Genomic DNA, 104172 nt, shown 5'->3' with positions numbered 1-104172 from the left:
GGTAAAAGTGGTCAACTTTACTGTCCACCTGCCCAAGTGAAAGTATCGGCCTATCAGAACGTCTCTCAACAACAAATTGCTCCGCTTTGATGTCCTGTGCTGTTGCCGATAGCTCTATATCTGCCCCTATAGCCTGACTTCTTACTCTCACTGTGTTGTGTAAAATTAGATGAACAACAGCATCATCTCCCAATGACAGTTGTTCAATAAGCGTTTCATCTTTCAAATCCTGACCTCTGAGGACTAGTTGCTGCTTCCCAGCTGCTAATCCTGCTTCTTTCTTTGACAACCTCCATTTCAAATCTCGAACACTCTTCATTCTGTCGATTCTGAACATATGTTCTTTTCCACTAGATGTTCTGATTGTCACTACCTGCAACTCTGAGAGCTTCACAACCAGATGTACCCGTTTCCCATCTGTGAGGCCATAATCTTTGACTAAAGCTTCTTGACGATAAAGCTCGCGGCCTCCATACACCAATCTCTGGTGTTTTACATAGAAACCTTTGCAAGCTTGGATCCGCATTTTCACAGACGCAATGGTATCAGTGCTGCCCACCTTCAATGGGATGACTGATGGGTTCGGTCCAGAAGTGGTAAGGTAAATTTGGATGTCCTCCATTCCATCAAATCCATGAGGTGATGAGGGTGGTGTGATGGCATGTAGATGTGGCACCTGCAGCACTATCGCTGAAGAAGCCATTCCTGCAAGACCTTAAGGTTTTATGATTTCTCCGAAACCTGCAGCTATCACGCTGTGGTCTGCTCTGAACCACTGGAAGGAAAGGCCATTACCGGGCTCCTAAGCCGACTCTCATCGATCCAGAGTGCAAAAAACTCTCCGCATGATGCAAGAAGAGATGGAGAAAGAAGCAGAATGAAAGCCTGCTACATGAAAATGAGGGAGGCATTAAGAAAACCCTAGGCTCTAATGCAAGCATCACAATTAATCTTTTTCTCCCCACAAAAAACCATAACTTTAAGGGCAACCAGCACAAGAAATAATAACTGATCTTTCACAGAAAATCAACAACCTCCTAAGACAACCATCACAAAGCTTTCTGATTGGTTTTTCACCGCAATGGAACCTCTTAAGGATTCGTCACAAACTGTTTTTTTTTTTCCCAGAAAAGAGACTTCTATTAAGTCATATAAAATCATACAAAAGGAAATCTCAAACCGAAAGGTAGGGAGATCTCAAACCGAAAGGTAGGGAGATCTCAAACCAAAAGATAGGGAGATCTCAACCAATCGGGGGCACTATGCTGCCACATCGCGAATTGGTAATGGATTGATCTCACATCAAAACTCTAACCTTAAAGGCGGTTACAAAGCTTCTTTGATCGACCTTTCAGTGCAAAGATTGTTTATCCCAACGTCCAAAGGCAACCATTACAAAACTTCTTTTTGGTTGATCTATCAGAACCAAACCCTAACTTCTATGGCATCCATCCTTTTTGATTGATCTGTTGCATCAAACTTTCCACTCTTCGGAACAATCTATGGCCTACATTGCAGAGTCTTCTTGATCATCCGTCAACAATGTATGACGTTTTGAAACAGGAATTGCCAAAATAAAAATAAAAATGCATATATAACAGCAACAAATCTACGGCAAAAAGACATTTGAAAATGGGGAAGCAGGCAAGCCTGGGAGTCGCAGAGAGCAGCGCCATTACCCGAAAAAGTCACGCGATGGTGGAAGCTTTGCTGCAGAAGGACCGTTTCCTCTCATCCAAGGCGGAAACACAGAGAAAGAGGAAAGAGGACAAAAACGCACAACGTGAACGAGAGATTGAAAGAGGTTGCTGACCTTGTGTAGGTTCTCTTCACCGCCTATTGCCGGTTGCCCCTTCTGGGACCTTCCTGGTGTAGATTTGAATTTGGTATCACCTTATAAAACTCAACGTTTATGTTCTCTTTCTATATTATACTAGTGGCTTGACCCGTCCCTTCTGACCCGCAAGAGTATTTGTTGATCACAAATCAGTGAAGTAGAGAGAGGTGTTGCTCTAGAGTCCCAAGATCACGGGCTCAAGCCTTCATTGCGAAAGCGATGGCACGCACGGATGTGTTTTTTTTCTTATTTTGTAATTCCAAACAATTGAAAAAAAAAAAGCTCATCTTGGAAGGGTAAGTAGGGATAAGCTTTATATTTGAAGTCCATGATGGGTCCCATGGTCCCTAACTTGCCAACCTATTTATAAACACACCATGCTTGCCATATATATACTCTTAAAGCACTTAATTTCATTGAATAAAGCACCAAACTTGACGTAAATAAACAGCCAACATTTCAATCCAAAATAATGTTGACAATCTCAACACACCTGAACAAAGCTTTAAAACAATCTTCGGACAACTGGATTATCTCTCCTTGGAAGCCTATACTCCTCGCTTCCATCTGGCAAAAAAACATTAAAGAAAAAAAACATTAGTTAGTGTGCAAGATAAACTTTTCATGAAAAAAAAGAAGGAAAACAACAAAACCTTATTGAACTCATTTGGTGGATTAATATTTGAGGCGAATGGGGTTTGAATAGGCTTGTAGATAGCAAACCGAAAAATTATGTATTATCCAGTGCCTATGACTCGAAAATCTAACCTTTCAGGCTTTTCATAGTCCACAAACATTACATATACATGAAGTTGATCCGCGATCTTTTGTAATCTTAGACTGTAAATTCCAAGGAGCCCAAAGCTCTTGTTGTAAGGGTCTTGACCATACAAACCCAACAATAATTTGGGTTCTAAAAAATAAAGATATTCCCTTGCAAAACGAATGTATTAATAGCAATATAAATTTATCAAACAAAATGCAAAACCTACATAAAAAACAGGTTTCTATATATACCGTAAAACACCGGTACTCTTTAACAATTCGATAATTAGAGATGATGTTGCTTCTCCTTCCCAAAATGGAGGGTCTACAATTCAGTCATCATGAATATTACATAGATTATGGAAAACAAAAATACCTGAATTATAGCAATCTCAAAAATAATTACCTTCAATATCTTGGCCACCACCATAAACAAATGAAAATGATCTCCTTGCCACCTCCATCCTAAGAAATATACCCCTGATATCAAATATAACACTCACAACACTAATAATTTACACAACACTTTAAGGTCTCCCTCTCTCCCTCTCTCTCTCTATATATATATATGTTTAGTATTTTGTGCCAAGCAAGAAAAATAAATAAAAGCAAGTCAAAAGTAAACGTTTGCTTATCCAAATGTCCAAAAATAACAAATAGGAACTCACCAACACCTGTCCGCCATCTCAACAATTAGAACCACCTCTTAAGTAATGACGGGGCATTCTCTTTTGTGGATCTACATGGTATCTTTAGCTAAATACAAGTAGATTATACACATAAATTCAATAATACCAAAGAGAGAAGCATCAATGTGAAAGATTGCACAGAAAGACAACATAGATTACACATGTTACATCATTGGAAACATTTTTTTCATTGATACACATATATCTATGATTGTAGTCTCCAGCGTTTGTAAGTTGCTATATCAATAGCTTGTTCTCTACCTTTTGGGCATAGATTAAATTTACATCCTGATTTATGCCATTTGGAAAACCTCCTTGTAGACAACATTGGTTTTGTGAAGACTTCGGTTGAGCCTTCTATGCTGCTTTCCTATTCCATATGATGATTTACACACATTTTCACTGCATCAGATATTATAGCACCTGTGCGCAACACTATTTGAATATCTCTATGCCCCACATGTAAATCATCCCCTTGACCTGGCATGATAGCTGCTACCCTCACTTCTTGTAGGAACCAAGTATTGCCTTGAAGTTGATCGCGCTTCAGTAATGACCATTCTCAGATCTGCATGTGGACTTGACTACTGCAACATTTCTCTCATTGTATGAAGAGCACAGGCATACGGATTATATCTATACATCATTATTTGCAACGTCTCAAGTACATTATGATTTAAAGAAGGCATCCTATGAAGTCTATTCTCTAATTCATGCTTTGTATCATACACATATAGTTGGGCTAATCGAGGAGCTGCATCTCGTGTTTCATCAGGTATTACATAACCAACACGATGATAGGTATTACCATGGATTCGAAAATTAAATACTCCTCCGTCCCTAGTGAGCTGATTATCCAAGTGAGCCAAATGCCAAGGCATTATTGTAAGAGCGGATATTCTTTCTGTATTCCTTACTTATATTATCATTACCAAAAAGCAGCAACTCAACCAATGCAGGAGGTGGGTTTTCCAAAGGTAGCAAAGAGACATTCCCACTTCCAAAGTTTGCCTACATATTATCTTAGCTTTCTTGATGCCTCACATTTTCAAATTAGTGCATTACAAAAATGGCACTTATAAGTAAGGGCTCCCAATCTCTGGAATATACCACCATAGTTACTGGGTGCTCAACATTTGGAGGAAATGAAAACACATGCCTTATAGAGTGACATTCGGATTTAATATCTTTCACATCACCAACGACACAAAAAATAGAATGGAAATTATCATCCACGGGCAGCTCATTAAAATAAAATGGAAAAGAGCCTTGCTCTATATCTCTATGTGGCTGTGCATTTCGACGTTCATTGATAGGTTCTTGAAGTACCATAGCATTGGCAATTGCTCTGTTTCTTGTGAGTAAGTGGATTCCACCATGGATTCCTCTATGTTCCTCTCCATTTTTTCAACCCTTCCAAATGTTCCAACTTCATTTTCATTAACGTAATTCATTAAATTAGTAACATTTTATTTTCGAATGCAAGTCCTTGTCCTTGAATGGTTAACGACGGCGGCGAGACACACGTGTTGCATCCAAAACTCGAAGCCGACGAACTTGGTTTAAACTCAAGTATAAATAGCTCCTAACCATCTTCAAATCTCCTTCAAAACACAAAATAGGGAATACTAACTTCCTTTTAAAACATTCTTAACTTCAAACACCAACATAATATTCTACTTCAATAGCCATTATCACACATGTGACCCTGTTTCTCTTCATCCTTACCTGAGGATTCTATTTTTGGCTTATAGCCAAAATCAAAAGAAGCTTTACCTTTGCCTTTCCCACTGGCAATAAAAGCTTGGTCACCAACTCGCATAACAAACCTGTTTTGCCTAGACTACTCTTGGAAGGGTATTAAAACCAACTCATCAAATGTAAGGGCATTTGGATTTCCCTTCATCATGAGTCTAAGGGTAGAGAAAAAACTGTGATAAGAATCCGGCAATGCATTGAGAAATGTGGGCACCAATGTACTATCAAGATATATCTCATCCACACTAGTGAGCTGCTCCTTTAAAAATCTTTGATCTTGGTCAAGAAGTTGTCCATTGAGTCTCCCTCATTCATGTGCTCAAACTCCAACTGTTTGCGTGCAGATATACAACACGTGCTTCATTGCGCACTTGGTATAATGTAGCAAGTGCATCCCATGCCTGTTTTGAAGTCTTACATGATTGAATATGAGGAATAATTCTTTGCTTTACAGAAAGTGCAAGCAATGCATGTGCCTGTGCATCTCTTCCATCCCATCTCATTTGAGCAATAGTGGGAGGTACTGGTTGTGCATGTGGAGGAGCCACATCTGTATCAGATTCTACTTCAAATGTACTTGCAGCACCTGGTTGCACTGGTAGTTGTGAAATAGGACACAGTTGAGTAGATTTATGCATAGCCCAGGTACGAAGCATTGGCAGGCTGTCAAGCAGGTTTTTTGCTATTTGAAGGGCACTCAATATTTTGGATTGTTTTATCCAAAGGGGGGTGAGTCATAGTTGCATGCTTGTAGTGATTCATGGGCTGGATGTTATGACACACGAGTGTCCACTAGTGGGTTTTGCTTTTGCCTTGGTGATTCATGTATATCATGGCTCAGCAAGAAGCAACCTATAGTGGCCACTTCCAACTGTGAGCTCAATATTTTGGATTGTTTTATCCAAAGGGGGGTGAGTCATAGTTGCATGCTTTTAGTGATTCAGATTGGGCTGGATGTTATGATACACGAGTGTCCACTAGTGGGTTTTGCTTTTGCCTTGGTGATTCATGTATATCATGGCTCAGCAAGAAGCAGCCTATAGTGGCCACTTCGAACTGTGAAGCTGAGTACAGAAGGGCAGCTTTTACAGCTACAGTTGAGTGTGTGTGGCTTAGACGTCTTATTGACTGATTTGGGTGTTGGACAATCGTCTAGCTATATGATTTTCACTGACAGCTAGAGCGCATTAGCAGTTGCAACGAGGAACCCACTATTTCATGCTCGCACTAAGCACATTGAGGTGCATCACCACTTTGTCAGGGAAAGACTCTCTGCAGCACCAAAGATCAACTTGGTCTATGTGTCTACACATGTTAACATGGCAGATTTATTCATATCACGAAGGAAAGTTCAAAGCTTTTCATAAAGCTTTGGGCTTATTTCCTTTTCAGGATTGATTGGCCATACCATGTACATGTTCACATTATCACTCCAAGGGGGATTTGTAGCATTATATGGTAGTGATGTTGTGTGAACACACTTAAGATCACCGGGGCACTTTTTCCCTCACTAGGAGGTTTATCCCTCGTGTGTATGTACACTACTCATTTTGGGGTGTGTACTTATCTTTTGTATATCTAGCACACATTTGTTCATTCTATTCTAGTGAGTTTGTGTGCTCTCAAGCTTCTTTATCTTGTGTGTGTGCATTGTTAAAACCCTAACCCTAATTCCAACACCAATTTGAACTCACCAGGCTGTGCCAATATGCATCTAATAGCAAAGTTCGATGCATCGATATGCACATGAAATATAAGGTCCCAATTAGGTGGTCTTATTATTGGCGCGCTATAGCCAGTGCTATCTTCAATCTATTATATGCTTCCTGGCATTCTTTAGTCCATTTAAAGACAATGAGTAGCTTATATAATGGCCTAGAAATTTCAACATAGAATAATATGAAGCGGCAGTAATACCCAACGTGGCCCATAAATCTTTGCACATCTTTGTAATTAGTGGGTGGTGGCAACTCCAAGATCAACTTGACCTTACTGTCATCTGTGGATATACTGTTCTTAGAGACAATGTGTCCCAATATCACATCGTGTTTGACCCAAAATTGGCACTTTTAAGGGTTTAAGGATATACGATACAATCGACATTGCTCAAACACCTTCCTTACTTTGAAAGGCTATGCACATTAATGGTTGGAATGTTGTTGGGGCATTGGTGAGACCAAAAGGCATGACTTTGTAAGAAAACGTCCCCCACATTGTATTGAAGGCTGTCTTATGCTGGTCTTTGGGTGCTACAGACACTTGATTGTAGCCTGAAAATCCATCCAAGAAGCTATAAGCTTCTTCATGAGCTACTCTCTCCAAAATGTGTTCCGTATAGAGCAATGGATAATGGTCTTTTCTAGTAGCTACGTTGACCTTTTTAAGATCGACACATACCCTAAGCTTCCCATTCTTCTTTGGCACTATTACGATTGGTGACAACCAATCGTAATGTTCTATCTCATAGATGAAATCCGCAGCAGCAACAATGAGTTTATTGATTTCCTCCTTTACAATTGCCACATATTTAGGATTCATCTGGTATGGTTTTTGTCTGTTGGTCTTGATCCGTCCATGGTTGGGATCGTATGTTGCACCACTTCAGGTGGTACACCCTTCATCTCTTTGTAGTTCCATGCAAAATAATCCTTCGGAGAGCAACAAGTTCATTTTCTTCAAGTCCTTAGTGATATAAACAGGTTTAGCTTCCTCCCCTGGTCCTACAATATCAACTTCCTTGACTTCAGCTAGGCCATCATATAATGTGGACAATCTATCTTCCTTAACTCTTTTTGCCGTCAGTTGGACCACCTTTCGTTCGTCAATTGTGTAGGTTTTGAAATGGTCTAGTAATGAAAGCAAGTCTCGTTTATCCTCATTCTCACTTTTTGTTTTAGCCATAATTTTCTTGGCCTCAAGAATACTTATGAAAGTTGGGCGCCAAAAACAAAGTTGGTTTATCCTCATTCTCACTTTCATAAGCTTAGGCGTTTCTGATTCTTGAAGGATAGCTTCTTCCCTATGTTTTCCTTCAAGGGATATCTTACTCAATTCTTAACCCAATCCTTAGAAAACTCGTCGTGTACCTTAGTAGCTTTGAGGTATCTTAGCCCCACTGGGCATCCATGGGCTTTCTTCATAGTAGGGCATTTTGCCGAGTGCTATATCGTTTCTGTTTTCGCCACCTTCTAAGGCGTTGGGCATTGGTATGGCCTTGTGATCCAATCCCTTCTATGCTAGAGACCTCCTCTTTTCTGATTCCTTATCAATGGGTTGCCACTTGACCATACAGACAGAGGTAGTGGGAATAGTTCAAGATTCCACATATTAGGTTGCTTGGGGTTGCATCACATCTATGGTAGCTAGCACATGCATCTAGTTTTCACTGAAATCCAGAGGAGAAAGTGATGCATACATTTCCGTTTCCTCTTCCTATTTGAAATTTTCCACCATGGGTTGGCACATTTGTACAGATTTGGTTCGCCAAATCATTACCGAATAGTTGCCCTTCCATGGGATGTGCTCTCCATATTCTCAGATCTATCTTTAGAATTTGCTAATCCTTGCGAACATACACATGGTCTAATGCCCAATCGTGCACCAATTTGGATTCCCTCATGAATGGTCTCCCCAATATTATGTCATATGAGTCTTATTGGTGGCAACAGAAAGTCCATTACTATAAATGTATGATGGTAGCGAAACGTAAAGAGTTTGAGTCTCACATTCTCTAAAAGCCCAATGGGCCTTGAAGATGTTCCGTATGCCATTTTAACAATAAGATCTGATTTTTTTTTAGATCGGGTTTTTTCCCAATTTTTCCAACATCGTTTTGTGATGATGCTAACCCCCCGCCTCACCATCCATGATAGCTAGTGCCTGGTATCCGTTATAATGAATTGGGGTCGTAGCATTAATGTTGTTGCTTTCGTAATAACGCCCTAGTTGATTAACTGGTATCTTGACGATTCTGGTTGTGAATTAGTGGCGTCACTTTCGTAATACCTCAATTGATTAACTAGTATCTTAACGACTCTAGTTGTTCTTTCCCCTGTGTGTTTTAAGGTTCTTTCTGCCAAAGGTGACATAACATCCTCTGTAGTGTCGGCTGGCCTTAGTTTTGCCCTCTACCCATTTCTTTATATCTACCCATAATGTTGGTGAACTGTGTAGCAGTTGTCCCAATGACAGAAGTGGACAGTACAGCCCACGAGGTTGCTTATGTCTTTGGGTTCTCTAGCAATTGAGGGTTCTTTCCACGTGTGCGTCTTGTATCCATCCCTAGGGAATGAATGGATGGACTACTCCTGTGCATCTTCCTCAAAAATTATTGACATCATGTTTCCTTGAGATCCCTCTTTCATATCTTCTAGAATTGGAGTAGGTACGTCTAATTCCCTTTCCCTTGTTGGTTCGTTTCTTGGATACATTGTATCCTGACCCGGTTAGTTGGCTTCATGAAGTCGTCTCGACACTCTTCTACTAGGGCCCTGGCTTCTTCGAGCTTCCTTATCTCCTCTTTGGCATTTGGGTATTCACCAACTCCTTTAGGGGTTGATGGTCTTTCCCCTTGCATCTCTTGGTCAGGCTCTTTTGGTTTGACCGCTTGATCCCTTTCTTCTCTTGATTGGGTGGATCCGATGTGGATCATATCTTCTTTAGATCCATCTTGAATTGTGACCCCGGTGTCACCCTTACCCACTTTTTTCACCCTCCTTCTCTTGCCAGTTCTGGAAGTGGTTGCATCTGCTGGGTTCTTCCCTTTGTCCCTCAATTGGGCCTGGGCTCGTGTCAGGACATTGAGTGGCGTGATGTTTCCAGGTTGCACACTAATGGTCCAGATGGTGGCATGGTTAGAAGTGGAAGTCGAACCACTTGCGCGGTATGGAAAATCTTTGATCAAATGATCAATCCCACATTTAGTACTAGCATGTCATTGGGGGGTGCGCATACAATTGTTGAGGTTGGTGCGTATGAACCACATTCTTGTTTGGACATTCAGCGATTCGATGCGGTCCACTATAACGAAAACATTGTAGTGGTCCTCTCCTCATGTTTGAGTTTATCTCCTTACCCTTCCACTGTACTGTGGTTTGAAACACAGGTACTGGCATGTTATAGACATAGAATTCTGGTGCAATCTCCGCAACTTCCTCATAGTACTCACCACTCAGTTCTACTTCATGCACCATATCCATATCTTCTGATGGATCTTCATATGGATCTTCAATCAATACTTGGTTGATTTTAGCCTATGGTGCTTGTAGTGGTAGAACAGGTGGTGGCAGAGGTGAAGTGTCCTGTACCCGAAACATCCCCCGAGGTAAATAGGAAGAGTTTGGTTGTCCTGTACCCGAAACATCCCCCTAGGTAAATAGGAAGAGTTTGGCTGTCATCATGTAGCTGCAGTTATTTGCACAGGTGGTGCTGGGTGGTAAGGCCAATGGATCTCTCTAGGTGCCGGCAACTATGCTACTGTTTGGAACCTTAGATATCTGCACACGGAGGTGTCATAATTCCCTAATTTAACATAGTGCGCATAATAGAGTAATGGTCTTGCTCTTAACTGTGGGCATTCAGTGGTAGTGTGATTCAATCTGCACATAGAGCACCACACCAATTCTCTACGAGGGTAATGATGGGTATGCCCATGCCCAGATGTTTCTCTTCCATCCTTTACCTTCAATTTTTCTAGTATTATATTACTGAGTTCATCCACAGTCATGTTCCCGACTTGCTTTAATTCCAATCTCTTGGGTGACTCGAAACCCATGAAGTCGTTTCTACCAAAGATATTTTGACATCTTCTAGTTGTGGCAATTCTAGCATATTGTCTTCATATTCAATTTCCAATTTACAGCATGCATCCAGTGTAGCCAGTCAAGCTAATACTAGATAATCATGCATCCAGTGTAGCTAGTCGAGATAATCATGCATCTTGTGGTCTCGAACTCCTCTCCGGAAGCAAGGCAATAATTGATCATCAGTTAGCCTCTCCTGTAGTTTGCACCCCACTTCTGGCAAAGCTGGGCACAAACACATTCTTGAGCCGTGTGAAATTAACCTTATCTTCAGGTTTGAGGGTTCGGAACCATTGATGCGCTTTTCCTTCTAGGGTCAGTGAGAAAGCATGAATCATTGTTACATCACTTACTGGCCCGCAGGTTTTGCATGTGGACTCAAAGATCTCTACATGTTGAATAGGATCCCCATCCCTAGAGAATTTCTGGATGAGCTTTGAAACGATGTGTGGCTTCATTTGGGAGGGTCGGGATTCTAGAGCAGTGCCTAGTTCCCTAACCATTCCTCGGCCCATTTCCACAGCCATAGTCAACAAATCCATCCTTATGGCCGCATTAAGATCTATCGTTGGATCCGCCCTTGGTCTTTGAGGAGGTACTCCCCCTACCTAGACCTTGTCCTCTTTCTACGTTGGCTCTTCTAGGCATTTCGGATCTATAGGACGGTACGGCCACTTGATTCTAGAATGGCTCATCATTAGTCACCTCTGTATGCCTTTGTAGAATTAAGAGCTCCATGTCCTATAAGAACATGGGATGATTGATCATCTGCTTGATGTGCTTTTTGGTGTACAGGTGGTCTTCCACTTCACCCGCTTCTCTTGGTAGATTATCCCCTTCATCTAGGGTCACAAACCCTTCCTCCTCTCTTGGCTCTTTAATGGGTTCTAAGATTGGAATTTCTCCCTCACCCTTACTGCCCATGACTATTTTTGGCTCTTTGCCACCTGATTGAAGGAAGTTCACACTTCCCATCTCCTTTTGTTCGGCTCTAGCCCTTGGATTCTTGAGCTCTTGTTTCCTTAAGCTCAATTCTCATAGGATGCCATTTTACTTCAATCCTCTTCAGATCTAATTCTACTTCCTCTGAGGTTGGGAAGAATACTTGACCTGTTTTGGTTGCTTTTTCCATGTCTCTTCTCATTCGGGGGGTGCCAGTGTTTGACACCCTCGAATTTGAAGGTTGGATAGGTACGTCTTGCCTTGGACCAAGTCCAGCACTGGTTGACGGGCCTATGCTCGCAGATTATGCCTCTTCATCGTTGCTAGTTTGGAGACCAAAAAATCCCCAAGCTATATTAATGATACCGCTGGATCTAGTAGGGGAGGGTGGTTTCTCCTCTTTCCCAAATCTAGAGTATCGCAGCCCTTCTTCCATGGATTCTTCACTACTAGTTTTGACGGTGGTTAGATTCCTTAAGACACTCAATTGAGTGCTTACTGAGTGGCTTGAATCCACACTCTTTTGATAGGAAGATCCAGAGTGATTTGATGCACTATCGTCTCAGGAGTGAGGTCATCTACGACGATGAGCTTTCTAGACCTCAAGTGCATGTGAATACGATTTGATAAGCTATTTTGCTGCCCCAATTAAATTTTGGTCAGATACTGTTAACTTGTTTTCTGAGGCCGTGAGATTGTAGAGAATAATTCACGGCGTGAAATGTCAGAAAATTATTCACGTCATGAAAGATTTTCTACACTTTCGTGTTTAAAATTTTTGCTTTGGACTCAAAAATCCACGTTACCTTGTTATAATTTTTACTAGTCTCAAGAACTTTGTTAACCTTAATCGGACAATACCACATTCGTGAGTTAGATTTGATTAAGGTGTGAAATTGCAGAAATAGTTCACGTCGTAAAGGGAAAATGTTTCACATCGTGAAATGAAAATGGTTCACGCCGTGAAAGGCTCTGAAATAGTCCACATTGTGAAATGAAAATATTTCACGCCGTGAAATGCAATCGGTTCATGTCGTGAAATGCTCTAAATCAGTTCACCGCGTGAATGTTTTCTGCTAATTCACGATTCTTAATTTTGTCAAACCCGTGGTGTCAGAGGTGTTAGGATAAGGCTACCTATTTTTGGCAAGGAAATCCCATGAATTGCGACGATGATGCCGGGAGCATTTCATGCTGTGAAGTTGCAAAAAACATTTCATGTCATGAAATGGTCTCCTACAGTTTCATGTGGGAAATTCCCATGTTGTGACTGAGATGAATTTGGGTGCAAAATACCTATCCAGATATGCTTCCAAAATGATTGTGCCATGCATAAGGAATGTAATACGAGTTCAAGACACAATCAATGGCTCCTTATTTTTACGATTTTTATAAAATTTTGAAAGGAAAGAAAAATAGAACATCACCCTGCTTGTTCACGTTAACGATTCTGGTGATACAAACATCAAAATTGACTAGAAAAAACAGTGGAGCCTTCTTCCAAGGCCACTCCACCACATAACTACACAACAAAAGCAACCAATTTATCACAATCTTTCACTTCCACTCAAATCTTATCCATTCATTCCATACACAATCTTTCACTTCCACTCAAATCTTATCCATTCATTCCATACACAATCTTATCCATTCATTCCATACACAATCTTTCACTTCCACTCAAATCTTATCCATTCATTCCATACACAATGCACTACCAAAATGCAAAGGCAAAGATGAATCTTATGTAATGGGAGCTAAAACTCAAAGAGGATGGAAGAAACAAAGGTGTTTCCCCAGCAGTGGCGCCAAAAATGTTATGGACTACCACACCTCCAAGAGGGAACTCAATGCATTTACCTTTGGGGAAAGAGCAATAGAACACAACTGTCATAGGGCACTTATTAATGCTTCAAGCTTGTGTCCCTTGAGGTCTCCAAGCTCACTTGAGAAGCTCTAATCCTCCAAGCTCCACCTCCACGCTGTCACTGTAGAGTTGCTCACACCACCACACAAGGAAATCACTCTCTCGTACTCCTCAATACAAGCATGCAACATACCAGTATAGAGAAGGCACAAGTGCTAGAATGCTCTCTCTCAATCTCTCTCAAGACAAAAGCAAGATTTCTCATATAGCACAAAGGGGGATTGTGTCCATTCATTTATGAGAAAATGCCTTATATACAATTGGCCCTTATTTACACTTAGGTGCCAAAACTTACTTAACTAAGGCCTTGGGTTGCCAATAACTCATAATGTACAACTTTTATAGTGCCTTTGCATGACACTTATTAATGTCCTCAAATAGAGGAGCATATTTGTTAATCCAAAATGGGATTAACAATCCTTGTGCTGCTTGAGCTCTCATGTGCACGTATATTGTTGTGTGAGTGAGTGAGTGTCCTCAAATAGAGGAGCATATTTGTTAATCCAAAATGGGATTAACAATCCTTGTGCTGCTTGAGCTCTCATGTGCTCGTATATTGTTGTGTGATGAGTGAGTGAGTGAGTGAGAGGATTGAGCTATGAGGAGCATGTGGAGGTGAGGATGACAAATCGAGCTCCCGAGCGCTCTTCACGAACGTGTTTCTTTTAAGAAAATCTGGAATACAAGTAATCCGAGGTGAGTGACACACCATGACCCCGTTTATGTGAGCTAGCTATAGCATAATAACTATTGATTTGAGCTTACGTGTGCTCTCAACGGTGGAGGAGCAATGTCCCCCATGACATTGTGAGTGCAGCCTATGCCTCGTGGCACAAAGAGCCTCCATAAGTGGCACCGTTGCCAGGGAAAAAGCACCACCGCTTAGCCTCATAGTGGTTGAATGCTTGCATTCTGTTCAAATTTTTTATTTTTTGCTTAATTAGAGAAGAAGAAAGCTTAAAAAATTATCAATTTTATTGTGTTTTTCTTGTTCTTCATTTTTGCTTGTATTTCTATTTTCCCCTCTTGCTATCTTTTAAAACCCCTTGATTTCCACTTCTTTTGACACCTTAAACCTTAAATTTCGTGTAATTTTTTAAGCTTTTCTGTTATCCATTATTATGCTTATTTTTCTATTTTTGTAAATTAAAAAATAGTAAATTGGGCTTTAAATTATTAGGTGAAATAGACCTTAAAATTGGTTTTGCGACATAGGGTTTACCCCAATTTGGACTCCTTACAAGGAGAAATTGGGTTAGAAACAATGATTTTGGGTAGGATTTGCAAACCATAATTATTTCTATGTTTTGTAGGTTTTCTGCATTTTTGCATTTTTGCATTAGTGTAAATTACGTAAATTAACCTAGCTTAATCCACCTAGGATTTTGGCCACAAGTTGTAAGTCTTTGGCTACCCGCATTTACTACATGTAGGCTTTAGGTCCCAAGTGCAAAAGAGAATCTTGGAAAACTCCAAAGACCTTGACCATCCCTTTTCGAGTAGTTATGGTGAAATTGAAAACTGTAAATCACAAACCGAAAACCATAAACCACTAAAAGTAAAAAAATTTAAAAATGAAAAGCTAAAGGCCCGCGGGGGTAAAAAAAGATTAATTTTTTTAAAAAGTGCACCCACAAGTTTGCCTATTGTAGATTTTAGGCAGTTGCGATCATTTTGGCACACTTGATACAAAATCCAAAAAAAAAAAAACAATTTTCCATAGTTAAGGGACCTAGCTTAACTATAGAAAATCCTCTGACTGGCCCAAAAAAGTGCATGCATAACCCTTCCCAAATTGTTTAGAACTGTCTGAAACCCACTTTGGAAAAGTTTCTCTAACCCCAAATATTATATATATATATATATAATTGGCCATTTAATTCCTTTGCCCCCCTGACTAGCCCAAAGTCATATGCACTTACAGTCTGGACATGTATTAGATGCCTATTTAGATGATAGTGCATCTATCGAGCTAGGTGCATACCAGCCTACACTAGGCTCAAGACCTTCGGCGGTCGAAGCATTGTACAAGGACCTACAAGGGGCCAATGATACTACTTTGTCTGACTTTGAGTCAATGGAAGGATCCCCAGTCCTCCCAAGAAGCGAGAACCCTAACCAGGCCTCACTAGTTCGGCTAGCTACTAGTCTTTTTGGCCGTGTAGCTAGCTACCTCAGAGGTTCGTCCTCAACCGCTACCTCTAAACCAAATCTTACTACATATCGACCACATGATGAAAGAGTTGAGCTAAAGTCCAGAGACGCCTGGTGTAGTCTCATCGTCATTACAAGGGGGGATGTCACGAAGGGAGTTTTTCTTGGCTACCCTCTCTCCCTACTTTGAACACACACTCTCTCTAACTCTCCCCACCACCTCCTAGTCTAGCTCCTCCCCTCCAACCTTGCTCCTCCCTTTCTTTCTCTATCTATTACCATCTCTCTCTCTCTCTCTCTCTCTCTCTCTCTCTCTCTCTCTCTCTCCCCTACCATCTCTTTTCCTCTCTCTTCCCTCTCTCTCTTTTAGCTCACTCTCTTCTCTCCCTCTCCTCTCTCTCCAATCATCTCACATCTCTTTGTCTCTTCTCTGTCTCTCTCCCCTAGCACACTCTCTTCTCTCCCTCCTCTCTCTCTCCAACCATCTCACATCTCTCTGTCGCTTCTCTCTCTCTCTCTCTCTTCCTTCACTTTGTTGGTTGTATCTTGCCTCCCTCTCTCTCCCCCTCCCCCTTGTCTCTGTCACCGTTAACCCTCTCCCCTCCTTTATTTCATTAGTAGTCTATCACTATCTCTCCCTTTTCAACTCATTTTCACTCTTACTTCTTATCAATCTTGGTGTCTTTGGATTGAATCTATGATGTTACAAGGGAGATATCATCCTCTCTCTTTATGTTCCCTTTCTCTTGTCCATGTTGTCACCTCTTGAATCTCTCTTGTTTTTCATGATTTCTCTCTCTTTTCCTTATGTTCATGTGAGGCTACAAACTTATCATTCATTTATTAACACAATACACATAACTTCATTTTGCCCCTATAGATCCTTTAAGTCTACAAACTTAACACTACCTTATTCATCTACACAATACACAAAATATCAATACTTTATTATTTTATATAACTTGTTGAGCACAAACATTGTTGAAATTGTCAATCATATTTTATTTTAAATCGTAACGCGAATTTCTTTCTCTCTCTCTCTCTCTCTCTCTCTCTCTCTCTCTCTCTCTCTCTCTATTCATATGTAAAATAAGATCATGACATAATCATAAAAATTTGTTAAACCCAATCACTTGAATATTCGTAAACAAATATGTTCATTGCACTACAATGACATCTTCAGTAAGACACCCTCTATAACATCCTCTTTTGGGATCAATACAAACAATGTTCATGCCTAATTTGCACACTACCATAGCACATTCTCCACATCCTACGCAAAGCTCTATAATCACTTGCCCTTCTTTTACATGATGCTTTAAGAGGCTATCCCAAAAGTCATATCTATGTTAACATCCACCTACAAAGAAAATGTTTCTCTAAATTCCAAAAGTCATATCTATGTTAACATCCACCTACAAAGAAAATGTTTCTCTAAATTCCACATAATATATAACACCCATAATTTGGAGTACTTATATGTTTATGCTATACCTCGCCATACTATCCCATATGGGCATCTTCCTTAGTGCATAGTGGTGCAATGATCAATGGTATAATTAGGTGAAAAAGGTTATGCATGGTTTATTCCAACTATGCTCATGAAGGTAGTAGTTGACGACGGTATGTGTATGCACAAGAGTATTTAAAGATTTATTGTAATATAATGTATTGTTTAATGGTAATATTTTATGCGAATCATAAGCACCTCTATGGTTAGTGTTGCTCACCTATTGTCTAAATGCCTTTCCAATCTTCGTTGTACACTACACATACACTACACATTCAACAGGGTGTCCAATACGAAGCCATATTGCTCGGCATTCCCTATTATGGTTATCACTTGATACATAATACCAATGACAATAAGGGAACCATTTTTGTCAAGGATGGTCTCATAAATCTTGAGCAATAAAGGCTCGTCTCCATCTACGTGACGTAGACGTGAAAACATGAGAATTTGTGCCCAACATAAACACAATAACACATAAGGTCTTAATGTTAAAAATTTCTCTTGATCACTCACATGTAGAGAGACTCCATGGTGGGATAACGTCATCAAGGAAGCCATAAACGAAACCTCCACTGGGCAACCTCACTACAATACAATCGCATCATGTGCTTGTATTGACACCTTTAATATTAAAGGTCCGGTTTGCCTCTTTCACACTTTGTAACATATCTTGAAGATGTGCTAGCACCTTTGAACTCTCTTGGTTTTGAATTACACGGCCTATCTTGAAAGAATTCCCTACAAATACTCTCACCTTCGCAAAGATATGTTTTGCTACACCATGTTGATAAGAGTTTGTTAAGAACGATATAAAAGACACATATTAATTGTCATTACACATATGATGCACAATTGATTAGTACACATGTAAGTGCTGAGATTTCTATAACAATAGAGGAACTTACACTTTGATGTTGCAACACGCAACACCGAGGACTTGTACTTATCATACCCCACGAGACACTCCTATAATGCATACATTTTGTAAGTACATTCACCGACAAATATACATTACATTGTCATTACTATATTTAGTAAAATCATATGTGGCAAAATCATTTGGATTGGTGTCAAAACACCTAGATCAGGTGAATTATTATGTCAAAATCGTGCATTTGGTGCTTCACCTCTTGCCAAGCTTATCTGCACCCATAACCAAATCATCTACGTTAGTAGTCCAACTATTTAATAATAAAATTAATCAATCACGAGGAAAAAAGTAGCCTGTCTATGTTGCAACATGATCCACTTCGTTGATTTTTGGGGTTGTCTCAATGGGCCGAATGTCATCCTTGGAATCGTTATTATCATACTTTGATGTAGTGCTAGCATCCTCGTCATCTTCTTCCCCTCCTACATTTGCTTCTCCTCTTCATTCATGGCATCCTTATCTGGCACTTTTTCCACTTCATCATCATCCTCTTCTTCATCTTCATCAACCTCTTGATCTTCAATAAGATCTTTGCCCTTTTCTTTAAGATGTGATTAGTCACATAGAGTTCGAGTCTTCACAATATAAATCATGATTCAAAAAGATAAAGATATTATATTGGAAATTCATTGAAAAAATCTAATTACTAGCACGAGTAGATATATAGTACATACCATTTTGGATTGCTTTAATTTACAAGCCCGAGTGTACATCTCCTTCTTGCTTGTAGGCAATTTTCCATTTGGAAAGTTAAAGAATAGTGGACATCTCTTGTACACTCTTGCATCCTAAAGTTATCAAAGTTATTGCTGTGTATACATTGTGTTCTCATGTCCTAGATCCTACCACACATTTATGATGGCTGGCATAGCTGCAATATAATTCTCAGCATGGCACTTACGAATCCATCTATGTACAATTGTTTCCATTCAGATTGCCAATATAAGAACACAATAAATTAGTGAGTGGTCTTTTTAGACTATTACGCACTTAAATACAGAACGCTTAGTAGCTTTGATGACACCACACCTTGTTTTTTTAGGGACCCTACCATTTCCTCAAACAGCTTTCCAAAATACAATCTCTTGGTAATGATGGGGGGAAAGAGAGAGAAAAAGAATGCACACATAATGGAGTACCACCATAGCCATAGAAGCTCGAAGCTCCAAGAAAGTATGATTTGATTAGTCAAATGATTAGATGCCCCTAATTATAATTTGTTCACTTATATACTTGACCACCTTTTCACACTTATTAATGTTGGGCCTCTATACTTGCCCGACCATATCCATGCCCATGGGCTTCCCTTATGTCCAAGACCAAGCCCCCTTCATTACAAACCATTCTAACCCAAAGGTTTCGTCCTCGAAACCATGAAGGGAATAATGTATAGACTATGGAAAACCTTCTTGTTTTCAAGCATGAGTGTGGAAGTACATTCTTTGCAATCCAAAAGGCATCTCGCACAAGAAAACTCCACATAGAGCCCATGGAGTCTTGTTGCACCTTGCTTTGATGATGAAGCACACCAATGGTCATGGTTGTTCATGTAGTAAATTTACAGCAATGACACCCTTCATACCATCATCTCAATCCATGCATATAGCTGTCCAAAGACACTTTATCCACTATTATTCATTGCTTGTAGAAGCTCCAGATGGTCTTTCATGAAGCCTTCAGACTGCCAAGAAGCTTCTTTATTAGGCAAGCCTCTCCACTTCATAAGGTACTCAATAATAGACTTATTAACGAAGGTGTCTTTCCCTCATTCCTATCACCTTCTCCACCACATATCGAATCATTCCCTCTTCATCCATAGGAGGAAACTTATCAATCACTTCCAATTGAGGCCCCACATACTTCTTCAAATGTGACACATGAAACACATTGTGGATCCTTGTAGTAGAAGGTAACAACAATTGGTAGGAAACCTCACCAATTCTTCTCAACACCTTGTAAGGTCTAGCCATGTTATCCTTGCACCTTTTCAATATTGCACACATCTTCTTAAATCTCCTCTTTGGCTTGAGGATTCACCTTTTCCTCATTGAATGCAATAGAAGGTACATGCACCTTATACCCATACATGGCTTCAAACGGAGACATGCCAACTAAGTGTAGCCATCTATCCCATGAAGCTTGGGTGTCATAACAATAGTGTCTCAAATAGATTTTGAGCCACTTATTAACCCCCTCTTGGTTTGGCTATCCATTTGTGGATGATAGGATGTCCTTGGGGTGAGTGTAGTCCCCATGGAATCAAAGACACTCTTCCAAAAATGGCTCATGAACTTGACATCCCTATCTCTCACCACTTGCTTAGGCATTCCATGCAACCTAAGCACGTGCTCCATAAATTGTTGAGCAACCATAAAAGCTCTATATTGCACCTTTGTGGGTATGAAATGAGCTACTTTTGTCAATCTATCCATTAACACATAGATGCTATTCCACCCTTTCTTAGTAGTGGGCAGCCCGATACTGAAATCCATGGCTATATGTGTGTCCACTTTCCTTCTGGAATAGGCAATGGTTGCAACAATCTTCCTGGAAATTGATTGGGATCCTTGTTTTGTTGGGCAAGGCAAACACTTTTGCACATAGTCATGCATATCCTTCCAAAGTCCTTTCCAAAAGAAACTCTTTTGTATCTTATCATAGGTCTTGAACACTCAAATGACCCACCATTGGTGAAGAGTGCATCTCTTGTAGGATTTTCAGCTTGAAGGACGAGTGAGGGACCAAATAAACCTTTCCCTTGTACTAAAGCAATCCATTCTGCACCTCAAAATGTGGATATTCATCACATAACCCTTGCTATAATTTATGAAACATTGGACCAGCCATGTCATCCACCAAATACTCCTCTTGTATCTCATGAATCCAATCATAATGCACCTCTGAAATGGCATGTATAGTGCAAGCCCACATCCTAGAAAGTGCATCTGCCCCACAACATTGTTCTTTCCCACCGTGTAAGAGATCTCAAAATCATAATTTTGCAAGGTAGCAAGCCATCTATTTTTCTTTGGAGAAAGGTTTTTTTGGGTGAGGAAGAATTGGAGTACTTGGTGATTGGTCCGTACTTTGAAATGCCCACCATACAAATAGTGATGCCACTTCTTTACGGCATGCAAAATGGCCAACATTTCTTGATCATAATCATGAAGCTCCCTCTTATTCTCGGTGAGCTTTCTACTCTCATAAGCAATCACCCCATGCTCTTGATATAGCATGGCACCAATTCCTCTCCCACTTGCATCAGCCCGTATAGTGAAAGGCTTAGAAAAATCAGGGCAAACCAAAGTGGAGGTGAGATTATTGCTTGCTTGAGCTCTTGGAAGCTCCTATCAACCACTTCAACCCAAAAAATGCTTCCTTATTAAGCCTTTTGGTAAGTGGACTGCCATGTGAGCATAATGACGTATGAACCTCCTATAAAAGGGTGATAATCCCAAAAATCCCCTTAGTTGAGTAGTGTTGGTGGGTGTAGGCCACTCTTTCACACATTGTACTTTTTGGGATCCATATTAATACCATCATTGCTCACAATGTGGCCTAAGTATTCCACTTCTTGTGCCATAAAGGTGCACTTGCTTTGCTTGGTAAACAACTTGTGCTCTCTCAACACCTTCAACACTTGCTCCACATGCATTAAGTGCTCTTCCCTTGACTTGCTATACACAAGTATGTCATCAAAGAAGACAAAAACTGATTTTTAGAGGAATGGCTTCAAAACTTTGTTCATGAGAGCTTGAAATGTGGCTGAGGCATTTGATAATCCAAAAGGTATAACCATGAATTTAAATAGACCCCGTTCAATCTAGAATGTCGTTTTAAACTCATTATTACCATCTTTCATCCTTATTTGATGATACCCGGAATTGAGATCTATCTTGGAGAAATATTTTTCTCCTTTCAATTAATCAAGTAAATCATCAATCCTTGGAATGGAATATTGATTCTTTATAGTGATCTTATTGAGATCCCTATAATCGATGCACATTCTATAAGATCCATCCTTCTTCTTCACCCAAAACGGGTGAGGCGAAAGGTGATTGGCTTGGTTGTATGAATCCCATTTCCAAAAGCTTTTCACTTGCTTTGGCACCTCTTCCCGCTCAACCTTTGAAAGCCTATAAGGAGGCTTATTGACTGGTTTTGCATCCTTCTCAAGCTCTATGGCATGGTCGACTTCTCTAGTAGCTGGCAAGCATTTAGGTGCTTTAAACACATCTTTGTACTCTTGCAACAAGGCATCCATCCCTTCATCATGTATTTGCAACCCATTGTCCTTGAGTGAGTTTTAGAATGTAAACAAGGCATAAGCTCTTCAACTCTCTCTTCATTTGCTTCATAGACACCAAGGTTAAAGAATGGCTGCAATTTCCATCCAAACATAGCTCTTTGACTTCATGCATAAACCACATTTTCATGTGCTTCAAATCCATTGAAAACCTACCCAAAGTGTGCAGCCAATGGCATCCAAGCACTACATCAATCGGCCCCATGTCAAGCACAATCAAGTGGGCATTATAGGCATAATCGAAAGACAAAGAAATCCTTGTTGTGACCCAACCCTTACTCAGCTCATGCTGTCCATTTTTGTAACATCCACTTTTAGAGGCTCCATGATCTCCCTTGGGCATAGTTTCAAAGAATTTATTGATTTAGAGTTTACAAAACTATGTGTGCTCCCTGAATCAACAAGTATGTGAATGGATCAGCCTCCAATCTTCCCCACAAGCCTCAAAGTGTTGGAACCTTTGCATCCCGCTTTAGCTTCTTGTGAAATGGCACATAGCATGGCTATCCTTTCTTTTGTTTCAACTTCTACCCAATCCTCTCCACCTAGATCAAATGGAAACTCTTGAGAATGATCAAGAGTAGCCTCTTCTATCACATCATGTGCACAATCTTGAAATTCAGTCTCATCCATGTAATCCAATGATGCCTCTTCATCTTCAACCACCTCAAAGATCATGTTAGCTCATACCTCCTTTGCCTTGCAAATCTTTTTATGCTCGGGACTCCATTTCTCATTGCAAAGGAAGCAAACTCCCTTCTTCCTCTTCTCATCCATCTCCTCTTGTGAGACAATTGCTTAATCACTTTGCCTTGAAGGGAAGAGGATTAGCATCACTTTTGAGAGGAGGTTTGACCATAGAACCACTCCATTTCACATTCCTTGGCTATCCATACACACTAGGATATTGTTGTATGGGAGTAGAAGTTGGAGTGAAGCTTGCACGAGGTACATAAGGTGTTGAAGAGATAAAAGTTGGCCATTTTACTGCATTTGGGCTGAAAGTAGATAGCTTAGTTGACCCTGCATTCCATCTATTTGCAACACTCACCTTATACTTAGATTCAAAGACCTCTGCATAATACATAGCATCTTGCAAAGTTTAAGGTCTTTGAGCCTTCACATTACCTCCAAGTGATGATTACAATCCATGTATGTATTTCACCATCTTGTTGTACTCATTCATTCCCCCAACAAACATGGAAAGCTTCCTAAATTGGTTACTATACTCTTTGATGGAACTTCCCTTTTACTCCAAATCATACCATTGTCCCACCAATTGAGCTCGTTCTAATGGAGATGTGAAGTTTTGAAACATGGCACTCTTGAATGCCTCCCAAGTGTCAAAATGCATACCCTCATGTTGAGTAAACTGCCACCATGAATGGGCATAATCTTCCAAATGCAACACGGAAAATTGTACTGTCTTCCTCTTCACGGCGGCAGGGATACAATGCAAAGTACATCCCTATCTTGCTAATCCATTCCTCTATTTGTTCAGTGGCTGTGTTCACCCCTTTGAACTTGGGAAGTGTAATCTTGTCCTCTTCACATCTTTGACCCTTGGCTACTCAATGTAGTACGTCCATGGGTAGTGTGTGGTATATCCCATCTCCCACTCACATTGTACACACCCCTTGAAGAGCCCTCCATGGGATCCAAAACTATGGGCTACTTTCCAAGCCTAGAACTTGAAACATACCCACTTTGGCATATTTGACTTTCCTTGCCCACCAAGATTCCCATGTGGATTTTGTGCATGGTTAAACTTGTCCACAGTCCTTTTGTACACCTAAAATCCGGTCTTCAAGAGTTGCAAACCTTTCATCCATCTTGTCCACCATCTGATGCATCAACTTGGCATTCTCATTGCCTTGACGCACAAGCTCACTACTAATGTAGAGCACCGTATCTTTTTGTGCATCCTTAATTGCATCCCGTGAGACCAATCCTTAACATATCCAAAGTGATTTTCCCCAATGAGATTTGATCATGTCCACTAGTGTGCACCGATATGCCTCCATTCACTATTTGCCCACCACTAATGTCATGTAGAGGTACCCTTTCTTGTTGCATTGCCCTTGAGTTTTGCCCATGTTCAAAAATGGAATGTGGTGGCACATTTTGACCATTTGGATCCTCACCTAATGGAGTATCAACCACATGTACCATGCCATCGTCACCTCACGAACCGTCTCATTGACATCATCTTTAACTTGGTTCCCTTCCATGGGCACTTGTGCTTGAGCTTTCGATGGCCTTCCATAGTTTCCCATGCTACCAAGTGGTTAGTAGAGCAAACGGAAAGCAAATTGGGAGTTCTTTAGTTTTCCACGTTCGTCTTGATGAGAGGAATACTCCTATCACCCTGGATCACCGCTTTGAGCACCCCTATACCTCTCTATTTTGACTTTTAGAGCTGAAAGTCAACTATGTGAGTTTGACCACCCAAACGGTAATGGAATTGGGAGCTTGTTGGCTCATTTGGAAGCTCTTAAGTAGTTCTCTTAGGCTATGTGAATACCTTGAATTCATGCCACACAGTTTTGGACTAAATTGAAACTTTCAGTTAGACCAAACTAGTCTCCTTTGTACCCTAAAACGGTGTCCAAATCAACCACTTGATGACTTGTTAGATTAGCCTTAAGATGACCTTTTAAGGCTTCCTAATGCCCTTGAGAGATCTTGAATGTTTTGGAAATGAATTTCACTTTTGTATTCACTGTAGAGTGTAGGAAAATCATAAAAATTTGGCCATAATCTCCTCGCAATATGGAACAAATCTCAATCATAATCCACTAGCATTTACCCAATGTCCAATCATGACATAATGTCCCAAGTAATCACCACCAAAAGCATACACTTGCCCATGCAACTCTTATGCTTTAAACACCACCAAGTGTCAATGGCATGCTCAATCAAGTAGCATTTGGCTTCCATAGCCTTGGCATGCTTGCAATGTAGTCATGTTGTGTGTCGAAGGAACGCTTTATGCTTGCTGATCTCCCGACCATGCCTTCCCACCCTCGTACCTAGTCCGAATCTAGGCACAAGTTGGGGCCAAGTCTTCACATCCAATGTACCTAGTCCCCTTCCTTTGCCGCTTTTCCAAAAGCACTTACTACAAGGAGAGTTCATGCCATGCTCCCCCCGGGCCTCTCCTCCAATGCCCGAGGTACCCTCACAAGCATACTAGATGCTAGGAAATTGAAGTGAGAGTACGAGTGAGGCGTATGTGGATGCAACTTCAAAAGAGAAGGTAGGAGCACTTACAATGTGTTAAGCATGACTTATGCTATTTTCATATTATCCATTACAATGAGCATGTACTCATGCTTTCCTTCAATCACCAATACACCAAATCACATCCAAACAACATCCAAATAGCATCCAACACCATGTGAATCAAAAGGCACACAATTTGCAAGAATTAGCCCAAAGTAAAAGCTCCCAATGTTAATGCAATCATAGGCTCATGTAGGCATATGCATGCACTTGCTTTAGGCCAAGTTTTGGCACTAATGTGAAATCACATACCACTGTTTTGATGAGCAGCACTACTTCAGCCCTTTGCCCTCACTCCATGGCCATCATTAAAGAGAAAGACAACCAACTAAATGGAAAATAGAAGCTTCAATGGATCAACGGCCACATAAGATGTGGCCATCATTAAAGAGAAAGACAACCAACTAAATGGAAAATAGAAGCTTCAATGGATCAACAGCCACATAAGATGTGATGTTTGCTTAATGCCAAGCAAAGGCACATGAAAAGGCCAAATGTTTTTAGAAATTATAACCCCCAACTGTACATACTCATGCATCCCCAAATCACCTTAATGGTAGATACATTGACCATGCAAAAGCCTTCCAAATTTCATGGCATACCATCATTGAATGTAGCATGAGCTGATTGAAGCATTAGCATTCAAAGATTTAAGCAATGGTGTTGTAAGAGCTTAAAAAGGTCCTTAAAAAAATACAACCTTAAGCATCATAAGGCACATAGTAAACAAGGTGCTAATCCATGGCATTTACTTGATTAAAAGCTGCCTTACACTATATCCATAGTCGAATTGAGAGAAGAAGATGATCAAACGCCACCTTAAACGCTGCTCGATGGTCCTCGTTGCACATAGCAAAGACTGTAGAAGTGAAAGCGCCACAGTCGCTTGAGTCACCACCAATAAAGGCCTTAATGCCTAGCTTAAAGCTTGCCTAAGCTTAGGCAAAACTTAAGCAAGCATACGCTAGCTTCCTAGGCTTCGAATCTTAGCGAAAACAGCAGTCAAATCTAGCAGAAATGGCGCACGATCTACAATAGCATGAAGACAATCGTTTCCATGAAAATCTCAATTAGAAGGCTTGGAATGAAGCTTGGGACCTAGTGAGATTTCCTAGCCCAGTAATTGCAGAGATTAGGCTCAAGAAGGGGCTTGATAGTTATCAAGATCTAACACCAAGAAGAAGGTCAAATGCCAAAATGTTTTTGATTACTGCTATTCAAGATTAACAATAAATTTTCCCCCAATTTTGTTCCTCTCATTCAAATTTGGAGCGGCTACCCCAAATTTTGTCCATAGTTAACCAGAGCCCCCAAAAGCTTAGAATAAATAAAAAAATTAAGAAATTTATAGCATCCCACAATCATCATGTCCATTCTTGATCAAGAAATCAAGAAAATCAAGAAAGTAAATAAAAATTTCAAGAAACTCAAGAAAGATCAAGAAAATCAAGAATTCCAAGAATCTCTCAAATTTTCTTAAATCTAAGATGGAAATGGATCAAAGACACGGCTCTGATACCACTGTAATGATGGGGAAAGAGAGAGAAAGAGAATGCACTCATTTATATAAACAAGGGGAAGAAAAGAGAGAGGAAGAGAAGAGACAGGAGAGAAAGAGTCAAGAAAGAAAGGGGGGGGCAAGAGATGAGGAATGATAGAGGTGCACGCAAGAGGGAGGGGCGAGAGAGGAGGGATGAAAGAGGTAGTGCCCTTGCTTAGCAAGGGCGACCCACAGAGGTCACCCTTACTACACTAAGAGCAATGTCACTCTTAGGGCGACCTATTAATCCTTTAAGGTCTCCCTTAGTGAAGGTGATCTTAATATCCTATTATGGTCGTCCTTAGTAAGGGGAGACCTAATAAAGCCACCCTCTTACTTATTTTAAAGCAATATTTTTTATCCTCTCTGTTTTTCTTTCTCTTTCTCTTATTTATCTTAAAGTAATATTTTTTAATTTAATTTAAAGTAATTAAAAATATCTAAAAGAAAGAGATTAAAAGAGGGAGAAAACATTGGGGAATTTTTTTTTTGTTATGATTGAATAAAACAGGTAACCGATATATTATTGTCTTTACAGAAGATGTCATGAAACCAGAGCCATTCTAGACCAGTCTGCTGTTATAGTTGCTAACTTCTTATTGGAGAACATTATTTATCAATCAGTGGTGGTGGGTACCTTTTTAGAAGATGGAGAGGCGGATTTGTGGAGCGAAGTTGGTAGATAATAATAGTGGTAATGAGGAGTTGTGGATTTCCTAAATTCCCAGACTACAGCAAGGAGCTCCTTCTCTGTAGTGCTGTATCTAGTTTTTGTGGCTGTTAAGGACCTGCTAATGAAGATTATAGGTCCCCAAGCTTGAACACCTTGACAGTATTGCAGAAGTACAACGCCTAGACCTTCATCAGATGCATCTATCTCTCTGCAATAGGAAAAATACAATTGCTCGGTGGTTTCTAAAACGACTTAGACATTTGTTCCCATGAGTGTTCCACTGTATCCCACAATATTTTATATATGAAAAATATGTTTTTTTTCTTTAAAAAAATTAATACCTAAAGATCTAGTGTTTCAAACTCAAATCCATTTTTTCTAGCTCATCGTGCATTTGTGGTTATCTTGATTTGTGTTTTTTTGAGACATATAAACACAGATCTCTTTCTCTCCTATTTTCTTTTAGACGGAGAACACAACATCTGAGACACATATAGTACTTTACAAACACAAATCTCTTTCTCTCCTATTTTCTTTTAGTTTGTGTTCTTGTTTATTGAGATGTAGAACACAACATTTCACATTTCTATAGGAGGTGTAGAGGGTGATCCTATTGTTAGGACTGTGTAAGGACATTTTATATTTCTGAACCTGATGATTATGTTAGAATGCTATCTACTCAAATGTTTTTACAAACAAACCAAAAGATGATGGTGATCATCTTACATCTATCCAATTATAATGAGGCCCGCTAGAGAGGAACTATGTTATATCTTTGATAAAGATATAACAACAAAATACCTTATGGTTCCAATAATAGGGGAGTCAAGCAACACTATAACAAGCACACGAAAGCAAGTCATTATTGATCTTACAAGAGACAATTCTCCTATAGACATACCCTATCAGAGGAGTGTGGTCAAATGCTTATTATTTGAGGAATCTCATGTAGATGTTTTTCGCAGAATGATATCAGTATGCACGCATACTAAGAAAGTGGAAGAGATTCCACAAATTTACAATGGTAATGTGGCTTTTGAGTTACCGAAGGTACACGATCCTTCAGCCTCACCAATGAAAGGAATGGAGCAAACACATGATGGCCATTGTTGGGTGAAACCTATGGAGAGTCACATAAAGTTTCCTAGAGTAGTCTAAAAGAGTTATCATGGAGAATTTTTTGAGTACATTTATGCTTTATGTGGAAGCAGGACTATGAATGACACACCGAATACAACATCATGGATTTGGTAAGCCTTATATCTTAGCTCACTTTCAATAAACATTGATTGATAAGAGTATTTATTGGGATTTTGTATTTTTCAAAATAATAGGCAAGCTCACACAAAAGCTTGCCTCACTTGGCTTAACATCAGATGGATATAGCTCTCTAGCTTGTTTCTACTACTGCAAGACCAGACTTATATGCAGAAGCATGTGTGATGCTACAGTGTGCTATTGTATACTTAATGACCCACATATGACTAGATTGATGATACATCAGGGGAAACATTTGCATGAGGTGCAAAGGGGCACATCAAGGCAAACACTGTAAAAGATAAGTGAACTTGTGCAAGGGGCAGTTTCAGAGGTTGCTATAAGTGGTCCAAAGAAGATACAAATGGATATCACAAAACAACTTATATTGGATGCAGTTGTTAAAAAGCATATAAGGGATGGATCAAATCTTAACAACATGGAGTTGTCACTATTATTGGAACACATACATCCCCTAATTCAATGTCAAAGGTAAATTCAACTCCATATTTGTTTTAATTTCTTGATTGTGCTTCTCAACATAATTTTACTTAAATTGTTAAGTTATCCAATTCTCTTGTAGATTTAGGAGGATGGTACGAGCTTCTAAAATCAATGATACAGTGCAAGGCATAGAGTTCAATATTCTAGATTTGAAGAGACAATGCGCTTTCGAGTCCTTCCATGGTAATTGTTTTCCTAAGCAAGATTTGGATGAGTCAGAGCGATGTTACGTGTTTAAAATGTCAACCACACGGCCCGCATTAGGTTTAGAACTAGTTAACCATATGCGTCAAATAGGAGATATGCTACTATTTTAGATCTCCCTAATGCCCTCTTGCAATTCATAAGCACGCATTCATGCAAGGCAAATATCATGGAGCAGGCCCTACAATAACAAAGCTGATGGAGAAGGCTAATCATCAAAAGATCCAAGCCTGTCAACCCCACTAGTAGATTGGTGGGGGGGAAGTAGTGACTGGCACACCAATGCATATGTAACCAAACTATATTGGTAATAACATTACAGTTAGCCGACGTCGAAAATCCACATTTATAAACCTTGAGGATGAAACTCATCACATCACCCGATGTATGTCACAGAAAACCAGCCACAAGAAATAGGGTAGGAGGTTAAACTTTTCCTCTTTATGAAGGTTTATTTACTTTTCATTTTTTAAATATCTTAGTAGGACAATCTATATGGTTTTATATGTGGATGGTTGAAATATCTTCATTCATTATTTTAAGTACTTTGTTGTGTTAATGTCAAGAAAGGAGTCAGGGAAGAAGGAGAGCGAGAGAGAGAGGGAGAGAGGGAGGGAGAGGGAGAGAGAGGGAGAAATGAAATGAAATGAAATGAAATGATATATTAACATCTCTAAGAGGCCATAATGGCCTATGAGACCAAAACTGAGAGTACATCTGAAGTTGGTGTCTCATCAAAGAGAACAAGACTAAAAAGTACAATAAACTTATTGTCCTACAGTTATAAGAACATAATTGCAAGACTCCGAGATGATACTGAGTAGAAAATACTGGAAAATACTGGAAAATGTATATCAGGTAGATCCATGTATGCTGATCAGTTGAAGTGTTGCCCTCTCCTTAGATCAAGTATCTCCGCCATGGGGCTGTCTAGAATGGAGAGGTCGTAGAAGCGAGGTAGGGGCCTCCGATGCCGAGCAATAATGGCTCTAATCTGGTGATGGTGAGGATGCCGTGGTCGGGATCCTGGTGGGCGTGGCCGACGAGCACGACATAAGATAACTGCTCTATTAGTGGTGACTCCCTGGGAGCGTGGTCGGTGCTCTGATGGCCCAATGGAGGAGGTATCAGGAGGTGTGTGGGCTGGGTTGCTGGTGCTGGGGCCGAAGAAATCTGTCAGGGTCCTCTGTCTAGGTACATCATGGCTCGGCCTCCTGTCTACCAAAGAGGGTCTCTCTATGTCTCCTGAGCTCAAGTAGAAACAATCCGAGGCATCTCTGATCCTCAAACTCCATGACCCTGCGTAACGGCCCAAAACCCTCTCGGAAGAGGCAGTGATATCTCCCTCGGATCTCATAATAGACTGTACATCGGCAAATGTAGTGTTCCTCTGTCTCTACCTCCTGGTAGCATAGCTGACAAATGCGGTCATCCATGATCTGATGCACATATCGCCCTGTCTCAATCCGCAGCAGAGCTAGTGTGATGAGGTCCGGATCTGTCCAATGGCACAACGTATCCCATGTGATAGGTGTACATCCATGTGATAGGTGTACATCCATGTACACTGGGAGGATGATAAAATCATCCGATGAGAGGTGTAAAAAATGGCTCTATGAGTCATTTTCGTGCCCAAGGGCTCAAGGGGGCTAGTCCATGTCCTCTCTATGTCCACTCTGATGATATCCATCCTGATCACATGGTTTTGCTCTAAGCGGGTGAGATCCAAAAATGGACAATCCAGACTGTACTGAAAGGGTGGTAGTGCCTCTATCCGCAAACCATGTAGGTCAAACCATGATCTCATCTGAGCGTACCAACAATGAGTATCTCCATCCTCTACCAACTGTATGGATGAGGTCAATGCCAAACGGGAGTACCTTTGCTGAGGGAGCTCCCATAGCCACTGTAAAAAGGTAACTGCCTGGAATAGGGCCTCGGTTACTACTGGAGGGAGAGAGAAAGGAAAGAGGGTGGGAGAGGGGGAGAGAGAGAGAGAGATAGAGAGAGAGAGAGAGAGAGAGAGAGAGAGAGAGAGAGAGAGAGAGAGAGAGGGAGATAGGGAAGGAGAGAGAGTGGGAGGGATGGTGGGAAAGGGAGAAAGAGCGAGAGAGAGAGAGAGAGAGAGAGAGAGAGAGAGAGAGAGAGAGAGAGAGGGGGGGGGGAAGGAGAGATTATGCATAGGGAGGGTGGGAGAGGGAGAGGGAAAGTAAGGATAGAGGGAAGAGGGTGGGAGAAGGAGGAGAGAGGGAGAGGGAGAGGGAGAGGGAGAGAGGGAGAGGGAGAAAGAAAGGGAAGAGGTTGGGAGAGAGAGAGAGAGAGAGAAGGAGACATTATGCATAGGGAGGGAGAGGGAGAGAGAGGGAAGGAGAGATGCATAGGGAGGGTGGGAGAGGGCAAGGAAGGAGAGATTATGCATAGGGAGGGTGGGAGAGGGCAAGGAAGGAGAGAAGGAAGAGGATTGGAGAGGGAGAGTTGTAGCATTATATGTTAGTGATGTGTGTGAACACACTTAGGATAGCCGGGGTACTTTTTTCCTCACTAGGAGGTTTTTTCTCCCATGCGTATGTGTGACCCTCTTATCTACTCATTTTGGGGTGTGTACTTATCTTTTATATCTGGCACACATTTGTTGATTCTAATCTAGTGAGTTTGTGTGCTCTCAAGCTTCTCTATCTTGTGTGTGTGCATTTTTGCAACCCTGACCCTAATTCCAACATTTGGTATCAGAGCTAGCTTCCTTAACACTTGATCTAGTACTCTGCCTCCCTCCTCATCACAACCCTTATTTTTTGTCTCCGATTGAGATACCCTGTTAGGAGAAGAAGGGAGACTCAATGGATAGCTTCTTGACCAAGATTAAATATTTTAAGGAGCAGCTCACTAGTGTGGATGAGATATATCTTGATAGTACATTGGTACGCCCACAGTTCTCAATGCATTGCCGGATTCTTATCAGAGTTTTTCCTCTACCCTTAGACTCATGATGAAGGGAAATCCAAATGCCCTTACATTTGATGAGCTGCTTTCATTACTCTTGCAAGAGAAGCAATCTAGGCAAAACAAATTTGTTATGCGAGTTGGTGACTAAGCTTTTGTTGCCACTGCAAAGGTAAAGCTTCTTTGCATGGTGGCTATAAGCCAAAATCAAAATCCTCAGGTAAGGATGCAAAGAAAGAAGGTGATAAGCCTAAAAAGAGGGGCAAGTGTCACTATTTTGCAGGAAACCAAGGCACTACATAAATGAGTGCAAGAAAAGGCTAGAGAAGGAGAAAAAGAAAGAATCGAGCATGGTTGTGGCTGATGCATCTGCACCAAGTACAGAGAAGGAGTTTTGCTCAAGATGATTGGGCATGGACTGTACATTGCAGTTATGACCCTTCTGTTTATGATGTATGCATGCCAGTGGGGCAGAATCGGATGTATGCATGCCAGTGGGCAGAATCGGATGCTTGGTACTTTGATAGTAGTGCTAGTAATAGCACATTACTTCACAAAAAAAATTATTCTCATTTCTGGAATCTGTCCCAAGTGCTGAAACCGTCACATGTGCAAATGGTTCCTCATATCCTATCAAAGGAGTTGGTAGAGTTGTGGTCACTGTTGCAAATGGGGGCACATTTACTCTTTCTAAAGTTTTATATTATGCTAGGCATTAAGAAGAACTTGTTGTCAGTTTTAGCCTTAGCCTTTTCAAGCTTGATGGTGAAGTTTGTGGATGACAGATGTACAGTTCATGATAGAAATGATGGTTATTCTATCATTGCCTCAAGTACCTTGTTTCATGGCCTATACAAGATGGATGTATTTCAGAAGTTATAGCATGATGCTTGCTCAGTCTCTACAACTCGTGCTATGAGTGATGCAAACTTATGGCATGCATGATTTGGCCATTTGAATTATGATAATTTGTTACGCCTTCAAAGGCATGATATGGTGTCTGAGTTGCCAACTCTTGAGACCCCTGCTAGACAGGTATGTGAGGGGTGTATTCTTGGTAAAATGCATCGGGCATCATTTCTAAAGGATAGATCTGTGAGAGCTGTTAAGAAATTACAACTTATACATAGTGATGTATGTGGTCCTATGAGGACACCATCTATTGGGGGGGGGATATCTCTACTTCGTCACTTTTATTGATGGTTGCTCCAGATATAGCTGGGTGTATCCATTAAAGTAGAAGTCAGAGGTTTTTATGTGCTTTAGGCACTTTGTATCCATGGCTGAAAATGCATGTGAATGTAAAGTTGGCACCCTTCGTTCAAATCAAGGGGGGGAATATATGTCCAAGGAATTTCATGCATATATGGCTGAAAAAGGCATAATGCATCAATGTACAGTGCCATACACACCTCAACAAAATGGTGTGGCTGAGAGGAAGAACAGGTCTCTCATGGAGATGGCATGATGTATGGTAAAAGCCCAAGATTTACCTCATGGTTTTTGGTTAGAGGCAACTATGTTTGCAAACTATGTGTTGAACAAATTCCCTACCAAGCCCAAGATTTACCTCATGGTTTTTGGTTAGAGGCAACTATGTTTGCAAACTATGTGTTGAACAAATTCCCTACCAAGGCCATGCAGTCTAAAACTCCTTATGAAGCTTGGCATGGCAAGAAGCCTTATGTGGCTCATTTGCATGTTTTTGGTTGGCTTGCTTATGCTCTTGTGCTTGAGCAACAACACAATAAGCTTGATAATAAGGTAGTTAGATGCATATTTATGGGATACAGTTCAGAAAGCAAGGGATATAGACTCTACCATCCGGCCTCAAAGTAGATTTTGGTAAGTAGAGATGTTGTTTTTATCAAAAACTCAGTACATCCCATGCTTTCATGCAAAAAATAACAGAATGTATGCTCACAGGACATGTCTGATTCACTCCTACCTTTGTTTAATGGAGGGCAGCCATATGTAGAGCAATTGAATGCTCAACCAAGTGCTGAAATTCAGTCTTTGCAGGTGCAATGTAAGATTCCTCCCTCCAGCTTTTGAGGAGTAAAGGTATAAGAACCTCCCCTTCTGTTCTTATAATTATTTCCCTCTCTGAAATAGAAGAAAGATCTTGTTCTACCCTGTTTTGACTTAGAGAGATATAATCCAAAATTGAGATATCTTTCGATATAAAAATCCTCCTAGTGTCAAATGGATTCCCCTAAAACAAAAGCTCAAAATGAACTTTCCAATGTGCATTAGGAATTAATTGAAAATGGTATAAGGGACCTTAGCCTAAGGGTCTACGTTTTCAAAAAATTTTGGATTATAGTCCAATTAAGGTTCCAATGGGCCAATTGGATTAATCCAAGTGTTGGAATGAGATAAATCCAAAAGGATAAAAGAAAATACCCAAAAATGAGTAAATGCTCACATAAGATGAAGAGTTGACTGAGTACAAGGTTTATTAGTTAAAAATTAAGAGATATTACTAAAAAAATGAGATATTTTGAAATAATGATGCATTTTTGACACCTTGGTAAGGAAAGGGGACTCTTGAGATAGGTGCCTTTTTCACATGTGTGGAAGGATTTTTAATTTAAAAAAAATGTGATATTTTTATCTCTCCTCTCTCTTGGATCAAACCAAATAAAAAAGGGAGCCAAACTGGTCCAAATCTTGTCCAAATTGAGTCAAACTGAACTTGGAAAATTTTAGAACCTAGTTGGACTTGGTCAATGGCCTCCCTCACCTATAAATAGACCCTCAGTCATTTGTAATGGGATGTTGGAACTATACCATGCCAGTATTATATTAAAATAATCAATTTTCTATTATTTCTTAAAGTTTTCCCTCTCTTGGGAGCTTGGAGCTCTCTCTCTCTACAACAACTCTTGGAGTTGCTCTTCTCCTCTTGGTGGACCAATTGATTGGTCAGGGGCTTCACTGCAATAAGAGAATCAAGCCAAACTTGGAGATAAAATTGATTTTTTATGTTTTTTTTCAATTTTCTCAATAACTTTTTTCTTCTCAAACCCTCTCAAGCTTGAGAAGCTTTCTAAATGATTGTTTTAATTCAAATCAAGTTTTCGCTAAAAGTCTTAATGTTTAATTAAGAGAAAGTTAATCTTTATGCTTATTTGTAATGCTTTCTTTAAGTAAATCTCTCTCTCTCTCTCTCTAAAAGAATAGCCATCTTTATGGCTATATCCCTTGGAAAAGGATGCTTCTCAATTATAGTCTCTTAATTCAAAGCTAAACTCTAGGCTTGATGAACTGAGATTAAGAAAATGATATTTTCATGATTTTGTGCTACTAAAATAATGATAAATTCTTTTAGATTATTTATGAGTAGTTAAAAACTACTTTAATTCATTCTAAATGAGAAATGGATTATCCTAATAATTTGGAAAAAGAGGAATGTTGAAATTAGCTTAATCTAGTGGAATAATCATAGTTATGTTTATATTTATGGTTAAAATTATGATTTAAATTCATAGTTTGATTTTAAGCATAAAAGAGGAACTACTATCATATTTTCATTACAAGCTTTTACTCTTTTAGGAAAAATTGAGAATTATCAGTAATAGCAGCGAAGCTATGGTAAATTTTTTAGAAAATAATACATATCTTATTTTTATGCATAATGCTAAAAGAGGAATTCCTACCATATTCTAGGATTGGACATCCTATGCAAAAAGAATGATTTTCATCATATTCATGAGAAATAATTTTTTTGTTATTATGCATAATTAATTGATTATGAGAAAAGAGTAATTGTTGGTAAATTTATTTTTATGCAAAAGAGGAATTTCCATGATATTTGAGATCCAAGTAATTAAATGGTAAAAGAGGAATTTTTTGCATAATTCAAATTATGAGTATTTATCAAAAGTGAAATTTTGAGTATTATTATTTTTATTGGAAAAAATGGGTAGAATTGATTTTTTGTAAATTCCATGGATCTTTTATTCAAAAAGAAGAATATTGAATATCTTACTTGAGAAATTTGAGAAAGAATGTGAAAATATCCATCGAGAAAACTTGGATAATTCTTATTCACTATTCAATTCTGATAAAGTTTATTTTTCCCTTTTTAAACCTTCAACAACACTCTGCTAAGTAGATTCAATGGGATCGAGAAAAAGTACCTTTAACTAGGCCAAGCAATTGGTAGAAACTTAGAAAAGTCCTATCAGTATCAAAAGTAGAAAACGGTACTAAAAGTGGATGTGATGTGGAGCTGAATGAATGTAAATGAATGTGATGTGGAGCTGAATGAATGTAAATGAATGTGATGGGATGTAAATGGATGCGATGTGATTAGATGAGATGTGAATGTGATAAGAGGAGATGTGAATGTGATGTGAGAAGATGTGAATGCGCTGTGATAAGATGTGAATGTGATATGTCGATGTGAAAGTGATGAGATGTGATGATATGTGAATGAATGTGATGTGATGTAAATGGATGAGAATGAGATGTGAAGTGATAGTTGTGCATGTGAATGGATGGATGGATGTGGATAGATGTGAATGTGAATGAATGGATGGATGTGGATAAATGAATGGATGGATATGGATAGATGTGAATGTGAATGAATGGATGGATGTGGATAGATATGAATATGAATGAATGGATGGATGTGGATGAATGTGATGTGGATGGAATGAATGTGATGTGATATGGATAGATGTGGATGGAATGTATGTGATGTGATGTTTATGCAATGAATGTAATGGATGTGAATGGGTGTGATGGATGTGAATGGGTGTACTGAGATGTGAATGGGTGTGATGAGATATGAATGGATGTGAGTGATGAGATGTGAGTGGATGTGATGAGATGTGAATGGATGCGATGAGATGTGAATGGATGTGAATGTGATGTGATGATATCTAAATGGTTGTGGTGAGATGCGGTGAGATGTGAATGTGACGTAATGAGATGGGAATGGATATGATGTGATGTGATGTGAATGGATGTGATGTGGATCTGGGTAGATGTGATGTGGATCTGGATAGGTGTGAATGGATGTGATGTGATGTGAATATGATATGATGAGATGTAAATGGATGTGAATTTAATGTGATGAGATGTGATGTGGATGGATGTGATGTGGATCTGAATGAATATAAATGGATGTGATGTAATGTGAATGGATGGATGAGATGTAAGGTGGATGAATGTGATGTGATGTGGATCTAGGTAGATGTGAATGCATGAGATGTGATGTGAATGGATGTGATGTGATGTGATGTATATCAAGGTGGATGTGAATGTGATGTGGATGGATGTGATGTGATGAGGTGTGGATCTGAATGAATATAAATGGATGTGATGTAATGTGAATGGATGGATGAGATGTAAGGTGGATGAATGTGATGTGATGTAATGTGAATGGATGGATGAGATGTAATGTGAATGGATGGATGAGATGTAAGGTGGATGAATGTGATGTGATGTGGATCTGGGTAGATGTGAATGGATCTAGGTAGATGTGAATGGATGTGATGTAGATCGGGGTAGATGTGAATGGATGAGATGTGATGTGAATGGATGTGATGTGATGTGATGTGGATATGGGTAGGTAGTTAATGCTTTAATCTCTTCTAAAACTTCAACTTGTTCTATTTTTAGAAGAACCTACTTGACCCTATCCTCTTGATTTACCAGTATGCATTCCTCCATCAGTGTCACTAGTAGGATTGGTTGTATTGCCATCATATCTAACTTATATGGGAAAAAAATATGGTCCACATCTGCCTCAAATAAGGAAACTAGATCTGGATTCTCCCTTAAGACTCTCTCTTCCTCATCGTCGTCCTCTACTCCTTCCAACAAGTAAAGTCCTTTTGCATATAGAGTGATCAGACCGATAGGTCCACTTTTCCTTTGGAGGACACAAACACTCTGACCTTTTTCTTCCCTCTACGGTGGGCGGCGAGTGGATGGTGAGCCAGTCTATTTCCTAGTTCTAGTAATCAAATTTTGGATGCGAAGTTATTTATTCTGAATGTTCCCACCAAACACGTGGTATGATGAAATGTTGATGTTCTTAGAAAATGGAGCATTTCCAGAGGGAATGACCAAAGATCAACAAAAGAGGCTGGTGCTTTGTAGTAGAACTTTTAGAGTTATGATTGGCCAGTTGTACAAAATGGGGGTGGATCAAATTTTAAAGCAATGTGTTTAAGATCATGAGAAAGTTGTAGTGATTATCGAAGCACGCCAAGCTATCATTAGAGGGACACTTTTTTAGAGAGATTAAAGGTTGGAAGATATTTTTTGGCAAGATTAGGTGGCCCATAGTGTTAAAAGATGCCTGGTAGTTACCAAAACCTGTGAATTTTGCTAGCAATTAGGACAATCAAATGCTACGAGAATAGAATGCCACACAATCTAATATTACCGCCGCTAAAATCATTTTAGAAATGGGGACTAGACTTTATAGTACCTTTCAAGCCCTCAACTCAAAGAACTGATAATACATACATTTTGGTGGCTCTACTGATTACTACACAAAGTGGGTTGAAGCTAAATCTCTCATAGATAACAAGGCTACATCAGTAGGCATAATTCTTATATAAAATGATAATGACTAGATTTGGCTATCTAATTGAACTGGTCAGTGATCAAGGTGGATATTTCTTGAACTAGTCAATGATCAAGGTGGACATATCTTGAATTGGTTAGTGATCAAGGTGGACATTTCTTTAATGATAATGACCAGATTTGGCTATCTAATTGAGCTCATCAGTGAATCATCAAGATGGATATTTCTTGAATGAGTCATCTGATCAAGATGGATATTTCTTGAATGAGTCATCAAGAGTCTCACAAAATATCATATGATGATTCATAAAAAGCCCACAAGCAAATGGTCAAGCTGAATCTACAAACCAAGTGTTACAGAAAATCTTAAAGAAGATAATGAATTAGAATCAGACAGATTGGGACTAGAAGTTATATTCAACACTATGGGCATTCGGATAGCTTATAAAGTGCCAATAGGTCACACTCCTTTTTCATTAGTGCATGGTCTAGAAGTAGTTGTGTTGATGGAATTCATCATTCCTTTCAGGTAATAGTGACACATAATTTCTTCAGAGGAATCACTCATCGTCTTGAGCAATTTTTTTAGTGTTGAAAAGAAGAGACTTCAGAGGAGCAGCTAGAATGCTAACATCATCCAAAGGCATTGGAAGCTCTTTGCAGACCAAAAAACAAAGTTCAAGATTTTTGATGTGGGTGATCCAGTTGTATTATTCAATTCTAAAATGGTCCGCATCTGAGTAAGCTCGAGCTAAGGTGGATTCAACCTTACTGGCTATCTACAAAATTTTGTACGAGCACATTTGAGTTGACATTACTAGATGGTGTGGAATTGTCGAAGCTAGTTAATGGGTTTAGATTGAAAGCCTATTTTAATAAATTACCATAACCATGCTTATGGACACTATTTCTATCACACACTTGCATGACACGTGCTTGAGCCCACGTAATGTTCATGCATTGGGTAATGTGCAAAGCTGACGACATGCACGTTATTTCTCTTAATCACCCTGTCGCCTCAATTTGTGTTCCTTGAATCCATGATTCATCGAAGAGACAAAAGTCAGCGAATTCAAAGGTCGAGGCATAGATTATCATAAACTTTATTCCAATATGCAAGTCTTTATACATATATGAGGGTGTGGAGGCACACTCTCAAGTGAACCCATGCTCACAAGCTTTAGAAACCACCTCCTTTTTACATAAGCTGGTTTTGAAATGAGTCTATAATGATAAATTTAATAAGTCAAGAAACAAATAGAAAGAAGGTAACCTATAAATAACACGTTGTGTAAACTTGTGGAGAGACCGGGCTAATTCTCAATGTCATTTGTTGAATCTTATGTTTCCTTAATGAGTCTTGAAAGCCTTTCTAAAATGCTTTCTTCGATTGATGAGTCATAAAAGCCTTTCTAAAATACTTTTTTTGATTGGTCATGACATACTCCATGTACATTGTGTTATTAGAAACTATCACTCTATCTACATTACGTATGACATACAATAATATGAACCCCTAATTGAGAGATTTGAAACCAACAAATAAACATGTGTAGCCAATAAGCATAGTAACGTATGATTCCCAAGTTTCCTAATGTGAAAAAGCTTATCTCCAAATGTCTTGAGAACATACCCAAACCCATTGATCCTATCACACATGACATCATTTCAAGCAATGATCCAAAACACATATAGTTTAATTTGATAAGACGAATCAAAGTTCAAGCCAATGAGATAAATTTCTTACTTGTTCAATCAAGTGAGAGAAAACAGAAGCTATGCGATATCATTATTCTCGAATGAAACAAAAATCACAAAGCACGCTATTGTGGCAAATTTTTTGGGGATTCTGCAACATCATATAAACACAATTCTAAATAACGAAAATAAAAGATTCAATCATCGAGTTAAATAATTAAAATATACTAACCTCTTTTGATGCAATCCATGAATGCTTTATGTCATAGAGCAGGAACTGTCTCCTTGCTAGCTTCATTACATAATTGTGAACAAAAACCTTTTAAGGCATGGGGAGTGATTTTGTGGATGCTTGTAGGTCCTCCAATCCACCATCACACACCATAACCCCAAGCCCATGTCTTTATGGGTGAATCGGTGAATCATTTTTAAGTTTGACTGCCCTAGTGCAGAAACTCATCCCTCATATATGTTTTGACAACAATAAGCAATAGACAATCATTCCCTTGTAATAGTTTACTTGTGAGCTCTCCTTCTTCCCTCTTCTTGCTTGTTTGTATACTTTTGAATCTTGCTTGCTTACACATGCTAGATCGTTTTGATTGTAGGTTTTCTTCTTACATATCTCTTCTAATTTGGCACTACATTCTAATTTGGAAATAGATCACTCTCTTCTCTTACATAGTTACATATTTCATGCATACATTTTATGTAACTTCAAAATCTTAACCATAGCCTTGCATGAGAGGTGCATAGATGAACATGCATAGTTAAACATCATGAAGTGAAATGTCAAAATTTGGGTATTAGTTTGTATCCCTTCCATAAGGATTAGGAGGCAAGTTTTGGTTGTAAGTCTTGAGTTCATTTTTTCATTGCTTTTTTGGTGTTTGACCCTAATGTTAACTTTTGTGTGACATCAGGTGACAAGTAAAGATTGTTGTATTTCTCACTTTCAAGGTCTTCAAGTCACCTAGAAAGTGCCACACAACCATGATGGTGCTACCCATGGCCATCTATGGATCCTCTTGCAATGTCTCTTGGCCCTTGAAAGCTATGTTCATGAGTGTTGATCCTCTATAAATTATGAGGTTTGATAGCTTGGAACTCATCCAACTTGAGTGCAAAAACAATTGTACATTGCAAAAAAGTTAATCATATGTTTACTAGCTTGATATCAAACACGTGTGGAGATCATTTTACGTGCACGCTAAACGTTCAATTCTCTTCCCATGTGATGCCATAATATTTGATGACTGCACATTAAATAGAAACAAGGTCAAGATAAATGTTATTGAATTCATCATAAGGAAAAGAGCTTAAAGCAATTGAATATTATTTATAGTGAATCCTCCTAACAAGTCGCAAAATACTAGAAGTCATGCATCCATTTTTATGCCATGGTGATATTATAGGACGTCAGCATGAAGATCAAAAGGAGAGGTATCTTGAGACTGCACATTAAATAGAAACAAGGTCAAGATAAATGTTATTGAATTCATCATAAGGAAAAGAGCTTAAAGCAATTGAATATTATTTATAGTGAATCTTCCTAACAAGTCGCAAAATACTAGAAGTCATACATCCATTTTTATGCCATGGTGATATTATAGGACGTCGGCATGAAGAGTCTCAAGATACCTCTCCTTCTGTGTACAATACCTCTCCTTATGTGTACATGAGTGAAAACTTTATACAATGCCTCTACTCCTTTTGGATTATTTATTCCAACACTATCACATGTATGTAACATATTGTAGCCACCAACAAGGGTGCCCATAGTGTTGACTTTTGGCAACCTAGACCATCCTCATTGGATTGGTCCAAGACATCCTCATTGGACTAGTCTAGTTGGACCATCCAGCTGGAACGGATCCCTAGGAACCTCCAAAAATGGAAGACTCATGTGTCATTGAAGGCACCGCACGCTGATTGGCATCTTTCTCATCAACTGGCATCTTCCCCCACCGACGTACCTTTGAACCAAAGATAGAGGATTCTCACCAACGGCATCCTTTGGTGATGAGACTTGTTGAAGCATTTAAGATGCATCAAAGGAACATGGGGGGAGTGTGATCCAACTCTTCATGCTACTCACCTTTGACTCATCCTCGTCGTCATCATCATTCTCATTCATTCATTGAGTCCTATAGTCACTGTCATTATGTCCTATGGGTTTCCACCTCACTTCAACCATTGTTGTGCACAGAGTAGTGAGGAGTTGTAACAGCATGTGGAAGTAATACAAGTGATGCATTCTTCTTCGCATTTGTTCTATCTTTACGTTCAACCATTTGTGCACAGAGTAGTGAGGAGTTGTAACAGCATGTGGAAGTAATACAAGTGATGCATTCTTCTTCGCATTTGTTCTATCTTTACGTTCAAGCTTGTTCAAGTGTCCTTGTGTTGTGTGTGAGTTGAGGACTAGGACATATTGTCCAAAGTAGAACCACCACTCTCGTTGTGTGTTGGGTAGCTACCCCTGCCTATAAGTACACTAAAATTTGGCATGCCTAGTGGGACACTCAAAACTTGGAGTCGTGTTACCTGACCCTTATCTCTGTGTCTCAATACATGCTCTCATGGTAGTCCGGTCAGCCCATCCAAGAGTCCTCTCTCAATATGCTGCTATAGTCGAAAGAGGTTCAATTACGTACCACCTAGGGATCCCCTTCCACCCTTCCCTATGGCAACCAATCTTGGTAATCCCACCTTCGGTAACAATACTGGAGGGCAAGCCAATCCTCCTGGTTCAACCAATCCTCCCGGCGCAAAACCCCTTTCCATGGTGTTAGGATGAGTCAATGTTAAGCTTCCAACCTTCAAAGGATCCTCCACTAAAGAAGTAGATAACCACATCTGGCAGTTCATTTGTATATGCAAGAGACGAGGCCTTGAGATGCCTTCTTGGTACTCTTTTTGTCCACTCTACAAGGCTCTGCAAACAAGTGATTCAGTCAATTTCCAACTGACCACTTCTACAAGGCTCTACAAACAACTGACCACTTCAGATTGGGCCACCCTTAAGAACACCTTCCTCAACACCTTCCATACTAGTAACTATGAGGACCACCTTCTCCGTAGGATCTAGGGAAGTGCAACTACTACTAGGGGAGAGGGTGTCAGAACTTAGGACACGGTGTACCGACTTACCCCGATGATTTTATGGTGCGTCAATGGGTGACATAGGCCTTACCCAGGACCACCCAACAGAAGATCCAAGAAAGTAGGCCAGCACCAACAACCACCTTACTAGCTTCTCAACTAAAGAATACACACCTAATGCTTGAACATGAGGTGAGCTCGGCACCTTCTCCAACCACATTACTAGATGACCCAGTGACTCAGCTGAAGAGGGAACTAGAGGCTATGTGACAGAAGTCCCAAAATGAAGGGAGCACCCTGCTCCAACTCAAAAAAGAGATTGAAGAATTGAAGACCTAGCAAGAGGCTAAGAAGGGGTTATGGTGTGCCATATGCCAGTCTCATGGGCACACTGTTAATGAGTGCCCAAAGAGACGGTATTTCTCCTTCTGAGAAGGGTAGGCATGAAGATAAAGATTGTTGCTATCTAAAGGGACTCCGCCAACTTCATCACCAGCAAATCCCAAACCCCGCTGGAGTAGCTTCTAACCCTAGCCACTATGCCACTGCTTCCCTTTCTACCCTGCCAACCTTCCAAGCTGTCACACCTTCCCTTTGCCAACCTCCTCCTTAGGTGACTTACCTTCCACCACTTATCCCCAATCCAGCTACACCCACCACCACGACAATCGTGCTCCCACCAACAACCCTCCTACTCATCCCCTTCCACCCCTCAACCAGTCGGTGATTTGTTACAGATGATGCGGGGAGTATGGTCAACCATGGGCAACCATGGCTCAAAAGGGCAGGAGTTTTGCATGACTAGGGCTCTGACCATTTGTGGATCCCCCAAGAGCATGGCCCAAAATTGGAAGAAGGCTTGGATCAAGGAATCCGTGGTGCTGCAGTAGCCCCCGCATCTTTTGCAACCCCTTCTCCTCCATCTTGGCTCAACCCTTAAGAAGACATTATCTCCCACAATCATAAATCCTTGATTAGCTTCAAGTAGCGGGAGGTCTAGCATCCTACATGGTGAAAATCATACTGGAGAGCCCCCAAGAGGAAGGGTCAAAAGAGCCCATCCAAGTCATGAGCTTGGGAGAACCCATCTCGAATCGAGCCAAGAATCGCTCTACAAGAAGAAATTTCTTATGGCCTCCACACCTCTACCCAACTCCCAATTTCATAAGGTTCCACAACCCTCCCAACTCCCAATTATGCGCCCACATCCGTCGCCCACATCCGTGTTCTTGTTGACACCCTCCCCTTGCCCAGTCCATTTTACTACTAAACAAGCCTAGTTACCATCATGCTCCGCACCTCTACCCAACTCCCAATTATGCGCCCACATCCGTGTTCTTGTTGACACCCTCCCCTTGCCCAGTCCATTTTACTACTAAACAAGCCTAGTTACCATCATGCTCCGCACCATCTATTCCACCTTCAACTGATTCCATCTCAGTCATCCTCAACCTTACCTCCTTTTCTACCTACACCACGAGGGCCACCCTTGAATCTCCTTCCTCTTCTACACACGCCATCATGAACGTCCTTGATCCTTCTTCCTACAACCATAACCACTTGCCAACCTCCTTGCCATCTTCACCAACACCTTCCACCCTTTGTCACCATTGGCCACTTTGGTAGGCAATTTCTACTCGACACGCTAGTAAGCCTCGTCCCATGCCATCGCGTAACCCCAACCTGCCACCTCTGAGAGTTGCGCATGACATTGTGTCCATTACTAGAAACATCCCAAGGACCAACCACCTTGGCAACAAGCAAGTTTCCCTCTTAGCCTCTCTTCGTAATTTCAAAAAAAACTATAAAAAAATTATGGTGTTTCTCACCGTGGTACTCCTCATTCACTTCATGTTCCTCACTGATCCTCCCCACTTTTCATGGTTGCTCACCCAATGATGCTCACCACTTTCATGGTTGCTCGCTCCCTCACCTAATGTTGACCGCCTTCCGAATCATTACACTCACCCCTTCACTCTCACGCTCACCCCATGTGCCATCTTACTCGCTAATGTCTGACACATAATTTCACACTTGCCCCCCTCTCATGTCTTCTTTAGTTCTCCAAATATGTGTGTGTGTGTGTGTGTGTGTGTGTGTGTGTGTGTACAAACCAAAAAAAAAAAAAATCTCATCCTCACCCCCATGGCTCCTTTCTTACTTGAACCCCCCATGTCCTTCCTCCTATCACACAACTTCACACTTAATTGTGAAAACACTCTATAACTTCCCATGCGTTTCATAAAATGAGTTCTGTAAATTAAAATATCATGAGGTTGCATGGTTACAAAGTTCTTTAAAAGAGGTTGCATGGTTGTTTTACTTCAACTCACAAGTAAGCTAGTACATCACTCATTGCACATTTCCAAAACATAGGTTACTAGCAAACAATGTATGCTCATAATAAGCTATACTGCATACGTGCCGAGGCTTCAATCAAATATACAAAATTCAACACAAAATTGCAATTATGTAGTATCCACAGCCTTGTATTGTGACATCAAAACAAAAGATTACAATGAGGGGTGTGAACACTTTGAGGCAGAAGAGATATGCATGCCCATTTATGATTGTGGAGCACTTCCAAATCTATGTACAGTAAGAATAGGACTTCCTCTTTGACAACATGGCATATAATGCTGCTGTACACATGTTCTTAAAAACCCTCACCAAATAGAAGCCAAAATTTCAAATAGTGATGCCATAAACTCGATTTGCTTCTCCCCTTCAATTTTGTTGAAGGGAGGAACATGCACAAACAAGCACTTTGTTCCGTGAGATGTAGCATGGCAGAGGGAGTGGTAATACACATAGTTGCACACAAATCTACCCGCATCCTCTGAAACAGCCACATCGAAACCTTTCTTCACTAGGGACTCAACCAAGTCTAGTACAGGGAAGTCGGTCTGTAAAAGACATGAAATGCAGTCACATCAGCTTCAAAACATTTTTTGAAAAAATAAATGGAAAAAGGAAACTTGCATGCAAACGGGTATGGGTGTGTGTGTGTGTGTTTTGAAGGGGATGGGTGTTTTTTCTTTTTTCTTTTTGGGTGTGGAGGGGGGGGGGGGGGGGGGGGTGGGTTGTGGAGGGGGGACTCTCTCTGGGTGGACAATGTACAAACACAGAACTCTCTCTCTAAACACACAACTCTCTTCCCCCACCCCACCCTTTGGCTACTACTGGCAGTAGCCTGTAGTCACCAAGAGGGCCATCCACCTAAATTGGTCTATTCCTGCAGCCATGATGTGCTGGCCTTCCAAACTGATGCCAATCTTGGCCACCTACGGCCTCCCTGACCCTCTGGTGCAAACACGTGCATGGTACCAGCTAGACAATCTATTAACTTTTGAGCCCCAAGAAACACCTCGACTTGCTTTTTCTACTTTCACACTTTTATGTCTTGGCTTCGTGTGTCTGTAGCTCTTACCTCAATTTCCCCCCTTCGATCTTGCAAGGGCTTTCCAAAAAGATTTTAGGACCCCTTAGTATAAGACCTTGACCTTCAAAAATGAGGCCAAGATCTGCTTTAACAGGCATAATCCCTTAGCTTATAATTCTAAGGCTAGCTCTCCCAAAAGAGACTGCTCTGCAAGGCTCAAGCCAAGGTCACTTACCACCTCTTGGCCACACGGAGCTGACCAGATCAATTGCATTGTCAGGTTTTCTTGACCACATCAGCATTGTCGCATTCATCAGCCCCCAGGTCATCCTAGGCTACTAGTTAGGGCTAGGTTTTGGCAGAGGAATAAATGCATGCTGGAATTGACCCTATCCTTTTCTTGTTGGTTTTTGTTCCCTTGCTTAGAGCTGTCAATGGCGCCTCCAGATGCATCTCCAAATGCTTTGGCTGATGCACACAAAAATTGTTACGCAGTGATGGCTTCAAACCATCATCATGGGGTTTGTCAATGGGGATGCTCACAAACATCCCCATGCAGTAATGTGCAGTGTAAGAAGCACCACACCTTGAGCTACTTGGTCTTCATTCAAATTGGAGAAAGAAAGAAAGAAAGATCACATTAATGTCTACTAGAGACTCAAAGGGTCGATGAGACCAAACAGATGTTACATGTAATCCGTGTAAACTGGATGTCAAAACAACATGAAAAGAAAAAAGCAGGGTCTACGTACTACGTATCCATGTGTATACAATGTAGTAAGGAGAAACACACAACTCCTGTGTTATTGACAGAGGATGGGGCCATGATATAAACCTCTTGGTGCCTCCCTATGGCATCAAAGAATATCTTGAATCTAGAGCTAATGTGTTGCATGCGCGGAAGCCTTGCTGTACTGATCCACATCCCTAAGCCTCATTAAGAACATTGATGCTAATTAAACATGATTAAGACAGAGGAGAGAGAAGAAGAGAGAGATTGTTGTCATGGTTTTCTGTATTTTAATATGGTACAAAAAGGCTGCATGAATGCTTGTACATGTTTGGGCCCTTGGTCAGCCCCAAAGGGGTTGACATCTGGCCCTTTCTACATGATGGATGATGACTTCTACTTCAGAATGCTGAATGCACTTGATGATTATGACTGAAATGATGGCTTTTGATTATATATGTATTTGGGATGCAGTCGGCCAGCTACCATGGCTGTTGGCCTGCTATGGACATGAACGGTATGAGCCAAGGTGCTTAGCCTTAAATGCTGTCCACCATGTTGCCATGCCTATTCTGGCTGCTGCCGCCTCTTGCCTTGACTGTCTGCTGGCAGCCGACTGTGTGCTACTGGCTGCCGACAGGTCATCTAGCCCCTTGATGATGATAGTGATGGTGATGGTGATGATGATGATGATCCAGCTAATGAAGCTGAGGCTTCTGCTGAGGATGATGCTGCTACTGATGATGCTTCTGATGCTACTGATGAAGATGGTACTTATGCTACCACTTCTGACCTTACTGCTGAATTAATAGATGATTAATCAAGGATTAACGATGTACACGCAGAGGATTAGCCATGGCACGGGTGTGCACGTGACATAATGGGTGGAGGGCCTAAACCTTTGTAGGGAGGCAACACTCTCTCTCATAACTCCACGACATAGTTCATCACAGAAGAAAGTCTCCACACATACAACACAGCTCCCGAAATTGATCCTCAAGTGAAGAAGCTGGAGAAAGGCCCCCTCTAAGTGTAGAAAACTCCTATGGGGAGCAAAACGCAGCCAAAACACCGCTATCCAGCAAAAATAGCACTCCACCGCCAACAGAAGGCAAGGAACATTTACAAACCGGGAAACCGTGTAGGCCAGGAACAAAACACAGGTATAGATGCTCCATAATCAGCAAAACGCTGACTGAACTCTGAAATTCAGAATCCTCCTCAAGTACCAAACTGCCTCCAAAGAGACAATCCAAACAAGAAACCCCCTCTGCAAGTGATTTGTGTCCACTGGAGAAGAAAACGCAGCCAAACAAGGGCTACAAACCTGAAAATCCAGGTCAGTCAACCAATGACCACACCTCCTATGAGGAAAAACGTTGAAGAGAAGGTACCTTCGGGTCCAACAGATGAAGCCCAAATGAAGGTAGAGCTACCAGCAAGATCGGTTCAGAAAAACGCAGCAACCATGGCTACAAATCTAAAAATGCAGAGGTATAAGGGGCTGTAGAATAGGCTAAATATGGAAACGCTGAAGCCTCAGATCAAGAACTGCTGCAGAGAACAATCGGGGGGGGGGGGGGGGGGGGGGGGGGGGGGGGATAACCAGAAGGTACAGGCAAAAGGGAGCCCAAAGAGCTCCAAGATCAGGGCTGGGAAAGCAAGCCCAAACAGGCCAAAAACGCAGCCTGTTTGGGACAGCTATGTTGCTGCCCAGACCTGAAAAAAAAAACGCCTGAGAACCCTGGAAGGTGCCGCCAAGAAGGACAGGTATGCTGTCCAAAAAAAACGCCCCTATCAGGCTGCCTAAAGGCTGCAAACTAACGCCCTGAAGAGAAGAAACTGCAGCCCACTGAAGTGGTGATGAATCAGCCCTTGAAAATCTGAAACGCAAGCTTCAACAGGAGAAAAAAAAATGCAGATCTGCACATGGGCAAAAAAACGCAGAACTGAAGTGGTAGAGGAGGGAGCATCCAACGCTGAGAAATCACCGGCGCTCTGATACCATGATAGAATGTGCAGCGGAAAGAGGGAAAGTGGAAACACACGAGAGAGAGAGAGAGAGAGAGAGAGAGAGAGAGAGAGGAAACACAAGTGAAAACCTGCTCTCAATATCATCACCAAAAGGAATACATGTCCCGAGCAAGAGGGGAGAACCTCGTATGTGAGGGACTGCATCTAAACAAGCTAGGCAAGCAATGCAAACAGTGAAATATGAGGGAGGCATGCCGGCTATATATATTACTACATGTAGGCAGCCGACTGGAGCAAAAGACCTCCACGACTGGGAAAAATACCCAAGACAATAAATGGGGAATAAATATGGGTAAAATATGAGTGAGGGGTGACCAGCCCCTCTGACTAACATGGTCAGCCCTAGAGGCTAAAATAGGACACCAAATAGGAAGCAAGCAAGTAGGGGATGATGTCTAACAAAGAGCAGGAGACCACTTCTGAGAGGACTGAATCTGAGGATGTACTTGTAGGAGAACAGGCTGCAGAAGATGCACGTTATGAGGATGTAACGCAGCCAGAAGACATGCCAAGTCAAGAGGAAGATGATGCCCAGTTTAAAGCTCGTTTGGCAGGGAAAAATACCCAAGACAATAAATGGGAAATAAATATGGGTAAAATATGAGTGAGGGGTGACCAGCCCCTCTGACTAACATGGTCAGCCCTAGAGGCTAAAATAGGACACCAAATAGGAAGCAATCGAAAGTGGAAGCAATTCTCAATTGGCCAGATTTGAGGACCGTGCAAGATGTATGCAGCTTTTTGGGCTTGTGTTCCTATTACAGGCGGTACATACGTGCTTTTTGGGCTTGTGTTCCTATTACAGGCGATACATACGGTATTTTGCTGAGATTGCTTCGCCCCTTCATGCTTTAACAAAGAAGGGAACTCCGTTTCGATGGGCTGATCGGAAAATTGCAGCCTTAAAAGCTTAAAGAAAAGCTTACTTCGGATCCCGTATTGGTATTACCGGATCTCCGAAAGGCTTTTGTTGTCCAGTGTGATGCATGTGGGAACAGCATTGGGGCAGTTCTCATGCAGGCAGGACATGTGATAGCCTATGAGACTCGTATATTACAGACTGCCGAGAAGCATTTACAGGTTTATGAGAAAGAGATGTTGGCTGTAATTCATGCTCTTTCTACATGGAAACACTATTTGCTTGGGGCTGATTTTGTTGGGTTTTATGCTGTGTATGCACCCAGAGGAGTGCTAGTGATCATCAGTAGATTACTGGGGCACTTTTTACTTCAGTTAGTGGAGGTTTTTTCCCCCAGTTTAGCTCAGTTTCACTTATATGTAGTTTATAAGTGTTTTGGTCCACCCGGCACATTTTATGGCCGGACATGTGAACACTTATCTTTAGGGTCACTATTATGTGGCTATTGTACTTCACTTTTTGCATCAAGCATTATACTGAAGTCGTGTTCTCTCTCTCTCTTGGTTTCCACGCCTGCTTGAAGCTTCTGTAAATCCTAACCCTAACACTTCATTGCCTTCATTTGGTATCAGAGCCTTGAAGGCTTGCCTTGCCCTGCCCGTACACTGCTAGGTTACTATTGCTGCTGCCCGTACAACTCCGTACGTTTTTGTTGCTGCCCGTACACCTGTGCGCCGCCTGCAAATCGTACAGCTGCCGACTGCACTTGTTCGCCTGCAGCCTTCTGTAACTGTTCGCAGCTGTCAGCATCTGTACCTGGTCGCCTCAACGCTGGACGTCTTGCTCTTGTCAACGCTGGTTGCTGTCGACTGTACTCAGTCGACTGCTGCAGCCCGTATACAGTACCTGGTCGCCTCAACGTTGCAGCACCCTACTGTACCTGTCAGCCTGTTTACAGTACCTGGTCGCCTTGCTAAACTTTGTGCAGCTCGACACTGTGCAGCTTCCGTACCTGTCAGAGTCGACCACAGTACCTGCACAGTACCTTCAGTACCTCCACAGAATCTGCCTGCAGCCTCCATCAGTCCTGTGTAGTACAAGTCGACTGTACCTGCACAGTACAGTCAACTGTACTTGCTCTTTGGTGGACTGTACCTGCACAGTACAATCAACTGTACTTGCTCTTTGGTGGACTGTACCTGCAGAAGTACCACAAGCTACTCAGTCAATCTGTGGTAAGCATTAAAAATTCTGTTTTTGGGCAATATTATTTTCTCTGTGAAAATATACAGGCACAACAGGCAGACTTTCTAGCAAAGAACTATACAGGTTTTTTTGCAAAGTTTGGGTGCAGCAAATTTGGGCATTTTTGGGGCATTTTGGCATTGTGTACGCCACTTGCTGCTCTACTCAGTCATTGGTGCATTGAGCTGCACATTCAGAGGATTGAGAGAGCAGGCATATTTGGGTGAACTGTATTCAATGGAGTACAGTTATTTTCAAGGTTTTTGCTATTGGGTTTTTTGATAAACAGGTACAAAGCCCATCTAGTTGCAAAGGGCTATGCACAGAAGAAGGGCATTGATTATGAGGAGACATTTGCTCCTACATCCCGTATGTCGACACTTAGGTGTGTCATTGCATTGGCTGCACATCGTGGTTGGGTTGTTCACCAGTTGGACATAAAGACTGCATTCCTACATGGGGACCTCGAGGAGGAAGTTTATGTATTTCAGCCCATGGGATTTGCAGAACATGGTCATGAGGGGAAAGTTTGCAGGCTGAAAAAGGCCTTGTATGGTTTGAAACAAGCTCCACGAGCTTGGTATGCAAAAATAGATGCTTTTCTACTCACTCAGGGATTTGTGAACAGTCCATCAGAAGCCACTCTGTATGTAAAGAAAGAAGAGACAGATCTGCTGGTCATCAGTCTTTATGTGGATGATCTCTTGCTCATGGGATCAAATGATGACAAAATTGCAGCTTTTAAGGAGATACTGCAATAGGACATTTGACATGTCTGACTTGGGGCTTGTACATTACTATTTGGGCATACAGTTTGTGCAGGATAACAGAGGCATTGGGTTGTTGCAATCACGTTATGTTGCTAAACTTCTGGAGAAGTTTAAATTTCAGGATTGCAAGCCTATTAGTACTCCTATGGAGCCTGGGATGAAACTGTAACTACAAGATGACAGTATTTCCTTTGATGCCACTACATATGCTCAGGCTGTTGGGTGCCTTATTTACTTGTGTAATACAAGGCCAGATATTCAGTATGCAGTCTCTCAGTTGAGCAGATTTATGCACAGCCCGCGGTTGTCACATTGGCAAGCTGTGAAGCATGTATTCCGTTATTTGCAGGGTACCTTGTCTCTTGGATTGCTTTATCCTGAGGGGGGTGACATGCAGTTATACGCTTACAGTGATTCAGATTGGGCTAGTGATTTTGATACCAGACATTCCACTAGTGGAAATTGTATCTTTCTTGGCTCTTCATGCATTTCTTGGCTAAGCAAGAAACAGACCACAGTGGCCACTTCGTCTTGTGAGGCAGAGTACAGAGCAGCCTACACTACTACTGTTGAGTGTGTTTGGCTGCGTCGTCTCATGACTGATATGGATATTTCAGTGGAGGAGCCTACACCTATCTATACTGATAGTCAGAGTGCCATTGCTGTGGCCAGGAATCCTGTGTTTCATGCTCGCACGAAACACATTGAGATTCACTATCATTTTGTTCGGGAGAGACTCCAGGCAGGAGATATCAGTCTGATCTACTGTCCTACAGATCAGAATGTGGCAGACATCTTCACCAAGGCATTACCACGTCCGAAATTTGAAGCATTCCGCAGTGCTTTGAATTTGTTTCCTTTTGGTGGATGATGTACAGTGATCACATATCACTCCAGGGGGGTTTGTTGGGTTTTATGCTGTGTATGCACCCAGAGGAGTGCTAGTGATCATCAGTAGATTACTGGGGCACTTTTTACTTCAGTTAGTGGAGGTTTTTTCCCCCAGTTTAGCTCAGTTTCACTTATATGCAGTTTATAAGTGTTTTGGTCCACCCGGCACATTTTATGGCCGGACATGTGAACACTTATCTTTAGGGTCACTATTATGTGGCTATTGTACTTCACTTTTTGCATCAAGCATTATACTGAAGTCGTGTTCTCTCTCTCTGTTGGTTTCCACGCCTGCTTGAAGCTTCTGTAAACCCTAACCCTAACACTTCATTGCCTTCAGATTTCACTGTGCAGACAGATCATCAAACCTCGCGTTCCTCACGCAAACTAAACTTTCTGAGAAGCATATGAGATGGGCCAACTTTTTGTCTATGTTCCACTTTCAGATTGTCCATGTGGAAGGCAAAAAGAATGTTGTGGCAGATGCTTTGTCACGCAAGCCGCAAGTCTCAGCAGTTTCACTTGCTTATCATCATGAGCTTGATGAGATGAAAGAGCAGTATGCCCAGGATGAGGATTTTGGAAGGGTCTATGATCAGATGTCTGAGGATCAGTGGCATGATCATTACACTCTCAGGGATGGCTTTTTGTGGTAGACTATGTGTTACCAAGCAGTTACGACTCAAGGTTATGATTGAAAGTCATACTCCGCCGTATGCAGGTCATAGAGGTATTGACGCCACGGTAAAGGCAGTTGAGGCTTTCTTTTATTGGCAGACCTTGAGAAGAGATGTTGATGCTTTTGTTAGGCAATGCATCGTATGTCAGAAGGTGAAGTGTCACCACTTCTCTGGCAAACGTCTGGAATGATGTCATGATTGAATACATGAGGAAGGGCTCCATGGAAGGATTTGTATCGTGGTGGCTGGCATGATTTATGAACTCATGGAAGGGTGGTAACCCTAGTGAGTGACTCTGGACTCATGGAAGGGTGGTTACCCTGGTGAGTACTTTTTGGTCCTGTGTGGACGACACCTGTGAACGGGCTAGTTGGATGTACAAGATGTAAGTTGGGAGATTTCATCCACTATGTTTGTGCACCAGCATATGTATGTGAGTTGCACATGCATGGATGACTTGTTTTTGATGCTTGGACATTGCTTGGCATTTTGCTTGTGAATGTCCACGGGCACTGGGGACGCCTAGGCCCCTGGACAACCCGTGGATACACGTGTGCACACCTCTTTGGGACTCATATGGTTTCCTTTTGTGTTTTTCAGGTGGTAAGTGTGCACACTTAACCCAATTTATTCATTATTTCATGTTACTAAGGTTTATTGGGTGCAAGGTTCACATTCACTCAAAGTGTGGGAGGACACACTTATAATTTTATAAGTGAGTTCACATTAGGCTGGACTATTTTTAATGAACCAAGGCCAATTATGAGAGATGGGCACCCGGGCACTCCCAAATAGCTCCACGAGCTGCTATTCTGGGTGTCGGAGGGCCAAAGTGGGCAAGCCGGCTGAAGTGACGTGAACCTGCGCTGCTGCCCCCGCCTGCCCTCTGTTGCCTCCGCCTGCTTCTTTGGTGCTCCCGCCTGCCTTCGCCTGCCCAACTTCTGCAACCCCCCTTCGCCTGCCTTTCAGTCCCCGCCTGCCCTTCAGCTGCCCCCGCTAGCCCCTCTGCCTGCCTTCGCCTACCCCTTTTGCTGCCCCGCCAGCCCCCCTTTTGCTGCCCCGCCTGCCCTTCAGCTACTTCGTCAGCCCCTCTGCTACCCCCCGCCTGCCTTTGCCTGCCCCTTTTGCTGCCCCCGCCAGCCCCCCTTTGCTGCCCGCCCCCTGCCTTCTTCAATCCCCGCCTACCCCTCTGTTGCCCCCGCCTGCCCCTTTGCCCTTGCTTCCCTAGCTGCTCCCCGCCTTTGCCCCCCTTCCTCTGCTCCCGTTTTCCCAACAGCTATTTTATCTGGATTCAAGTCCGCCGCCCACTTTTCTTGACTGGTCTTATGGCTTTTTCTGCCGCAGCCAATCTATCATCACCCCCACTGGCCGGGAGAATCATCAATTTTTTACAAGACGAGCTCGCCTCTCTTCAACACGACATTGACCTTGAGGTCCAGACTACCCTTGTTGCGAGAGTTTATGGTTCCCACCCCTCTCGTTCGCAGGCCCGTGAATGGCTTCTAGCAGCTCTCCCTTCGGAGCTGATTGTGCACTTTCAGGATACTCGTTTACTTGCTCGAGGCTTCTTCCAGGTGGACTTTCATTCTTTAGAAGCGACTTCTCAGGCTTTGGCTAGCAACCCCTTTCCTCTTGGTCCTAGGAAGATTTTCTTCTTTCAGTACCAGGTGGGCTTTGATCCAGTGGTGGAGGATCAGCGCCTTACCCCGGTCTCACTACAGTTACCTGCTCTGCCTCGGTCCTATTGGAAGCTTTTAGCTTCCATAGGGACATCCTTTGGCCAGGTTCTAGAGGTACCAATCCTCCCGAGCTCTCCCGCCTCAGCTTCTGCGAGACCGCCACTCTTGATGGTGTACCCCGAGTCCTTGTGCTTGTTCCTGATCCATCGATTACTGATGATCATGTTATGCTTCAAAGACCTGACGGAACTCATTTTCGCCAAAGGATGGAGATTGCAGGCAGACCTGACCAGTGTCGGATTTGTCGTCGACAGGGTCACATTGCTAGAGATTGTCCTAGATTGAGGGGACATGCTAGGAGGCGGCGTGGTCCTACCCATCAAAGGCCTTCTGCTGCGAGACGTACTTCCGCCTCTAAAGGGGGTCCTTCGTCGACCACGAGATCTGGTCGTTCCTACTCTGAGTCTTTATGAGGATTGTCTCTTGGAACATTCAGAGTCTTGGGGGTTTTTTTCGCGTCGACGGAAACAAATTGTAAAAACCCAGCTTCATTGTGCAGTCACAGGTGGACCTATGGATATATTGCTCTTGCAAGAGCATAAACTGGATGCTAGTCAGCGTGGGAGATCATGCAAGCTTCTCTCGGGACACACCTTTTGGTCACCGGCTCTTGGTACCAAGGGTGGTGTTTGCTCTGTTTCAGCTTTGATCTTGCCTTGCATCATTGGACATGGTGTCATTTTGCCTGCGAGAGCGCAGTGGATCCTTCTTATGCAGGGTACTACATGCATTGGTATTTTCAACCTCTATGCTCCTAACCATAGAGGTGAGAGGATTGCCTTTTGGAAATCTCTCACTACATTGATGCCTCTTACCGACCATTGGATTATTGGTGGGGATTTTAACATGGTTGAGATGCCAACGGATAAAAGAGGTGGACATGAGGGCTTGGTGCATCCTCTTGAAAGAGCGTCTTGGGAGAGGTTTATACTCTCCATTCATGGTAGAGATTGTTGGCATGAGGATGACATTTTGAGGAGTCCATCCACTCTTCTTTATTCATGGTCTAACAGGAGAAGAGATGTAGGATGTATCTATGCACGGTTAGACAGATTTTATGTGGATGATTGGGTGCTTGACAGAGGTGGACATACATTGATTGCTACAGGCACCTCCAAATCGGATCATTGCCCAGTGATTTTATGTATTCCGAATTGCCATGGATCAGCACCCCATGTACGCATCCCTGATCATTTGTTTTCAGATGCAGAACTATCGCGTCGTATGCTTGATATTTGGAGATCTCATGACTTCTTACAGGCCTCTCAAAGCCTGGCCTTTGCTCTCTGTGATATTAGTGACTTTTATCAAACATGTGCCCTGTCTAAGAGGCAAGAGGCCTTGGACTTAGAAAGGGCTATTAGACGTAGATTGGTTGCCTTGCAGAAAGAGCACGAGAAACATCCTCATGCTCAATGGGTTGCAGATTCTTTATGTACTGTTAGAGCAGAACTTCATCACTCTCTTGGGCAGCGCGCGGAGTACCATTTCCATGCCCAGGAATCCTTTTGGACACAGATGGGTGGCAGATGTAACAAACATTTCTTTGCTTCTCACGGCCCATCTCATGCTAGAGATAGTGTTAGGCAGCTGCAAGATTCACATGGCACTCTTCACTCATATCCTCTTATGGTTAGACAGATTGCCACCGATTTCTATTGCCAGCTTCTTAGTGCTGACTGCATTCTGATTTGAGACACAGGGCACAAAGGAAGGTTTGGAATGCATTGCCACATTTGATCACTGAGGAGATGTGTGCCGCTCTGGATGCCCCTTTTTCTATGCAGGAGTTCAGTCATGCTCTTCGTGCCTTACCTCATGGTAAGTGTCCAGGGAAGGATGGCTTCTCCCCTGTTTTTTTCACTACTTTTTGGGATGAGATTGGGGCTGAGCTAACATCGGCTTTGCAGGAGATGTGGGACACAGGTTCTATGCCTTCTTCTCTCACTGAGGGGCTTATTTATCTTATTCCTAAGAGCGGGGATAAGACATTGATTGGCCAGTGGAGACCTATCACCTTACTTGGGACTGCCAATAAGATTCTTGCTAAGGCAGTGAGCATCAGGTTGCAACCAATTTTGCAGGATGTTATTCATGATACCCAGAATGGATTCTTACACGGCAGGAGCATCTTTGATAACATTTTCTCGTTTTGGGAGGCCGTCGAATGGGCTAAAGCGAGCAATCAGCCCTTAGCCATTCTGCTCTTGGATTTTGAGAAGGCCTATGATAGAGTGGATTGGGACTTCCTTGAAGGTACTCTTAGTCATATGGGCTTCACTCAGAGATGGATCAAGGGAGTTTCATGCATGTATCGTGATGCCCACAATAGAGTTCTTGCTTGCGGTGATAGAGGAGAGCGGTTTCAGTACGACAGGGCTGCCCATTAGCCCCTTTATTATATATCATAGTTGCAGAGGCCATGAGCATCTTTCTCCGCTCCACTGCTGGTATTTCAAGATTGAGGTTGCCTCTTCATAGTCATGAGGAGTTGGTTGACTCTAAGTTAGCTGATGACACAGCCTTGTTTTTGGAGGCTTCACATATATGCTTATGTTCCTTCCGGGTAGCACTAGAGGAGTTCTGTTTGGCAACAAGGGCACCCATAAATTGGCACAAATCTGTTGGTTTTTGGGTTAGTGATTCACCAAGAGTTGATTGGGGTGCAGAGCTTGATTTTTCCTTGGATCCGTAGAGGATGCACTGCTAGATATTTGGGATGCCAAGTTGGGATTGATATTTCTCCTGCAGAGCAGTTTGCTTCGGTACTTATGAGTGTCCGGAAGAGGCTCCTCCATTGGAGCTCCAGGAGATTAGATTTAGCCTCCAAAGCTTTGGTGGCTAATCAGGGCTTGCCTCAGCTTGGTTTATTGCCTCTTGTTGGTGCTTCTCTCGTGCGTACATTGGGCAATTGCGGAGATTGATCCACAATTTTCTCTGGTCGGGCTTGGATGGCACCTCAAACACTCGTGCCAAGGTAGCTTGGCTCACAGTTATTCAGCCCAAAAGAGAGGGGGGCTTGAATATTATCGATCCAGATGTTCAGTGCAGGGCGTTGCTTTGCAAACTTGTGGTCAGAGGTTTCCTACCAGGCACTGAGCCTTGGAAGGATTTTTTCTTCTCTCAGATTTCCTGTTGTACAACTAGGGTCGGGAGAGACTGGATGCCCAACACACGTTTTTTGTTCACAGAGGCTGATAATAGGGCACCATCTTCCCCTCTTATTGCAGCCATTGTCAGAGCATGGAGAAGCATGAGATATTTTTTGCGACAAAAGCTTCCTAGGTCTTTGGACGAGGCTGACCGACAACCTATTATGTGGAACGAGTTCATTAGGGATGAGGCTGGTCGGCCACTTGGTGCATCTCGTTATATGCAATGGTCAGGATGGGAGAGATGCGCATACAGAGTTCTTGCTTGGAAGACCTTTAAGAGTCTTCCGGAGGATCGGAGAGTTGCATCCACTCAGCATCTTAGGGACTCTCGCATTCGTATTGATCAGATTGATGCAGCTATTCCGCATGAGTGGCTTTCTGGGACCTTTCACAGAGACTATCATCCAAGTTAGCTGGGAGTTTTTTCGAGGATAGGCATACCTCTGCAGGTCATTGCTCTCCCAGGCCAGGAGAATACAGATTTCCTCATTTATTCTATCATGCCTGGTGGGAGATTGAGGAGATGTAGTATGGAGGAGATCATACCAAATACTAGGCTTAGTCCAGTGAGAATTGTTGGTCGCTCAGGGAAGCACTAGTTCATTGACCCTTCTCCTCACATAGTGACTCATGGCTCTTGGTGTTTGTGGCTATATGGTGGCAGTCCTATCAGATATCTTCAGTGGGATCGAGGAGAGTGAGAGTGGATTGATGCCTTCAATCCTTTGAAAAGCTTTCCTTTTTTCAGTTTCACTGTTCAGAATGCCAGGCTTCTCCTCACTCGACAGATGCATAGGATCCCTACTCTCAGACCTCATTGGGAGAGCTATGATATTTCTCCAGTGATACAGCGCAGATATTGGCATAGACTTTGGCACTCATACAGAAGGAGCCAGATCTCTCATTTCTTTTGGTTATTCTTACATGGTGGTCTCCCCACCAATTAGTGGAGATCAGTTTTCGGTGTAGCACCTTCATGTCCTAGATGTGCGGCAGATTCTAAGTCCATACAACATTGTCTATGGGGATGCAGCATTGCACAGCAGATTTGGGGTCCTGTAGCCCAACTTATGGGCAAATTGAGTGGCCGAGCCATGCATGTGACTTGGGGGGCAGTTGCTTGGCTCTCCCAGTCCGGTCCACAACTTTTTTATGAGGGCAGTGGTACAGATTCTGTTTTTTTCATTCGTAGAGGTATTGCCCAGCATGGTTTATTGTAGGATGTTCCTCACTATGATATACACTCCCTAGACAGAGGATTGACACCAGTTGGAAGATTATTGCCAGTATTACAGCATGGCAGATTTGGAGAGCTAGATGCACGGAGGCTATTGAGGATGTCCAAATTTTTGGGTCTCAATGCATTAGTACTATATGGGGTGATATCATCCCCACTCTTATGGCTACTTGGGCTCGCATTCAGAGGACCTATCGTTCTGCGCAGACGAAGCGTGTAATATTTATGCCGGAATGGGACCATGGCATCTTCTTTTTCTCTAGTACCACAGGTCTTACATGGCATCATGATGCTCCTCGGTGGTTGAAATTACCTTACATATTGGGGTGATTCTATTCTCTTCCGGCTTATAGCTGTGATTGTTGTATGTTTTTCTCATACTTAATAGAAGTCTCTTTCCGGGAAAAAAAAAAAGAAGTGGGCAAGCCTTGACTTGTAGAGCACTCATCTGAAAAGCGTGGGCTGTTAGGAGCTGTTTGGACAAGAAAAACAGCAAGTTTACTCATTTGCATGAGCTACAGGTGGAGTACATGCCAAGAGCAAGAGTCCCAGGATTGGCTGGCTGCTATTTCTCTCTCTTTCTCTCTCTACAGGGCTGGCCAACTGCATCTACAGGGCTGCAGGTTGTTAGATTTGTTTCCAGAAGCTGGCGCATGGCTGTTGGGACTGTTTTTGTGCTACTCTGCTAAGAACAGGGCTTGGATGGAGTGAATAGAGCCTCAACAGGAGCTGGGCGACTGTTGTAAAGGCCATTATTGGCTGTTTTTACACGTTTACAAGAGGTTTCTGAAACCGGTCTCTAGTTAAAACCAAAGTGCAGTAGACTAGTAGTCACCCAATCCAATTGTAGTCCAGACAAATAATCAAATAAACAGGAGCTAGAGTTTTCCAAAACAAAAGGGAGAACGACACCTGTTGGCCCCAAAGCTTGGCGCCCCTTTCGGTATTTCTTTATTCAATTTCAATGGAGGGATTTAGATGATTACAACATGGCATCCATGGCTCGTATGTCTGCAAGTCCAATCTGCCAATCCTCAGTACCTCTTAGCATAGAAGTTACACAGCCTTGTGTCCCAAGAGCACCACACTGTTATCACCTCTAATCTGCTAAGTCTCTACATCCATGAGGCCTTGAATAAGCATCTGATTGAACCATGTACATAACCATAATCTCAACCATGAAAACCAGTCCACAAACTCATGCAAAACAGCCCACAAACTTGTCCTGTTTCCACCCTCTGAAATACCAAACCCTTCCTCTCACAAAGGGCTAGAGAGAACCACTCGACAGCAATCTTGAGCCAGTGAAAAGAGAGGCTTCAAAAGACATCACCTGCAGTCCCACTTGCTCACAAATTTGGAGAAACTTACAATCTTTATGTCGATTTCCACAAGAGAGAAAAGACACGAGGAAAAGCCCCGCTCTGTCCTGCCTTCTTGTCTTGTAGCCGCTTGCAGTCCAACACCTGATTCGACGTGATAGAGAGACAGAACACTTGAAGGTGAACTTGCTGTCCAGCCTTGTTCTCCTTCCTGCAGTCCACGTTTCGATGTCAGCTCTGCCTGTATGGACAGCAGTATAGCCAGCTAGTCCCTTGCCAAACACACAAGAAAAGGAGAGAGATCTAGTAGACGCCTGTGTGTACTGTTGCGCAGCAGGCCAGACAGCCCTCCAAAAGCCAAGAAGAAAAGGAAGGGTTCAGTCTGCGCCTGTCTTCTCTGCTGCAAAGCAACCAGCCCGTGTACTTTCCCCAAAAAGCAAGCCTGTCTGTGAAGTCCAGGCTGTGTGGATTTCAGCACAGCCCACCAGCCAGTTCTGTGCATCTGTTTTTTCCCACGCCTGCAATCAGCCCGGCCTGTATGCGCTTTTCTCTTCTAGAAACTCCCACGCCTGCCAATCCACGCTTCAGCCAGCCTCACTCTTTCCAAAAGCAAGAGAGAGAAAAAAGGGAGAGAGGCGTGTACTTCCAAAAATGGAGTAGCCCCTTCTCTCCATAAAAATCCTAGGGCCCTTTTAAGTTTATTAAAACTTATGCCTAGGGGCCACCCAAGGTTATAAACATTAAAATATTAAATCCCTTGGTCCCCCTTCACACTTGGGGATGTCCACACATGTTACCATTTGTCCGGGCACCCAAGTATGAACAATTAAATTTTTATCTTGCTCACCAACCACCATGCTCACACTTATGCTGCACCCATTTTCACAGGGTCATGACATACCCCCCTCTTGAAAAATGGCAAGCGTCCTCGATTGCAATCTGGTGATACAGCAAGACATCCAAAGTGAAATGTACAATATGGCAAGATCAGCGTCCCAATCTCTCTAAGCCATGCATATGTAGCAACATTCACTGCAAACCAATGGTGTGGTAATAGTCCAAGTTGTATACCACTGTGAACCATACACAACCACAACATTCAATGTGACTAGTACACATATATCATAGAAGTCCCATAAACAGATGTACTGTAAGCCATCAGTACCTTCGGGTGAGACAAAAGCTGCACCAAGCGACCTCTAGATGTCATCTGAGCTTGTCTGTATCAAGGGAGCGGAGGTGCTACCCCCCTCTTGAGCATCAAACAATGCTCTAGACCCATGCTCTGCAACCTGAATGAGCCGTAACAAGAGTCGGCTCCAACTCTAAAGGCATCGAGATAAAAGCTGCAAAACCTAAGGTGAATCTGCTAAGTCACCTTCCTCCATCCACTTCGCATCCATCGGTGAATAGTTCTTGAACTTCACACGATAGCAACGGGAAACTTTACCTCGTACCTTTTTTTCCTTATGTGAGCACATTAACGAGCTGCAGGCCCTTCAGCAAGAAGTCCTCCAAGCTAGGAAGGAGATATCATCAGAAGATATGGCCATCACTTTGCTGTCCCACTTGCTTGCTCAGTATTCCGCTTTCTACTCCTCTTTGATTACTAGTGGGGCAGGCTCACCATTACATGGGAGGAGCTTGTGCCCATGGTCTTGGACCAGGAGGAACGATTCACAAACCCTCCTCACAGCGAAGGTTCGGAGGCCTTAACTGGCCAACGGCCGAAAGGCCGGAATAACAACAAGGGCAAAGGGAAGGCTTCACCAGAGAAGTCTTCTGAGAAGAAGCCTGACACAGATAGAGAGAAACTGAAGGCCAACTGTTGCCCTATCTTTGACAGAGGCGGAGTACCGGGCTGCTTGTGGCGCTGCTTGCGAGGTTGTGTGGCTGCGGAGACTGCTAGGCGAGATTGGGTTTCCACAGAAGGAGCCCACAGTCATCCACTGTGATAACCAGAGTTGTATAGCTATTGCTCGGAACCCGGTCTTCCATGCCCGGACCAAGCACATAGAGATACAGTATCACTTTGTACGTGAGAAGATCTTGGCTGGTGACATCTTGCTACTTTATTGTTCGACGGAGGACAATGCGGCAGACCTTTTCACGAAGTATCTACCTCACGCTATGCTCAGGCGGCACTTTAGCTCCCTAGGGTTGGTTTCACAGCCAGGAGCTGAGAGGGGGTGTTAGAAGTCATCTCCTGTCTTTATCAGACACCAGGGCCTCTGTTGTGGGTGTGCCCACCCTTTGTAGGTGTTTTCTCATTTTTCCTCACTCCCCGTATTTTTTCCCCATTTTTCCCTATTTTCTTGGCTTGGGTGGTTGCCTTGTGTTGGCAGGAGGGCCCATGAGCTGGCCGACTGATCATTCACGTCCACGACCTCTCACTGCTGCTGGCCGACTTGATACAGCTAGCCGACTGGTGCAATTTGCTGGTCGTGGAGAATACAGTCCCTATCAGCTGCCCCTTCTACTAGCCGACTGCTCTCTTGGGGCCATATAAAATGGCCCCATAGCCCCCTTGCCATCGTATCTTGTTTACACTTCGGGATCTTGTGTATATAGAGCAGAGTTACACGCATATCTCTCCTTCTCTTGTGCTGTCTATGTTCTGCAATCTACTTGCTCTTGTGGTCTCAGATTTGGTTATCATCTTCGCTGCGTATTTTGACAAAAGGTCCATAATAGCGCATGCTCAACTTAGGGAATAAGCGTGTTGGGGTAAAGGCATTATGCCCACCCTTATAGTGTGTACAAGCCCATAAGTTGTATAGGACATAGTACACTTAGTACTTTTAATGTACTAAGTGCACTATGTGTACTAGAGCAAATATACATGTGTGATAGGGGAGTCACACACTCATGCTTTTTGATGAGTTGACTTATCCCCACAACTCTCTCTCTCTCTCTCTCTTCTTCTTCTCTGTGTAAGTCTCCCACATGAAACCCTAACTCACTCCTTCAACTGGTATCAGAGCCTGCGTGTACTGTACGTGCGTGCTGCATCAGAACTGGTCACCTGGGTGTGCTGCGTGGACAGAAGCTTGTGTAGGTGCTAAGGCACATGTGAAGCTGCTGTGTGCAGAACAGGGCAAATGCTTCTACAATTAGTGCAACAGGTCCAGTAGTCGGTGCTGCAACCACAATGGGCGGCGCTCAGCCTTGAGGCTTATGTGGAGTTTTCGTGCGCAACAGGAGGAGTCGGGCACCGTGCTGGATTTTTTGCACGCAGCTGGAGGAGTCATGCGCCGTGCAGGAGAGGCTCCGTTCCAATCGGTAGCTGTTGTGCATACTGGCAAAGCTCGTTCCGAAGCCTGAGAAGGACACGTGCATCCACTGGAGCTTCCCCGTGGCGCCGTGTAGCGCTGGCCACTAGACGGAGGAGGCGTCAACAAACAGGCCCCGTCGCGTGTAGCGGTGGCCACGGCAGAGGCTGTGCTGGCGCTTCTGCTGACTGCGCCCTCGGCATTCTTCCTTTCGCAGCCTTCCAACTCCTCGATATCTATTGGAAAAACGAACATCGCTTGAAGTGCAGCTTCGAAGTCTGCACTGTGCTTGAGCGGGACCGATACAAGAGATCTGTATTCAAAGCCCAACGCAATGCCCTCCTTGCAGTCGGCCTTGTTTGCTGTACTGCACGCTTGAAGATACTCACGCCTGAGGAGCCCTTCATCTGCACAATCTTTCAGCAGCAGCAAATTCGACACCCCCTTTCTGCAACATTAATCAGAAATTGCCTGAGGTATTTGCTTCAATTTTGGAATTTGCATGTCCAATCATCAATTGAGCAGGTACAGGTCCAAATTGCTCAATTTTTGAGCAAAACTGGCAACAATTGGGTGACATTGGTCACATTCAGGATCAATTTGCAAGAAATTGGATGTCAAAATTTGGGGCTTTTGATGTAATTGTGCCATTGGGCATTCATACATGCTGTATGATGTGAGCAATCTCACATTTGGGGCAAAATTGCAGGAAATTGGAGTGCAAATCAAAGGACTTTTGTGCCGATTGGGTTGATTTGCATGCAGGCACTGGCATTTGATGCTTTGGGCAATGTGTTGATGCCTGTCAAGCACTCAATGTGGCTGTGAATCAAGGGGCTTTTATGTATTGGATGTATATGTGGCCAGGGGGAAGCATTGCGAAGACTCTGGATGCCTTCATGTGCGTTAATGTACCATTCATGATCAGAAATTGATCTTGAATCAAGGGGCTTTTCAAGATTTTATGCTTGTTGAGCTTGGCAAAGCAGCAGGGAAGACTTTTATGCCTTGAATCCTCAAAAATCCACTTGCAGTCAAGGGGCTTTTGCCCAATTTCTGTTCGGGACTGTTGTATGCAGTGGTGGGGACTGTAAAAGTCTGATTTTCACTCATTTGGACAGCCAGGAGAGCATTTATTGCTGCTGTACTTGTTGGTACAGATTTGGTACAACTTTGTACAAGTTTTGGCATGGCTGTACATTGATTTGAGTGAGGGAAAGGTTCATTTTCAGCTGCTGTACTTGCCGGTACAGGTTTGGTACATCATTGGTGAGCACTTAGTACTGTTGTACAGTACTTTGGAAGGGGAACAGAGCACATCTAAGGTGCTGTCCTAAATCTGCAGCAACCAGATTTTGGTGATTATATCACATACAGTGGGAGTAGAGTTGCATTTGTGCTTCCGCAGTGGGAGATAAACTTTGGGAGAACAAATGTAAGCACTTTGTGTGCTTTTGGTGCAATGTTTGCACATCTTGCAAGGAGTCAGGCATTGACAAAGGTTGCATATTGCTATGGCAACCACAGGTGAGAGCTCTTCATTGCTTCACATCAAGAAGCTTGAAGGCTCACATAATTATGACATTTGGCAAACCCAGTGCTATAATGTGTTGCTCCAGAAGAAGCAGCACAAGCCCATCAAAGAAAGGGGTGTAATGCCCGCTTCTCTTACTGCTGAAGAATGGGAAGATATGGATGAGCTAGCAAGATCCACTATCATGTTGTCTGTGTCAGACACTTTACTTTTCAGCATACGTGAAGAGAAGACGGCTTGGGGAATGTGGCAAAGATTGCAGGACTTGTATGCCCAGCAAAGTGCAAAAGTCCCGCTCCAAAAAGGACTTGGAATGCCATTATTGTGGCAAGAAGGGACATATCAAAAAGCAATGCTACAAATGGAAGAATGATCAAAAGGAAAAGGGCAAAGGTAAAGACAAGGACAAAGATGAAGCCAAAGATGCAAAGCCAAAGGGCAAAAGTGGAGTCAAGATTGAAGAAGTCACTGTGTCACATGCAGGTGACAGTAAGGATGAAGTCCTATTCACGTCTTCACTTGATGCCCATTCACTTCTTGCAGGAGATGGTCATGGTATGCACTCATGGATCATTGATTCAGGTGCCTCCTTTCATGTCACAGGTTGCAGAGACTTGTTTGTCAGGTATACTGCTGGCAATGAAGGAGTAGTTTATTTGGGTGATAACCATGCATGCAAGATTCTTGCTAGAGGTGATGTGAGGCTTGTGTTTTCAGATGGCTCACAGCTTATGCTCCATGATGTCAGGCATGTGCCTGAGATCAAGAAGAACCTGCTTTCTACTGGACAGCTTGATGATGCTGATTATGTTACCACATTTGGTCGTGGAAAGTGGAAGATTAGTAAGGGCTCACTGGTTGTTGCCAGAGGCTCTAAGGTGGACACTCTTTACTTCATGCATGCTGGTGTTTGTCACCATGCTAATGTAAATGCAACCGAGCTGCCGAAAATCTCTATGTAGCATAGCCGGTTGGGACACATGAGTGTCAAAGGAATGGAGCAATTGTCTCGTTTTGGTTACTTGCCTTCTCTAAAGTTCTCAAGTTTTCAGTTTTGTGAGCATTGTATATATGGCAGGCAACTCCAATGCCCCCACAAGAAAGCTCTTGGACAGAAAGATGCTCAGTTAGAGCTTGTGCATACAGATGTATGTGAGATGCCTCAGCTTTCTTTGGGAGGGGCAAAATATTGTGTGTCTTTTATTGATGATGCCACACGCAAGGTGTGGGTTTATCCTCTTCGTTTGAAGAGTGATACATTCTCAGTGTTTGAGAAGTCTGTTGCTCTTGTTGAGAATCAAACTGGCAAAACACTGAAGGCTTTGCGTTCCGACAATGGTGGAGAGTATATGTCCAAACAGTTTCAGGACTTTTGTGATGCTAAAGGCATCAAGAGGGAGCTCGCTACTCCTTATGATCCTCCACAAAACGAGACAGCAGAGAGGATGAACACGACCATTCAGGAAAAGGTCCGTTCTATGTTGTCACATACTGCGTTACCTCATGGTTTTTGGGCTGAAGCTGTTATGACAGCCGTTCATCTTATAAACAGGTCACCTAACACGAGGCTTGGTGGGAAAGTGCCAGAGAAAGTATGGACAGGGAAGCCTCCATCATACAAGCACTTGAGAGTGTTTGGTTGCGTTGCGTACGTGCACATACGCAGGGAAATACGCACCAAACTTGATCCTAAGTCTCACAAATGCATATTCCTAGGATATGGTGACAGAGGTGAAATGGGGTATAGACTTTGGGATCCAGTGAATAGAAAGATTACACGCAGCAATGATGTCATTTTTGATGGAACATGCATGTATAAGGAGCCTGCAAGGCAACAGGAGCCTGGCAGAGTCATCTTTGATGATGATGGACATCATGGACAACAACCAAGGGCTGTAAATCAGCCATTACAGCAACAAAACCAGCCCTTAAATGGTGCTGAAAATGGTCCAAATGGACAGCCAGAGATGGCAGAAGATATCCCTATGGATATCCCACAGTTAGAGGAGATACCGGGCATGATATTTCAACCTTATGGCATGGAACAGGAGCCACCAATAGGTGATATGCAGGCTGGACAGCAACCTGCAAATGATGGTCATTGGGTACGGAGGTCCACAAGACTCTCCAGAGCCCCTAACAGGTTTGTTCCAGGGGTTGACTACTTGATGCTTACTGACTGTGAGGAGCCCTCATGTTATAAGGAGGCTTTACAGAGGGCAGACAAGGCTCTTTGGGAGCGTGCTATGAAGTCAGAGATGGATTCTCTGCACAAAAATGGAACATGGAAGTTGGTGCATTTGCCTACAGGCAAGAAGGTTTTGCCATGCAAGTGGGTTTACAGGCTCAAAGTTGCACCTGATGCAAAGCCAAGATACAAAGCCAGGTTAGTGGCTAAGGCTTCAAGCAGGAATATGGTGTGGACTTTGATGAGATCTTCTCTCCAGTGGTCAAAATGACCACACTTAGAGCTGTATTAGCTTTGGTTACTCATGATGATCTGGATTTGATTCAGATGGATGTGAAGACTGCTTTTCTTCACGGTGATCTCCATGAGGAGATATATATGCAACAGCCAGAGGGTTATGCAGTGAATGGAAAGGAGAAGCTTGTATGCAAGCTGAAAAAGAGTCTTTATGGGCTCAAACAGGCACCAAGGGAATGGTATCATAAATTTGATACATTCATGAAATCCCAGGATTTCAGGAGAAGTGACATAGATCACTGCTTATACACCAAGAAAGCTTTGGATGACAGTCTATTGATCCTCATCTTGTATGTTGATGATATGTTGATTGCCGGAAAATCTCGTAAAGAGATGGATACCTTGAAGAAGAGGCTGCATCAAACCTTTGATATGAAGGATTTGGGTGATGCAAATCACATTTTGGGTATGCGGATACTTCGGGACAGAAATCAGCATGTGCTGTATTTGTCTCAGAAGGAATACATTGGCAAAGTTTTGCAGAGGTTCAATATGGATGGGGGGAAGAAAACTAGTACTCCTTTGCCTCCATATGTGAAACTCAGTGCTATGGACAGCCCACAGTCGGGTAGTGACAGGGTTGATATGGCCAAGATTCCATATGCTTCAGCTTGTGGCAGTCTCATGTATGCCATGGTTGCTACTAGGCCGGACATTGCATTTGCAGTGGGAGTGGTTTCTAGATACATGGCCAACCCTGGCAAGAAGCATTGGGAAGCAGTGAAAGGTGTCATGAGATACCTTAAGGGCACACAGGATATGTGCATATGCTTTGGCAAACAGGATGCATTAGTGCATGGTTACACGGATTCCGATTATGCCGGTCATCCAGATAACCGGAAGTCTACTACCGGTTATGTGTTTACATTCACAGGAGGTGCTGTGTCATGGATATCCAGGATGCAGAAGTGCATTGCCTTATCTACTACAGAGGCCGAGTATATTGCAGCCACAGAGGCTTGCAAGGAGGCGTTATGGCTATCTCGGTTAGTGGTTGATTTGGGTTATACAGGGGATATTCCATTGTTGCATTGTGACAGTCAGAGTGCCATCCAGTTGGCAAAGAACCCTGTCTTTTATGCAAAGACGAAGCATGTGGATGTGAAGTATCACTTCATCAGAGAGGTGATAGAGAACAAGCAAATTCAGCTTGTCAAGATTCATACGGATGACAACCCGGCTGATCTGTTGACAAAGAGTTTGCCTCCAGAGCGGTTTGCTCATTGCAGACACTTGATAGGCATTGGATGAGGCCAGTTTCAGCCTTGATATGGCCTTGTATATTATCATGTACATGCTGATTTTTCTTTTTCCTTCATTTAAGGGCACTTTGCCTTTAAGTGGGAGGTTGTTGGGGTAAAGGCATTATGCCCACCCTTATAGTGTGTACAAGCCCATAAGTTGTATAGGACATAGTACACTTAGTACTTTTAATGTACTAAGTGCACTATGTGTACTAGAGCAAATATACATGTGTGATAGGGGAGTCACACACTCATGCTTTTTGATGAGTTGACTTATCCCCACAACTCTCTCTCTCTCTCTCTCTCTCTTCTTCTTCTTTGTGTAAGTCTCCCACATGAAACCCTAACTCACTCCTTCAAAGCGCTCTTTATCCTTCATCTTTTTGAGCCTAGCTTTCTCAAATCGCAAAAGAACCCAATCACCCAATGCAAACTCTAATGCACGTATGTGACGGTCTGCTGCTTTCTTTTGCTTTTGCTGAGTTTTTTGGAGTGCCAACTTAACTCTCCGATAAGCTTCATCCATGTTCTCCACATACTGGTCAGCCTCAAAGATCTTATTCTTTGTGTGCAAAATAGGTGGTACCTTCTTCCTTCCTTCCACGATCTCAAAAGGCGCCTTGCCCATCGAGCAATGAACGGTGTTGTTATAAGCAAACTCCACCAAAGGAAGATACTTTTCCCATTGTTACACATAACACTTAAGAAGATCTAACACTGTGGAATTAGCCTCTTCCGACTTACCATATGTATGTGGATGAAACGATGATGAAAACTTGAGAGTTGTACCCATGTTGTCAAACAACCCTCTCCAAAATAAACTCGTCATCCGTGGATCACGGTCACTAATGATAGACGAAGGCATGCCATGATACTTGAAGATGTTCGCCATGAACAACTTCACCATGTGATCAACTTTGAGCGTCTTACGCACAGGAATGAAATGAGCCTGCTTACTGAACCTGCATATGATAGTCCAAATGCCATCATTCTCCGTTTGTGTCCTCGGAAGATCAAATATAGACCATGGCAATGCTCTCCCATGGTCTATCTGGAATAAGTAAAGGCTGAAGTAACCCTGGTGTCTTCTGACGGTCAAACTTCACCTTCTGACATACGATGCATTGCCTAACAAAAGCATCAACATCTCTTCTCAAGGTCGGCCAATAAAAGAAAGCCTCAACTGCTTTTACCGTGACGTCAATACCTCTATGACCTGCATACGATGGAGCATGACTTTCAATCATAACCTTGAGTCGTAACTGCCTGGTAACCATAGTTGCATGCATTCTTTGCATGCGCGCATTCGCATTCGAGAATGCCAAGTTTGCAAAAGAATGCAACGAGGGTGGTTGAGTATGCATTCGTGGCATGAAACTTGAAAGCTGAATTTTAAAGCTAGGGACTAAAAATTCAAACATACACATCTCACAATCAAAATGTCATGACTCACAGACTCACACACACAAACTTCAAAGTTCACATTTAGAACTTCAAAATGGACATTGAAAGTTGAAACTGAAAAGTGCTGGAAATGTACTCACATTATGGCCATAAGTGTAGTACAAAACTAAGAGTACTAAAGAGTAAAGTACTCTAGTCCCAAGGCTAAAAGCCCAACACACTAAAGTGTGCTCACACGGGGAAAAAACCCTTGTCCAGCCAAGGTAAAAAGTGCCCGTGTATGAGACCTATCACCTACTGAACAAAATGTTTAATTATCATTCTTCATCCTCCTTATCGGAGGAAGAAGATGAAGTGTAATCCTCATCCGTCTCCACATTGCTAGCTTCAACCTGGACATAATTGGCATTTGTTGCTGCATGCATGTTCTCTATATTCTCATCCTCTATACTCTCACGAACCTCTTGTAAAGCAACAAGTCTGTCATCATCTTTCTCCTTGGTGATCATCTCCAAAGTTACCTCCAATTTCTCAAATCCTCTAGCCTTGATTTTGGATACCAGTCGAAGCTGCATGAAGGGGAGAGTGCATCATGTCCCAACGACCAACACATGGACCTTTAACCTCATTCAATTTTGTTACATCATCACCAACCATATTCTGTATGCTCTCTATCATGCAATCTGTGAGCTCATAAACCAATCCCATTGTAGCTCCTTCCCTATCACACATTCGAAGAATCTTCAAAATGGAAGCCATTATTTTCACAATCTCCTTTGCATCATGCCAAAACTTGGTTTCCAATACCTTGCTTGTGATCTCCAAGCCAATAACTCTGTTCTTAACAGACTTTGCATTTGTCCATTCATCACTTACCACCATCTTTCTTAAGCCATTGTAAACCCTTTCATCAAGTAAGTTTGATAGCACAATAAATGTGTAAGCAAACCGTGTGTCTGCTGACTTTAAAAGCTCCTTCTTGCTGTATGTTCGAAACATTGCCAAAAGTGTAGGCTTTCTTGTGATGAACTTCACAATCTTCTTTGCGTGCTCAAGAACGGGTGAAACCTAGTCCAAGTTGCCAATGTCTTCAAAAAGAAGGTCTAAGCAATGACATGAGCAACGAGTAAAAAAGATGTGAGGCCATTGCTGCTCAATAAACTCTCCAACTACCACACAATTTGACGCATTGTCCATGCACACTTGCATAACATTACTAGGTCCAACATCGCGAATAACATCTTTGAGAATACCAAAGATGTACTCTCCAGATTTCATTTGGCCGCTTGTGTCCACAGCTTTTAAGAACACACTACCATAAATACATGATGCAAGTACATTTATTATCGGTCTTTTCTTGGTATCAGACCAACCGTCACATACAATTGTGCATCCATATTTCTTCCACTTGTCCCTTATACCCAGCAGGTCTTTATCTATGCACTTGACTTCTTCTTTAAGCTCCTTAACACGCAATGCTTCATATGCAGGTGGCTTATACGAGGGCCCTGCTTCAGCAATGGCTTTGACCATGTCCAAAAAATAGGGACTTCTCACTTTACAATGAGCAATGTCCTCTGCATAGAAAAACCGCCTCACTGCAATGAGTGCATTCTTTCTGGCTTGCAATTGCCATGTATCTGCAAGCTTTCCTTGTGACTGGCCAGCTTTATAGACTCTTTGTCTCTTGTTTGCTACATTCGTAACATTGTGTGATATGCAGCGGAAGTCTTTGTATTGGTTGATCCTGTCACACAATATGCTCACACCGTCTTCTGTATCCTGAGTTTCGTGAGTTTAGCAATCCATTTCATTTACTTCAAACTTTAAAGAGATGAGAGAGAGAGATATGAACACTGTACACCAGATGGGGTCCCGAATTACCCACTGAAGGGCCCCCTATCCCGATAACGAGATAGTATTTGCTTTATTACTTTAGAGAGAATGACTTTGGACTGTAGATAAGCCAAACGCAAGATCTCAGAGGATCGGAGTAGGGCTGATCTGTACACTGCTGTAGAAACACCTCGATGACTTGATCTTGAGCCTATGCACTCCTCCCAAGGGCATGAGGAAGGGCTGCACACCTGAGGCTCAAAGAAGAAGAAGGTGGACTGTTCTACACACTGTTAGAATGCTGAAAACACATATGAATGCTGAGTTACCTTCACCAGATGACTGCTGAATGTGCTGATGATGCAGAGAAGGCTGGACACTGATGCAAACAACTGTTTCAAGGCTGGAAACTGTTGTGGACTGTTGCTTCAGGGCTGGCTTCTGCTGTGGACAGAAACGCTGATCTGTGGGAGTGTTGATGGACTGAAACGCAGCAGCCACAGAGGACTGTAGATCTGCTGCTGTACGGCTGGAGCAAAACGCAGGTCTTCTGCTGTATGGCTGCACCAAAACGCAGGTATGCAGGCTGATTGCTACTGATTTCTGGCGTGGAACTATGCTGAGGAGTATGCTGAATCTATGGCATGAACTGATGCTGAATTCAGGCTGATTAGAGGCTGAGGACAAACACCTAGGGCTGGACTGAAGCTATGGTTCTCAAGGGCTGGAGAAGAAAGCTTATGGGCACTAGGGCATGGATTAGTCTTATGCTGAGAGCAAGAGAGAGAGGAGAGCTCTTAGCACAATGAAGACTGAATGAGCAAAAGAGGCTCTAGGCAAGCCTATTTATACTAACTGGGGGTTGGTCATTTAATAAACTTAATATTTATAAATGCCCAATAATGCAAATAATGATAAATAAATACTAATAAATATGGGAAAAATACCAGATAAATCCCAGTAAATTCCCTAAGGCTTTGGGGATGTTCTAAATGATGCACAGGCATATGTATGCATATTATGCAAGATGCAGAGTGCTTTCTGATGCAAACCCTAAGGCTTCTACTGACTCTACATGCATGAATGATTCTCTCCAAGTGGGTTAAGGGACTTGACTGACTGACTGACTGACCCACTAAGGCTGAGGAATGACCTACGTAGCTCGTGCCTGACTTATCCTGGACTGAGGATGTACAATGGGGTCACGGCGTACGACAATTATCATCCTACTGGGTTCTAAAACTGTACAAATGATGCACTTCTGATGATGAGCCATCTTGTCACCATGCACTTAGTGCAGAGTGCATGTGACACATTGGCTGTACTTGACGAACCACATGCATTTGATACAGACCCAACATTTGATGCGCCTTGTGATTCTCCCAAATCAACCACTTGTGCATCAATGGCATTATCCCCACCTAGAGATTGTGCTCCCACATGTAACCTTCTCCATACATCTTTCACATTTTCTGGAGCATGTGCACATTTATCAACACCATTGCCCACAATGTTCAAGATGTGAGCACGTATGCACAAAAGCCCTCCAATCCACTCGTGGGGACAATATTTACATTTGCAATGATACAATCCATCTGGAAGGTCATGATGGAGTCTGTGCTGGAGTCATATGACCTTGCTGATTTCATCATCATCGGGGTTCCACGGCCGGAAGCAGAGGAAGGGGAGTTACTGTCGATGAGGAAGGACCGAGAGGCACAGGCACACATGTGGGATCGTGTCAACGCCAAGGTCCGGTCATTTATTTTCCTCAACTGCACACCACAAGTGATCAATCATGTAAAGCACATGACGCTGGCGAGAGGCATATGGGAGCACTTGGCTTCTCTTTACAACAGGGTATCACCCATGAGACGGATCTCCTTGGAAGTGCAGATGCGGGTTATGAACCCTGCAAAGTCCTCGACGATGCGGGACCACATCAACAAGCTGCAGGCCCTTCAGCAAGAAGTCCTACAAGCTGGGAAAGAGATATCATCTGAAGACATGGCCATCACTTTGCTGTCCCACTTGCCTTCTCAGTATTCTGCTTTCTATTCCTCATTGATTACGAGTGGCAGGCTCAGCACCATTACCTGGGAGGAGCTTGTGCCAATGGTCGTGGACCAGGAGGAACGTTTCACGAACCCTCCTCACAGCGGCGGTTTGGAGGCCTTAACAGGCCAACGGTCGAAAGGCCGGAATAACAACAAGGGCAAAGGGAAGGCTTCACCGAAGAAGTCTTCTGAGAAGAAGCCTGACTTAGAACGAGAGAAGCTGAAGGCCGAAAGATTCTGCAATGATTGTGGCGAGAAAGGCCACTACTGGAGGAAGTGTCCTAAGCGGACAGGGAAGAGTGCTGATTCCGCAGCCTCAGCTGCAAAGACTCCGGCATTTGTGCACTTAGAGATGGTGGACTCCGACGCTTCATCATCTTCGAGTGAGGAGGCAGTTGGCTTCACCGCGAAGGATACCCGGGAATGGATTCTTGACAGTGGTGCTTCCAGGCACATGACTCCATCCCGTGACTTCTTTCTGGATCTGAAACGATAGTCAGGTCGCATCTTTATTAGCGACAACTCCACTATTCCGATACATAGTGAGGGCCGGATGGAGATTATTCCCTACGGCAAGGGGGGCAAGCATGCTTCCCGTGTTCTTTATGTCCTTGCTCTAGGTTTTCATCTTCTGTCAGTGCATGAAGTATGCAAGACTAGCTTTCGGGTGGAATTTGAGGAGCATTCAGTTGCTCTACATGACCGTGAGACTGGCCAAGTTGTTTGGGAAGGCGGTGTGGAGAATGGTATCTACAAGCTCTCTGCACTCTCCTCGTTGACAGGTTCTCAGGTCGGAGATTTGTGGCACTTTCGTTTTGGCCACTTAAATGTGGATGCATTGAGGCGAGCTTTCCGAGACCAAATGGTGGTTGGCTTGCCAGATGTTGGTAGTAGGCAAGGGCGTTGCAGTTCTTGCATACGTGGTAAGCAGCACAGGGAATCCTTTCCGAAGCAGGCTTCCAGGCAGGCTTCGAAACCATTGGAGTTGATTCACACTAACTTGTGTGGACCTCAGCAGAGACCATCTTTGGGAGGATCTCTCTACTTTATGCTGCTTGTTGATGATTGTACCAGATTCACGTGGGTCTACTTTCTTTCCCAGAAGGACCAAGCTTTTGCTCGGTTCAAGGATTGGCACACGTGATGGTGGAGAAAGAGTCTGGATTTCAGGTCAAGACTCTCAGGGCTGATAAAGGAGGTGAATTCTCCTCCACTGTATTTCTCAGGTTTTGTGCAGATCATGGCATCAAAAGGGAACTGGCCAATACAGGATCGCCTTCAAAGAATGGAGTTGTCGAACGCAAGAACAGGACTGTGGTGGAGATGGCGAGGACCATGCTGGAGCATCGTGATCTTCCTCGTCCACTTTGGGGAGAGGCTGTGGCAACGGCTGTCCATACCCTCAACCGATCTCCGACGACTTCAGTACCCCATATGACTCCATTTGAGGCATACTTTGGCAAGAAACCTGATGTCTCGCACTTCCGTGTCTTTGGGAGTGACGCGTATGTACATATTCCGAAGAAGCAGGGGGGGAAGCTTGACTCCAAGTCCCGCAAGCTTGTATTTGTGGGGTATAACTCTCTTTCCAAGGGATACAGGTTGTATGATCCAGACAGGAACGAGATTGTTGTCAGCCGCGATGTGGTCTCTGACGAGGAGCCGCCACTTCTTGGAGATCCAGAGGAGTCTGATGATGATTCCCAGACTATCATTCCAGTTGATCAACCTCAGTCAGTATGAGGTTGAGTCCACAGCTGGAGTAGAGCCCCCGCGACCACAGGAGGCTCCACGATCTGTTCGAGTACCTAGGTGGTTGTTAGACACCCTTCGGGAGTCAGGTGTCACAGAGCTACCCTCCGAGTGGACCACAGAGGACAGCCCTCGAAGATCACACAGAGTTCGAGAGAAAAGCAATACAGCGGAGCTTCTTCAGGTGAACTATGCTTTGATGTCTCGTATTATGCGGGACAAGGAGCCCACTTCCGTAAAGGAAGCCCTTTCACAGGATACTTGGAGGAAAGCCATGCAGGTGGAACTTGATGCCATCGAGAAGAACAACACTTGGAAGTTGGTACCGAGGCCGTCGAAGCGGTCAGTCATTGGTGTCAAATGGGTCTTTAAGACCAAATATGCGTCTGATGGGTCGGTGGACAAACACAAAGCCAGACTTGTGGCTAAAGGTTATGCTCAGCGGCCAGGCATCGACTACGAGGATACCTTTGCACCGACAGCACGACTGTTCACGATTCGGACCGTTCTTGCCCTTGCTTCTTCTCAGAGGTGGCCCGTGTATCAAATGGATGTAAAATCTGCGTTCCTTAATGGTGACCTGCAGGAGGAGGTGTATGTTGAGCAGCCTCCAGGCTTTATTGTTCCAGGATCTGAAGGGATGGTTTACAGGTTACGTAAGGCCTTGTATGGTCTTAAGCAGGCTCCCAGGGCTTGGAATCAGAAGATTGATTCCTTCTTTATTCAGACTGGATTTCAGAGATCGGTTGCAGATCCAAACCTGTATCTCTTCCGGGAACGCGGCATGGTCACGCTTATCATCCTTTATGTGGATGATCTCATTCTCACTGGCGGTCATGCGGAGCACATTACAGTGACGAAGGTTGCCTTGTCAAAGGAGTTTGAGATGACCGACTTAGGCTTACTCCATTTCTTTTTGGGATTGGAGATCTGGCACAAACCCAGAGGGGGTTTTTCGTCTCTCAGCAACGGTATGTTCATGAGTTACTTGAGGCCTTTGGGATGGAGAACTGCAAGCCTATTACTTCGCCGATGGACCCGAACACAAAGTTAACCGTTACTGATCCTTGTGAGCCAGTTGATGCCTCGCAGTACCGGAAGTTGGTTGGTTCATTGATCTGGTTGCTGAACACCAGATTGGACTTAAGCTTCTCCGTGGGGCTGTTGAGCTCTTTCATGCAGACGCCATTGAAGTCTCATTGGGACGCAGGATTGCGGATCTTGCGATATCTGCAAAGTACGAAGGATCTAGGACTCTTTTACACAGGAGGGAATGGAGTCAGGCTCCAAGGTTGGAGTGACTCAGATTGGGGAGGAGATCCAAACACGAGGAGATCCAAACACGAGGATACAGTTTTACCCTCGGCTCAGGAGCAGTTTCTTGGAGCAGCAAGAGGCAGCCAACTATTGCCCTTTCTTCGACAGAGGCAGAGAACCGGGCTGCTTGTGGTGCTACTTGTGAGGTTGTGGGGCTGCGGAGGCTGCTAGGCGAGATTGGGTTTCCACAGAAGGAGCCCACAGTCATCCAGTGCGATAACCAGAGTTGAATGGCTATTGCTCGGAACCCGGTCTTCCATGCCCGGACCAAGCATAAAGAGATACAGTATCACTTTGTACGTGAGAAGATCTTGGCTAGTTACATCTTGCTACTTTATTGTTCGACGGAGGACAATGTGGCGGACCTCTTCACGAAGTCTCTACCTCAGTCTATGCTCAGGCGGCACTCCAGCTCCCTTGGGTTGGTTTCACAGCCAGGAGCTGAGAGGGGGTGTTAGAAGTCATCTCCTATCTACTTTTATACACCAGGGCCTTTGTTGTGGGTGTGCCCGCCCTTATGAGGTGTTTTATCATTTTTCCTCACTCCCCGTATTTTTTTCCTATTTTTTCCCATTTTTCAGTGGTGTGGAGGGATGCCAAATGTTGGCAGAAGACTCTGGTGGCTGGCCGACTGCCCATTCAGCAATCGTGTGGCTGGCCGACTGCCCTAACAGCATTCGTGGAGTATTTTTACTGCTGGCCGACTTGCTGTATGCAGTCGTGGACTTCTGTACTGCTGGCCGACTGCTGATGCAATCGTGGAGTGCTTTTTCAGCAGGCCGACTGCATGCATGGGGCATATAAATAGGCCCCATGCCCCCACCACTTTCTCATTCAGTCATTTGCGGGATCTTGTGTATAGAGAAGAGTTTACACACCTATCTCTCTGTGTTCCTTGTGCTGTCTATTTTCTGCATTCTACTTTCTCTCGTCTACCCAAGTTTGGTTATCATTTCCGCTACATATTCTGACATGATCATGCCGCTGACATCTGATCATAGACCCTTCCAAAATCCTCATCCTGGGCATACTGCTCTTTCATCTCATCAAGCTCATGATGATAAGCAAGTGAAACTACTGAGACCTGTGGCTTGCGGGACAAGGCATCTGCCACAACATTCTTTTTGCCTTCCACATGTACAATCTGAAAGTGGAACATAGACAAAAAGTTGGCCCATCTCATATGCTTCTCAGAAAGTTTAGTTTGTGTGAGGAAATAACGCAAGGTCTGATGATCTCTCTGCACAGTGAAATCAATCCCAAGCAAATAGTGTTTCCATGTAGAAAGAGCATGAATTACAGCCAACATCTCTTTCTCATAAACCTGTAAATGCTTCTCGGCATTTTGTAATATACGACTCTCATAGGCTATCACATGTCCTTCCTGCATGAGAACTGCCCCAATGATGTTCCCACATGCATCACACTGGACAACAAAAGCCTTTCGGAGATCCGATAATACCAATACGGGATCCGAAGTAAGCTTTTCTTTAAGCTTTTTAAAGACTGCAATTTCCCGATCAGCCCATCGAAACGGAGTTTCCTTCTTAATTAAAGCATGAAGAGGCGAAGCAATCTCAGCAAAATACCGTATGTACCGCCTGTAATAGGAACACAATCCCAAAAAGCTGCGTACATCATGCACGGCCCTCAAATCTAGCCAATTGAGAATTGCTTAGCCTGCATGCATAGACTGTTGCAGAATAGGTGGCTGTCCGAAAAAGGAACTCTGTGGGTTTGCACCATAAGTGTTCTACATGTTAGGAAACGGTCCAAAAGCAAGATCATGTGGGAAGGCACCACTATTGCCCTGAGGTGGGTTCCTAGAATGCTCTTTCTTCTTCTTCTTCTTAGAATCAGAAGGGGCTCTCATAAATTCAGCAAACTACTCACTTTGTGTGAGCTGCATAAACACATCCACTGCCCCTGCCAAACGAGCTTTAAACTGGGCATCATCGTCCTCTTGACCTGGCATGTCTTCTGGCTGCGTTACATCCTCATAACGTGCATCTTCTGTAGCATGTTCTCCTACAAGTATTTCCTCAGATTCATTCCTCTCAAGAGAAGTCTCCTACTCTTCCTCATCATCATAAAAATAGTCATCTTCAATGTCCGACATCTTGCTGAAATTTTCAGTAATGGCTTTCCTCGAGACAACCACAAGCTCACCCCCTTAAGAAAGTTGATGATGGTCCCGGCAACGGAACCTTGAAACCGGTCTCTGGTTAAAACCAAAGCGCGGTAGACTAGCAGTCACCCAATCCAATTGTCGTCCAGACAAATAATCAACTAAGCAGGAGCTAGAGTGCTCCAAAACAAAAAGGAGAACGACACCGGTTGGCCCCAAAGCTTGGCGCCCCTTTCGGTATTTCTTTATTCAATTTCAATGGAAAGATTTAGATGATTACAACATGGCCATCCATGGCTCGTATGTCTGCAAGTCCAATCTGCCAATCCTCAGTACCTCTTAGCATAGAAGTTACACAGCCTTATGTCCCAAGAATACCACACTGTTATCACCTCTAATTTGCTAAGTCTGTACATCCATGAGGCCTTGAATAAGCATCTGACTGAACCATGCACATAACCATAATCTCAGCCATGAAAACCAGTCCACAAACTCATCCAAAACAGCCCACAAACTTGTCCTGTTTCCACTCTCTAAACTGCCAAACCCTTCCTCTCACAAAGGGCTAGAAAGAAAGAAAGAAAAGAAAGAAAGATTTTATTAACGTCTTCCAAAAGACCGAACTCGGCCTATGAGACAAATCGGTGTACCTGTATGGGGTATCCTCTGTCATCCCAACAAAATGAAAAAGTACTGAACTAAAAAGCTGAATCTGGGTGTGCAGTAAATACAATGAGTGGGGGATGGAGGGGATGGAGCTCTACTACTAGGAGAATGCAAAGCTATATGCATGGAGTATACAATCATGATATGCAACCTAGCTAGCTCCATCCTGTACCATACTGGGGGTATAAAATGGTATACATCAATGAAGGGGGTGTCCACAGCTCCCTGAAGAACATGCCTGGGTGTGCTCTGAAGCGAACCAGTCGCTCCACACCCTCTCTGTGAAACTGAGCTCTGATCTCTGTCATCTCTCTCTGGTAATCTTGAGCCAGTGAAAAGAGAGACTTCAAAAGACATCACCTGCAGTCCCACTTGCTCACAAAGAAAGAGAAACTTACAGTCTTTATGTTGATTTCCACAAGAGAGAAAAGACACGAGGAAAAGCCCCGTTCTGTCCTGCCTTCTTGTCTTGTAGCCACCTGCAGTCCAACACCTGATTCGACGTGATAGAGAGACAGAACACTTGAAGGTGAACTTGCTTTCCAGCCTTGTTCTCCTTCCTGCAGTCCACGTTTCGATGTCAGCTCTGCCTGTATGGACAGCAGTATAGCCAGCCGGCCCCTTGCCAAACACACAGGAAAAGGAGAGAGATCTAGTAGACGCCTATGTGTACTGTTGCGCAGCAGGCCAGACAGCCCTCCAAAAGCCAAGAAGAAAAGGAAGGGTTCAGTCTGCGCCTGTCTTCTCTGCTGCACAGCAACCAGCCCGTGTACTTTCCCCAAAAAGCAAGCCTGTCTGTGAAGTCCAGGCTGTGTGGATTTCAGCGCAGCCCACCAGCCAGTTCTGTGCATCTGTTTTTTCCCACGCCTGCAATCAGTCCAGCCTGTATGCGCTTTTCTCTTCTAGAAACTCCAACGCCTGCCAATCCACACTCTTTCCAAAAGCAAGAGAGAGAAAAAAGGGAGAGAGGCGTGTACTTCCAAAAATGGAGTAGCCCCTTCTCTCCATAAAAATCCTAGGGCCCTTTTAAGTTTATTAAAACTTATGCCTAGGGGCCACCCAAGGTTATAAACATTAAAATATTAAATCCCTTGGTCCCCCTTCACACTCGGGGATGTCCACACATGTTACCATTTGTCCGGGCACCCAAGTATGAACAGTTAAATTTTTATCTTGCTCACCGACCACCATGCCCACACTTATGCTGCACCCATTTACACAGGGTCATGACAGTTTCTCACAACGAAACGTGAGCAAACATGTCCCTAGACAAGTATCAAGCCTGGTGATGTGATCTGGTGGAACCTGTGGGTGGCCAGTGAGCCAAAACCATGGCTGGTTACTGTTTTGCAGGTTTGGGACAGCACTTTGTTTGAGGGTTGGTGACCACTCTATCAAAGTATAGGAGTGGTTGGTGATCACTCTACCCTGGTTGGTGACCGAGGGTATTACTACAAGAGCAGTTGGTGATCGCTCAACCTTGGTTGGTGACCGAGGGTGTTGCAACAGGAGTGGTTGGTGACCGAGGGTGTTGCAACAGGAGGAGTTGTAGGTAATGTGTTTACCTTTTTTTTTTTAGTGGGATAAATCTGGTGTCGACTGGATAAGTGTGTACTCTCCGGGCACCCGCATCTTGTACATATAAATACTTCTATTGGTAATAAAGATACCTCAAGGGGGAGGCTAGCCCAACTTCAGTCCCTAGTGCTGTGTCATGTGCAAGTTGGTTTATGTTTGCAAGATGTATATGCTCATGTAATGTTTCACAATGATGGAAATCATGTATATGCCAGAAATGGTTGATGTATGTATGCTGTTTTGGTAGTGAATTGGTTCCGTATACATGTGCCCGTTTGTGACATGAAGTATGACCATCAGAAGACACCAAGGTTACTTCAGCCTTTACCTATTCCAGATAGACCATGGGAGAGCATTGCCATGGATTTTATATTTGATCTTCCGAGGACACAAACAGGGAATGATGGCATTTGGACTATCATATGCAGGTTCAGTAAGCAGGCTCATTTCATTCCCGTGCGTAGGAAGATCAAAGTTGATCACATGGTGAAGTTGTTCAATGCGAACATCTTCATGTATCATGGCATGCCTTCGTCTATCATTAGTGACCGTGATCCACGGATAACGAGTTTATTTTAAAGAGGGTTGTTTGACAACATGGGTACAACTCTCAAGTTTTCATCATCGTTTCATCCACAGACAGATGGGCAGTCGGAAGAGGCTAATTCCACAGTGTTAGATCTTCTCAAGTGTTATGTGTCAAAGCACAAGCAACAATGGGAAAAGTAATAAGTATCTTCCTTTGGTGGAGTTCACTTATAACAACACCATCCATACCTCGACGGGCAAGGCGCCTTTTGAGATTGTGGAAGGAGGGAAGAAGGTACCACCCATTTTGCACACAAAGGATAAGATCTTTGAGGCTGACCAATATGTGGAGAACATCGATGAAGCTTATAGGAGAGTTAAGTTGGCACTCCAAAAGACTCCGTAAAAGCAAAAGAAGGTAGCAGACCATCACAGACGAGCATTAGAGTTTGCATTGGGTGATTGGGTTCTTTTGCGATTTGAGAAAGCTAGGCTCAAAAAGATGAAGGGTAAAGAGCACTTATTCCCTAAGTTGAGCATGCGCTATTATGGACCTTTTCAGGTATCGGAAAAGATTGGTGAGGTGGCCTATCGTTTGAAGCTACCAGATCACTGAGGATTCGCAATGTATTTCATGTGAGTCTACTTAGACCTTTTCGTGGGGATATGCCTAAGGATGTATCATATGAGACTCGGTCGGAAGTTGAGGAACTTGATGAGGTTCTTACTCCAGAGCAGATACTAGCACATAAGGAAAGAAAGGTATGAGGTAAAGTTTCCCGTCGCTATCGTGTGAAGTTCAAGAACTATTCACCGATGGATGCGAAGTGGATGGAGGAAGGGTGACTTAGCAGATTTACCTCAGGTATTGCAGCTTTATCTCGATGCCTTTGAGTTGGTGCCGACTCTTGCTACGGCTCATTCAGGTTCAGCAGAGCATGGGTCTGGAGCATTGCCTGATGCTCAAGAGGGGAATAGCACCTCCGCTCCCTTGATACAGACAGGCTCAAATGACATCTAGAGGTCGCTTGGTGCAGTTTTTGTCTCACCCAAAGGTACTGAGAGCTGACAGTACATCTACTTATGGGACTTCTATGATATATGTGTACTAGTCACATTGGATGTTGTGGTTGTGATGGTTCACAATGGTATACAACTTGGACTATTACTACACCATTGGTTTGCAGTGAATGTTGTTACATATAAAATCAATACACCATAAGTGTGAGCATGGTGGTCGGTGAGCAAGATAAATATTTTAAAGATTCATACTTGGGGCTAAGGTTTATGTCAATAAAATCAGTACAGCATAAGTGTGAGCATGGTGGTCGGTGAGCATGGTGGTCGGTGAGCATGGTGGTCGGTGAGCATGGTAAATATTTTAAAGATTCATACTTGGGGCTAAGGTTTATTAACCCATGTGTGGACAACCCCAAGTGTAAAGGGGGACCAAGGAATTAAAGTACATAAGGTTTTATAACCTTGGGTGGCCCCTAGGAAAGTTTTAAAACTTTAAGTGGCACCTAGAATAATTATGAGGGGGGGGCTACTCTACTTTTGAAGTACACGCCTCCCTCTCTCTCTCTCTCTATGACTTGCTTTTTGGAAAAGAGTGCTGAAGGGCAGCGTGGAGTTGGGATTTTCCGAGAAAAACGCATACAAGCAACCTGCTAGCTGCGCTTCACTTACTCTTACCTTTCGAGGGATTGTAGGCAGGCTACCCTTCAGTTTCTCTTGCTTTTGGAGAGAGTTGCAGGCGGGCAGCGCTGTTGTGTATGCAAGCGCAGCTGAATTCAGACCCTGATTTGGCTCTTGGAGAGGGAAGCTAACTAGTTGCTGTGTTGCGCAACAAGACAGAACACAGGTCTCTTTTTCTTCTCTCTTTGGCTTTTTGGAGGATAGGCTGGCTGTTGTGCTGCAGAGAATACAGGCGCCTGCAGGTTCTTCCTATTCTCTCTCTTTTGCTTTTGGCAAGAAGCTGGTTATCAGTTGGGAAGCGTGGATTGTAGAAGGGAACACAAGGCTAGACAGTAGGTTCTCACTGGTTTTCTCTCTCCCGGCTGCAAGACGAGGGCAGGACAGAACGGGGCTTTTTCCTCGCGTCTTTTCTCTCTTGTGAAAAGCGACATAAAGACTGTAAGTTTCTCTCTCTTTGTGAGCAAGTGGGACTGTAGGTGGTGTCTTATGGAGTCTCTCTTTTCACTAGCTCGTGACTCTTCCAGAGTGGTTCTGTCTGGCCCTTTGTGAGAGGAAGGGTTTGGCAGTTTAGAGGGTGGAAACAGGACAAGATTGTGGGCTGATTTGGATGAGTTTGTGGACTGTTTTCATGGCTGAGTTTGTGGCTATGTGCATGGTTCAGTCAGATGCATATTCAAGGCCTCATGGATGTACAGACTTAGCAAATTAGAGGAGATAATAGTGTGGTGTTCTTGGGACACAAAGTAGTGTAACCTCTATGCTAAGAGGTCCTGAGGATTGGCAGATTGGACTTGCAGACATACGAGCCATGAATGGCCATGTTGTAATCATCTAGAACTTTTTCATTGAAATTGAATAAAGAAAGACCGAATGGGGCACCAAGCTTTGGGGCCAACAGGTGTCGTTCTCTTTCTTGTGTTGGAGCACTCTAGCACCTGTTTAATTGTTTATTAGCTGGACTACAATTGGATTGGGTGACTGCTAGTCTACCGCACTTTGGTTTCTACCAGAGGCCGGTTTCACTAAGAGATGGCCACACAGCATGAGCAACCTGGGATTTTATTCATCAAAGTGACTTATAATGTTTATAAGTCGGTGTGTTCACATATCATTAAAGGCGGGCTGGACATATTATTAATTTGGGCTAAAACTTGGGATACAAGCCAAGGAAAGCATAAAGTTGATATTTTTGGGCAAGTTCGCCTATTTTGGGCAAAAAGGGAAAAGCACTTCAAATATAGCCAATCGACTCTATTTAAGCAAAGCTTGAGGGCTGTTTTTGATCATGCGCATCACTCTGGAGCCTTCTCTCTCTTCTCTGCTGGCCGACTTGCTCCCTACCTCCTACAGGGTTGGTTGACTCCTTCCAAGGCAGCCATAGAGCTGGTTGACTCCTTCCAGGACAGCCATAGAGCTAGTCGACTTCTTCCAAGGCAGCCAGAGAGCTGGTGGTATTTTATGTTTTATTTGGGGTTTTTTTGTCTTGGCTGTTGGCCTACACCTTTTAGGTTGACCGACCAGCACCCCCCCCTTAGTATATGTAGCCTTGCCTATCATTCATCATTGGTGTACCACTTCATTGTCATATCCGATACCATATGGCCACTACACGGGACAGCAGCCCACTCTCTACTACAAGCCACCCTGGGACAGCAGCCCTCTCTGCTATCATCTGCTGGTACAGGCCACCTACATCAGGCTGACTTCAGCGTTTCACATCAGGCTAACATCAGTGTTTCACATCAGGCTTACATCAGCATTTCACATCAAGTTTACATCAGCCTGTCTTCAGCGTTTACATCAGCAAACAGCAGCGTTTCACATCAGGCTTCTTACATCAGCCTGTCTTCAGCGCTTACATCTGGGCTGACATCAGCGTTTATCTTCAGCCTTACATCAGGGTTCACATCAGTGCTTACATCAGCATATCATCTCCGTTTTACCACAGCCCATGAGACAACAGCCCCCTCTGCTATACATAGAGCATATCAGCGTTTTTGCCTCAGCTGTCACCATCAGGACAGCAGCCCACTCTCTGGTCATCATACCATTGGAATGGCAGCCCACTCTCTGCTTAGCTTCACCATAGACATCACATCACGTACACAGCTGAGGGGTGATGAGGAGCAGAGAGGGCTGCCGTCCTGAGAGCTTGCACCACTCTGGACGGCAGCCCTCTCTGCTCCTTATCACATCAGGTACGCAGCACCCGTGTCACGGGAGCTCTAGTGACACGGGTGCTACGTACCTGATGTGAAAAGGAGCAGAGAGGGCTGCCGTCCAGAGTGACACGGGTGCTGCGTACCTGATGTGAAAAGGAGCAAAGAGGGCTGCCGTCTTGAGTGGTGCAAGCTCTCAGGACGGCAGCCCTCTCTTCTCCTCACCACCCCTCAGGTATGCAGCACCCTTGTCATCAAAGCCTACACCCTTCAGGTCTTGCAGCACCCTTGTCATCAGAGCTTGCTCCATGGACCACCACCACCACTCCGGACGGCAGCCCTCTCTGCTCTTCATCTACCATCTCAAGTACAGCAGCACCCTTGTCACCAAAGCCTGCATCACCTCATCTTCCACTGCCACTACCACCTCGGAGTGCCTCTGCATCCACCGACGCGAGCCTTCAACACCAACCACCTCTCGGAGTGCTTTGCCTCACATTGACGCAAGCCTTCGTCATCGACCGTGCTTCAGCTCCGACATCATCTCTACTTCTGCACTGGTCTTTCTTCTCAGAGTCACCTCATATCAAAGAGCTCTTGTACATATTTGCACTCACCCTTATATATATATTCACTCACATATTTCATGCTATGTGGTTTTGCTCTGATCTCTCTCGTACATCTAGTCCTTTCATCCTTTTGCCCTCCCAGACTGGTCGACTCATTTCTGGGCAGATTTGGGACTCTTTTTGGGGCTGATTTGAGAGCTCTTCTAGGGCTAATTTGAGGCTCTGTTTTGTCAGAATACGCAGCGGAGATGATGAGCAGATCTGGGAACACGAGCAAAAACGCAGGCAGAAAAACAGCACAAGAGAGAGAGAGAGATGTAGGCGTGTAACTCTGCTCTATATACACAAGAAGATCTCGAATATGATACAAATAAGGTATGGGGGCTGGGGTCCTATATATACATCCCTGGGAGGGCAGTCGGCCAGCAGATAAAGTGCCCACGACTGCTAAATAGGTCCCACGACTGCATAAATGCAGTCGGCCAGCAGATGAATGCCCACGATTGAGGAAATCCAGTCGGCCAACAGCCCAGTAGCCCACGACTGATGAACATACAGTCGGCCTGTCACCATTTGGCCACCCAAATGGTTCACTCTTGCTTTCACACTATGTACATATTGGATTGGTGTCCATGGCTTATGGAATATGCCTATGCAGGTGATTGACACGTGTCATGCTGTATAGTTGGATATGATATTCCGCTGGGACTTGATGTTATCATGCCCGGAATATCTGGAGGACTTGGCTTTCCGCTGGGACTTGTGCCTTTGTGTACATGCCCGGAAACGCCTGGAGGATTGGCTTTCCACTGGGTCTGGTGTCGCATATACTTGCCTGGAAACGCCTGGTCTTATATGGTTTCATGAACGGGAATTGCTCATGCCAATGCTGCATTGCATAGCATCTTTATGTGCTTGCCTGCAAATGAAATTGCATGCTATTTTCATGCCTGCATGACCTATGTGTAGTTCCGGGCTAGGGGACGCCCGCCCGTGAACCGTGCGTGTGAAACTGTCTGCTGACATGGTTGTGTGGCATGTGAACAGGTGGTAAGTATTACCCAATCTAGGCTCAAATAGCCCTTAGGACTTAGCCAATATTTATAAGTGAGTGCGTTCCCATTTCATTAAAGTTTGGGCGCCCAAAAGTCACTTATAAATTATGACCGCTTCCAAGTTCACACTCACTGAAGTCCCGACGCGGACAAGACTCAATGTCCAGGACCTGATCCTCCCTTTTTACTCATAAATGGGCATCTCCCCATGTCCCTTCACCTGATTGGACCCCAATTCACTTACTTATTAAGAGAAATTCGTGTTTTCTCTTCATGAGGATTTTTGGAGGCTGAAAACTCTGTTTTTCCACCATTTCTCTCCATTTTCAAGCTCTCCATAGCCATACCCAACTTGCTAGGGTGTTTTCCAAGCTTCCAAGAGTGTTTCCAAGTGCTAATCACTCTCCTACTCACTCCCAATGACTGAAATTCAGCAAAACAGCTCTCATTTTTGCTGTAATTTTTGGTCTTTTTGCTGAAAACCCTAATTTCAGCCTTCCTTTCTCAAGTTGAACCATAGGGGAAGCTTTCCCAAGGTTCCCTTCATCCTCTTGAAGACTTTTGTCGCGAAGGATTGCGGCAAATCGAAGATATCAACACTTCTAAAGCTTCCAACGCGAAGGCTTCCGCTTGCAACAACTTCTATGAAGACTGGTAAGCTAATTGGACAATGTGTTGTCATTACTTACTCAGTAGAAGGGCAGGACTCCTTGATTAGCCGCCCTGTGTAGTATTTCTCTTGTCCTATGTGCTCTTGAAGATGTTGCTACCTTGCTTGGTAGAACATAGAGCCAATGGTAGAGAATATGGGCACTGAAGTCGGGCCGGGCATCAAGGCAGCTCCTTGGTGATCTACATCGACATACCATTGTTTTCTAAATGCTGAATTTCATATGCATTGGCATGGAGGATTTGGCAATGAATGCCCGTGAAGCTATGTATTGAATTTCTCCAATAGTAATACAATTTACTCAAGGGAGGGGTCGGCCGTTCCGGCTCATTGTGTGCCTCTTGTCAATTTAGCAATTTACTTCTTGTATTTGAGCAAGTGTCCTTCAAATCTTAGTGTATTTAAGTGTATTGATTAGCATTGTGTTCAACCAAGTTACATTGGTATCAGAGCCAGGTTTCGATCCTGGGACCTGTGGGTTATGGGTAAAGCAAAATGAGGGGGAATCGGTAAATGCATATGTACAAAAGTTTTGGAAAGTGCTCTTGGAGGTGTCTCCATTTATGCATGTCACCGAGGCGGAAAGGAAGAGAAGGTTTCAATCGGGATTGCAACCCGTGTACAAAGCGGGATTACAAATGTATCCTGGTCATACCTTACACCAATTAATCGCAGCCGCCACCGCCACCGAGCAATTGGAACTCAAATTGAGTCGATCCAATAAGGCTAAACCCTCATTTCAAGGCAAAGAGAGGGCTGTCCAAAACCTGCAAAATGATGGACAGCCACCTAAAAGGGACCAAAACCAAGCCAAATCAGGTCCAAAAGCTGAAAATAAGTTTGCTAACAAGCGCCCTTATAAGCCGGCAAACTTTGGTCTTAGTGCTGAGAAGAAGGAGCAATATATGCGTGAAGGCAAATGCTTTACTTGTGGCAGCACTGAGCACATGGCAAGAGCATGCCCAAATAAGAAGAACAAAGCTGAAAATGCTAATGTACCGAAGCCTAATGTGCATATGGTTCCGGATGTGCAGGGCAACACTTCACATGATAGCAAAGATAGGGTTGTATGTAAAGCTTGGGGACAGCTCAAAGATCAACCTGCTTTGTTCATGTTTGATGATTGTGCATCGGAGAATTTCATATCCACTCAGATGGCAGCTGCTTTGGGTATTGAAGTGGAGGACATGGGTCCTCAAATTGAAGCAGGGGCTGCCTTTGTTGGTAGAGAAGTGCAGGTCATGCCTATTTTTGGCAAGTTGCGCATACACATTCAAGGCTATGTGGATCATGAGGATTTTCTTGTGGCGCCTTTGAATGGCTGTGATGTATTGCTTGGAAAGCCTTGGCATACACGTATTGATCCGTGCAAGGCTTACAAGACTAACAGGATCACCTTCATGCATAAAGGCCGAGAACATGTAATTGATGCTGGTGAAGAGGGTGATACCATTCCCCTTGTATCTCATGTACAAATTAAGAAAGTAATGAAAAAGAGTGTTTTTGCGTACTTGATTTTTGTACGAGATCCTATTGAGAAAACTAATGTACATGTAAACACTCTTTGTAATGATAGGCTGAAATTTTTGCAAGAGCACAATGATTGTTTTGCTGATGAGTTACCAAATGAGTTACCACCTGTACGACCGGAAGATCATCGCATTGATCTTGTGCCGGGTAGCTCACCACCTAATAGGCCAGCCTATCGTGTAAGTGCATCCCAAAAAGAGGAGATCATGAAGCAAGTGAATGAGCTTCTTGAGAAGGGTTTGGTTCAGCCAAGCTCTTCTCCATATTGTTCACCCGTCCTCTTGGTTCAAAAGAAGGATGGATCCTTTCGTATGTGTGTGGATTATAGAGCTTTGAATAAGCTTACCATCAAGAATCGGTTTCCGATTCCACGCATAGACGACATCCTTGACAAGTTGGATGGATCGGCATGCTTTAGCCGAATTGATCTCAAGAGTGGATATCATCAAGTGCGTGTAGTGCCTCAGGATGTACACAAAACTGCTTTCAGGACAGCATTTGGGCTTTATGAGTATCTTGTTATGCCTTTTGGTCTTACAAATGCCCCGGCTACATTCAATAGAATGATGGATCGCATATTCCGTGGATACAGGAAATTTACAGGTGTCTTCTTTGATGACATCCTAGTCTTCTCGAAGACCGAACAAGAGCATAAAGCTCATTTGGCTATTGTTTTTGAAGAGCTCCATAAGCATAAACTCTTCATAAATGCAAAGAAGAGTGAGTTTTTCTTGTCAGAGATACATTATCTTGGGCATATTGTGTCCAAAGATGGAGTGCGGATGGATCCTGCAAAGATTGATGCAATTCGGAATTGGCCCGAATTGAGTTCAGTGCATGAGATCCGCAGTTTTCTTGGATTATGCTCTTACTACCGCAGGTTCATTCGGCACTTTGCATGGATTGCTTCTCCTTTGCATGATTTGACAAAGAAGAAGGCCGTGTTCAAATGGACTAATGTAGAGAGAGATGCATTCCTCGCATTGAAAGATGCAACTACTCATGGTCCAGTGTTGATCGTTCCGGATTTGCAAAAGCCTTTTTGTGTGGAATGTGATGCATCTGGAAATTGCATAGGGGCTGTCCTTAATCAAGAGGGACATGCCGTGGCTTATGAGAGTCGTAGATTGCATGATGCAGAGCTATCTCTTGGCATTTATGAGAAAGAGCTCTTGGCTGTAATTCATGCACTTACTATATGGAAACATTACCTTCTTGGGGCTGATTTCACTGTGAAGACAGATCACCAGAGTTTGAGATATTTTCTTACTCAAACTAAATTGTCAGAGAAGCATATGAGGATGGCCAATTTCCTCTCTATGTTTCATTTTCAGATCTTGCACACCCCGGGAAAGAAGAATGTAGTGGCCGATGCATTGTCACGAAAGCCGTATGTAGCAGCTATCTCGGTTGCCTCTCATGGGGACTTGTCTACCATGCGTGATTTGTATCATACGGATGCTGATTTTGCCACTATTTGGGCTGATTTGATGGCTGGTCATGCACATGCCTCATATGTGATCAAAGAGGGTTATCTCATGAAAGATAATTGCCTATGTGTAGTGTCTGACATGAGGCAAAAGGTTTTGGATGAGTGCCATGCTCCTCCATATGCTGGTCATAGAGGCATAATGCCTACTACGCACATGATTGAGCGGTATTTCTTTTGGCCAGGTATGCGGAAGGACATAGAGGCACATGTACGTGCATGTATCACCTGTCAAAAGGTCAAATTTGACAGGCAAAAGGCACCAGGTTTGCTTCAGCCATTGCCTATTCCCACGCAGCCATGGGAAAGTATTACAATGGATTTCATTATGGACTTGCCACGTACCCAACAGGGTAATGATGCAATTTGGACAATTGTGGACAGGTTTAGCAAGCAAGCTCATTTCTTGCCGGTCAAAAAGACCATCAAAGCTGAGCATATGGTTAAAATATATCTTGCACAAGTGTTCAAACATCATGGAATGCCGAAGTCCATTGTGGGGGATAGAGATCCCAGGACTACAAGTCTCTTTTGGCGGGCCTTATTTGATAATATGGGCACCAAATTGGACTTCTCATCAGCTTATCACCCTCAAACGGATGGGCAAAGTGAGGCTGCAAATTCAGCCGTGTTGGATCTCTTGAAATGTTATGTGGCGGATCAGAAGTCTTCTTGGGAGAAGTACTTACCGCTTGTGGAATTTGCATACAACAACACGGTGCATGCATCTACGGGAAAGGCCCCGTTTGAGATTGTTTATGGTAAGGTGGTTTTGCCACCCATCCTTCGCACAAAGGATGAGATATTTGCAGCTGATGAATATGTAAGAGACTTGGATATTGCTTTTGCTCAAGTGCGGACAGCCATTGCAAGGTCACAAGACAAGCATAAAAAGGCTGCCGACAAGCATAGAAGGCAATTGGATGTTAAAGAGAATGATTGGGTATTGCTGAAATTTGAGAAAGCAAGACTTGCAAAGAGGCCTGGCAAAGAGGGTGCATATCCTAAGCTTGCAACCAGGTACTATGGACCTTTTCGAGTGATCGAGAAGATCAATGAAGTGGCTTTCAGATTGGCATTACCTAGTCATTGGCACATACACAATGCTTTTCATGTGAGTCTCCTTCGCAAGTATGTAGGGCCGGAGCCCAGTGAAATGGTCATTGAGGATCCACCAGAAGTGGATGAGCTTGAAGAGATCTTGCAGCCAGAGCAGATTGTGTATCACAAGGAACGCAAGCTTGCTGCAGGCAAAGTTGTGAGGCGTTACCTTGTGAAGTTTAAGAACTATCTTCCCATGGATGCTAAATGGGTAGATGAAGAGTTCTTCAAAGATTGCCCGCATGTGCTTCAGACATATTTGGATGCATTTCAGTTGCGGACAACTGTTTAGAAGCGGGGGGGAATGTCACCATTTGGCCACCCAAATGGTTCACTCTTGCTTTCACACTATGTACATATTGGATTGGTGTCCATGGCTTATGGAATATGCCTATGCAGGTGATTGACACGTGTCATGCTGTATAGTTGGATATGATATTCCGCTGGGACTTGATGTTATCATGCCCGGAATATCTGGAGGACTTGGCTTTCCGCTGGGACTTGTGCCTTTGTGTACATGCCCGGAAACGCCTGGAGGATTGGCTTTCCACTGGGTCTGGTGTCGCATATACTTGCCTGGAAACGCCTGGTCTTATATGGTTTCATGAACGGGAATTGCTCATGCCAATGCTGCATTGCATAGCATCTTTATGTGCTTGCCTGCAAATGAAATTGCATGCTATTTTCATGCCTGCATGACCTATGTGTAGTTCCGGGCTAGGGGACGCCCGCCCGTGAACCGTGCGTGTGAAACTGTCTGCTGACATGGTTGTGTGGCATGTGAACAGGTGGTAAGTATTACCCAATCTAGGCTCAAATAGCCCTTAGGACTTAGCCAATATTTATAAGTGAGTGCGTTCCCATTTCATTAAAGTTTGGGCGCCCAAAAGTCACTTATAAATTATGACCGCTTCCAAGTTCACACTCACTGAAGTCCCGAGGCGGACAAGACTCAATGTCCAGGACCTGATCCTCCCTTTTTACTCATAAATGGGCATCTCCCCATGTCCCTTCACCTGATTGGACCCCAATTCACTTACTTATTAAGAGAAATTCGTGTTTTCTCTTCATGAGGATTTTTGGAGGCTGAAAACTCTGTTTTTCCACCATTTCTCTCCATTTTCAAGCTCTCCATAGCCATACCCAACTTGCTAGGGTGTTTTCCAAGCTTCCAAGAGTGTTTCCAAGTGCTAATCACTCTCCTACTCACTCCCAATGACTGAAATTCAGCAAAACAGCTCTCATTTTTGCTGTAATTTCTGGTCTTTTTGCTGAAAACCCTAATTTCAGCCTTCCTTTCTCAAGTTGAACCATAGGGGAAGCTTTCCCAAGGTTCCCTTCATCCTCTTGAAGACTTTTGTCGCGAAGGATTGCGGCAAATCGAAGATATCAACACTTCTAAAGCTTCCAACGCGAAGGCTTCCGCTTGCAACAACTTCTATGAAGACTGGTAAGCTAATTGGACAATGTGTTGTCATTACTTACTCAGTAGAAGGGCAGGACTCCTTGATTAGCCGCCCTGTGTAGTATTTCTCTTGTCCTATGTGCTCTTGAAGATGTTGCTACCTTGCTTGGTAGAACATAGAGCCAATGGTAGAGAATATGGGCACTGAAGTCGGGCCGGGCATCAAGGCAGCTCCTTGGTGATCTACATCGACATACCATTGTTTTCTAAATGCTGAATTTCATATGCATTGGCATGGAGGATTTGGCAATGAATGCCCGTGAAGCTATGTATTGAATTTCTCCAATAGTAATACAATTTACTCAAGGGAGGGGTCGGCCGTTCCGGCTCATTGTGTGCCTCTTGTCAATTTAGCAATTTACTTCTTGTATTTGAGCAAGTGTCCTTCAAATCTTAGTGTATTTAAGTGTATTGATTAGCATTGTGTTCAACCAAGTTACACGGCCAGCACTGGAGTGCTCCTGGCATCCTCTGGCAACCCTCCCAAGCCTCAGAAAAATGGGAAAAAATAGGGGAAAAATACGGGGGGTGAGCACTGCTCACAAGGATCAACACCTGTTATTACGGTGCACAAACAAGTCCTGGAAACCTGATGAAACCTGTCAACCACCCCCTCTGAATCCGGAACCACAAAGCCTGGAGAAACCACCTCCTTCTGCAAGTAATCACTTGCTACCTGCCTGGCTTTCCGAAAGGTCCCCATGGAAAGAAAATCCTCAACTACTGGAAGTTCTATGTCCCGAACACTACGAGACATCAGAGCATAAGTGACCTGTTCAGCTTCCTCTGACCGACGAACACAAGAACTACCAACATCAGTACTGGAAAGTTCCTGCCAACTGCTGCCATCTACTGGCAAGCTATCCACCACCTGGTCTCGGAAAGCCCGCACTTGCAGCGTATCCACACTTAAGTGGCCATTACCAGACTGCCACTCATCACAAACCTGAGGACCTGGGAGAGAGAGTGCTGAAAGCCTGTAAACTCCATTCTCCACTCCGCCTTCCCAAACCACTTGGCCTGTTGTTTTGTCCCGGAGAGCAACAAAATGCTCATCAAACTCCACCCGTACGCCAGTCTTGCAAACCTGATGCACTGACAATACAGATGAAAACCAAGTGCCGGAACATACAACACCTGGGAGGAATGCTTCCCCCCTCTGCCATCGGGAACTATCTCCATCGTGCCCTCACTGTGAATTGGGATAGTGGACGTATCCCCAGTAAGAATATGACCAGAAAGCTTGCAGAGATCCTGTAAACCGGAACGGGAAGGAGTCATGTGCCTAGAAGCACCACTATCGAGAATCCACTTCCGAGTATCCGTTGCGGAGAGTCCTCCAATCTCCTCCCTGCCTGAAGAAAATGAAACATCGGTATCCATCACCTCCAGGTGCACAAAAGCCGGAGTCTTCATGATTGCTGCTGAGTAGTCTTCACCCTTCTCGGTCTTCCGCTTGGGACACTGCCTCCAGTAGTGGCCTTTCTCGCCACAATCATTACAGGTCCTCTCTGCCTTCAGTTTCTCACGGTCAGCGTCGGACTTCTTCTCAGAAGACTTCTCCGATGAAGCCTTCCCTTTGCCCGAGTTACGGCCTTTCGACCGTTGGCCAGTTAAGGCCTCCGAACCTCCACCCTGAGGAGGGTTCGTGAATCGTTCCTCCTGGTCCAAGACCATGGGCACAAGCTCCTCCCACGTGATGGTGCTGAGCCTGCCACTGGTAATCAAAGAGGAGTAAAATGCTGAGTACGAAGAGGGCAAATGTGACAGCAACGTTATGGCCATGTCCTCTGATGATATCTGCTTCCCAGCCTGAAGAACTTCCTGCTGAAGAGCCTGCAGCTTGTTAATATGCTCCCGCATCGTCGACGACTTTGCAGGGCTCATAACCCGCATCTGTACTTCCAAGGAAATCCTCTTCATGGGGATACCCTATTGTAAAGTGAGGCCAAATGCTGCCATATACCTCTGGCCAGCGTCATATGCTTTACATGATTGATTACCTGCAGTGTGCAGTTGAGGAAAATAAACGAACGGACCCTGGCGTTGACACGATCCCACATCTGCGTCTGAGCCTCCCAGTCCTTTCGGGTTGACGGTAACTCCCCGTCCTCTACTTTCGGCCGTGGAACACCAACAACGACGAAGCATCATAACCTTCCATATGCCGTAGTTACTCCCGTCCAACTGACGGTCCACCGGGAACGTGGGGAGTGTCGGGATCTTCACATGTCTCTCGGCCATCTCTAACAGATCTGCCATAGCGGGGATGTACTCTGAAAAGGGTGGGTGCTTGGGAACAAAGAAGAACTGAAACCCGCAAGTGGCTGTCCAGCAAATCAGCCCGCCTTTCTCTTGCTTCTTCTCTTCCCGATCAGCCCAAAACAGTCCACCAATCAGCCACAAAACAGTCCCCCTCTTGCTCACACAAATCCCAAGACCTATCTAGAGCCTAGGGCTCTGATACCATGTCAGAATACGCAGCAGAGATGATGACCAGATCTCGGAACACGAGAGCAAAAACGCAGGCAGAAAAACAGCACAAGAGAGAGAGATATAGGCGTGTAACTCTCCTCTATATACACAAGAAGATCCCGAATATGATACAAATAAGGTATGGGGGCTGGGGTCCTATATATACATCCCTGGGAGGGCAGTCGGCCAGCAGATAAAGTGCCCACGACTGGTGAATAGGTCCCACAACTGCATAAATGCAGCCGGCCAGCAGATGAATGCCCACGACTGAGGAAAACCAGTCGGCCGGCAGCCCAGTAGCCCACGACTGATGAACATACAGTCAGCCAGCACTGGAGTTCTCCTGGCATCCTCTGGCAACCCTCCCAAGCCTCAGAAAAATGGGAAAAAATAGGGGGAAAATACGGGGAGTGAGGAAAAATGATAAAACACCTGATAAGGGCGGGCACACCCACAACAAAGGCCCTAGTGTATAAATCTAGACAGGAGATGACTTCTAACATGTTTTGGGGCTGATTTGGCACGGAATTCGGGACTGTTTTTGGCTCCGTACCAGCCTATTCTATAAACAGTTTATGGGCTGATTATGGGACTGTTTTGAGACAGTTTTTTGGTTGGCTTTTGGTGCTGTGTTTGTATCTTGGCACTGGATAGTTATCTGGGCAAGATTTGTGCTGATGCTTTGTGGAAAATCCTGTGCTGTATGCACCTGCACCTTGGTATCTTGTAAAAGCTTCCACATGAATAAAGAAGTTCCGGCTTAGTGCGGTGTTTTTTGTATTGTTTATGGTTCTTCTGCTGTGTTATCATGCTCTGTCTGGTATTTGAAGTGTTGGTCTATTTTCATTCCAATTAGCCCCTTCATGTGACAGTAATGCTCCTCTGTTGTCTCAACCTCTGTGTGGAATAATCGGTAGATCCTCTCCTCTTTGGGTCTCCGCATCAACTCCCCAGCTCTAAAGACGCACTTAGCTCTACCTATCTCCACTCTGAGGCGATGGGATGGAAACCCATATCTAGCCAATCGGAATCCACATGGCATGGGACATGTGAACACTCAGGTAGCCCGGCTGCTGAATGAATCCATCCTCAGACAGCGTGAGGAGCTGATCTCTGTAGAAGTGCAACTCGGTTGAGAAGATCTAACCGGATAACCCGGCTAGTGTCCTCATGAGAGAGCTGGAGAAAAGGGGAGTCCAAACTATACTGAAGGGGTGGTAGGCAGTCCATGTGGTGCCCATATACTGAGAACCAAATGGAAACTAAGGCATACCATACTCCAGAATGGCCCTCGAGTGCTAGCTATCTCAAGGCCTCCAAGGCAAGCCTCGGGTACCTGTGGGGATCCATGTGACTGATGCAATGAAGGTATGTGACTGTCTAGAAGAGTGCATCCACTACCATCAGGGTGCAGCAAACTTTGCCTGGATAATCTGGTGTGGGACTAATGGTTTGTTGTGGATCATACAGGAGAACATCATGACCTTGGGCCTCTCAACTCGGTGCCAATCCTCACGGGGTAAATCTAGCCCCGTGAAGGCTACTCCATACATCAAGACTAGTGTGGCGGGGTGTCAAAAATCCTACTTTCGTCTTGGGCTCCTACTCCCACTCAAATAAGCTCAAGGCTGCATATCCCCGAGTCACTCTGGCATGTGCTGCAAGAAGCATGGTGAAGTGTGGGCCGCTGAAAGTGACACCAAGGTAACACAGGATGAGACAATCTCCACATGATCCCCTCTGTATGTGAAGCTCAATCTGGATGTGTAGGGGCGGGAAGTATTGAAGCCCATTACCTTGGTTTTACCAAGTTTAACAGAGAGGTCCCGCTGAGTGCAAAAGTCTTGTAAGGCATCCAACTATCTCTAAAGCCCTTCGGCTGAATCTAAGAGAAGGAAGATGCCCTCTGCATAAAGTAGTATGGGGATCAATATGCCTACTAGTGTGGGACAAACCCACCTTATCCATCAATGAAGCTTGAGATCTCATGAATGTAGAGGCCAAAAAGAGTGGGTGATAGAGGGCAGCCTTGTTTCACCCCTGTAGTGCTGGAAATCTCCTACGATGTACCTCTTGGGGCTCTCACTCGTCGATGGTGGACTCATAGAGGGCGATGATGCTCCAAACCATGTCAAATGGGACTCTTATCTCCTATAGCCGGTGTAGGAGGCGGGCACGGGCTGGAAACCCTCTGATGTCGTGCTTTACCCTCCTCGAGGAGGGTGAAGATGTGGTCAAGGGTAGAGTAGCTCCTCAGAAAGCCTACCTGTCTCGAGTCTCTGCATAAGTCGTCGCCCATCACCTTTCTAAGATTGCTGACATGCCAACCTCCATTAAATTAAGCTATTGCCATTACCTCCTCATTCTGAGCTCTGCAAAGTTGTAAGCTCCGTATGGTCTCACTTGTCACTATCACTCGGAGAACACACGCAATCAGCTACAGTGTCTCTCACATTGTCTTCAGCCCTGCCCCTCCCCACATCTTTGAGGGCCAGGAAAGGCTGTGGGTCAGCCTTTCCCTACACCATCCTTCCTAAACTAGAATTTAAGTCCAAGTAGCTCAATTTGCAGTGCTTCTTACACCCACAAATGTGCCAAAGATCCATTCTGTGCTGGCCCTGTCCTGCAGTATCTTCACTGCTGATATTTGTCCCTGCCAGCAGACTATGAACCTGCACCACACATGCCCCAACCTGCGATGGAATTGGACCACTCCAACTTGTCTGCAAACTTGAACCTATTGTTCAAAAATGCTCATGATCTGTTCCATCCTGTCTCCTTCCCCCTAATGCGCTTGCTTCAGGATGGCACATCACCTTCCAACTTTACTGCTCTCCCACCATGCTCTCTCACGACCATCTCTCCTTTCGAAGGGCTTGCATTAGGGCCCGATAATCTCTCGCTCTAGCCAAATATTGTCATGCATCGAATACAAAATAACCATCCTTCATTTGCATTTACATGTAACATAATCTAAGATTACCTCTCTTGCATGTGAAAGCCCACCATCCTCTGAAACAATTGGAATTCTCTGCAATATAAATCAGCAGACAGGCCAGATCAACATTCCTGGTTCTTTCTTTTCGAAGCTTTGCACATTTCTACCTAGACTGCCAAATCATAGAGAATAGCCTGTAAAAAACAGCATTTCAAAATAATGGATCACCTGAGGCTGCCAACCCATCTCATCAGGACAGCGAAACGTAGCTTCATTAACTGCTCTCCTTTCAATTGCAAACTTACTTGAGCCACCATTAACACCCATGTGCACCTGCGTTAGCATTTACAGAATGTTAAAACACCTCTGCACAGAAGAAAGACTGAACCAGAAAATGAAGTGCTTGGCTTGCCAATTGAAGACATGATCAATGACCTGTGCCATGGAGAAGTGCACGGCAAAAGTATTTGGTATGACGATGACTACATGTTCTATGATGCAGGAGAGAATTGTTATGAAAAGCTACCCAGATGATTCGACCATGGACGGTTGAATCCGTTGAATTTCTCTCGAGAGCTGAGTCAAGCAAGCTGCGGAGGGCGACGAGGGCGCCATGGCCGGCTGTTTCAAGGACTGTAACGCTTCCCAGCTTTACCCCCGGCGGCAGACCTCTCTTCTCGATATAATCCTCCAGCGCGAGGGCAAGAACCTCTGTGGGATTCTCATCCACGCCATGGAACTTCTTGAACCCCGTTACATGAAGCACGCAATTTGGAGGTGGACCTTCGGATCCCATTCTCTCTGCTGCGATTAGGAGGATTAGGGTAACGGAATCATGTGTTACTAGCGTTAGGGTTACAATTAGGGTTTCGATTAGGATTAGGGTTTCACAGGGGTTACATTGTAGGAACCGACGCTCTCAACCGGCATCGTCAAATTTATCTGAAGATGATCATAAGGCCGGCCTTTTAAAGGTTGTGCATAAATACACAGAAATAGCAAGGGTCTACTTTATTGCTATGCTATCTGAGATGTGGTATGATGTTTTTCTCGATATTTGCTTCACTGTTGTAGTGGGCTAGACAAGGCTTGATGTTGTAGTGGACTAGACAAGGCTTAAGGCAACCCACTGACTGTGGCCCTGTGGCCCTTTGTTCCTCTTCAATCCATCACGTAAAAGAGCAAGGACATAACCTAACACCATTGAATTTGGCCCTTCCCTCCCCTTCTCTCCATCACATAAAAGAGCTAGGACAAGACCTAACACCATGGTAATCCTACTCCTACTACTACTCTCGCACTTTCATATCCCCTTCTCCACCTACCTAATAATGGGGCGAGGCACTTTTTCCCTCTTTAGGAAGTTTTTTCCCTCTTTAGGAGGTTTGTTCCCTCGAGTGTATGTATGCACTCTTATGAGTGTGTGTAAGTGGCCTTATCATATCACTTCACTTGTACTTTACTCAGTCTCATTAATCTACTTTGAGTGGTGTGCTACTTTGATCTCCACTCTAATAATTGGTATCAGAGCATGTTCTATTGGCTCTCACTCCCTTGTCATCTTCTCTTATAGTTTTTCTTTTGATTGTCTGAGATTGAGCTATCCTCTTAGATGGAGAAGGTATACCCTATATCCTCTTAGATGGATAAGGTATACCCTATAGTGTGCTGTTAACTATGGGTTTGGTGTGTTTCAGAGCATTTCAAGGCTTATTCCCAGGCTTGTAGAGATCCTGGGGGTGTGTTAGTTTGAACTATTTTTGTTCGATTTTGGGTATTCTTCACAGACAGAAGTAGTATTTGGTGTGCAAAAAGGACCTTTGTCATCTTCAACATCACATCTTTAAGCTCAGCTTCAATAGTATCATCAACATTATCATAGATTTCAGCATTCTTGCTAAGTACCATGTCCACACTTTATATTTCCACTCTACATTTTTGCTAAGTATCATTTCCACACTCTATACTTTGCAATTTTCCACACTCTACACTATGTAATTTTTTCATACACTTTGTAGGTTTCCATCATCATCAGTGATCTACATTCCTGCTAAGTATCATTTCCACACTCTACACTGCAATTTTTCATACACTTTGCAAGTTTTCATCATCACATCAATGATCTACTGGCAGTAGCAGCCATGTCGGTTGCATTTAGTGGGCATTAACAATACTACAGGTAGTTGGGATATTTGCATTCTGTGTAAGAGATTAGTTATTTTTAGGCTGCGGCAGTGATGTGTTTGATATGCTTTCTACTATGAGGATAATCTTGATGGGACCAACTACCCATTATGGTCCAATATGATGCTTGGTCGCCAAAGTGCTTTGGAATACATCTGCCTCCACACCTCCCACAGTAAAACAAGCTAAGTGGGATGGCAAGGATGCACATACACGTGCATTAGTGACACTTTCAATGAAAAGGTGCATTATTCCTTGTATTTGCTTATAGTGAAGCATGCTTGGGATGCACTTGCTACACTTTACCAAGTGTGTAAAAAGACATGAGTAGTGGCCTACTTACGCAAGCAGTCAGAGTCTGAGCATATGAATGAGGGAGATAAGTTCCTCACAAGGATTAAAGATCTTAGGGAGCTAGTTGGCATGTATTGATAAGGCCTATCCGAACAGTTCTTTAGTGTCTATTGTTCTCACAGCTCTACCAAATTTAAAGGCCAAGAGTTGCCTTATGTTTTTTAATTAGAGGCAGTTATATGTGCCACTTATGTGCTAAACACATGCCTCATGAAGCTTGGAATGATAGGAAGCCTTATGTGGCTCATCTGCATGTTTTGGT

General features: G+C 43.5%; 2 protein-coding genes across 3 annotated transcripts in view; both read right to left on the bottom strand.

Moving 5' to 3' along the window:
- LOC147604828 (phosphatidylinositol 4-kinase gamma 4-like) overlaps positions 1-1907 on the bottom strand; it is a 3228-nt gene extending 1321 nt beyond the window's left edge. The window contains exons 1-2 of one of the 2 annotated variants that reach the window (XM_086795054.1): positions 1814-1907; positions 1-885 (exon numbers count right to left, since the gene is read on the bottom strand). The exon at positions 1-885 is cut by the window's left edge and continues 668 nt beyond it. In XM_086795054.1, coding sequence (XP_086651180.1) covers positions 1-703 — 703 coding nt within the window. In that variant the 5' untranslated portion in view covers positions 704-885; positions 1814-1907. Of the gene's footprint in view, positions 886-1679; positions 1790-1813 lie in introns of those variants that run through there. The other variant, XM_086795053.1, reaches the window with a different exon arrangement.
- A 44944-nt stretch (positions 1908-46851) lies between these two features.
- On the bottom strand, positions 46852-102369 carry LOC147604827 (uncharacterized). The gene is made up of 4 exons (XM_086794596.1): positions 101899-102369; positions 101601-101705; positions 101418-101465; positions 46852-47284 (listed from the first exon to the last, which is right to left on the bottom strand). The coding sequence occupies exons 1-4, from the start codon at positions 102166-102168 to the stop codon at positions 47045-47047; spliced, it is 663 nt and encodes a 220-aa protein (XP_086650722.1). The 5' UTR covers positions 102169-102369; the 3' UTR covers positions 46852-47044.
- Between the last annotated feature and the right edge of the window lie 1803 nt (positions 102370-104172).

The sequence above is a fragment of the Cibotium barometz genome, chromosome 61 (genome assembly GCF_041138505.1).
Source record: "Cibotium barometz isolate CiBa-2024 chromosome 61, ASM4113850v1, whole genome shotgun sequence".
Lineage (NCBI taxonomy): Eukaryota > Viridiplantae > Streptophyta > Polypodiopsida > Cyatheales > Cibotiaceae > Cibotium > Cibotium barometz.
Note: the sequence above shows the minus strand (reverse complement) of the source record. Positions and strands in the feature narration are given on the sequence as shown.

What these genes read in the sequence shown, in the direction of transcription:
- LOC147604827 (XM_086794596.1), bottom strand. Translation starts at nt 102,168, where the DNA reads ATGGGATCCGAAGGTCCACCTCCAAATTGCGTGCTTCATGTAACGGGG. An exon ending in TCCATGGTCGAATCATCTGG is followed by an intron (nt 101,706 to 101,898) that starts GTAGCTTTTCAT and finishes ATGCTAACGCAG; the next exon opens with GTGCACATGGGTGTTAATGG. An exon ending in AGATGGGTTGGCAGCCTCAG is followed by an intron (nt 101,466 to 101,600) that starts GTGATCCATTAT and finishes TTTATATTGCAG; the next exon opens with AGAATTCCAATTGTTTCAGA.